Source organism: Trichomycterus rosablanca, chromosome 15 (genome assembly GCF_030014385.1).
Source record: "Trichomycterus rosablanca isolate fTriRos1 chromosome 15, fTriRos1.hap1, whole genome shotgun sequence".
NCBI lineage: Eukaryota > Metazoa > Chordata > Actinopteri > Siluriformes > Trichomycteridae > Trichomycterus > Trichomycterus rosablanca.
The window spans coordinates 3,735,887-3,863,146 of record NC_086002.1 but is presented as its reverse complement, the minus strand read 5'-3'; the positions used below and the strand labels follow the sequence as shown (position 1 = coordinate 3,863,146).

Here is a 127,260-nt window from a genome sequence, read left to right as displayed (position 1 = left end):
CATGTGGTTTGAAAAGGCTGCCAAAGGCTGCTCTCAAACTCCAAAGTTAGATTTTATGCATGTAATCTTGAAATCAGTTATATCTTACTTGTTTTACTTCAATACTGTCTAAAGTCTGCTTAGAAATCACCGTAGCTTTGCTCATAATAGCATTACATTTTGCATTGCATGCATTTAGCATGACTGGCTAAAGTAAGCTGAGGCAGAAAGCATAAAGGTGAAAGAGAAATATTATTTTATCTATAAAATATTTCTGTCAAATTTGCATCATTTTCTAAAAAATTGCTGCATTTATTTGAGAGACTAAAGTATGCTATGCTACCATATAGGTGCATATAAGTAGATAACATGTCAGTCTGGGCAATTTATAACTTCTTTTTTTACCATAATATATTATTTTCTGTGGTAATTCTTACTTGTATCAGTAAAATATAGTTTTATCTATAAAATATTTCTGTCAGATTTGCATAATTTTCTAATGTATTGCAAGATATATTTGAAAGGGACACAAAAATATGGTATCAAACTTTTTTTGAAAGCTTTTTTTGAAAGCATACAGGTGCATAACATTTCAGTCTGTGACTATTTACAACATTTTAAATATAACCATAGCATCAAGTTTTTTCTTGTAATTATTGCTTCTCTTAGATAATTATTGTTTTATGTGTAAACCATGTGCCAGATTTGAGAAACTTTTGTCATATGTATTGGTTCAGTGTACTTGAGTTTACTTCTAAACATGAGCCTGTGGACATTAGCTTCTCTGGCAAAAACATATAGAGTGTTTGTGATTGAATTCTACATATATGTAATTATTTTTTAAAATAACATCACTGTCACCACCTTTATTCACTGTAATCTCTTTTCTTTTATTATTATGACATGGATGGAGACAAGGCTCAATATTCATGCCTTATGGAGTCTCTGAAGAGGAGACAGCGGCTAGGCCCTGACGAGCTTAGACTTATTGCTGAACATGACAGCTATGAAGATCATGAAGGCATGACCATTGAAGAGGAGGACTTCATGGACATGGAGCTCTTGGATGAAGGGGAAGAAGAGGATGAAGAGGAGCAAGATGAGCAGAGGGATCAACCAACAACCTCCTATCGGTAAATGCATGTATTCCAATAGTGTGTATTTGTAAATGTGTGTGTGTACATATATGCTGACAATAAATGTCAGCATTTGCATCCACACACACAATCAGGGCTGCCAACAAAAAGTTAAAATTAACAAAAGAGTACAAACTGAGATTATGATTTTTACTAATGTTTGCTTTCTTTTATGGGTTTGGTTAGTCTTTCTTGTCCCATGTCAGGTAGGAAGCGGAAACGCTTTCCTGACTCTGTATCCTTTCCTTCCTATGCTGATGTAGACACAGAAGCACCAAAGCCCATACCATTTAATCCCTCTCGTCCAGTAGGCATAGATCTGGAAAGTGTGCATAGGGCTGTACGGTCAGCCACAAGTACCTTGCGTGAAATAGACTTCTTCAAGTTGTTTTTCACGTACACCATCGTTGCCGAGATTTGCCAGTTTACAAACTCTAAGGGGTGGGAGCTTGTACTGAATAGGCCGTCTTATGCGAACCATCATGGGGCATGGGAAGAAGTGACCCCGGATGAATTCTACCGCTTTCTTGGGCTCCTTATTTACATGGGTTTCACGTCCCTGCACAGCATTCACAGATATTGGGGAACCAAATCTCTTCAGGGTTCATGGGCCAAGTTATTCATGTCCCGTGACCGTTTCAAGGAATTGATGGCAGCCCTCCATGTTGTAGATCCTGCCACAGAAAATAATCTTGATCGTCTTAGGAAGTTGCGTTACCTGATGGACCACCTCAAAACCAAGTGTCAGCAGCTTTTCCAGGCTAATGAAAATCTGAGCATAGACGAGAGAATGGTAAAATCAAAAGGTCGATCAGGATTCAAGCAGTATATGAAGGGCAAACCTACTCGCTGGGGTTTCAAATTGTGGGTCATTGCAACTTCAAATTCGGGATATACCTTAGACTTTGATGTTTACACAGGAAGTCTTGATGGGCGCGTAACTGATTTGGCTATAAAAGTGATCGAAGACCTTGTGCAGCCATTTAAAAATCAAGGTCACACAGTATGGTTTGACAACTTCTATACATCACCAACTGTTATGGTCCGACTTAAGGAGTGGGGAATCAATGCTTGTGGGACATGTAGGATTAATCGTAAGAAATTCCCAGTGGATTTCAAAGATGTCAAGAAATGGGAGCGGCAAGCTAACCGTGGTGATATGAGGTGGTGTAGAATTGACGGAAATGTCTTAGTAGTTCAGTGGAAGGACACGCGAGCAGTTACATGCCTCTCTAATTTCCACAATGCTAATGATTCATCAGAGGTTTCTAGGATGGTAAAGAATGGTGCCACGTGGGACAGAAAAGTAGTCCGTCAACCAGCTGTAGTAAAGGACTACAATAAACACATGGGAGGTGTTGACAGATCTGATCAAATGTTAAACACATACAATCTGCTTCAGAAAACTCAAAAGTGGTGGAAAACACTTTTCTTCCATTTTGTGGACATAGCCGTCGTTAATAGTTTCATTTTGTTTCAGGACTGGCATCATTCCAATCCAGCATCACGTTATGGGTTTAGTTCAGCGGGCTACAGCCAGATAAACTTTAGGGGAAATCTGTCACGCCAACTTGCAGAAATTGCCGTCGATTCAATTTTGCCATCTCAGCTTTCAGTAGCTCCAACCACTTCCTCATCGTTTTACGTCACCCACATTCCTCAGATAGAGCAAGTATCAAGAAATTGCTGGCTTTGCTACAAAAAATTCAAAAAAGAAAATAAAACAAAGATTGCATGCATGGCTCCTGAGTGCCAAGGTAGAAGATTTTGTTTAGTTGGCAATCGAAACTGTTTTCAGTCTTGGCATTCTAGCGAAGGAGATGAGTTTCGCAGTTAGACCTACACAGGGCTTCTGTCTTCTACTGTCAGTCCCTCTCATCCTTCCTCAACCCCTGTGTTTGTGTATATGTTCTTTGTTTCTCTTTCTCTTCACAGGTCAAAGTTCAGTGTTCATTGGAAGGAGGTAATTTGAGGTAATTATCCATTGTGCATTGTCTGTTAAATATGTTGTAGTGAATTTTTGGCAAAATGGCTTAGATGAGATTTGATATCCTGTTGCCTCAAAACTGTTTACTGAATTGTTCAATGATTATCCTGAACAAATAATTGCTTTTTCTTGTATTGTTGAATTGGATTATTTGAGAGTTTGTTTTATGGAGTGATGCATTGTTCATTGTTCTTCAGTAGTGCTGAACTATATTGTATTGTTGTTTAGAAATTATTTATAGAATGAGAAGTGTATATAATTCTAATAAAAATCTTTAATTTTTTTGAACTATACACTGTTGTTAGAGTGCTTATTTTGTCAAATACATTTTATCTGCTGTCTTATTTCAAAAACATGAATGTTGACAATTTAGTAATAATTAAGAAAAAAGTACACTTTCATTGGTTTATAGTGTATGCTGACATTGGTAAAAAGTGAGGTGAAAAAGGAGCTACACGAACATTCTAAATTGCTAAATGACACCTTCTGCTAAATTGATCATAACTTTTGAATAGAAGATGATAGATTCAAAATTATTATCTTGACAAATGGCTCACAAAATTGCAAACATTTCATATGTTCTATATTGTTATCTATATTGCACAGAAATTTGTTAAAAATGTAAGTATTTATGAATTAAATAAAAAACGAGAGATTTTTTTAGGTTGATTTTGAAGGTTTTTTTGTAAACATTTATTATATTACACTTGAAAAACATTGTGTTTCATAGAATTTTAAAGAACTGATTCTCCTGGTTATAATGGTGTGTGTATATGCAGGTTTTTTTTTCATAAAAGTACACTTTCATTGGTTTATAGTGTATGCTGACATTGGTAAAAAGTGAGGTGAAAAAGGAGCTACACGAACATTCTAAATTGCTATATGACACCTTCTGCTAAATTGATCATAACTTTTGAATAGAAGATGATAGATTCAAAATTATTATCTTGACAAATGGCTCACAAAATTGCAAACATTTCATATACTCTATATTTTTCTCTAAATTGCACAGAAATGTGTTAAAAATGTAAGTATTTATGTATGAAATAAAAATTGAGAGGTTTTTTAGGTTGATTTTGAAGGATTTTTGTATAGATTTGGTTATATTACACTTAAATAACCATACTGAGTTTTATATCATTTTAAAGAACTGATTCTTCTGGTTATAATGGTATGTATATGTAGTCTATGCTACGTACGGTATTTACACAATAAGGTTTTTTCTATGACCATGTTACATAGTGTCCGAAAATGGAATGTTCCACTCAGGCATGAAAGGGTTAAAATAAACCTTCCATAAAAACTATAGACTGTTCAAGTCTTTGTAAGGGGGTAAACTTACAAAATCAGCAGCAGGAGAGAGAGAGAGAGAGAGAGAGAGAGAGAGAGAGACATGTGAAACACTTAGGACACCCCATTAAATAGGCAGCTCTTTATTAAGAAATGTTCACATATCAATGTCCAATCTTGTTTTTGTTTATTTTTGGAAAAGAAAGTTATTTAATTGCAATTAAACAACAAAAATAAACATTGTTTTACTCATGAAACAAATGATATGAACAAAAATGCATATTATAATGGAGGAAAAAGTTAGGACACCCTACCCTACCCTCTAATAACTAGTGTTGCCCCCTTTGGCTGAAATAACTTCAGTGAGACGCTTCATGTAGCCATCTACCAATCTCTGTGTGGCCTTTATGTTTTTCTTAGAGAGCAAAGGTTTCCTCCTTGCACACCTTCCATGAAAATTAAACTTGTGTAGTCTCTTTCTGATAGTCATGCACTTTCACATCGACAGTAGCAAAAGCCTGCTGTAGGTCCTGTGATAAAATTTGAGGATTTTTCATGACTTCTTTTAACATCTTACGGTCTGCTCTGGTCGCAGTTGTTTTGAATGTCCTTCACTTGTAAACAATTTTCCGGATAGTGGAATGGCTGATGTCAAATTCTTTTGAGATCTTTTTAAATCCCTTACCAGACTCATAAGCAGCCACAATCTTCTTTCTGAGGGCCTCAGACCGCTCTTTGGATCTCACCATGGTGCTCACTCTCACTTCAACAGTCAGGGACACACCATATAAATTTTCTGAGGTTTAAATAGGGCAAGCCTTATTCAAAATGCTGGGTAATAATGTTCTGATCATGTGCACCTGATGTGATACACCTGTGTGTGATCTTAAATATTTTAAGTGGGACAATATGTAGGGGTGTCCTAATTTATTAATTAGTAATTAATAAATTGCATTCTTTTTAAATAACATTTTACAGAAAGTTGTAAAAAGGCCTTTCTTAATTTTTAATTGTTTAGTCATATTACTTGGATCCCTCAGTATTGTTAAAATTGATATTAAATATCCACATGTCCAAATATGTTAAAAATTATACAGGCTTTCATAGGGTGTCCTAATTTTTTCACATGACTGTGTATGTGTGTATATATATATATATATATATATATATATATATATATATATATATATACATATACATATACTCTCTCTCTCTCTACTGTTAGAATATATTTATTTCTTTAGTTAACTTTATAGCCATGAGCTTTATTACAATCATATTTATGTGTTCGCACCCTGGAAGTTCCGACTGTCCCTTTGATCAATCTGTTACTCCAACATTCTGAAAGTATTCAAACCTTGTACAACAGCTGCCTGCTTTCATTGTTACAATAACCCAACTGTAAGCTTCTTTTTTTACCCAATGCTGGGTTAATTTCACCATGAATGTTGGGTTGTTTACTCCAATGCGTTGTTTACTCTAATGTTGATATGTACATAATAATACTAATACTGCTACTATTACTTAATAATAACAATAATAATAATAATAATAACAATAATAACAATAAACAATCAGCACAAATATGTTTTATATTTTTATATATAATAAATAAAAACATTTTTAATACAGCAGTGTATATGGATGCAGTAGCTACGTTAACCCAGCATTTGTGTAGAAAAAAACAACCCAGTGTTTTTAGATTTAACTACATATCAGAAAAAGGATTGCTCACCTTGTCCTGACCCCCTGTTTGGTGGGCCAAATAAATAAATGGCCGCAGACCCCAAGGCGGCTCCAGCCAGCAGCCATATTAGGTGGCTGGGCCTAAAAATAAAGAATTCTGAATTTTAGTATTAACATCTTTGAGAGTATTAAGATGAGATTATTAGTGAGTGTTTCTGCTCTCGTTGCCTCCTGGCTAGTGGGAAGGTACAAATGTCCAAATAAAATAAATTCATCTCATTTACAAATTTTGCAGCATAATGCCAAGAAAAGAAAGGTTACAAAAGCAGAAAGAAAAGGAACTACAGCAAGCAGCTCAGTGTAGCAGCTCTCTTTTTATCCTGGATTAGGCCATCTATCAGTAAAGCAAATGAGGGAGATGTATCAGTATCAGTTGTTTGGTTATTAAAAAGCGTGCACAATATGGCCTTGTTTTTGCCTGTTTTTCATTTATTTATGCAATTTGATAATTTGAGTTATTTGATTAGATGTGTATTGATTGTGTTAACAAAAATAAATATATAAGTTAAATATCCTAGTGTTTTTTTTTTTTTTTTGGGCTTGAGCACCTGCCCCCAAAAATGTCTGTGCACGTGCCTGATCCCCGCAGAGACAGGGAGCCAGTGGAGCGAACGAAGGACAGGTGCAATGCGCTCGTGTCTCCGCACTCTCAGCAAAAAGACAAAAGCGAAAGAAAAACATGACAAAAATACAATAAAACACGACAAAACATGACAAAATAAAAAAATAAATAAAAAACACGGCAAAATACGGCAGCGGCAGCGAAATGCGCCAGCGTCCACCATCACCATGACAACCAAGGACATACATGAATGCGCAGCGGACGTTTTTTGTTTGTTTGTTTAGAAAGAAAAAAAAACTCACTTCAGGCAAACTTGAAAACTTGAGAGCCCTGGCATTAAGATGAAGAGAGTGTTAGTAAGACAGTATTAAGATGAAGAGAGTGTTAGTGAGAGAGTATTAAGATGAAGAGAGTGTTAGTGAGAGAGTATTAAGATGAAGAGAGTGTTAGTAAGACAGTATTAAGATGAAGAGAGTGTTAGTAAGACAGTATTAAGATGAAGAGAGTGTTAGTAAGACAGTATTAAGATGAAGAGAGTGTTAGTAAGACAGTATTAAGATGAAGAGAGTGTTAGTGAGACAGTATTAAGATGAAGAGAGTGTTAGTAAGACAGTATTAAGATGAAGAGAGTGTTAGTAAGACAGTATTAAGATGAAGAGAGTGTTAGTAAGACAGTATTAAGATGAAGAGAGTGTTAGTGAGAGAGCATTAAGATGAAGAGAGTGTTAGTGAGAGAGTATTAAGATGAAGAGAGTGTTAGTGAGACAGTATTAATATGAGATTATTAGTGAGAGTTTCTGCTCTCGTTGCCTCCTGGCTAGCGGGAAGGTACAAATGTCCAAATAAAATAATTTAATTCTTTACACAGAGAGGATTCTTAATTACAGCTAAAATATCATTATTATAAAATATATTTATTATAGCCGGTTTGTTTCGGTGTCTGTGTGTGTGCGCACAAACCTCTCGTTAAAGAAAAACTGTAACCCCCACAATGTCAACAGGTTCTTCATCATCTTTATGCCATGGTGATGGTGGACGCTGGCGCATTTGGCTGCCGCTACCGTTACCGTATTTTACCGTATTTTATTGTATTTTTATCGTTTTTCGTTTTCATCTTTTTACACACCTTGTGGATCTATTTCTTTTATGTTACTTTTGATACTTTTATTTGTGCTTTTGATACTTTTTGTTCTTTCTACTGTACATCGCGTCTGCGGCCGGTGGTGAACGGTGGATGAGTTTTCCTGGGATCGGCACGATGTTGAACTATTCCGTTGACCAGCTGAGGAAGTTCAACAACTGCACTACTCCATCGTGTATTTCAGTCATCAAACAGCTTGGACTCCTTCGCCGGCCTCGTTATATTCACAGGGGCTCCCGGGGAAAGCTTGTTTATCTTCGAAACGGTAACGCTATTCCATCCTTCTGGTCAGCCGTGCGCACTGTCGCTCCGCAAACACGTCATCAGAGCGCTGCTGCCTTGCACACCAGTAGCGGTGTAGTCTCCATGACAACGCTGTCCACGGAGTGGGATGGGAAACGCGGAGTGGACTTAGCAAATCTCCGTTCTCTTCCTCGTTCCTCACAGCCAACTACACAACAATACCACTTGAAAATGGCATTGCTTAATGTTCGTTCACTCAACACAAAAAGTACTGTACTCAGTGAATTTATATCTGACAGTGAACTAGACTTTTTCTGTCTCACTGAAACTTGGCATAAACCCTTGGATTATTTTACGTTAAATCAGACCACGCCAATGGGATACTCGTATATTGATGAACCTCGTATGGAAGGGCGAGGTGGTGGTGTTGCTGCAGTCTATAGGGATGATATTAAAATAACCACTTTGTCTTTTCCTGCTGCTCTTTCTTTTGAACACCTGGCTTTCAAGTTGTCAGGGCCTACTCCTCTGGTCACTGCTGTAGTTTATCGTCCGCCAAAGCCAAACGCTTCCTTTCTCTCTGATTTTTCAGATTTTTTAACCCACCTTAGTGCCCTCTCATCCTCTGTACTGCTTATGGGTGATTTTAACATCCATATTGATGACAACAACTGTAAATTTGCCAGGGAATTTTTGGAATTGTTACAGTGTTTTAATTTCACACAACATATACATTTTCCAACTCATAAAAAAGGTCATACTCTTGACCTTGTCTGCTCTACTGGTGTCCTAGTTCATCAGCCGTCCAGCCATGACCTTACTGTCTCTGATCATTTGACAATCATCATGGACATTGAGGTCACTAGGCCCATCACTAGAGCTAAACGTAAAATATCCTTCAGGAATCTTCAATATATCTCTCCCTCTGCTTTCTCAGATTCTCTTGTTAAAAAGATGTCTGTCTGTCCTGTACTGTCTAGTAATTCATCTGACCTTGTCGATTACTATAATGACATACTCGCCTCATGTCTTGATGAGCTGGCTCCTTTGAGAACCAAATTTGTTTCATTTAGTCATTCCGCACCATGGTACACAATTGAGCTTCACCAAATGAAATCCCGTAAACGCCAGCTTGAAAGACTTTATAAGAAAACCGGTCTAACAGTACATTATCAGATTTATTCTGATTATCTTCAACATTACAAAGACGCTCTTACGGCAGCCCGATCCACTTACTATTCCGAACTCATACATGCTGGATCAACAAATCCTAAGACTCTCTTTTCCACAATAAATAAACTTCTCAAACCAGTTGACAATACTACCAATTCCTTTACAGTTGACAAGTGTAACTCTTACCTCTCATTTTTTCAAACAAAAGTTGAGAATATCCACAATTTTCTGACAGTTTCCCCTGTCATCTCTGTTTCTCCGCCTATCTCATCTCAATTTATTACCCAGCCTCTGTCTCAGTTCTCACCTGTGTCTCATTTGGACCTATCTGAGATCTTAACAGGGATGCGAAGCTCCACTTGTGTTTTGGATCCTGCTCCATCAAAACTTGTTAAGGGTTGTTTTCCAGTTATCTCATCACTTATCACAGAGATAATCAATTCCTCTCTTAGTTCTGGCTCAGTCCCTCAATCACTCAAATTGGCTGCTGTTACTCCCATACTTAAAAAACCTGGACTTGACTAACATTATGAGTAACTTTCGGCCCATTTCCAATCTTCCATTTCTGTCGAAAATACTGGAACGTGTTGTTGCCTCACAGCTCAAAGATCACCTAAATTCCAATAATCTATTTGAATCATTTCAGTCTGGTTTCCGCCCCCAGCACAGCACTGAGTCAGCCCTCCTCAAAGTCACAAATGACCTTCTTCTTTCCTCAGACTCTGGACAAATTAATATTCTCGTCCTCCTTGATCTTACTGCAGCTTTTGACACCATTAATCACTCCATTCTTCTGTCCCGCCTTGAATCCTCTGTCAACATCACTGGTACTGCCCTTTTGTGGTTAAGGTCATATCTCATAAACAGACAACAGTTTGTTAATATCAACAATTGTAGTTCTGCCATTGCTCCACTGTCCCAAGGCGTTCCCCAAGGCTCAGTGTTAGGTCCCCTTTTGTTTATTCTTTATATGCTCCCCCTTGGTGACATCATACGTCGGCATGGTTTACATTTCCACTGCTATGCTGATGATATTCAGCTTTACATCTCCTCCAAATCCATTAATACTGAACTTCACTCCACTCTGACAAATTGCATCACTGAAATGAAATTGTGGATGAAAGCTAATTTCCTCAAATTAAACTGTGAAAAATCAGATATGATCATCGTAGGTCCTACAACCCTGGCAAAAACCACAAATAATTTTCAAATTACCATTGATAATGACACTTTGTCTCCGTCTTCTAACATCCGAAATCTTGGTGTAATTTTTGATAGCAACCTCTCTTTTGACCGCCATGTAAATCACATCACCAAAACTGCTTTCTTTCATCTAAAAAACATAGCACGTCTACGTCCATCACTCTCCTTTTCTGCCGCCGAAACCTTGATTCATGCTTTTATTACATCCAGAATTGATTATTGCAATAGCATCCTTTATGGTACATCTAACAAAATCCTAAAAAAACTTCAGTATATCCAGAATTCAGCTGCTCGCCTCCTTACTCATACTCGCTCCCGTGATCATATTACACCTGTTCTACAAAAACTTCATTGGCTTCCCGTTGCTCAACGCATTCAATTCAAAATTCTTCTATTCACTCACAAAGCTCTCCATAATCAGGCCCCATCCTACCTCACCGACCTGCTCCATCAGCACATTCCCTCCCGTAGCCTTCGCTCTTCTGAGGCTAACCTACTGTCCATACCCTCTAGGACCAAGCACCGGACCTGGGGTGACAGGGCCTTTTCCATAGCTGCTCCATCTTTATGGAATGCTCTCCCCAAACACCTACGAGATTGTCCTGACCTGTCCAAATTCAAGTCACTTCTCAAAACTCATCTATTCAGAGTGGCATTTAACTTGTAACAACACAAAATAAATGCTTTTATTTTTGCTATTCTTTTTAATAGTTTTTATACTTAGATCACGACAGAAATGTGAAGTCCTAGATCCTAAAACTTGTAAAGTTTTCAGTTTCCTGATTGCATGTAAATCTGTCCTGTTTCTGTCTAATTTTAAGAAATTGTTCTATATTTGTTGTTCTCTCTCATAATTTAGCTAATTTTTAATGAACTGTCTTATGCTGCTCTCTTTGTTTTTATCTTAATTATTCTTGATGTTGATGTACTATTTTGATTTTGTACTATGATTTGTATGGTGTATGTACGTATTTGTTTTGATTATTTGTCTTATGTAAAGCGTCTTTGAGTATCTTGAAAAGCGCTATATAAATAAAATGTATTATTATTATTATTATTATCTTAATGAGTTAATAATGAATTTCGCATCGTTTAAATGCCCCTAAGCCCCGCCCCCACATATCGAATAAAAACACAACTGCATGTTACGTCTTCGCCCATGGTGAGGGTACTAATCCGAGCAGACTGTGTAGGGAAGGTATTGTGAATTGAGACACAGCCCTTTAGTTTCTCTGTAGTTCTTCTACATTATATTGATCGATAATTTTCTTACATCTTGTTTTCAAAATCTTTGTTTTCACTACACAAGCAATTAAGCAATTAATACAATTTTCTCAGTGTTTTTAGTTTTGTTGTCAAATATCCCACCCATTCTCATGTTTATATCCCACCCATTCTCATGTTTATATCCCATAATCGCATGTTTATATCTTATTCATGTAACAAGAGGAACCTTTGTTATGTGTTTGTTGTTTGTTATGTGTTTGTTGATGATGTACTTGAGATGTTGCACATGTTATACTACTGGATGTGTTTTGTTAATAAAGTAAGCAAGTGTTATTGCTTCAACCGTCCATTCTGTGGAGTCATTATTAATGGTCAGAACAGAATGAAACCTGGTGGCAGCGGATTAACTTGTTCGAAGTGCATCGAGTGAAGATATCTGCACAGTAGCTTTGGGTTTATGTTATTTAGCGTAGTGGCGCAATGGTGGGTCTGAAACCTCCGCAAACTCTAAGTTTGGACTCAAATAACTTGTCAAAGTCGTGGAAAACATGAATGTGTTCTCTACGTGGACCTCACTATGGCAGATGCAGAGAAGTCAAGGAAGGTGAAGCTGTTCAGCTACCTCATTGGAGAAAGCGGTAGGGAATTGTTGGACACTTTAGCCGCCAGTTTGGCTGCTCAGGAGAGAACAGTGAAAGCGCTAATAGAAAGGTTTGATGAACATTGCAATCCCAGTGTGAATGAAACGGTGGAACGTTATCGGTTTTTTTATGAGAAATCAGGGAGCTGGTGAAAATATTGATTGCTACGTGACTAGGGTGGCCACATTCATGGTCGCAAAAAGGAGGACATTACACCCCAAAAAGGAGGACATTACACCCCAAAAAGGAGGACATTACACCCCAAAAAGCCGGACATTACGAGAAGGGTATCTAGGCCATAAGGTGAACTAGGAAAAAGTGCTTAGAAATTGATTTTCGTTCCCACGTCTGGGCACTACTTTTTAAATGCATTTTTGCATAGACAATGCTGTTACAGACTTTGTGTTAAAAGTTCTCCACAAAATATCCTGCAGTTTTTTTTCCACAGCCCATAAATGTAAAATATATCACAAACTGACATGCATACATGTACCTAAAATCAAAGACAAGTATTCATGCATTAGTATGCTCAAGTGTGGAATCAGACCATACAGTATGGCAAATTTGAACAAAATATGGTTGATCTTCAGAAACTGGCACTAAATAAAAACATACGTACACATGCCAAATTTTGCAAAACACTGATGTTTTACACATCAAAATTGTCAGTAATGACAGGGTATTCAGAGGAAGGAAATACAAAAAAAATACACTTGGTTCAAGATGGTTGAAATTAGTCAATTCGTTACTCAACCGCTTTAGTTTTGAATAATGGCAAAAATGGAGAATTCTGCAATATATGCAATACAACTTAAAATCAGTCCATACATAACATTCAAACATGTAATATCACACCATGACTCCTTCTAGCATTTAGTACTGGAATGTTGCTGGAACAACCAGGTGTTCTAACTCTCAAATCCTGTCTCCTTGTAAGTCACCCTCTTAGCCACCTGTGCCCGACCACATAGCTCGTCATGAAGCAGTCCATCTCCTGGGTAACACAGTGCATCTCTTACTCATCACTATAATTCCTCCATGTCACTATCATCAGAGTCATTATCCCATGTAGCTCTTTCTTCCAATTCCTTTGAAACATTTGCACAATTTTGGCATTGACATAAATCGGTACAACATAGTCTTGCACAATTTTGGCATTGACATAAATCGGTACAACATAGTCTTGCAGACATATAAGAACATCTTCCTGTCTCACATTTGCCTTGCTTACAACTGCAGTGGACTTCCTGCAACACACTTTCAGGGGCAGGATTTTTAGTCATTCAGGTCACTGTTAGCTCTCCATCCTCAAGGTGCCATCCATTGCCAACGGGCGAAGGGGCACACATTTTACTTTTCAGACAGTGTCTCATTAATTCTGCCAGTGCCTCTTTCTTTTTTCCATCTGACAGAAACTTTCTCACAGAAAATCATGTAGCTGGCATCAAAGCTTGGCTCATTCCTGTAAATACACATTAAAATTTTAAAGAATATATCATTTTATGCACCATAACTTTCACAAAGGCTTCTTTTTTAAATATAGTATATTAGCAGTCAACTGAATTAAGAGTTCTTGACAAAGCGATTTCAGAATACGTATATACATATGTATATATTATATATACTATATACACTGCCTGGCCAAAAAAAAGGTCATACACACTAATATTTGGTTGGACCGCCTTTAGCTTTAATTACGGCACACATTCGCTGTGGCATCGTTTCCACGAGCTTCTGCAATGTCACAACATTTATTTCTGTCCAGAGTTGCAGTAATTTTTCCCCAAGATCTTGTATTGATGATGGGAGATTTGGACCACTGCGCAAAGTCTTCTCCAGCACATCCCAAAGATTCTCAATGGGGTTCAGGTCTGGACTCTGTGGTGGCCAATCCATGTGTGAAAATGATGTCTCATGCTCCCTGAAGCACTCTTTCACAATCTGAGCCCGATGAATCCTGGCATTGTCATCTTGGAATATGCCCGAGCCATCAGGGAAGAGAAAATCCAGTGATGGAATAACCTGGTGGTTCAGTATATTCAGGTAGTCAGCTGACCTCATTCTTTGGGCACATAACGTTGCTGAACCTAGACCCTGACCAATCCCCAGATCATAGCACCGCCCCCACAGGCCTGTAGAGTAGGCACTAGGCATGATGAGTGCATCACTTCAGCCGCCTCTCTTCTTACCCTGATGTGCCCATCACTCTGGAACAGGGTAGATCTGGACTCATCAGACCACGTGACCTTCTTCCATTGCTCCAGAGTCCAATCTTTATGCTCCCTAGCAAATTGAAGTCGTTTTTGCCGGTTAGCCTCACTGACAAGTTGTTTTCTTAAGGCTACACAGCTGTTTAGTCCCAATCCCTTGAGTTCCCTTCACATTGTGCATGTGGAAATGCTCTTACTCTCACTAATAAACATTTCCCTGAGTTCTACTGGAATTTTTCTACCATATGATTTCACAAAACGTCTAAGTGATCGCCGATCACGATCATTCAAAAAAATTTTCCGACCACATTCTTTCCTCGAAGATAATGTTTCCCCACTGTCCTTCCACTTTTTAATAATGCATTGGACAGTTCTTAACTTGATTTTAGTAGTTTCAGCTTCTCCTTAGATGTTTTCTCTGCTTGATGCATACCAATAATTTGACCTTTCTGAAACAGATTAACATCTTTTCCACGACCACAGGATGTGTCTTTCCACATGGTTGTTTAACAAATGAGAAGCTACTCACTGCATCAGTTAGGGTTAAATAACTTGTTGCCAGCTGAGTGTGTGTGTTACTTTTGTATTATCTATCTATCTATCTATCTATCTATCTATCTATCTATCTATCTATCTATACTGTATATACTGTATATACTGTATATATAAACACACACACACACACACACACACACACACACACACACACACACACACACACACATATATATATATATATATATATATATATATATATATATATATATATATAGGTTCAAACGTGTGTGTATTTTTTTTTTCTTACCTGCTAAAAACGTTTCTGCCTGCAACAGTCTTGTACTTCTCCTTTTTCTTCGTTGGGCAATCACTTGTTCATGTACTACTAGGACTCGTCTCCCACATTACTATCTCGAGCTCCAGGACACAGTAAGACGCGTTTCTCGGCAGTAGTAAGTGAGGTGAAAATCCAGCATCTTCTGGAATATGCTCATATTCAATTTCTATACAATGTTTATATGTTTGTGCCATCCTCTTGCTCTCACCCTGCAATCCAAGACAGCGTTTAACGCTGTTTCTGAATGTATCCCACCGCGTGCGAGTAAAATAATTTGCGTCTTCTTTCTTTATGAACGTCAGATGCATGTAACATTGTTTGTAACCCTGTTCGGGCGATTTGGAAGGTTTTCTGGTCCTATAATCCTCGTCTTCACTGCTTGATGTTGACAGCATGGGCGCAGACATTTTGGCTTGCGGTTCCAAAGAGCGGCGACCTGATTGGTCCAGCGAGAAGCAAGTGACGATTACTCCGCGAATCCTTATCGCTCACGAACAAAATATGACTACGCGAGGAAGGAACTATTGCCGACTTTAAACACTAATTAAAAAAATACTGCTGGAAAGTAAATGGAGAACTTTTTTTTTCTTGTTCTAAACCAATGGATGTTTTTAATAAAGTAAAAATCATTTAGTGCCCCATATATGGGAACGGGATGAAATGAAAAACGTGTTCACCTTACGGCAGGGGTGTCCAAACTTTTTTCTAGGAGGGCCAGATTTGATAATGTGAAAATGCCCGAGGGCCAACAGTCCCTGATGACATTATTTTAAACAACAAAATATGCAGGCCGCTCAGGTGGCACAGTGGTAAAGTACGCTAGCTCACCAGAGTTGGGGTTTCGAATACACCGTATCGAATCTCAGCTCCGCCTTTCCAACTGGGCTGGGTGGCAGTATGAACAACGACTGGCTGTTGTTTAGGGTTAGAGGGTAAGAAAGTCAGATCATAGATCCTCATAACTAGTGCGACTGCAGCCGCTGCTAGCTGACTGATGGCGCCTGCACAGGGCTGAGGAATAATGCTGATGGGGTGTGTCCCTCCATACACAGTGCCCATCAAGTATATTAACTCGACTCATGCAGGTGCACTATCTGTACTGACTGTACGTGCCGGAGGGGGCGCATGTCAGTTGAAAGGCGTCCTCAGTCAGCGGTGAAGGGTCGAATCAGTATATAGGACGCAATCAGGGTAATTGGACACAACTAGATTATGGAATCACCACTCTTGGAAGATGTTCTTTCAATTGTTTAATTTTGTAGAAAAAAAATAAATCACAGACATGCCACAAAACTATCATTTCTCAAACTGTCAACCCTCTGGCATTAAGAAACAATAAAAAAAGAAACAAATATAATAGTTGTGGTCAGTCACAATAGCTTTTTTTTAGATCAAGTAGAGGAAAAAAATATGGAATCACTCAAATCTGAGGAAAAAATTATGGAATCATTAGAAAACACTGCACCATTATTACTTTGTTGCACCACCTCTGGCTTTTATAATGGTTTAAACTCTCTGAGGCATGGAGTTAACTAATGACAAACAGTATTCTTCATCAATCTGCCTTCAACTGTCTCTTGCTGTTGCCAGATCAGCTTTGCAGGTTGGAACCTTGTCATTGACCATTTTCTTCAATTTCCACCAGAGATTTTCAAATGGATTGAGATCCGGACTATTTGCAGGCCATGCCATTGGCATTATATGTTTTCTTGAAGGAAAGTTTTCACGTCCTTTGCCCTATGGCAAGATGCATTATCATCTTGAAAAATGAAGTCATCATCACCAAACATCCTTTCAACTGATGGAATAAGAAAAGCGTCCAAAATTTCAATGTGGACTTTGGCATTTATTGAAGACCATCTCCCCTGTGCCTTTACCCGACATGCAGGCCCATATCATCAACAACTGTGGAAATTAACATGTTTTCTTTAGGCAGTTATCTTCATAAATTTCATTGGACAGACACCAAACAAAAGTTCCAGCATCATCACCTTGCCCAATGCAGATTCGCGATTCATCACTGAAGATCACTTTTATCCAGTCACCCACAGTCCACGATTGCTTTTCTTTAGCCTACTTTAACCTTGTTCTTTTCTTTTTAGGTGTTAATGATGGCTTTTGTTTGGCTTTTCTGTATGTAAATCCCATTTCTTTTAGGTGATTTCTTACAGTTCAGTCACAGACATTGACTCCACTTTCCGGCCACTTGTTTCTCATTTGTTTTGCATTTTCTGTTTTCAAGACATATTGCTTTAAGTTTTCTATCTTGATGCTTTGATGTCTTACTTGGTCTACCAGTATGCTTCCCTTTTACAACCTTCCCATTTTGTTTGTACTTGGTCCAGATTTTAAACACAGCTTACTGGGAACAACCAACATCTTTTGTGACATTCCACAATGATTTATCTTCTTGAAGGAGTTTTATAATCCTCTCATTTGTTTCCACTGACATATCTTGTGTTGGAACCATGATTCATGACAATCTGCTTTGTGCAACAGCTCTCCGAGGTGTAAGCACTCTTTTTAAACTGAAGAATAATTAGCAAATCTAATCTGCTGCAGATGTTTTGTTTTTAAACTGCAAATTACAGAGTGATTCCATATTTTTTTCCTCTACTTGATCTAAAAAAAGCAATTGTGACTGACCACAACTATTATATTTGTTTCTTTTTTTTATTGTTTCTTAATGCCAGAAGGTTGACATTTTGAAAAATGATAGTTTTGTGGCATGTCTGTGATTTATTTTTTTTCTACAAAATTAAACAATTGACAGAACATCTTCCAAGAGTGGTGATTCCATAATTTTTGCCAGGGGTTGTATAAGCGTCTCTCAGTGTCCCAGACACGACCGATCACCACTCCTCCTGTCCCACCCTCATTGTTTCCTCCATAGATCCCTCATATTAAGGAAAAAAAATTAAGGATGCTGTTTTAGCAAAATGATGATGCCGTTTGGCTGCTCCTGTTAGGCGTCACCATTGCAAATCATTGCCTGCGTATTTAATTTGGCAGTTTTTTGTATGCCAGGAAGCCCTTCCTAGCACATCCCTCCTATTTATCTGGGCTTGGGACTGGCACTGAGGGTGCACTTGATACCTACAATGGCTAGGTTCATGTAACACTGTGCCATTAATGTATTTGTGAGCCCAGCCCAGAAATCTGTTACCAGCAGTGTGGCTCTTTCACAGCACACCAGCGCACCATGTTTTAGCAAAATACTCAAATATAAATTCTGAGCCAGTCATTTGAATAAGCTTGTTTACTGACTGGGTGACACGGTGGGAAGTCACCTCACAGTAGGAAGGTCCTGGGTTCGATTCCTAGATGGATCGGTTGTGCTGAGTTAGCCACAAAATCATTCTATTAATAAGTTTAATTCAAACCACTCAGTGCTTTTAGCAGAACTAGCACTAAACACACAAATATTTACAAGTTTAGCTACATACAATCAAAACAATTTAGATGATAAAAAGGCTTTAAAACCAGTGGTCACCCTTAACTTGATCGTTTAGGGGCGGCTCGTTTAAGAACTGTCGCCTCACAGCAAGTAGGTCCTGGGTTCGATTCTCGGGTGGAGCGGTCCACGTCCTTTCTGTGTGGAGTTTGCATGTTCTCCCCGTGTCTGTGTGGGTTTCCTCCGGGTGCTCCGGTTTCCTCCCACGGTACAAAGACGTAAAAAATTGTCCATGACTGTGTTTCATATAAAAAACTTGACCTGATGAATCTTGTGTAACCAGTAACCTGTTCCTGTCATGGATGTAACCAGAGTGTAAAACATGACGTTAAAATCCTAATAAATGAATAACTTGGTCATTTTGTCCGCAGCATCTGAACAGTTACCCAACAGTCAACACGTCTCAGCCGAACCATGACATGGCCGCGTCCCCATCAGAGGAAAACCAGCCTGTCGTTCAACCCAGCAGCACCAACCAGTCCGTTTCATCCCAGTCCACGGACGCTTCGGGCTACATGCTCACTCCTAACGCGCCCTCGCTCTACGCCGACTCATCAGGGCCGTTTGAGAAGCCTCCACCTTACGCCTGCTGAGTCATGAACGGCACGAAGCAATTCAGTCATGACGTGTGGAATGTTTTAGTGAGATTAGTTTCAATGAACATGTTACATATATACGTACAGTGTATCACAAAAGTGAGTACACCCCTCACATTTCTGCAGATATTTCATTATATCTTTTCATGGGACAACACTATAGACATGAAACTTGGATATAACTTAGAGTAGTCAGTGTACAGCTTGTATAGCAGTGTAGATTTACTGTCTTCTGAAAATAACTCAACACACAGCCATTAATGTCTAAATGGCTGGCAACATAAGTGAGTACACCCCACAGTGAACATGTCCAAATTGTGCCCAAAGTGTCAATATTTTGTGTGACCACCATTATTATCCAGCACTGCCTTAACCCTCCTGGGCATGGAATTCACCAGAGCTGCACAGGTTGCTACTGGAATCCTCTTCCACTCCTCCATGATGACATCACGGAGCTGGTGGATGTTAGACACCTTGAACTCCTCCACCTTCCACTTGAGGATGCGCCACAGGTGCTCAATTGGGTTTAGTCCATCACCTTTACCTTCAGCTTCCTCAGCAAGGCAGTTGTCATCTTGGAGGTTGTGTTTGGGGTCGTTATCCTGTTGGAAAACTGCCATGATGCCATTTTTTGAAGGGAGGGGATCATGCTCTGTTTCAGAATGTCACAGTACATGTTGGAATTCATGTTTCCCTCAATGAACCGCAGCTCCCCAGTGCCAGCAACACTCATGCAGCCCAAGACCATGATGCTACCACCACCATGCTTGACTGTAGGCAAGATACAGTTGTCTTGGTACTTCTCACCAGGGCGCCGCCACACATGCTGGACACCATCTGAGCCAAACAAGTTTATCTTGGTCTCATCAGACCACAGGGCATTCCAGTAATCCATGTTCTTGGACTGCTTGTCTTCAGCAAACTGTTTGCTGGCTTTCTTGTGCGTCAGCTTCCTTCTGGGATGACGACCATGCAGACCGAGTTGATGCAGTGTGCGGCGTATGGTCTGAGCACTGACAGGCTGACCTCCCACGTCTTCAACCTCTGCAGCAATGCTGGCAGCACTCATGTGTCTATTTTTTAAAGCCAACCTCTGGATATGACGCCGAACACGTGGACTCAACTTCTTTGGTCGACCCTGGCGAAGCCTGTTCCGAGTGGAACCTGTCCTGGAAAACCGCTGTATGACCTTGGCCACCATGCTGTAGCTCAGTTTCAGGGTGTTAGCAATCTTCTTATAGCCCAGGTCATCTTTGTGGAGAGCAACAATTCTATTTCTCACATCCTCAGAGAGTTCTTTGCCATGAGGTGCCATGTTGAATATCCAGTGGCCAGTATGAGAGAATTGTACCCAAAACACCAAATTTAACAGCCCTGCTCCCCATTTACACCTGGGACCTTGACACATGACACCAGGGAGGGACAACGACACATTTGGGCACAATTTGGACATGTTCACTGTGGGGTGTACTCACTTATGTTGCCAGCTATTTAGACATTAATGGCTGTGTGTTGAGTTATTTTCAGAAGACAGTAAATCTACACTGCTATACAAGCTGTACACTGACTACTCTAAGTTATATCCAAGTTTCATGTCTATAGTGTTGTCCCATGAAAAGATATAATGAAATATTTGCAGAAATGTGAGGGGTGTACTCACTTTTGTGATACACTGTATATATATATATATATGACAATTAAAGGCGTTCCATTTGCCATAGATTAATATCAGTATGGATTTTGACTTTGATTTTAAGCCTTAGGATAAAGAACTGTTATATGTTTAGTTACATGTTATATACCATGTGAAAAGGTTTTAAGCTGCTGGCTGCCTCTCTACTCTTTGAGTAGCATGTTTCGACATTTTAATGGTCTGTTAGCTTCTGACTTCCGTTGTTTAAAAGCGTATGTCAATGTTTTAGTATACCGCCATGCTCACCACACCAACCTTTTCCTATCTCATAGCCAGCCCTGCTCGCCTGGACTGAAACGTGGTTGCAACCTTTAAGCCAGTACAGCTGGCCAGTGTGGGGAACTCCCTACATATTTATCCACAGGTCACTGCTGCTGGCCCATACTGATGACGTCCATAAATGTGTGTGTGTCCTCCCTGTAGCTGTTTATAGTCTGCCTTTTGATATTTTTTGGGATTTCTGTGGATAGGCGTAAATGTTTCCTCAATAAACTGATGTAAAAATGAAAAATGAAAAAAATATTACAATGCTATGTAAGGCCTTTCATAAAACTCTCTGTACAGTGTTGCGGAATCTAAACCTGTGAAGGATTTGTCATTTTTTTTCATTTAATTACCTGCCGGTAATTAAAAAACCACAGTAAAAGTAAATATTGCTACACTGAAGGACACGATTAGAGATATGTTGGCATATTAACTGCTGCTTATCATATTTGCAGCAGCAACTATAAGAATGTATTTAAGGTTAAAAAACAATTTGCAGTGTCATTAAGTCACTGCTGTTATTGTAATGAGTCTCAGTGCAGTCGCTACATGCATGAATGCTACATATGCAAAAATCACTTCCTTCCTAATTATCTAATGACAAGATCACATTTACACCACATTCGTTTCATAATAAGCAGTCATGAAAACACACACCGCATCCTGTTTCTGATTAGGCTACTTCAAGAGAATCATTAATCAGCTTTCAGCAAATCAGCAAAAATGCAAAGAAAGATCATCATCATCGGCAATGAGCAGAAAACATTTAGAAATGCGTTAGCATCATGAAACATTCTGCCAGATCCCAAGTCCCAAAAAATACACCCCTGTCAGTACACCACAGGGTTTCATACAGTGCTCCGTAGGTCACAGAAGTAAAAAATTACTTTAGTTACTATAGGGTCTAAATTATGTGGACAGTCTCAAAAACAAATGGAGTGACCGTGACATGATCCTTCCTCTTCATGAAGGTTTCTCACAAGACTTTGAAGCATGTCTGTGGGAATTTGTGACCCAGCATTTGTATGGCTGGGCACTGATGTCGGTCAAGAAAGCCTCAACTGACATCCCAGTTCATCCCAGAGCTGTTCAGTGGGGCTGAGATCAGGGAACTGTGCAGGACACTGTTGTTTCTTTAAACCATGTCTTTATAAACCGTGCTAGAATGGGTGATAGATGCTAGGTGCATGTAATTTCCTTTGTATAACTGATTTATTACACCTGATAGCAGCAACTGATGCAGCCAGGCTAATTGGAGACACTGAATTGTTCTATATGCACCTACCTGCTAAAATGCACAAACCAGTCCCCTCCCAGATAAAATAGGGAGGGTTGTGTCAGGAAGGGCATCCGGCGTAAAAATTGTGCCAAATCAATGCGGATCATGATCCGCCGAGAGCCGACACCGCAACCGAACGGGACAAAGACCGAGGAAGAAGAAGAAGTTTGTTGTGTGTTTTATATTTTGATGGGAGTTAATAACTGTTGATTTACAGTATGGTGGTCAGTTATTGGTCAAAATCAGTTCTGCATCCCAGATCTAATTATCACTAGCTTCAAGTGTATTTGACAGGACAGTTGTGGCCTAGTGGTTAAGGTACTGGACTAGTAATCCAAAGGTTGCTGGTTCAAGCCCCACCACTGCCAGGTTGCCACTGTTGGGCCCTTGAGCAAGGCCCTTAACACTCAATTGTGTAGACAATATACTGTCACAGTACTGTAAGTCGCGTTGGATAAAAGCGTCCGCTAAATGCTGAAAATGTAAATGTAAAAAAGTGTTGTGGATGAAACCAGTGAGTTAAAAATTAGAAGTGGTGTCCAAGTACTAGTACTTCTGTCCGTATAGTGTGTAAGGAGCTCAAAGCAAGCTCTGTATCCATGCGTTTGATTTCCAAAAAGGAAAAGAATTATAGAATGATACCTAAAACCTAAATGAAAAACTCTGTTGCATTGCAGCAATTCGGTCAGAACTAACAAGACAAGTCCAAACATGCAAACATGCAGAGCACCACTGATGGACATCCAGACTTTCCTGAAGTTACCATCAGATCAAATCAATCCGGCCTGTAATGAACTGGAGGACTGGTCAGTGTTAAACTAGGGCAGGAAAACTGGGTTACAGAACTGTTATTTGTACTAAAGGTCACCTGTCATTACAGATATCAGGACGAGCTACTGTGCTAGCAGGGTAGAAAAGCAGCCACATATCAGCTGTAATACCGACCCAAACAGTATTCCATAATAGTTAGGACACTAATAGTGGTGCATTTGATTGACTTGACATACTCTTTGTTGGAGTGGTGTACGATTTAGGACGCAGTTACTGTTCCTGGTTTGATATCCAGCTCTTAAGTGAGTGTTGCTGTTGGGACAGTATCACCAAGGACGAAAAAAAAAGGCAAACCGACACACAAGGAAGAAAAACAACATGTTTTTACCGTTTCTGGGTCGTTTTCAAACACTTCTCTCGCCTCCTCTTTGGAGCATCTTTCCTCCACACACTCCCTCTCCAAGTGCCCCTTTTTGGTTTCTTCGAAAACCTGGTTTGCCCGCCTGTGCCTTCTTAGAAACTGGTGAGCCTCCTCGGGCGACAAGGACACTGCGAAACACAGTTTAACCGTAAAGCTCAGCGTAAGGTAACGCACCCCGACCAGGCGCAGGTTCTTTCCTAAGGCTGGTTGTTGGTACACACCGCAGAACTAACGTTAGCCGATCGTGCTGTATTCACTTACACTCGGAAGAGCAGGCGACCAGCAGCAGGATTAACAGAGAGCCCGAGAGAAACTCTCCCGCAGTAAAAGGCATGGTGGTTCAGGCTCTGCGGCAGATTCGGGAACCTTCTCTTCCTCTGTGTGTGTATCAAACAAAACGAAGCGAACACAAAAAGCTCGCCTTTACACCGCTACACCCAGACAGACCTCATTGCATTTGTCTGAGGTAGGGGATGTCGAACTGGTCCCTCATTGCTGCTGCTGGCTGTTCAAGGTGTCTTGCACGACACGAGGGATGGTTGATCAATGGGTAGTGGTGTGTGACTCTCTGTACGCCATACCTCTCTCTGAGCCAAATTTAGCATGCTTAGAAAGAACGTAAACAAAAATGTGTTGTTGTTTTTTTGTGTTAAATCTTGTATCTTTTGTTCACAGCGCCTGTTTTAAGAAGCTGCCGCGGATCCTGAGCTTCAACACCATGCGCTACACCTTCAACATGGTGACCATGATGAAGGAGAAGGTGAACACGCACTTCTCCTTCCCGCTACGGCTCGACATGACGCCCTACACGGAGGACTTTCTAATGGCGAAGGGCGACAGGAAGGAGGGTGAGTTTGGTGGAGCTTGTGGGTGTATTTTGTTGGGAATTAAGCCTTACTTGGCACCTTCATATCGCCACGTAAGAACGATTAACGTTGATGCTAACACTGACACAAAGACAGTATACACTGATCAGCCATAACATTAAAACCACCTCCTTGTTTCTACACACACTGTCCATTTTATCAGCTCCACTTACCATATAGAAGCACTTTGTAGTTCTACAATTACTGACTGTAGTCCATCTGTTTCTACACATGCTTTGTTACCCCCTTCCACCCTGTTCTTCTATGGTCAGGACCCCCACAGGACCACCACAGAGCAGGTATTATTTAGGTGGTGGATCATTCTCAGCACTGCAGTGACACTGACATGGTGGTGGTGTGTTAGTGTGTGTTGTGCTGGTATGAATGGATCGTACACAGCAGCGCTGCTGGAGTTTTTAAACACCGTGTCCACTCACTGTCCACTCTATTAGACGCTCCTACCTAGTTGGTTCACCTTGTAGATGTAAAGTCAGAGACGATCGCTCATCTACTGCTGCTGTTTAAGTCGTTCATCTTTTAGACCTTCATCAGTGGTCACAGGACACTGCCCACGGGGCGCTGTTGGCTGGATATTTTAGGTTGGTGGACTATTCTCAGTCCAGCAGTGACAGTAAGGTGTTTAAATCCACTCATACCAGCACAACACACACTAACACACTAGCACCATGCCAGTGTCACTGCAGTGCTGAGAATGATCCACCACCTAAATAATACCTGCTCTGTGGGGGTTCTGTGGGGGTCCTGACCATTAAAGAACAGCATGAAAGGGGGGTAACAAAGCATGTGTAGAAACAGATGGACTACAGTCAGTAATTGTAGAACTACAAACTGATTCTGTATGGTAAGTGGAGCTGATAAAATGGACAGTGAGTGTAGAAACAAGGAGGTGGTTTTAATGTTATGGCTGATCGGTGTATATTGTCCAAGCAATTAAGGATTAAGGGCCCAATAGTCCGGTACCTTAACCGCTAAGCTACAGCTGCGTATTTGGACACCTGACCATCAGCTTTTATATATCCGATTTTTTCAGCTATAACAACGAACACTCTTCTGATGAGGCTTCTCACAAGACTTTGAAGTATGTCTGTGGGAATTTGTGCCCGTTCAGTCAAAAGACAATTTCTGGTTCATTCCAGAGCTGTTCAGTAGGGCTGAGGTCAGGGCTGTGTGCAGGAGACTGTAGTTTCTTTAATCTGAGCTTAAACAGGAAAGGCCCTTCCCTAAACTGTTGCTTCAAAGTTTGAAGCATATAATTTCCTTTATACAGTGATTTTGATTTTTTTACACCAATTAGAGGGTGTCCCAATACTTTTACGTTTACATTTTCAGCATATAGCAGACACTTTTATCCAAAGTGCCTTACAGTTATGACAACAAGGGCCTTGCTCAGGGGCCCAACAGTGGCAACTTGGTGGTGGTGGGGTTTGAACCGGCAACCTTCTGATTACTAGTCCAGTACCGTAACCAGCTATCACTGCCCAAAAAAGTTGCAAATGGTAATACTTGTGCCCATGTATGTACCTTGCAAATAGATTCTATCCTGGTCTGGGCTGCGGTGTGTCTGGTTCCCCTGGAGATGTTGGGCTAGTGTAATAGACCCCTGCGCCACCTGAGCGACTCCATCTTTCATTCATTCCAGGGTGAAAAGTAAACAGACTCTGATGTTCGCCAGTTTTCGGGATGGAATTTGTTGACGTGTTCGGTGCTGTTAGGTTTCGGTGATGACGGCGAGGGGAAGGCGGTGGAGAGTTACGAGTACGATCTCATCGGCGTGACGGTGCACACGGGTACGGCGGACGGCGGGCATTACTACAGCTTCATTCGGGACATCGTCAACCCGCACGCCTACCGCAACAACAAGTGGTGAGTACGAGGATTCGGGAGCGTGGGGGGTTCTGACATCACACAGGGAGGTGCTGAGAAACAGTGAGAATAATCGGATGTGTACAGTGGAACATTTTTGGGAAGCGCTCACGTCGTTCCTTGTTTCCCTTCTCAGGTACTTGTTTAATGATGCCGAGGTGAAACCCTTCGATTCGGCTCAGCTGGCGTCCGAGTGTTTTGGAGGGGAGATGACGGTAAGCGTGCTTCTTTTCTGGACACGCCCTGTTTGCATATTGATGTATTTCTGACAGGTGTTAAAGCACCAACAAACTCTGAGGAATACACCCAAACATCAATACCAAACCAAGAGCTCACCAGGGACGACGCATAGACCAAACCATATACACAAGATGCAGAATTGGCCACACCAGAGTAACCCACCAGTACCTGGTAAAAGGAGAAAACCCACCAACATGTCAAACCTGCCAAACGGTTACAACCATAAAACCAACCATATCGATCCCCAGGCGGGGCGGTCCGGGTCCTTTCTGTGTGGAGTTTGCATGTTCTCCCCGTGTCTGTGTGGGTTTACTCTGGGTGCTCCGGTTTCCTCCTACAGTCCAAAGACGTGCAAGTGAGGTGAATTGGAGATACTAAATTGTCCATGACTGTGTTTGATATTAAACTTGTGAACTGATGAATCTTGTGTAATGAGTAACTACCGTTCCTGTCATGAATGTAACCAAAGTGTAAAACATGACGTTAAAATCCTAATAAACAAACAAACAAATATAAAACACATTACACAAAGGAAAGACAGCAAGTGCACATGCCTGAAACCATAAAAGAAATCCTTACACAAGTCTACACAAGAACAGTACCAACCTACCTCAGCCAAAAAATATATAAAATGGACCAAATGATAAAGACAAGATCAATCAATAAATAAAAAGACAGATATATAGTACCTAGTTCCTGCCATTAAATGACACACACGTGTTTAACATGGCGTAAAAATCCCAAATAAATAAATAAATAAAGCCTGGGTGCTGTGAATACTGTTCTACTGGCACAGTTCTGGTACTGGGGCCAAGAAAGGTTCTCGGCCAGAAAAATGGGCGCCGTTCTGGCCCCATAATCTTGCTGGTGTGGAAACAACAAACCTGTGACGCAAGCGTCCGGAGGTTTGGGGGTGTCCTAGTGTCACCACAGCATCATTTTTTACCTACCGTTTACAGCTATTGTACCACACACGTACTGTACAGTAAAATCTATCTTCCGCATGTCCGTTCTAGTTTGGAATCTGGGGGGTCAGAGCCCCTGGAGCTGACAGGGTTAAGGGCCCTGCTTATAGTCCCAACATCTGGGATTTGAACCGACAGCCTTTAGTTCTATAGCCCAAAGCTCTCCCCACTGGGCTACCACTTTATTAAATCGTATCCTAATCATGACCTGTCAATAAAATCCTGACAGACAAATTCAACCACAACAAAGCAGAAACGGCTATTGAATTCATCACTCATAAAACTGAGGGTGCATATTCAAACCTAAAAAAATAACTCATAAATTATTAAACATGGCATAATAATTTGCACATCCCATCTCAGGTGCTTAAAAACCCTTCTGTGTTAGCAGTAGGTATGAAGAGTCAAATTAAGTCCAGTTGAGTGAATGATTATTATTTTTTATTGTAGACGAAGACGTACGACTCGGTTACAGACAAGTTCATGGATTTTTCCTTTGAAAAGGTAATTTTCTCTTGATTCTACTTTACTTTCAGCTGCAGTTGTTATTAAATTGAGAAGATACTTACTGACTTGCTCATTATCTCTCTCAGACTCACAGCGCCTACATGTTGTTCTATAAGCGAGTCGAGCCGGAGGAGGAGAACGGGAAGGACTTCAGCTTTAACGTCTCTCCTGACCTGCTGGAGGTAGACTGACGTCCGAACTTCCTGCAGCGCGTTCCTCAAATGACTCGCACTTTTACTCACTGGATTGTTTTCTGCTCTGTTTTAGTGGATCTGGCACGACAACATGCAGTTCCTCCAGGACAAGAACATCTTTGAGCACACCTACTTTGGGTGAGTTCCATATTCATGCTGATGAATACCTCACTGTTCATGTGAGGAAACGATGCACGGTGTGATGTGTTTTGTTTCTAATGCTGTGACAGTGGTAGCCTGCTAGGTAGAGCTTTGGGATATCAATCAGAAGGTTGTGGGTTGAATCCCGGCGCTGCCTTGCAGCCACTGTTGGGCTCATGAGAAAGATCTTTAACCGGCTGTTGTGCTCTGGCCTTAGCTATTAAAACAATCTGGGATATGTGGGGGAAAAGCATTTCATTGTGTACTTGTATATATGTCAAATAAAGGTGCCCCTTTTTGTTTTATTTGAACAATTAAATGTGTTTATACAAGTGATGGATAGATCGATCGACCACTTTATTGATCCTGAAGGAAATTAAAGCCTCAGTAACATGATACAGCAAAGAATTTACAGTACAAATACAGAAGCAAAATAATACAAAACAACTAAAACTCTTGTACTTTACATACACTGATCAGCCATAACATTAAAACCCACCTCCTTGTTTCTACACTCACTGTCCATGTTATCAGCTCCACTTACCATCTAGAAGCACTTTGTAGTTCTACAATTACTGACTGTAGTCCATCTGTTTTTCTACATACCTTTTTAACCTGATTTCACCCTGTTCTTCAGTGGTCAGGACCCCCACAGGACCCCCACAGAGCAGGTATTATTTAGGTGGTGAATCATTCTCAGCACTGCAGTGACACTGACATGGTGATGGTGTGTTAGTGTGTGTTGTGCTGGTATGAGTGGATCAGACAGATTTAAAAATTGTGTCCACTCACTGTCCACTCTATTAGACACTCCTACCTAGTTGGTCCACCTTGTAGATGTAAAGTCAGAGACGATCGCTCATCTATTGCTGCTGTTTGAGTCAGTCATCTTCTAGACCTTCATCAGTGGTCACAGGACGCTGCCCACGGGGCGCTGTTGGCTGGATAGTTTTGGTTGATGGAATATTCTCAGTCCAGCAGTGACAGTGAGGTTTTTAAAAACTCCAGCAGCGCTGCTGTGTCTGATCCACTCATACCAGCACAACACACAACCACCATGTCAGTGTCACTGCAGTGCTGAGAATGATCCACCACCCAAATAATACCTGCTCTGTGGTGGTCCTGGGGTGATGCAGTGGAGTGGTTTGAAACGGCGACTTTTCAATTACTAGTCCAGTACCTTAACCACTAGGCTACAACTGCCTTTGTTCAATCATTGGTTGTTTGATAACACAGTAACCCCTCCCTCCTCTCTCCATTTTCATCACACTCTTTATCCTGGTCAGGGGTGACCAGACTAGACAGGGCCCCACTCCATCACAGGGCTTTGACCGTCACACTCGTCTCCCAGACATGGCATCTGTGTCTGTGTAGACACCCAGCCAGCACCGCTGAGAGCTCCACGTTAACATTCCCACTCTAAAGCTAAAGTTACATTTAGGTTGTGGACCTTTAATGTATGTACACACCAGAGATGGGGAAGTTGGACTCGACTCAGACTCGTTTCAAATGACGCCGACTCGATTCGTGACTCGCATAAAATGACTTGTATACAACAAAAGTCAGCAACATTAGTCACATGTGACAATCATATATAAATATATATATATATATATGATTCAACATCATTCTGATCATATCATTTTCTGCTCTCTAATAACGCTCCGGTCGTCTTAACCCGCAATGCACGCAGTGGGTAAATGTTCCAGCCAGCTTCCGGTATAGTGATAAAGCGTCGCTCCCTACTTAAAATGATGGAATACCAATCAGACCTTCTGATTGTAATTGTTAGTAAGAGATGCTGTTATTTGCATTTATTTAGTTTGCAGCGTCACACAGATGACGTGGTAATGAAACGCTTGATTTACTTTCTAACGACTTCCTGTTTTACTTCACAACCGGGAAAAGTTTGGAGGTTTTTAATTATAAGCACATTTACAAAATAACGGACTCTATTCCTAATGGGACACACGCTTATAAATTTAATAGCATCTGGAAGAACAGAAGCTAAGGTTAGCAGTATTATGGATTTTTTGCTGTGTTTTGGATTTTGGCCGCTGTGCCGTGATTTGCAATGAAAACAAAACGTCAGTTTAAGCTTTTAACTGATACCTAGGAAAGTAAAGGCACGAAGTAAAACGACAAAATACAGTCGCTAATCTGTTGTTGTTTTTTATCTGAACTTACAGATTATTTGTTTATTTCTATGCTACATTTCTAATATATGTTTTGTGTAGATTATATTGACTCGTGACGTGACTCAAACTCTAGCCTAAAGACTCGTGACTTGACCTCAACTCTAGTCTAAAGACTCGTGACTTGACCTCAACTCTAGTCTAAAGACTCGTGACTTGACCTCAACTCTAGTCTTAAGGCTCGTGACTTGACCTCAACTCTAGTCTTAAGGCTCGTGACTTGACCTCAACTCTAGTCTAAAGGCTCGTGACTTGACCTCAACTCTAGTCTTAAGGCTCGTGACTTGACCTCAACTCTAGTCTTAAGGCTCGTGACTTGACTCGGACTCTAGTCTAAAGGCTCGTGACTTGACTCGGACTCTAGTCTAAAGGCTCGTGACTTGACCTCAACTCTAGTCTAAAGGCTCGTGACTTGACCTCAACTCTAGTCTTAAGGCTCGTGACTTGACTCGGACTCTAGTCTAAAGGCTCGTGACTTGACTCGGACTCTAGTCTAAAGGCTCGTGACTTGACCTCAACTCTAGTCTAAAGGCTCGTGACTTGACCTCAACTCTAGTCTTAAGGCTCGTGACTTGACCTCAACTCTAGTCTTAAGGCTCGTGACTTGACTCGGACTCTAGTCTAAAGGCTCGTGACTTGACTCGGACTCTAGTCTAAAGGCTCGTGGGGGGGGGGGTTACTGCAGTCAGTAATTGTAGAACTACAAAGTGCTTCTATATGGTAAGTGGAGCTGATAAAATGGACAGTGAGTGTAGAAACAAGGAGGTGGTTTTAATGTTATGGCTGATCGGTGTGTAACTGCTGCAGTTTCCCCTTTTTCAGCATTTATGCCGACAGCCTTTCCTCATTAGACTAGCTCACTTAGAACTGGATGAACTGTGCCAGACACCTGAACAAGTCGCCACTTCTTGATGCTTTTATTCTCGACCACAAACTGCTCCTAAATGATTTATTCTTTTACATCCATATTCATCATGTTTGTTCAGGTTTATGTGGCAGCTGTGCAGCAGCATCCCCAGCACTTTACCGGACCCCAAAGCTGTCTCGCTCATGACTGCCAAGGTAATGATATCCACTTTTATACTCGAGTACACACTCCAGGTACACACGGTTCATAATACAGGGGTCTTAATATGATTTAGCAAATGAATTCAGTTCAGTAATGCTCCTCTGTTTCTCTGTTTCTCTCCATCACAGCTCAGCACGTCCTTCGTCCTAGAGACGTTCATTCACTCAAAAGAGAAGGTGAGTAGTTTTAACCCCCCCCTTCATCCCAGTGCTGAGACTATAAATGATTCACGTATCCACTGTGAACTGGATCTCCACTGTGTTTTTATTCTCGGATGTTTCTTATTCTAATTGCTTGCATGTCTCATCTAGTTGTGTTAACTCTTCGAGGCTGCGTTCACAAAAGCATTGTGTTAAGTGTTAATGACGTGTTTGTTTGCTTGTGTTCAGCCCACGATGCTGCAGTGGATCGAGCTTCTGACCAAACAGTTCAACAACAACCAGGCAGCGTGTGAGGTAAACGCTCCCGTTTTTAAAACTCTGCCTCTCGCATCGCTGTGGTTTCTGTTTTCCACCATTACAGACCAGTAACCTGTGCTGCTTTGCTTTTGTCCTACAGTGGTTTTTGGATCAGATGGCGGACGACAATTGGTGGCCGATGCGGATTTTGATCAAGTGCCCCAATCAGATCGTCAGACAGGTCAGTTTATACCCATAATTACTTCAAAGCAGAGCAGCAGATCTAATTATTTTATCCAATAACGTCAACAAGTTGTTCATTCACATTTTTGGTATTTAGGAGACACTTTTATCTGCACCAATTAATATACTGCGATAGTATATTGCTTAAGCAAATGAGGGTTAAGGGCCTTACTCAAGGGCCCAACAGTGGCAACCTGGCAGTGGAGTGGTTTGAACCGGCGACTTTTCGATTACTAGTCCAGTACCTTAACCACTAGGCTACAACTGCCTTTGTTCAATCATTGGTTGTTTGATAACACAGTAACCCCTCCATCTTCTCTCCATTTTCATCACACTCTTTATCCTGGTCAGGGGTGACCAGACTAGACAGGGCGCCACTCCATCACAGGGCTTTGACCGTCACACTCGTCTCCCAGACATTGCATCTGTGTCTGTGTTAGACGCCCAGCCAGCACCGCTGAGAGCTCCACGTTAACATTCCCACTCTAAAGCTAAAGTTACATTTAGGTTGTGGACCTTTAATGTATGTACACACCAGAGATGGGGAAGTTGGACTCGACTCAGACTCGTTTCAAATGACGCCGACTCGACTCGTGACTCGTATAAAATGACTTGTATACAACAAAAGTCAGCAACATTAGTCACATGTGACAATCATATATAAATATATATATATACAGTGTATCACGAAAGTGAGTACACCCCTCACATTTCTGCAGATATTTAAGTATATCTTTTCATGGGACAACACTGACAAAATGATACTTTGACACAATGAAAAGTAGTCTGTGTGCAGCTTATATAACAGTGTAAATTTATTCTTCCCTCAAAATAACTCAATATACAGCCATTAATGTCTAAACCACCGGCAACAAAAGTGAGTACACCCCTTAGTGAAAGTTCCTGAAGTGTCAATATTTTGTGTGGCCACCATTATTTCCCAGAACTGCCTTAACTCTCCTGGGCATGGAGTTTACCAGAGCTTCACAGGTTGCCACTGGAATGCTTTTCCACTCCTCCATGACGACATCACGGAGCTGGCGGATATTCGAGACTTTGCGCTCCTCCACCTTCCGCTTGAGGATGCCCCAAAGATGTTCTATTTGGTTTAGGTCTGGAGACATGCTTGGCCAGTCCATCACCTTTACCCTCAGCCTCTTCAATAAAGCAGTGGTCGTCTTAGAGGTGTGTTTGGGGTCATTATCATGCTGGAACACTGCCCTGCGACCCAGTTTCCAGAGGGAGGGGATCATGCTCTGCTTCAGTATTTCACAGTACATATTGGAGTTAATGTGTCCCTCAATGAAATGTAACTCCCCAACACCTGCTGCACTCATGCAGCCCCAGACCATGGCATTCCCACCACCATGCTTGACTGTAGGCATGACACACTTATCTTTGTACTCCTCACCTGATTGCCGCCACACATGCTTGAGACCATCTGAACCAAACAAATTAATCTTGGTCTCATCAGACCATAGGACATGGTTCCAGTAATCCATGTCCTTTGTTGACATGTCTTCAGCAAACTGTTTGCAGGCTTTCTTGTGTAGAGACTTCAGAAGAGGCTTCCTTCTGGGGTGACAGCCATGCAGACCAATTTGATGTAGTGTGCGGCGTATGGTCTGAGCACTGACAGGCTGACCCCCCACCTTTTCAATCTCTGCAGCAATGCTGACAGCACTCCTGCGCCTATCTTTCAAAGACAGCAGTTGGATGTGACGCTGAGCACGTGCACTCAGTTTCTTTGGACGACCAACGCGAGGTCTGTTCTGAGTGGACCCTGCTCTTTTAAAACGCTGGATGATCTTGGCCACTGTGCTGCAGCTCAGTTTCAGGGTGTTGGCAATCTTCTTGTAGCCTTGGCCATCTTCATGTAGCGCAACAATTCGTCTTTTAAGATCCTCAGAGAGTTCTTTGCCATGAGGTGCCATGTTGGAACTTTCAGTGACCAGTATGAGAGAGTGTGAGAGCTGTACTACTAAATTGAACACACCTGCTCCCTATGCACACCTGAGACCTAGTAACACTAACGAGTCACATGACATTTTGGAGGGAAAATGACAAGCAGTGCTCAATTTTGACATTTAGGGGTGTAGTCTCTTAGGGGTGTACTCACTTTTGTTGCCGGTGGTTTAGACATTAATGGCTGTATATTGAGTTATTTTGAGGGAAGAATAAATTTACACTGTTTTATAAGCTGCACACAGACTACTTTTCATTGTGTTAAAGTGTCATTTAGTCAGTGTTGTCCCATGAAAAGATATACTTAAATATCTGCAGAAATGTGAGGGGTGTACTCACTTTTGTGATACACTGTATATATGATTCAACATCATTCTGATCATATCATTTTCTGCTCTCTAATAACGCTCCGGTCGTCTTAACCCGCAATGCACGCAGTGGGTAAATGTTCCAGCCAGCTTCCGGTATAGTGATAAAGCGTCGCTCCCTACTTAAAATGATGGAATACCAATCAGACCTTCTGATTGTAATTGTTAGTAAGAGATGCTGTTATTTGCATTTATTTAGTTTGCAGCGTCACACAGATGACGTGGTAATGAAACGCTTGATTTACTTTCTAACGACTTCCTGTTTTACTCTACAACCGGGAAAAGTTTGGAGGTTTTTAATTATAAGCACATTTACAAAATAACGGACTCTATTCCTAATGGGACACACGCTTATAAATTTAATAGCATCTGGAAGAACACAAGCTAAGGTAAGCAGTATTATGGATTTTTTGCTGTGTTTGGGATTTTGGCCGCTGTGCCGTGATTTGCAATGAAAACAAAACGTCAGTTTAAGCTTTTAACTGGTACCTAGGAAAGTAAAGGCACGAAGTAAAACGACAAAATACAGTCGCTAATCTGTTGTTGTTTTTTATCTGAACTTACAGATTATTTGTTTATTTCTACGCTACATTTCTAATATATGTTTTGTGTAGATTATATTGACTCGTGACGTGACTCAAACTCTAGCCTAAAGGCTCGTGACTTGACATCAACTCTAGTCTAAAGACTCGTGACTTGACCTCAACTCTAGTCTAAAGACTCGTGACTTGACCTCAACTCTAGTCTAAAGGCTCGTGACTTAACTCGGACTCTAGCCTAAAGACTCGTGACTTGACCTCAACTCTAGTCTAAAGACTCATGACTTGACCTCAACTCTAGTCTAAAGGCTCGTGACTTGACCTCAACTCTAGTCTAAAGGCTCGTGACTTGACTCGGACTCTAGTCTAAAGGCTCGTGACTTGACCTCAACTCTAGTCTAAAGGCTCGTGACTTGACTCGAACTCTAGTCTAAAGGCTCGTGACTTGACCTCAACTCTAGTCTAAAGGCTCGTGACTTGACTCGGACTCTAGTCTAAAGGCTCGTGACTTGACCTCAACTCTAGTCTAAAGGCTCGTGACTTGACTCGGACTCTAGTCTAAAGGCTCGTGACTTGACCTCAACTCTAGTCTAAAGGCTCGTGACTTGACTCGGACTCTAGTCTAAAGGCTCGTGACTTGACCTCAACTCTAGTCTAAAGGCTCGTGACTTGACCTCAACTCTAGTCTAAAGGCTCGTGACTTGACTCGGACTCTAGTCTAAAGGCTCGTGACTTGAACTCAACTCTAGTCTAAAGACTCGTGACTTGACTCGGACTCTAGTCTAAAGGCTCGTGACTTGACCTCAACTCTAGTCTAAAGACTCGTGACTTGACCTCAACTGTAGTCTTAAGGCTTGTGACTTGACCTCAACTCTAGTCTAAAGGCTCGTGACTTGACTCGGACTCTAGTCTAAAGGCTCGTGACCTGACCTCAACTCTAGTCTAAAGGCTCGTGACTTGACTCGGACTCTAGTCTAAAGGCTCGTGACTTGACCTCAACTCTAGTCTAAAGACTCGTGACTTGACTCGGACTCTAGTCTAAAGGCTCGTGACTTGACCTCAACTCTAGTCTAAAGGCTTGTGACTTGACCTCAACTCTAGTCTAAAGGCTCGTGACTTGACTCGGACTCTAGTCTAAAGGCTCGTGACCTGACCTCAACTCTAGTCTAAAGGCTCGTGACTTGACCTCAACTCTAGTCTAAAGGCTCGTGACTTGACTCGGACTCTAGTCTAAAGGCTCGTGACTTGACCTCAACTCTAGTCTAAAGACTCGTGACTTGACTCGGACTCTAGTCTAAAGGCTCGTGACTTGACCTCAACTGTAGTCTTAAGGCTCGTGAGTTGACCTCAACTCTAGTCTAAAGGCTCGTGACTTGACTCGGACTCTAGTCTAAAGGCTTGTGACTTGACCTCAACTCTAGTCTAAAGGCTCGTGACTTGACTCGGACTCTAGTCTTAAGGCTCGTGACTTGACCTCAACTCTAGTCTTAAGGCTCGTGACTTGACCTCAACTCTAGTCTTAAGGCTCGTGACTTGACCTCAACTCTAGTCTAAAGGCTCGTGACTTGACCTCAACTCTAGTCTAAAGGCTCGTGACTTGACCTCAACTCTAGTCTAAAGGCTCGTGACTTGACCTCAACTCTAGTCTAAAGGCTCGTGACTTGACTCAGACTCTAGTCTAAAGGCTCGTGACTTGACCTCAACTCTAGTCTAAAGACTCGTGACTTGACTCGGACTCTAGTTTAAAGGCTCGTGACTTGACCTCAACTCTAGTCTAAAGACTCGTGACTTGACCTCAACTCTAGTCTAAAGGCTCGTGACTTGACCTCAACTCTAGTCTAAAGGCTCGTGACTTGACTCAGACTCTAGTCTAAAGGCTCGTGACTTGACCTCAACTCTAGTCTAAAGACTCGTGACTTGACTCGGACTCTAGTTTAAAGGCTCGTGACTTGACCTCAACTCTAGTCTAAAGACTCGTGACTTGACCTCAACTCTAGTCTAAAGGCTCGTGACTTGACCTCAACTCTAGTCTAAAGGCTCGTGACTTGACTCAGACTCTAGTCTAAAGGCTCGTGACTTGACCTCAACTCTAGTCTAAAGGCTCGTGACTTGACCTCAACTCTAGTCTAAAGGCTCGTGACTTGACCTCAACTCTAGTCTAAAGGCTCGTGACTTGACTCAGACTCTAGTCTAAAGGCTCGTGACTTGACCTCAACTCTAGTCTAAAGACTCGTGACTTGACTCGGACTCTAGTTTAAAGGCTCGTGACTTGACCTCAACTCTAGTCTAAAGACTCGTGACTTGACCTCAACTCTAGTCTAAAGGCTCGTGACTTGACCTCAACTCTAGTCTAAAGGCTCGTGACTTGACTCGGACTCTAGTCTAAAGGCTCGTGACTTGACCTCAACTCTAGTCTAAAGGCTCGTGACTTGACCTCAACTCTAGCCTAAAGACTCATGACTTGACCTCAACTCTAGTCTAAAGGCTCGTGACTTGACCTCAACTCTAGTCTAAAGGCTCGTGACTTGACTCGGACTCTAGTCTAAAGGCTCGTGACTTGACCTCAACTCTAGTCTAAAGGCTCGTGACTTGACTCGGACTCTAGTCTAAAGGCTCGTGACTTGACCTCAACTCTAGTCTTAAGGCTCGTGACTTGACCTCAACTCTAGTCTAAAGGCTCGTGACTTGACCTCAACTCTAGTCTAAAGGCTCGTGACTTGACCTCAACTCTAGTCTAAAGGCTCGTGACTTGACCTTAACTCTAGTCTAAAGGCTCGTGACTTGACCTCAACTGTAGTCTAAAGACTCGTGACTTGACCTCAACTCTAGTCTAAAGGCTCGTGACTTGACTCGGCCTCTTATTTTGTGACTTGTGAACATCTCTGATACACCCACACACACACATTCTGATGTTTCGTATGTTTGGTTTGCAGATGTTCCAGAGGTTGTGTATCCATGTGATTCAGAGACTGAGGCCGGTGCATGCCCACCTTTACCTGCAGCCAGGAATGGAGGACGGGTAAGTGTGTGTGTGTGTGTGTGTGTGTGTGTGTGTGTGTGTGTGTGAGACACATAAATGAGAGTGCTTTAAATAAAACAATAGAAATATGGCAAGTGCACAGTGTGTCCATTTCATACTATTGGTTAAGGTGCTTCCTAAAAGATGTGTGCTTTGGTGTACGTCATGTTTAGTGGAAAAGTGGGGATGCTGGCACTTGCGTGCCGCAGTGGTAAGACACGCTAGTCCACCAGTGCTAACAACTCTTCTAACGGCCAGCCGGCGAGCGTAATACGGATCTCCATATGATCTTGTCTTGTGCAGGTGAAAACAAGCGGAGAGCTACTAGAGCTACTACTTTTGGCCATATAGTGAATGATCTGGCAATTAGTTTTTTTCATTATTGAGGGGTGCTCGTCTTATACTGTAAAGCATCCATGTACTTAAAGTTAGCGTGAACATTGTTTTAAGCATCTGTGTTGACTTTGGGGTGTCCGGTCCTACTCTCTCCAGGTCTGACGACATGGACGCTCCTGTGGAGGACATCGGCAGCCGCTCGTGTGTGACGCGCTTCGTCAAAACCCTGCTGTCCATCATGGAGCACGGAATAAAGCCCCACAGCAAACACCTGACCGAGTACTTCGCCTTCCTGTACGAGTTCGCCAAGATGGGCGAGCAAGAGGTGACGCATTCACTCTCTCTCTCCCAGGGTTCTGGATCACGGTCGGCCCTGTTTAGCTGCCGGGGTTTTGTCACATCGAGACGCTCCGTGTTTCGTTTACTGCTCCGTGTTTAGCGGCCGGATTATAACGACGCCTTGTGGACTAGGACACACGGTACAGTTGTGTTTATTGTATGTTATTGATTCACTGGTTTTCATCTGCATGTCTGTGTTGGTTTGCAGAGCCAGTTCCTGCTGTCCCTCCAGGCCATTTCCATCATGGTGCACTTCTAAGTGCAGCTGCTTCATTCCTGCTTCTTCTACTCAGGGTTCGTAAAGATCATTCTGAGGCTCCTTAGCGAGAACTGTGGCGAATGTGGCTTTGTTTGTTCGCTACGTCTGGGTGTTTTGTGTCTAATGGAACTCGCGTGTCCTCGTTAGCCGCAGGTGGAGGTGCTGTCTGAGGAGGAGGGAGAAGAGGAGGATGAAGAGGAGGACATCCTGTCTCTGGCGGAGGAAAAGTACCGGCCTGCTGCTCTGGAGAAGATGATCGCTCTCATCGCCCTGCTGGTGGAGCAGTCCCGCTCCGAGAGGTCTCAGCACACACACACACACACACACACACACACACACACACTCACACACTATGGTCTGATCTTTGCACAAGTTATTAGTCAGTAATTAGTTTGAGCTTTTTTATAGTTATAATTTTATATTTTATTTTGGAATGCTGCCGTTTTTAATTTAAAATTTTTTTTTTTTGTATTATGTTCGGAGGACAAGCAAAGTAAGAATTTCACTGTACAGTGTAAATGCTGTTTCTACTGTTCACGTGACAATAAAACTCTTGAATCTGGATCTTTCTTTCTTTCTTTCTCTCTCTCTCTCTCTCTCTCTCTCTCTCTCTAGACACTTGACTCTCTCTCAGAGCAACATGGCGGCTCTGACAGGAGGGAAAGGTTTCCCCTTCCTGTTTCAGCACATTCGGGACAGCATCAACATCCGACAAACCTGTAACCTCATCTTCAGCCTGTGCAGATACAATAACAGGCTCGCAGAACACGTACGTCCGTCCACACACACACTAGCACAAATGTCATGACCACCCACCTAAACAGCTCTGACCCACTGAGACCTGGGGTCTGTTTGAAAACCTAGTGAGCTGCCTTGCTGCCTACCTGATCAGCTGCCTCAGTAGAGAGGATTCTAATCAGACATTGAACTCATAAGGCAGATTATTCAGACGGACTACTTAGACAGATGTTACGTCACTGCAGTGTTTTCACACTTGTATATTTTGGTTATGAGCGGTGAGGGTGTAGTAGGAGGAGTAATCGGTGATATCTAAGAGACTGAGAGCTCCTATAGTCCGGATTTAGCTCTGATTCCTCTGATTTCCACCTTTTTGGATGCTCAAAGAAGCTTTAAGGGAAAGATTTTTATGTGATGATGTGAAAGCAGCGCTGCATCAGTGGCTACACGCCTAACCAAAATGTAGACAAGTGATGTCGTTTTTTAAAAAGGCAGGAACAAAGGGGTTCAATCATTATTGTTATTATTATGAAAGTGTTAGTGCAAATCCTCAGCCTCTTTTTTTCTGTCTGTCTGACTGCAGGATCTGTGCTTTGTGAATTTCGCGCCCATCCATTGTCCCTATGGCATCGAATCTGATCCGACACCAGCTGACATTGTTTCGTGCGTCATGGTTCATGATTTTCTCTTTTTTATTCCAGATTGTCTCCATGCTCTTCACATCTATAGCCAAGCTCACACCTGAGGTAAGATGCTTTTGTTTTACTCTTTTAGTATGTTTTTTTACAGTTGACATCGTCTCAAAGCAGCTTAACAAAAGGTTTATCAGGACTGACCGATAAAAAAACCCTGTTGATAAGATAAGATTTCTTTATCGTCATTGCACAGTGTACAACAAAATTGAGTAGCAATCCAACGGTGCTTACACATACAATAAGCAAAATTATATATAAATACACAATACACACACATGTATGTATAAGAATCTTAAATATAAAGAATAAAGACTAAACTATAGTTATAAAAAAGTACAGTAGATTGTTTAAAGCACAGCAGTGAGGTAGTAGTGGGGTATTGCACATGCCCTGAGTGGCAGAATAAATTTCACTCTCTATAAACAGTAGTGCAGTCATAATAAATATAAATGTAAATACGGTCAGAGTAAAATGAAACATTGGCCATGTTTAAAAGGAGTCCAGAGTTCAATGTTTTTTGTTCAGTTTTACTTGTGCACTGATTTAATAAGAGTCAGTTGTTGTGTGTGTTGAGGAAAAACTCCCTTAAAATTACAGAAAGAAACTTTAAAAAGGAACCAGACTCAGCAGGAGCCCCCATCTTCCTTTGGTGACCTGGAGGGATAATTAGAATTAATTTGACTTACTTGAATCAAACTTAATGTAGAAAATTAATGTAAACTAAAAGTTGTAATAAACGAAAGAATAAACAAGCAATTAGTTATAATTGTTCGAAGTCTGTAGTGAGTGTGCATATCTGATGGATATTTTGTTTTCTTTTGCTCTGTGTGTGTGTGTGTGTGTGTGTGTGTGTGTGTGTGTGTGTGTGTTAGGCGGCGAATCCCTTCTTTAAGCTGTTGACGATGCTGATGGAGTTTGCTGCAGGTCCTCCTGGCATGCCCTCATTCGCTTCCTACATTCTTCAGAGGATCTGGGAGGTAAAGCGTCTAATCTGTGTCTCTTGGTGTACTGGGTAAATGGGTTTTTATATAGCAATAACTGGTGGGGACTAATGTGCTAGCCCACCCCCTGCTGAGATCTGGATCTGTAGGGTTCGAATCCCAGTCGAACGTCCAGTCGAGGGGAGAAGGTCGACTGAGTTTCATTGCTGCAGTACAATTATGACCTCAGCGTGACCAGGCTGCTTTGTGGCCTGACCATGAGCTTGTTGGACATCCCATTTAAAAAAAACAAATGCTGTTAAACTAGAGTGACCTCTATGTGATCTTTTCTGCTATAACAGCCACCACTCTTCTGAGAAAGCTACTTACAAGACTTTGTACAGATGTTGGTCAAGAAAGCCTCAGTTGATGTTTCAGTTGTTCAGTGGGGCTGAGGTCAGGGCTTTGTGCAGGACACTGGAGCTTTTCTTCATGCTAGAACTGGAAAGGACCTTCCCTAAACTGTTGCTGCACAATTGGATGCATATTTCTTTTTTTATATAATGGATTTATTACCCCAGTTAGCAATCATTGTGACTAAAACACATGAATTCAATTATTAAAAGGGGTGTACCAATATTTTGGCTATACAGTGTATCAGGAGGCTGGTTAAGTGTTATTTTTTTATTATTAATATCTATTTTTTTCTATTTTCTCTCTCGTCCACCCGCAGGTGATTGAATATAATCCATCCCAGTGTTTAGACTGGCTGGCGGTTCAAACCCCTCGCAATAAACTCGCTCACAGTTGGGTGCTGCAGAACATGGAGAACTGGGTGGAGCGCTTCCTGCTGGCACACAACTACCCTCGTGTCCGGACATGTAAATACACACACACACACACACACACACACACACACACACACACACTCTTACCCCTACTTCTTTTGCTCGGACAGCTAAAACCCTTGTGTCTGTTTTTCAGCGGCTGCGTATCTGTTGGTGTCACTCATCCCCAGCAACTCGTTCCGTCAGATGTTTCGCTCCACGCGATCTCTCCACATCCCCACGCGAGACCTGCCCCTGAGTCCCGACACCACCGTCGTCCTCCACCAGGTACCCAGCGTGCTCTTCAAGTCAGACTCTGGATTCTCACACTGCGCACTATGTAGCTTAACAGTTGCAGTACTAGACTAGTAATCGAAAAGATGCTGGTTCAAGCCCTACATACGGATAGATTTCCAATGTTGGGCTCCTAAGCAAGAACCTTAACCCTCAGACTCTCTGACTAATTTATGGTTTTGTATGAGCTGCAGAGCTGAACCTGATGTGTTCTGATTTCTGGCAGGTCTATAACCTCCTGCTGGGACTGCTGGGCCGGGCTAAGCTCTACGTAGACGTGGCAGTACATGGCACAACCAAACTGGTGCAGTACTTCAGCTTCATGACCTACTGTCTGATCTCCAAGACAGAGAAGCTGATGTTCTCCAGCTACTTCATGGACCTCTGGAACCTCTTTCAAGTGAGTAGAACAATAGTGTAGCGTACGTCTTTGGAAATGGCATTTATTGGGGCAGATTCAAAACGACGTGGTGTTAAACTGTGTGGAAATGTTTAATATATTCAGTCCTGTATTTTGTGAATGCTAGTTATTCACCATTTTCAATTTTTTACCCATAATGCCCATAATATTTGTTCTTTCTCTTCACGTACAGCCCAAACTGTCAGAGCCGGCCATCGCCACCAACCACAACAAGCAGGCGCTGCTGTCGTTCTGGTACAACGTGTGCGTGGACTGCAGCGAGAACGTGCGCCTGATCGTACAGAACCCCGTGGTGACCAAGAACATCGCCTTCAACTACATTCTGGCCGACCACGACGACCAGGAGGTGGTGCTGTTCAACCGCGCCATGCTGCCCGCCTACTACAAAATCCTGCGTCTGTGCTGCGAGCAGTCGGCTTCCTTCACCCGCCTGCTCGCCTCGCACCAGAACATCCAGTGGGCCTTCAAGAACCTCACGCCTCACGCCAGCCAGTATCCGGGAGTAAGTAAGCTTATGATTATAGTGGACGCTTGGGTGGCGCAGGTATATAATACCCCAGCTCACTACTGCTGAGATACGGAGTTTGGATCTTAGTGGTGCTGTAATCAACCAGTCGGGTGTCTACACAGAGTGGCTGTCTGATAGAGGGGGGTGGGCTGTCCAGGTCTAGGACCAGCACTCGGAGCGCACCGACCGGAGCACCTCCCAATTGCTAGGCTGTTCAGCACCCGCCCTCCCTTCCAAATCCTTAGCTAGTCACGTCTGTGGAGATAAGATAAGATATAAGATAAGATAAGACTTTATTGATCCTGAAGGAAATTGCAGGAGATGCCCGACCGGTTGATAGCACTACTGAGATTCAAACCTCAGCAGAAGTGGGCTAACCTCACAAAAATTTGGACACCCTCTAACACTGAATAGCTACACTGCTTCGTCCAACAAGCTGATGGTCAAGTGTCCGTATACTTTTGGCCGTATGCCATAACCGGATCCGTTTCTGTAACGGTATGAATCTGAAACCCACGTCTGGTCTGTCTCTGCAGGCGGTGGAGGAGTTGTTCAACCTGATGCAGCTCTTCGTGGCTCAGAGGCCGGACATGAGGGAGGAGGACCTGGAGGACATCAAACAGTTCAAAAAGACCACCATCAGCTGCTACCTGCGCTGCCTGGACGGCCGCTCCTGCTGGACCACGCTCATTAGGTACGCGCGCAGATGATGGAACGCCTCTGTGTACAGTATCATCTTTTTATAAGTTGGGGTAGAGCGCAGGGTCAGTCATTGTACAGCAGCCCTTAAGAGACTGGATTCAAACCCACAACCTTTTGAATGATGGCCCAAAGCTCAACCCACTAGGCAACCAGTGTCCCCCAGTTGAAGAGCCCATATGAAGATGGTCATGGCCCCTGAATACAGAAAATAAAGAGGAGCTGCAGGGCTTGGGTTTCATCCTTGTCTCTCCGGACTTGCGCATGTTCTTTTGTCAGTCTGGATTTCTTGATTTGTACCACATTTTTCTCCTGCAGTAGGAGGATTGGCTTAGTTAGAGTCAAATTTATTTCTATAGCGCTTTTTACAATGGACATTGTCTCAAACCAACAGACGAAAAACCCTTATTGAGCAAGCCGAGGGCGACAGTGGCAAGAAAAAACTCCCTTAAAATTACAGGAAGAAACCTTGAGAGGAACCAGACTCAGCAGGGAACATCACGTTTAATATAAACAAGCTGAAATTCTCTCTGTGTGTCTCAGTGCCTTCCGCGTGTTGTTGGAGAACGATGAGGACCGGTTGCTGGTGGTCTTTAACCGGGGACTCATCCTCATGACCGAGGTACTGCTGACGTCACTTCGGTTTAACCTTAATGTCGGCTGCTTATCATTAAGCGTAACGTTTATATGTGTTCTCTGTCTGTCTCCGTCTCCAGTCGTTCAACACCCTGCACATGATGTACCACGAGGCCACTGCATGTCATGTGACCGGTGACCTGGTGGAGCTGCTCTCCATTTTCCTGTCAGTATTAAAAGCAACCAGACCTTATCTACAGAGGAAAGGTACTTGTTTACCCATAATGCACTCCATATACAGTCAGGAGGTGTGTGTGTTTGAGTGGGTGTGCATGCAAAGAGATAACATATAATTATTAATAATAGTCAACATGGATTCTTTACATGTTCCTCTCTACATGTTCCCAAACCCACCCCACCAGCAAAGTGCCTCCTTATCACCCATGTTACTTTGCGGCAGCACCTCTGCCAGCTCTTGCTCTTGTCCTAATAAGTAGTTACCACTGTACATTTACATTTTCAGCATTTAGCAGACGCTTTTATCTGAAGCGACTTACAGTATACAGTCTAATCAACTGAGGGTTAAGGGTTAAGCCTTGCTCAAGGGCCCAACAGTGGCAACCTGGCAGTGGTGAGGCTTGAACCGGCAACCTTCTGATTACTGAACCAATACCTTAACCACTAGGTTACAACTGTACATTACATTCTCTCTCATGTTTTTAGTCAATTGAAGTCAACCTTATTTATATAGCACTTTTTACAATAGACATTGTCTCAAAGCAACTTTACAAAATCCAGGACCAACAGATACAAAAACCCCTGTTGAGCAAGCCGAGTGTGGCAAGTCTTGGGTGGCCTGGAGGAGACTTTAATTAAACAGGATTTACACAAATCATACAAACACAGAATTAAATGAACTAAAAGATATAACTGGCAATAAATAAATAATAATAGAGTTAATAATCAGTTCAGTCTGTGATAAAGTCTGTAGTGAGTTCTTCTTGGTGCAAATACTCCGTCACATCCGGCAGGAGCAGCATCGTTGGCACGGTGCTTTTAAAGTGTTACAAACTCTCTCTCTCTCTCTCTCTCTCTCTCTCTCTCTCTTCCTTCTGTTCTCTCTCTCTGTAGATGTAAAGCAGGCTCTGATTCAGTGGCAGGAGAGGATCGATTTTGCACACAAACTGCTGACGCTGCTCAACTCCTACAGTCCTCCAGAACTCCGCAACGCCTGCCTGGGTAAAACTCCACCGTTTCTGTTACGCTCTTCATACTGCTGTAAATGCTTCTGTTTGTTTGTACAGGTTCTTATTGAACACTGTTAGATCTAGCCTGAAATAAAAAGATAAAAACTCTTTCTCAGGGTTTAAATGTGGCTCTCTTAGATCAAAATAACTCCTGAACTAATTTTGTTCAGGCTTTTTAAATTTTAGGTGCTATTCAGAGAACCGGCACAAATTTACAACCGTTTTTATTTTTATTGGAACCGGGATGCATCATCAACAGAGGGTTCTGCACAAACCCCAACAGAAGTGAACAGCAGTAAGAAGCTAACAGAGTGTGTATTATTACCTGCTAGCACTTACCGATGTTACAGATGATTGATTTTAATCGAAAAGCAATAACGGATCAACTATGGGTGATAAGAAGACGTTCATTTCATCTACAGCCTGACTCGCCTATGGATATTGTCATCATTCATGCTGAAACACCTACTCTTCCTTGGTTCCAGCTTGGAAAGTTTAAAAACGCTTCCAGTTCGAAACCAAGTTAGGGCCGGGAACTGGAACAGAACCCATTCCACGCTGGTCGAAAAGGGCTAGCTCAGTGCTTGAAGGGCCCAATCAAATGTCGCTTTGTTTTCCCTCTTTGCTCCTTATTATTTGTAAAGCGTCTTTTTTCCTCTTCTGGTTCTCAGATGTGCTAAAGGAGCTGGTGCTGCTGAGTCCACACGACTTCCTGCACACACTGGTGCCCTTCCTGCAGCACAATCACTGCACCTACCACCACAGCAACATCCCCAGTAAGTTCCACTCACCACATACTCTGATCATGAGACTAACAATATTCTGGCTTGTCCTCACCCTGGTTACCCACGCATTTCAAAAACAGTTGTGATAACATCTGTAACAGTATTAATGTTAACGTTCAGGTTCATACAGCATGTATGGTAAAAGTCATACCCACTACATGCTGTGAGGGTGGCTCAGTGGGTAGCACTGTCGCCTCACAGCAAGAAGGTCCTGGGTTCGATCCCCATGCAGTCAGGCCAGTTTAGAGCTGCTGATATTGTGTGTGTGTGTGTGTGTGTGTGCGAAAGCCTGGAATCTGACCCGCCGTGACCCTGACCAGAATAAAACAGAAACAGTTGTGAAACAGAAAATTAATGCAAGTTTGCTCTCTCTCTCTCTCTCTCTCTCTCTCTCTCTCTCTCTCTCTCTCTCTGCGTGTGCGCGTGCGCGTGTGTAGTGTCATTCGGACCGTATCTGCCGTGCAGAGAAAACATCAAGCTGATCGGGGCGAAGAACAACATTCGTCCTCCACGACCTGAACTCAACATGTGCCTCCTGCCCTCCATGGTGGAAACCAGCAAGGTGTGTGTGTGTGTGTTGGTTTTACTATATAGGTGTGGACCTAATGTCATTACAGAGACGAAAGTACTTGAATCCCCTGGTTTTTAGAAGGAATTAAATCACTTTTTATTCACTGCAGGGTGGCTCGGTGGGTAGCACTGTCGCCTTACAGCAAGAAGGTCCTGGGTTCTATCCCCAGGCAGGACGGTCTGGGTCCTTTCTGTGTGGAGTTTGCATGTTCTCCCCATGTCTGTGTGGGTTTCCTCCGGGAAAAACCCACAATACAAAGACGTGCAAGTGAGGTGAATTGGAGATAGAAAATTGTCCATGACTGTGTTTGATATTAAACTAGAACTGATGAATCTTGTGTAATGAGTAACTACCGTTCCTGTCATGAATGTAACCAAAGTGTAAAACGACTTTAAAATCCTAATTAATATTAAATAAATATATTTTACTCTCAGTTTTATTTTTGGTGAGAGGCATTTAGGTGGCGCAGCACTAAACCTTTAACCACCAGGATCCAGGATTTGAATCACCAGTGGCGCTATCGGCTAAAACATCAGCTTTACGTCACTTTTCTTTTACAAAACACTGTTGGGGTGGCACAGTGGCATAGTAGGTAGCACTGTCACCTCACAGCAAGAAGGTCCTGGGTTTGATCCCCAGGCGGGGCGGTCCGGGTCCTTTCTGTGTGGAGATTTCATGTTCTCCCCGTGTCTGTGAGGGTTTCCTCCGGGTGCTCCGGTTTCCTCCCACAGTCCAAAAAGACACAAGTGAGGTGAATTGGAGATACTAAATTGTCCACGACTGTTCACAGGCAGTTGTAGCCTAGTGGTGAAGGTACTGGATCAGAAACCGGGTTCAAGTGCTGGTTCAAGTCCCACCACTGTCAGGTTAACCCTCAATTGCTTAGTACTGAATACTGTCACAACTGTAAGTCGCTTTGGATAAAAGCGTCTGCAAAATGCCAAAAATGAAATAAAATATAAACTTGTGAACTGATGAATCTTGTGTAATGAGTAACTACCGTTCCTGTCAGGAATGTAAACAAAGTGTAAAACATGACGTTAAAACCCTAATAAACAAACAAACAAACAAAAGACTGTTGGATGAACCATGGTTTAAAATGCAGTGTTTTTATGTAGACGTATCAGACACTGACAAGCCGCCTCTTCCCGTCTGCTCTGCTTCTCTCGTACAGGGTAAAGACGAAGTGTACGACAGGATGTTGATGGACTACTTCCTGTCCTATCACCAGTTCATTCATCTGCTGTGTCGAGTCGCCATCAACTGTGAGAAGTTCACAGAGACGCTCGTCAAACTCAGTACGCTCCGTTACTTTCCTTCTCTTTCACTTGTGCACTTGTTCTTAAAACAATTTAGATCCAAAAGTATTTGGACACCTGACCATGAGCTTGTTGGACAAACAAACAAACAAATACTCAGTGATCTTTCAGCTATAACAACAGCCTCTCCTCTGAGAAGGCCTCTCACAAGGCTTTGCAGTATGTCTGTGGGAATTTGTGCCCATTCGGTCAAAAGATTCAGACCGCATTTGTATGGCTGGACACTGAAAGCCTCAGTTGATCATTCAGTTCATCCTAGAGCTGTCCATCCTAGTGCAGTTGAGGGGACTCTGTGCAGAACACTGGAGTGTCTTTTACATAGGCACAGTCATGCTGTAACAATAAAGGGCCTTCCCTAAACTGTTGCTGCAAAGTCAGAAGCATATAATTAGGGCAATTGTAGCCTAGTAGTTAAGGTACTGGACTTGTAATCGAAAGTTCACTGGTTCAAGCCCCACTACTTGCCAGATTGCAACTGTTGGGCCCTTGAGCAAGGCCCTTAACCCTCAAATGTTTAGACAGTATACTGTCACAGCACTGTCAGTCGCTTTGGATAAAAGCTTCCACTAAATATCGAAAATATTAACGTTAATATCATTTAATTGAACTGAATGTTATCATTAAAAGTGGTGTCCCAATACTTTTGACCATATCGTGTATGAATGTGTTTTAATCTGTGTATGTTTATGTACCTGTGTACAGGTGTATTAATGGCATATGAAGGATTACCGCTGCACCTTGCCTTGTTCCCTAAACTGTGGACTGAGCTCAGCCAGTCTCAGGTAACACACACACACACACACACACACACACACACACACACAATTAAGTTACATTGCTGCTTGTACAACCAGTATCTTGGCTTTTCAATGGGCGCATGGTACACTGTAATACCCTGGACAGGGCACCAGTCTATCGCAGGGCAGACACACACACACATTCACCTATAGACATATCACATATATACATATACATTTCACCTGATTGCATGTTTTTGGACTGTGAGGAAAGGCACGGGGAGAACATGCAAACTCCGCACAGAAAGGACCCGGGCTGCTCCACCTGGGGATCGAACCCAGGACCTTCTTGCTGTGAGGCGACAGTGCTACCCACTGAGCCACCGTGCCACCCAACAGTTTTGTCCATATAGTGTAGAGGAACACTACACATGATTGCCTTGACATGGTGATACATGATGACTCCATACAGGCTCTATAGCTGTTATTATGATATGATAGCTTTATTGTCATTGTACAAGTACAACATAATTCAGTGTGATCTATTTAGGAAATAAAACAGATATACAGTATAGTAGTACTAGTATGTTAAACCTGTTTTTCCCATAAGAAATAATGTAAACAGAATTAATCCGTGCCAGACCTCCCAAACCCCCCCCCCCCCCCTTACCTAACCTTTCTAATGTCTTAAATGCTCTTTTTTTTGTAAATACACGTATATTCTCCCTTAAATCTTAAATTATAGAATAGACATTCCTGTAAAGAACATATATATAATAAACAAAAATACACAATAGTACTGTACATAAACACCATAGAAATCAGAAAGAACAACTCTCATATTTTTCTATTATTTCCTCCTTTATTTTAATAATGTTGTATTTTGTAGGTGTAATTGCACGATAGAAAGAATACTTTATTCAGCCAGTTCCTTCTTCTCTCTCACTCACTGTCCTTTCTGTCTGATACACAGTGACAGCCACTGGCATGAGTAATTATACAACAACAAATGCTCTGCGCTCTCTCTGCATCTTATTTGCGGACATTTTAATATCGAAAACACCGAAAAACACTGTCCGCTGTCCGAATTTCGCGAATTTCGGTTCGTAATCCGAAATTTGTTTTTACGTTAAGTTGAAAAAGATCGTTCGTAACCCGAAATGTTTGTATGGTAAACCCCAAACACCCAAGGTTTGACTGTATACAAGTAGGCCAGATCAAGTTCAATGCTTCATTTGTACATATGGACAGGCATGAAATATGTATGAGTCTGCAAATGAGGATGTAGCAAAGTAGAAGTCTCTCAGTGTTCCTTGGAAGGAGCGGTAATGAAACAGTAACTCATCTATAACGGGACCGGGGCGGGGCGATTTATGACCCATCTTTCTTCTGTCCACAGTCCACGTTAGCCAAGACGTGTGTGAAGCTGCTGTGTGAGGATCCTGCGTTCGGAGAATATATCAAGTGTATTCTGATGGACGAGAGGACCTTCCTCAACAACAATACCGCTTACTCCTTCCTCACCTGCTTCCTACAAAAGGTAAACATTCGGATCCGGGTCAGAGCCGCGGGTTGCATTTAAAGACTATGTTGTATATGATGATTGAACTTTCTGTATGAAGCTGTAAGCAAGTCTTTTTTTTTTTTATAAAAGTGACTTTAAACACCATGTTAGAAATGGGCGTGGCTGGGCGCTCAGGTGGCGCAGCAGTGAGACACATTAGCCCACCGGGGCTGCCTTTTCAAACTCACCGGTTTGCCCGGCGTATACACGGACGAAATTAGCCTGTTCGGGGTTCATCATAACTGATGCGATTACGCCCTCTGCTGGCTGTTCTACCGCCTGCACAGTGAGACGGGGAATAATAGAGATCGGTGCGTGACTCTCTGTGCACGATACGGCTCTCCGTATGGGTTGGTACTGCACATGTGTCAGGGGGTTAGGTGTTAGGTACAGCCTTCCTCGACCAGCAGTGAAGGAGAGGAACAGGGGAATTGGATATGACTAGTTTGGAGAAAAATGCTTTTATAATGAATTGATGATGACCACTATTAAACCAGATCTGCTCTGTTTGTGCGTTGATACCTGAGGAAGCCTGTTCTGTCGTTATCCTAATTCTGCTCGTCTGTCTGTATGCAGGTGCAGCCGCAGGTGTTGTCCGGGCCGAGCTGTGCCAACCTGATCAGCGTGCTGGTCACCAACCTGCTGAACGAGTATCACTCCCTCCAGCCTGAACTGACCAATCAGAGTGCAGAGCTCAACAAGACCAGCAGCCTCCTCAACGCTGTCAGTACAACACAGTACTTTTACCACAGTGTTACCACAGTAGTCCTCGCTCATCCACAGATCAGCTCACACACTTTAAAGCCTTCCCAACTCCCCGCACGGTCAAGCAGTTACCACTGACACTATATGTCCAAAAGTATTTGGACACCTGACCATGAGCATCACGTCTACAACTCTCATACTGACACTGTCACCCTTTATTACATAATAAAAACAAAATTTTATTTAAAAAAATCAATAGCTTTTAAAGTATTCATCATATTGCTCTAAAACAAGTTGTATTACATACTACAGCTCTTAGTATCACCTCTGTGTGATCTTTTCAGCTTGAACAGCAGCCACTCTTCTGAGAGGGCTCTTCACAAGACTATGAAGTATGTCTGTAGGAAAATAGCTGATTTTTTTATAGCTTGGCACTCATGCTGCTCAAGAAAGCCTCAGCTGATGTTCCAGTTCGTTCCAGAGCTGTTCAGTGGTGCTCTGTGCGGGCCACTAGAGTTAATCGAGCTTTTTATCTTGCCTTTATAAAGCTTGTTTTGTGCGTACACCGGGTCACAGCCTGTTAGCAATTGTTGTGAATGAAACACATGAATACGCTAATTATAAGTATATATATATAGGGTTTATTATGCACGGTTCTGGGTGTCTGCTGGGGTCTAGGAACGAAATCCCCCGTGAATAAGCAGGGACGAGTGTATACTACTCTACCTCTAATTCCACACTTAAGATATAATATTGAATTAACTATCATTTACGTTGTGTGTGTGTGTGTGTGTGTGTGTGTGTGTGTGTGTGTGTGTGTGTGTGTGTGTGTGTGTGTGTGTTCAATGGTTCATGTACAGGATCTGCTAGCTTTGGTGCTGATGTTGTCGGTACACACCCCTCAACAGCTGGACTCGGCACTTGGTCCGGCCCTGCAAGAGCTGCTCAACAAATGCACGGCCTGCTTACAGCATCGCTCCACACACACGCTAGAGTCCAAAACCAAAGGTACACACACACACACACACATTCCTCCAGAGCCGCTGTTGCATTGAGCGGTACCTTACAGTGGGTGCGGTTCGGATAGTTTTGAGTTTGCACTGTAATGTAGGAGTTCTCCGACGAACGCACCATGCTGACTGTAAACAGTAGAAGCTGGATGAGGACAGTTTTTGCTTTGCCTCTTCGCTTGCTAGTAGCATCGTGAAAACTAAACATAGGATCGTGGATTTAAAATCAAAATGGAAGATCGTGCATTAGGCTGTACGAGGGATCTTCAAAAAGTTTCCACACGTTAATATCTCGTTTGGAAGCGGTGAGGGTGGGAGGAGGAGTGATCGGTCGTTTCTGAGAGACTGAAGCTGATACTTCCATACTCAATAGTACGCGAAAGCAGCACGCGAGAGCGGTTAGTATGTCCGAATACATCGTATACATAAAAAGGTACGCCAGAACTACCCGGATGACCTACTTCTTGACCAGCCATGTTTGAGTATGCAAACGATGCACACTTTCGGTCTGCTAATGTATCCCATAATTCAACTGGAGCTGCGTAGGCGTTCCAAGCAGAAGAAGAAACAAGAAAGATGCGAAAAACGGGAAAAAGAGTCCTCTGTTTACAAGTGTAAGTAAGATGAACAAAATAAAAATGTTATTATTGCGTACAACCCTAAATAACATCATGATTAGTGCAAAAAGACGATAAATATCCAACATTTATATATATGAGCACGCGATCTGTAACTATGGTGATATTACGTCATCACTTGACGTTGGTAAGATGGTGGATGTAGTACGTAGCGGTGTTGCGTGCATACTGAACACTTCTGGACTGAAATCGCGTACTTCTTTACCGGCCGAGCGGTGTGTACTTTCTCCAATCTAGTACAGACTCTGTAAGTATGAGATTTCGGAATCAGCTTGAGAGACGCTTAAAGTCCGGATGTAGCTCCATCTGATTTGCACCTTTTTGAACGCTTTAAGAAGCTTTAAGGGGAAGAAGATTTTCATGTGATGATGTAAAAGCAGCGCTGCATCAGTGGCTACACGCTCGACCAAAAATAATTTTTGCTGATGGCATTAAAATGGTACAGCGCTGGAAAAATGCATCTCTGAGGAAGGTGACGATGTAGGATAGTGGTGGAGTTTTTTGAAGAACCCTCGTATTTTTTTTATTTTTTTTTTTATTTTTTAATGAATTTAGAATAAACACATTTCTGTCAGTCATGCTCTTTTTCTCAAGGCTGATCAAGTCCTACATTGCTGCATGAGGTTCCCATTTGTTGCTGTTGTACAAAACAAAACCAAGAATCTAAATCATGATGGTATTTTTATTCTGTTTTTATTGTATTGTATTTTTCTCTGGGTCTCTTAGTGGAAGAGGAGGGGGCAACTCCGGTGAAGCGGCGGCGGGTCAGCGACGACGACCGGTCTTCAGCCAACAGTGCCACCCTAGTGGGCCCCACCTCCGCCTCACTGGTTCCTTGCTTGGAGCAGAAAGCGGAGCCGGCCGAGGCTCTAACACCTAACAGCACCTCAGACACCGAGACACGAGACTCATCCCTCATCGATCCGGGCACGGAGCAGGACCCGCCTTCTCCGGATAGCACCTCAGGCAAAGAGGAAAAAATGGAGGCGTCATCTTCATCGTCGTCGTCGTCGCTGCCCGAGGCGTTCGGGCGAGCCGAGCCGGGGACGTCTGCCGGCCCGGAGGAAGAGGAGGGCGACGGAGAGGAAGAGCGGAAAGACACGAAGCGACCGAAGGAGCGCGAACGAGAGAACGCTGCGAAGCCCGGCTCATCTTCTGCGGACGACTCCATACTGCAGTCTGCTTTACAGGACGCCGACGAGGGGCGGGGCTGTGGCCTTCAAGAGGCGGAGCCAGGGACAGGCCACTCCCCTGCAGTGAATCCCATGCCGGACATCCTGGACGTGCTTCATCGTACGGTGGAGGCGGCGATCGCTGTGGTTAATAAACTGACCGCTGGAGGTAAAGGCGGCGGCGCACACCCCTCCGCCTTGTGATGTCACTTTTTTGCCCCAGAAGTGGTTCATCTTGTTTAGTTTATTTACTGTTCAGTGTTAGAGTTGCTGAAAACGCCGGAAAGTCAATCACAAACAAAACCTGACTGATTTTAGCGGCTGTAGCACGTCTTAAAGAGCAGAGAAAGAAAAAAAACGTTTTCAGTTCCTTATTTTTATTTGAAGTGGTTAAAATAATTGTTTTGTTTGCGCTTGCTGTACCGAGACGGGGACAGGTTTACAGTTTTAGTCCTTTGATTTCTAATTTAATTTGCATTTTTTAATCCCGTATGTTTGTATGTATGTATGTATTATTATTATTATTATTAATGTCTCCTGTGCCAGTTTTGTACTTAATGAAGCGAAGTGGGAGTGAAGTCGCCTCGCCGGTTGTTTTTTTTTTTTTTTTTTTTGTGGTTGATATCAAAACTATGTTTACTTGTTCACTGAACGGAGAAAAACCCCAGAACCACGACAAACTTGATTCTGTTAGGAATCTTCTACTTGTTACCTGGCGTTGTAAATGAGAAGAATAAAGTATATATGTAAGAAATATGTATACAGTATATATGAAAGGTGATGCTGATATATACTGTATATATATATATGTGGATGAATCTACTGTGTATATACATATGCTGTATATGTATATAGACTTATTGGTGCTTTATATCACACACAGAGAATGTGTTGCTTGAATAAAGCACACCTGACGGAACTGTCGGAGCTATATTTTATTTACCGAAATACATTCCATAATCTATCGTATGTCATTCTTGCATTTTTTTTTTTTCTTTTTTTTTTTCCTTGTTGCTTTTCTCCTCTCTTGATTTATTTTAATATAGGATAACTTAATAAAATTTTAATATGATTTAATTATGAACAAGTAAAAGCAGACTGAAGTTTCTTCCTTTCTGATTCACTAGAAACCATCCCATACACAAATGTAATACACATGTACAGTGCTCAGCATAAATGAGTACACCGTTAGTTTCTTTACAGAATTGACATCGTCTATGAGCTACTATACTTCAAAATACTCCCACAAATGTGGGCCATTAAGTGCAAACAAGATTTGTTAAATTGCACACACAAAAAAATAATTTTCCTAACAAATGCATTCAAGACCATGTTGCAAAAATGAGCACACCCCAACGAAAGTCTTAGGAGCAAAGCTAAAGTTTAGATGGCAAAATTCTAATGAATAAGATTTCAATCACAGGAAAGTCTAAATATTCATTAAAAAGGGAGATAGATGTACCTGTAGTACTTTTTTGATGTGGGGTGTATTCATTAATTTGAGTAAAACTGAAGATTTTGTAATCTAAGTTACATTATTAACCTTACTTTCATGTTACGGCTTAAACAAATGTTCTATGAAACTCAGTCTTGTCAAAATTCTGAAAATTGTTCCTGTGTTCAGTGAAATATTGATTAAAATCTTACTTTTCAAAGGGGTGTACTCATTTATGCTGAGCACTGTATATATATATAAAACAGAAACAGATATTATATTAATTATAATCCGTCATCGAGATGGAAGGAAGCGTCTTTCTGGAATGAGATGAAGTTTGAAAATAAGATAAAACTTGTTGGCATAAAGCCTATTTTTATACATGTGATGTTAATAAAACTACATAAATACATTTAACATTTAAAGACGAAGTACATTATCATGCCTAAAGCACATATTCACAAGTCTTTATGAATTTCCTTGATTGCAGATGTGTGAACAATTAGTTAAATCATGCAGTGACTTTTTGTGCACTCCCGAGTCCAGCTCACTCAGCCACCTACTGTTACTTGGCCTACACTGATCCTGGTAAGATGTTTACAAAAACTGCTTTTATCAACATATACAGTTTGAAAAACATTTTGAGGCTTGATTGGAGGATACTGTACGCAAGTACTGCACACAACACTGTGAAATATTATCATCTCCTGTCTAAAGCACACATTTACAAGTCTTATATAAGTTTCTTCTGTTTCTTCTGCTCCAGCACTGTTCTGGATACTGCTGGTAGTGATGCCAGAGGGAACCAACGAACCATTATTAACCAAGTAAACATATTTAAAGTAAAATGACTTTTTTTAAATTATTATTATTATTTCTTCCCCATCATAACTGGTGCAGCAGTTATTATTGAATAAGTCGAATAAGATCAATATTGATCTGTGAAAAATAGCTTTAATAATAATAATAATAATACATTTTATTTATATAGCGCTTTTCAAGATACTCAAAGACGCTTTACATAAGACAAATAATCAAAACAAATACGTACATACACCATACAAATCATAGTACAAAATCAAAATAGTACATCAACATCAAGAATAATTAAGATAAAAACAAAGAGAGCAGCATAAGACAGTTCATTAAAAATTAGCTAAATTATGAGAGAGAACAACAAATATAGAACAATTTCTTAAAATTAGACAGAAACAGGACAGATTTACATGCAATCAGGAAACTGAAAACTTTACAAGTTTTAGGATCTAGGACTTCACATTTCTGTCGTGATCTAAGTATAAAAACTATTAAAAAGAATAGCAAAAATAAAAGCATTTATTTTGTGTTGTTACAAGTTAAATGCCACTCTGAATAGATGAGTTTTGAGAAGTGACTTGAATTTGGACAGGTCAGGACAATCTCGTAGGTGTTTGGGGAGAGCATTCCATAAAGATGGAGCAGCTATGGAAAAGGCCCTGTCACCCCAGGTCCGGTGCTTGGTCCTAGAGGGTATGGACAGTAGGTTAGCCTCAGAAGAGCGAAGGCTACGGGAGGGAATGTGCTGATGGAGCAGGTCGGTGAGGTAGGATGGGGCCTGATTATGGAGAGCTTTGTGAGTGAATAGAAGAATTTTGAATTGAATGCGTTGAGCAACGGGAAGCCAATGAAGTTTTTGTAGAACAGGTGTAATATGATCACGGGAGCGAGTATGAGTAAGGAGGCGAGCAGCTGAATTCTGGATATACTGAAGTTTTTTTAGGATTTTGTTAGATGTACCATAAAGGATGCTATTGCAATAATCAATTCTGGATGTAATAAAAGCATGAATCAAGGTTTCGGCGGCAGAAAAGGAGAGTGATGGACGTAGACGTGCTATGTTTTTTAGATGAAAGAAAGCAGTTTTGGTGATGTGATTTACATGGCGGTCAAAAGAGAGGTTGCTATCAAAAATTACACCAAGATTTCGGATGTTAGAAGACGGAGACAAAGTGTCATTATCAATGGTAATTTGAAAATTTTTTGTGGTTTTTGCCAGGGTTGTAGGACCTACGATGATCATATCTGATTTTTCACAGTTTAATTTGAGGAAATTAGCTTTCATCCACAATTTCATTTCAGTGATGCAATTTGTCAGAGTGGAGTGAAGTTCAGTATTAATGGATTTGGAGGAGATGTAAAGCTGAATATCATCAGCATAGCAGTGGAAATGTAAACCATGCCGACGTATGATGTCACCAAGGGGGAGCATATAAAGAATAAACAAAAGGGGACCTAACACTGAGCCTTGGGGAACGCCTTGGGACAGTGGAGCAATGGCAGAACTACAATTGTTGATATTAACAAACTGTTGTCTGTTTATGAGATATGACCTTAACCACAAAAGGGCAGTACCAGTGATGTTGACAGAGGATTCAAGGCGGGACAGAAGAATGGAGTGATTAATGGTGTCAAAAGCTGCAGTAAGATCAAGGAGGACGAGAATATTAATTTGTCCAGAGTCTGAGGAAAGAAGAAGGTCATTTGTGACTTTGAGGAGGGCTGACTCAGTGCTGTGCTGGGGGCGGAAACCAGACTGAAATGATTCAAATAGATTATTGGAATTTAGGTGATCTTTGAGCTGTGAGGCAACAACACGTTCCAGTATTTTCGACAGAAATGGAAGATTGGAAATGGGCCGAAAGTTACTCATAATGTTAGAGTCAAGTCCAGGTTTTTTAAGTATGGGAGTAACAGCAGCCAATTTGAGTGATTGAGGGACTGAGCCAGAACTAAGAGAGGAATTGATTATCTCTGTGATAAGTGATGAGATAACTGGAAAACAACCCTTAACAAGTTTTGATGGAGCAGGATCCAAAACACAAGTGGAGCTTCGCATCCCTGTTAAGATCTCAGATAGGTCCAAAAGAGACACAGGTGAGAACTGAGACAGCTTTAAATTCTGTTTTTGTTTTCCTTCCAGAATTAAAGACCAGTGTGAGGCAGGTGATCGATCGGCTGTCCGTTATGGCAATACAAAATATTTTTTTGTATTATTTTTTAAACTTATAAAAAATAATAAAATTGAAAAAAAAAAAAAAAAAAACACGTTTTGGTGTACATTTGTTGTTGTTTTTTGTTTGGGTTACTGTTTTAACTGTACTGTTGTTTATATTTTTACTTTTAATTATAACAAACTACATACACTACTCACAAAAGGTTCAGGATATTTGGATTTTGGATGAAATTTCAGGATGAACCTAAAATGCACTCTAACCTTTACAGGTGAACTTAATGTGACCTCTAAACTTTTGAATGCACATGTCCAACTGTTCAGTGTTTCAGTACACAGAGTCATCAGCAGGTTTCAACAGAGATACAGTGAGACTGGAAGGGTCACAGAAAGGCATGGGAGTGGACGGACGTCCTTTGGCCACATCCCACCCTGATGACCGCTTCATTGTGAACAGTGCCCTGTGGAACCGGATGATAAATGCCACACAATTCCAGGCACATTTAAGGGAGGTGAGAGGCACCCAAGTGTCACGTGGGATGCCATGCCTCAGCAGACAAGAAGTCGACTTGCGAACAGCATGAGACGTCATTGTTAAGTTGTAATTGATGCTCAAGGGCACATAAGTTATTAAAACATGGACATTTTTTGTTGGGGTATACCCACCACTGCTGTCGGCTTTAGTTTCAATAAATTGTTTGAGATGAGGAAATGACTATTGCATGCTTCTACTTAAATGCCCGACTTTCATGATATAACATCACTGTAGCGTGAACTTTTGACCTTTTCCATAAAATTCACTCGAAACTCAAATATCCCGAACTTTTTGTGAGTAGTGTATGTGTGTAACGTTTAAAATTACTATTATTATTCGATAGTCATATTATTAGTGTGGTTGCCTAAAGGCAATCATACTATTGTTATCCGAAAGTCATATTATTTTTATTATTCCACCCGTTTTTTGTCTCCGCTTCTTCTCCCGCAGTTTTCGAGATATCGACCCCGTTCCAGCGCCAAATCGTCCGGCCCATACGGGAATGGACTGCTTGTATACAACTTTTTGATCCGCCCGCCACGCCCGCTTTTGTAGCGTTTTTTGGTCCCATTGACTTCCATTCGTTTTCGGAAAATTTTGAGATATCGACGCCGTTCCAACTCTAAATCGTCCGGCCCGTTATTGACGTCACTTCTTGAAGAAAGCTTTAGACCCCGTTCGCCCGCCACGCCCGTTTTTTACCGGTTTTGGACAATCATTCTGGCTTTTTTTTCTACAATTTTCGAGATATCAACGCCGTTCCAACTCTAAATTGTAAAGCCCACTGATGTAACCCCGACTCAGGTACAGCATGGGGATTCGAACCCACACCCACCTGCCACGCCCGGTTTTTGGTCCCATTCACTTCCATTCATTTTTTGGAAATTTGAGATATCAACGCCGTTCCAACTCTAAATCATAAAGCCCACTGATGTAACCCCGACTTGGGTACAGCATGGGGATTCGAACCCATGCCCACCTGCCACGCCCGGTTTTTGGTCTCATTCACTTCCATTCATTTTTTAAAAATTTGAGATATCGACGCCGTTCCAACTCTAAATCGTAAAGCCCACTGATGTAACCCCGACTCAGATACAGCATGGAGACTCGAACCCATGCCCACCTGCCACGCCCATTTTTCGGCTCCATTCACTTCCATTCATTTTTTGAAAGTTCGAGATATCAACGCCGTTCCAACTCTATATCTTAAAGCCCACTGATGTAACCCCGACTCAGATACAGCATGGGGATTCGAACCCACGTCCACCTGCCACGCCCGGTTTTGGGTCCCATTCACTTCCATTCATTTTTTTGAAAGTTTGAGATATGAACGCGGTTCCAACTCTAAATTGTAAAGCCCACTGATGTAACCCCGACTTGGGTACAGCATGGGGATTCGAACCCATGCCCACCTGCCACGCCCATTTTTCAGCTCCATTCATTTCTATTCATTTTTTGAAAGTTTGAGATATCAACGCCGTTCCAACTCTAAATCGTAAAGCCCACTGATGACTCCCTAAGTTTCATAAAGCATCGGGATACGCGCCCCCTCCTGACCGGCACACGGCAATCACACTCGCATTTTCTCCGGAAATGCACTCTCTAGTTATTATTATTATTATTATGTATTTATTTATCTCCAATATGAAATTATAACACATTTATTGATCCTTAAAATCCTTTAAAATAATGTTAAATAAATACAAAAAAATAAGGTTTGTAGGAGGTGAGAAACATTTAAAGTCAATAAAAAAAATACAACACAAGCTGCACTTTATTTTTAGTTAAGTCAATTTTATTAATATTTTATTAATATAACACTTTTTACAATGGACATCAAAGCAAATTTACAGACTCAGTCTAGTCTATTAGTAATCTGAAGGTTGCTGGTTCAAACCCAATTGCTGCAAAGTTGCCACAGTTGACCCCTGAGCAAGGACTTAAACGCTCTGTTTTTTTATTAGTAATCAGAAGGTTACTGGTTCAAGCCCCATTGCTGCAAAGTTGCCACAGTTGGGCCCCTGCCCTGAGCAAGGACTTAAACGCTGTCTGTTTTTTTTTTTTCATATGATCCAATTTTTAGTTTTTTAATTTCTTTATCCAGAGCCAACATTATTGTCTCCCTCCCCTCCACAGCTAGGATGCATTAACCAGGGGTGTAGCATCAAATTCTGTGCCCTATGCACAAGCAGTGCCCATGTGCCCCCTCACCCCAGTCCAGACTCTTTCTAGACTCCAAATTCTGGGCCCTATGCACAAGCAGTGCCCATGTACCCCCTCACCCCAGTCCAGACTCTTTCTAGACTCCAAATTCTGGGCCATATGCACAAGCAGTGCCCATGGGCCCCCTCAACCCAGTCCAGACTCTTTCTAGACTCCAAATTCTGGGCCCTATGCACAAGCAGTGCCCATGGGCCCCCCTCACCCCAGTCCAGACTCTTTCTAGACTCCAAATTCTGGGCCCTATGCACAAGCAGTGCCCATGTGCCCCCTCACCCCAGTCCAGACTCTTTCTAGACTCCAAATTCTTGGCCCTATGCACAAGCAGTGCCCATGGGCCCCCTCACCCCAGTCCAGACTCTTTCTAGACTCCAAATTCTGGGCCCTATGCACAAGCAGTGCCCATGGGCCCCCCTCACCCCAGTCCAGACTCTTTCTAGACTCCAAATTCTGGGCCCTATGCACAAGCAGTGCCCATGGGCCCCCTCACCCCAGTCCAGACTCTTTCTAGACTCCAAATTCTGGGCCCTATGCACAAGCAGTGCCCATGGGCCCCCTCACCCCAGTCCAGACTCTTTCTAGACTCCAAATTCTGGGCCCTATGCACAAGCAGTGCCCATGGGCCCCCTCACCCCAGTCCAGACTCTTTCTAGACTCCAAATTCTGGGCCCTATGCACAAGCAGTGCCCATGGGCCCCCCTCACCCCAGTCCAGACTCTTTCTAGACTCCAAATTCTGGGCCCTATGCACAAGCAGTGCCCATGGCCCCCCCTCACCCCAGTCCAGACTCTTTCTAGACTCCAAATTCTGGGCCCTATGCACAAGCAGTGCCCATGGGCCCCCCTCACCCCAGTCCAGACTCTTTCTAGACTCCAAATTCTTGGCCCTATGCACAAGCAGTGCCCATGGGCCCCCTCACCCCAGTCCAGACTCTTTCTAGACTCCAAATTCTGGGCCCTATGCACAAGCAGTGCCCATGGGCCCCCCTCACCCCAGTCCAGACTCTTTCTAGACTCCAAATTCTGGGCCCTATGCACAAGCAGTGCCCATGGGCCCCCTCACCACAGTCCAGACTCTTTCTAGACTCCAAATTCTGGGCCCTATGCACAAGCAGTGCCCATGGGCCCCCTCACCCCAGTCCAGACTCTTTCTAGACTCCAAATTCTGGGCCCTATGCACAAGCAGTGCCCATGGGCCCCCTCACCCCAGTCCAGACTCTTTCTAGACTCCAAATTCTGGGCCCTATGCACAAGCAGTGCCCATGGGCCCCTCTCACCCCAGTCCAAACTAGACTCCTCAAGGGCCCTCCCCTTACTTGGGGCCCTGGAAACTCAGTCCCACTTTTCACCCCACTACGACGCCCCTGAACCAGTCAGTGCATTGTAGAGCCGGTTCCAAGCCCGGGTAAATAAAGAGGGTTGTGGCGGGAGTACATGGGTCGAGGAAATATGATAATTATAATGTTCCTCCATAGAGCTGCTCTCATCAGTAACACTGTTATCTGCTGTGTTATACTCCACTCTTCTGATCTCCACCGTACTGTACTCTATTTTATTGTACTCTACCCTCGTGTGTGGCTCATCTAAATAAGAACAGAACAATTATTATTATTAAAAGTAGTTCCTAGTACACTGTATATTTAGTACTTATATATATATGGGTCATTGACGTGATGCCTAAAGTTTTTGTCCAACTGCATTTTCTTCAGATAAGAAAATGTTTAAATGCATAAAAAGATGCCATATGTATGTAGTATCTCTCCCATATATGTGCTCAATTTAACTTTTAACAAAACATTAGTAAATTGTCATTTTTTGTCTTTTAAAGTGTACTTTTAAAATATCATATGGTGCGACCGTCCGGCCATGACTTCTGTTTTAAAAACTTTGTTTAAATTCTCTACACCTATTCGTCTTTATTTTCTGTCCTACTCGGCATAATTTTCAAAGTGTTTTGCAGTACTGTACAAAAATGCAAAGTATTTTTATTTTCATTTCCATCATAATATACAAACAAACTTTGTCCGATGTATATACGTAAAGTGATGATGCTTTAAGCAATATTGTGCTGGGAAATCTTGGGTCCTGCCATCCATGTGGATGTTACTCTGACATGTAACACCTACCTAAGCATTGTTGCAGACCATGTTCACCCTTTGATGGAAAGTTTGTGAAACATTTCTATTCATGTCAGTACGATGAAATGTTAATAAAATCTGGTTTAAATTTATTGTTGTAGGGATTAGGTTTATTCATTTCTTCAAATTTTTAACAATAGGAGGTCTTCATGTCATTTGGGGCAACCATTTATCATGTGGTGCAACCAATAACAGACGTAACTGAATTAAATTATAAATAATAAATCTCACTTATGTTGCTGAAATATTAATCACTGATGCAGTATGCTTAAGTTAATGGTAATTGTAAAACATTTTAATGTGTTTAATGTGATTTACAGGAAAAGTAAGTCTGTTAAGTACATTTAACTTAAGGAAGTGAATTTGATGTTAAACAACAAAAAATACAACTACATTATTTACAAAAACTCAAAGTAATAAAATAATTTGTTTTTAAACACATTATATTATTGAGTACTTGCAAAGAAACTGTTAAGCATGTTGAGAAAATTAATTAATTTTAAAATAAATCACGGTCGCACCACATTACATTTTGTTAGGCCACAGCCAATTCATCTGGATGAAAAAACACTAAAATGACTTAATTTAAAATTTTAATAGGAACTTACGTGTACACAACATTCTAAATGAGTGAACAATTGCAAGAAACACTCATATTTGTAGTATTTTAAAATTGGCCTGTTGAAAATCCTTATAGGCTACGTCATTGACCCATATATCTTACTTATATATAGTACTTATATGACACACACACACACTTACCCCATATACTGCCCGCAGGTATGCTTTCCATCACTGCCCTGTCTAACTGCCTAATGGCATCAGGCAGGGTTGCCCTGTTTCTCCTGTCCTGCTGTCTAAAGTGCTCAGACATGGTGAGCGGCGGTGTGTTGTCTATCACTGTCATGTCCTGACTCGTGTTATTTGGGGTTCTTTCCAACTGCCCCCTTTCCCCTGGTGTGTTTTCCACCGGCTCCGTCTGCACCGCGACATCTCGGGTGCTCCGGGTGCTTCGTTCCTGGTATTCTGGTGCCTCCGTCTGCACCGCGACATCTCGGTCCCCTGGTGCCCCTGCTGGCACCACGACATCTCGGTCCCCTGGTGCCTCCGTCTGCACCGCGACATCTCGGTTCCCTGGTGCCCCTGCTGGCACCACGACATCTCGGTCCCCTGGTGCCTCCGTCTGCACCGCGACATCTCGGTTCCCTGGTGCCCCTGCTGGCACCACGACATCTCGGTCCCCTGGTGCCTCCATCTGCACCGCGACATCTCGGTCCCCTGGTGCCTCCGTCTGCACCGCGACATCTGGTGCCCCTGCTGGCACCGCGACATCTCGGGTGCTCCGGGTGCTTCGTTCCTGGTATTCTGGTGCCTCCGTCTGCACCGCGACATCTCGGTTCTCTGGTGCCCCTGCTGGCATCGCGACATCTCGGTTCCCTGGTGCCTCCGTCTGCACCGCGACATCTCGGTTCTCTGGTGCCCCTGCTGGCATCGCGACATCTCGGTCCCCTGGTGCCTCCGTCTGCACCGCGACATCTCGGTTCGCTGGTGCCCCTGCTGGCACCACGACATCTCGGTCCCCTGGTGCCTCCGTCTGCACCGCGACATCTGGTGCCCCTGCTGGCACCGCGACATCTCGGGGGTTCTTACGTGCTCCGCTCCACTTCTGGTTCAACTTCTGGAGGAGCAGATAACAGCCGGCAGCGGAAGCGGCTGTAACGCCGACCACAAAAGCTGCTGAGCTCAGGTCGCCTCCCCAACTAAAGCCACTGAACGCCATCGAAAATACCGTGAATGTGAGTGAATAAATCGCTGCGTGTGTCTCGGTCAGGTGTCGGCGAACGAATGATGGAGGAGCGTCCTCTCTGCGCTATTTATACCCTCAGTAGAGCGGCATTATTACTACGTCATAATGGTTTCATCCGCCTGACGTCGCACCTCGAGGTACTACGTCATCCTAATCCCGGGATTCTGTAGTCCTCGTTATGCCCATATTTGGAGACCAGGTGTGACGGAGAATTCAGTTCCCCGTTTCCCCTTTAACGCGCATGTGCAAAAATCGTGACGTTTTTTTCTGTTGCTTCGTTGAGCATCGGTTTATTTGGAATATGTGTAAGTTTATAGCTGTATGTTCTTTTCACATTTCATGTTGTATGTTAGGTAGTTTGTGATTAAATACATACACCTGGCTTTCAAACAACTAGAATGAACGTGTCAGATTTATTTGTAAATAAATCCTAATACAGGACATATAAATATAAATCCCTTTTATAAATTATCTTATACCATCCCATCAACATATAATATGCCATTATGCCAGGAGGTTGCTGGTTCAAACCCCATTGTTGCCACATAATAAATCCTTATTCAGACACTAGTTTGTTTCTTCTCGTTTTGTCACACAAGATAAAGTTTTGGTGCAGCACAAATAAACTATATCGCACAGGACAATAAGCAGTCTGTGTTATTATTTAAGGTTACTCATCTCAGCTGCACTACTATGCCTGGGGAATAAGGTTCCCCACATGTATATCACTGTGTGTGTATTCATAAAACACTACGGTGATGCTGGTGATGTATTTAACTGTCATTATGTAGAACAAGTTTAAGCTATAGATCAGTCCATTACAACACAGGGGGGAACACATTTACCTGGAGACCTGGGGAAAATGGTTCCCCACATGTACAGTGTATCACAAAAGTGAGTACACCCCTCACATTTCTGCAAATATTTCATTATATCTTTTCATGGGACAACACTATAGACATGAAACTTGGATATAACTTAGAGTAGTCAGTGTACAGCTTGTATAGCAGTGTAGATTTACTGTCTTCTGAAAATAACTCAACACACAGCCATTAATGTCTAAATAGCTGCAACATAAGTGAGTACACCCCACAGTGAACATGTCCAAATTGTGCCCAAAGTGTCAATATTTTGTGTGACCACCATTATTATCCAGCACTGCCTTAACCCTCCTGGGCATGGAATTCACCAGAGCTGCACAGGTTGCTACTGGAATCCTCTTCCACTCCTTAATGATGACATCACGGAGCTGGTGGATGTTAGACACCTTGAACTCCTCCATCTTCACTTGAGGATGCGCCACAGGTGCTCAATTGGGTTTAGTCCATCACCTTTACCTTCAGCTTCCTCAGCAAGGCAGTTGTCATCTTGGAGGTTGTGTTTGGGGTCGTTATCCTGTTGGAAAACTGCCATGAGGCCCAGTTTTCGAAGGGAGGGGATCATGCTCTGTTTCAGAATGTCACAGTACATGTTGGAATTCATGTTTCCCTCAATGAACTGCAGCTCCCCAGTGCCAGCAACACTCATGCAGCCCAAGACCATGATGCTACCACCACCATGCTTGACTGTAGGCAAGATACAGTTGTCTTGGTACTTCTCACCAGGGCGCCGCCACACATGCTGGACACCATCTGAGCCAAACAAGTCTATCTTGGTCTCGTCAGACCACAGGGCATTCCAGTAATCCATGTTCTTGGACTGCTTGTTTTCAGCAAACTGTTTGCTGGCTTTCTTGTGCGTCAGCTTCCTTCTGGGATGACGACCATGCAGACCGAGTTGATGCAGTGTGCGGCGTATGGTCTGAGCACTGACAGGCTGACCTCCCACGTCTTCAACCTCTGCAGCAATGCTGGCAGCACTCATGTGTCTATTTTTTAAAGCCAACCTCTGGATATGACGCCGAACACGTGGACTCAACTTCTTTGGTCGACCCTGGCGAAGCCTGTTCCGAGTGGAACCTGTCCTGGAAAACCGCTGTATGACCTTGGCCACCATGCTGTAGCTCAGTTTCAGGGTGTTAGCAATCTTCTTATAGCCCAGGCCATCTTTGTGGAGAGCAACAATTCTATTTCTCACATCCTCAGAGAGTTCTTTGCCATGAGGTGCCATGTTGAATATCCAGTGGCCAGTATGAGAGAATTGTACCCAAAACACCAAATTTAACAGCCCTGCTCCCCATTTACACCTGGGACCTTGACACATGACACCAGGGAGGGACAACGACACATTTGGGCACAATTTGGACATGTTCACTGTGGGGTGTACTCACTTATGTTGCCAGCCATTTAGACATTAATGGCTGTGTGTTGAGTTATTTTCAGAAGACAGTAAATCTACACTGCTATACAAGCTGTACACTGACTACTCTAAGTTATATCCAAGTTTCATGTCTATAGTGTTGTCCCATGAAAAGATATAATGAAATATTTGCAGAAATGTGAGGGGTGTACTCACTTTTGTGATACACTGTATATCACTGCATGATGATTTTGTTTTAAATTGCAAACTACAGGCACACACACATTTTAAGAACAAAATATCTGTATTAGAAATTAGTGTTAATTATACATATATTACAATTATTCAAATATATAATAAAGAAATCCACATCAATGCAAAGTAAAACTTAAATATTTGAAATACTTTTTTCTTTCTTTAAAAAACTAAATAAAATAAAATCTGACATGTGCAAATTTATTTGGGGATGGTGCCCTGGGATTGACTAGCATCACATCCATAGTGCACTCCTGCCGTACATCAGAATCAGAATCAGAATCAGAATCAGATTTATTGGCCAGGTATGTGGATACACACAAGGAATTTGTTTCCGGCTGATGGTATCTCTCTAGTAATGGTACGATACAGTGTACAAGCAACGTATACATTAAACATTAAACACAAAATAATCCAAGCTATAAGATTATATACACACAATATACAGATATGTAATTTAGCAGCATCTGAAATATTTACAAAACAGTAAAGTGCACAACATGTAGGATGAGTACTACAGTGTAGTCAATTTGGCAGCAGATGAATATTTTTACGCTTACGTGTTATGTATTATCAGTCATTTATTTATTTAGTAGGGAGATCGCCTGTGGGAAGAAACTGCTTTTAAATCTGGTGGTTTTAATGTGGATGGATCTATAGCGCCTGCCGGAGGGGAGGGGTTGGATAAAGTAATGTCCAGGGTGTGAGGAGTCAGTGATAATTTTCTCTGCCCGTTTCTTGGTTCTTGAAGTATACAAGTCCTGGAGAGAGGGGAGAGGAGCACCAATGATTTTTTCAGCTGACTTCACCAGTCGCTGCAGTCTGTTCCTTTGTTGTGTTGTGGCTGCACCAAACCAGACTGTGATGGAAGTGCACAGAACTGATTCGATGGCCGCAGTGTAGAATTGTCTTAGCAGCTCCTGTGGCAGTCCCAGCTTTCGCATTTTCCGCAGAAAGAACATTCTCTGTTGGGTTTTCTTGATGGTGGAGTTGATGTTATACTCCCACTTCAGGTCCTGGGAAATGATACATCCAGTTTCCCCAGGAACAGTTCTGGATCCTCCACGGCCATGACCAGGATAAAGCAGTTACTAAACAGAAATGAAATTACAGATGATTAATATATCATTACAATCTTGTATAATTTGATGTATTAAAGTCAAACTATCAACGTTCCTTATCTACTACATATTTTATTTTTATATTAATTTAATATGAAGATCCGTAAATCTGAAAAAAGGAAAAATCTTATTAAAATCGCATACAATTATATTAATTAATGTAAAATTGTTTTTATAACAATTGTTGTTCCTCACCTACAACTGAAAATGACTTTTTATATTTATTTTATAATAATTTTATTGTGCGCAGGGGGTGCTGGAGCTTATCCCAGCTTTTCAATGGGTGCAAGGCACACAGTAACACCCTGGACGGGATCAGTCCATCGCAGGGCACACACACACACACGCACGCACACACATATAGGACAATTCAGAACCTCTTTTTGATGCTTTTATATTTAGTTTATATTACATTATAATAAAGATCAGTAGATGTAAAATTATTCTATATTGGAGATAAATAAATCTATTAAAGTTTAATGTGATTTAATTTATTATTGTTAAGCTAGTTTTCACATACAGACTGTAATGTCCCTCACTTCCTACAATTCTTTTTTTATAACTTTTGTAATATTTTATTTTAAAAATAATTATTTTAATTGAATTATGAAAGTCTCATTTAATTTTATTTATTAATGTAGCCCCCTTAGAGTGTTTGTTCAATACTGTTTTGTTTATGTTAATGAGAGTTTAATTCTTAATATAGTTCAATAATTTTACAGTGTTCTACTGAGTCGATTCTTTTATTTCAAAATGACTCGATGGCTTTGTTTATTTTCTCTTACTTAATTTGATCTTACTTAAAGAAATCCAAGAAAACCGGTTGCCTTGAAAAAGTTAAGTAAATATAACACTTATTTTCAAGTTATGGTTACTTAATGTCTACCATTAAAGTCTACTTAAGATAGTCTTATTTACTAAATTTAATTCAGTAGTTCCTACTTTAAACAGAATATACATGTAACATGTAAATGACATTAAAGAGTTATTATTAATTACACAAATAAAACATCCACATTTAAGACAATCAAAACATTACTTAATTTGGCACAGATGTTCAATCATTTTTTTATTGTATCTGTCCACAAGTCAAGCAAATAGCTTAAGTGTGACTTGCAATGCCATCCATAATGATATTACATTCCAGTATGATACCAGTGCTGGATGGCTCAACGTGCAGGGTATTTGGGTTGCTGGCTGTCTTCAGGTATAACAGTTATTATCCCAACAGGAGGCTGCAAGAAATCGGTAACAGCATCTGAATCCTGCAGACAAAAATACTGTAATCTGATCTGGATAATCTAGGGCAGATGGAATGATTTTGACATTTATACACATGCATGTTTATAAACATCAGAACTGTAGCGGTGCAGAGATTAGCGTATAGTAATAAATCACATTTCATTAACTAATTCATACTCGTCCTGTCGTCTGACTAGAGAAACAGTAACCACACTAACTACATTTTTAAATAAACACATCAAATTATTACTTCAAGTCAATAAAAATGAGCCAGGTCAACAATTTTGTCAAAAATGTGTTCTGCTGAGGCTGTGACATGTCAGCTAGCAAGCTAGCTGCGCTAATTGTTTAATGTTCGAATTCTAATTACTGGCAGTTATTGCTTTAGACAAAAAATTGGCATATGAAAAGCAGTTGTGACTAAGGAAACAACTAACAAATGTTACTAAGTGAAATTACTTACCTACTTAGAAAAAGTTACGCTTCTAGTGAGTCCTGCGTCTGAAGAGTTGTCCTGCTTTGCTTCTTGCACATGCGCACTGCAAATGCATGTGCATGCATTTCCCAGCTTTATTCAGTGTTGTGTGTGAAACATGAAGGACAAAAAAACTTTGGAATACTGATTCCATTTACCTTCTCAAAAACACCAACTACAACTGTTGTTTAAGACCTGATAACTACAGGTATATAATTTGACCTATATACATGTATATATAAGGATGATATACGTAAAAACAGTGTCTCTGCATATACAATTTAGTGTGCATTACTGAAAGAATGTTAATTAATACAGCAAGTAATTAATTAGTTAACAGCATTAGTTAATAGTATGTTAGTAGTTAACAACTGTCTTTATTAATGGCTATTCATATGTCACTCATTAATTTGTTAATGTATACATATCATTAATTCATCATTAATTCATGATGCACTATTTATTAGTTGATGTATTAACTCATTGTTAATAAACTGGTAGTTAAGTGTTAGTGAATGCTTAGTTATGTACACGTATTGTAAAGTGTTACCCATATTCCAAATAAACCGATGCTTAACGAAGCGACAGAAAAAAGTCACGATTTTTGCACATGCGCGTTAAAGGGGAAACAGGGGGAACTGAATTCTCCATCACACCTGGTCTCCAAATATGGGCATAACGAGGACTACAGAATCCCAGGATTAGGATGACGTAGTACCTCGAGGTGCGACGTCAGGCGGATGAAACCATTATGACGTAGTAATAATGCCGCTCTGCTGAGGGTATTGTAGCGCCAGCAAGTTATAGGGAGGGGCGTCAGGGCCGCCAGATGGTTATTTTAGACACTCATTCACACACACAGACATTCACACAACAGACAGACAACATAGAGAGCTGCCTATCCAGCCCTTACCGTAGCCACCCCATCCCCAACACTGGCCTACATGGCTACGGTAAGTCTGGATATCACGGCCGCAAGGCTTTTTGGGTAAAGCCTGTTCCGGCCCCCCAGTGGCGCCGCTACAGTATAAATAGCGCAGAGAGGACGCTCCTCCATCATTCGTTCACCGACACTTGACCGAGACACACGCAGCGATTTATTCACTCACAGTGTAACAGTGTAACTAGTTTAATATGTCGAATCTAGCTGTATAATTCACTGCTGCACAAGCGTTTACTTTGTCATACAAGTTGTAAAATACCGGTTTTGTTGATCTTTTAAAATATTGTCCATTACCAAGTGTTGATGAATGGAGTAGTGTTCAATAGACAATAGATTAAGATATGTTCCGAGGCTTATGCCTAGTTCACACTACACGATTTTAGCACTGAATTTCGCTCGGCGACTGATCGGCGCTTGATTCTCCGGGTCGGGAGCAACTCACTCGGCGATCAAAACTCGGCTCTCAGTCTCTAAGTGTGAACTATCCAACAACTCGATCTGACCGGCTCGCCGACCGCTCGGTGACTGGATTGAGTTTTCTAGCACATCAGATATCTGATCTCAGTTGTGCGACTGGGAATGAGTGACATGTCGAACAGCCAATGAGAACGCAGGATACGGTGTGAGGGGAAACACAGGAGGGAAGTGTAAACACTGGGACAAGGGCTTAATGGACTCCTTGCACTCAAGGCTATGACGCATTTCCGTTTTCAAATAGTGCGGCTTGATCGTTTCCGGTTGTATTGTTTACATTCATCGGCATACGCAAAACTTTCGTGAGATTGAAATGAGTGTCCGGTGTAAAGTTTTTAAATCGGAACATTTCCAGAAACAGCTCAAGAATTATTCAGAGCACTGTTGTGTGCCTCTTTGCTCGGCGTCGGCGAAGTTTAATGGAAGTTTTCATAGCTTCCCAGTTTAGAGTGAACTCAGGAGGCAGTGGCTAATAAACATCTGTCTGGACCACTTTAATATTTCGCCTTATACGAAGGTCTATAGCAGACATTTCTTACCAGACCACTTGGTTGAACCAAAAATTACAGAAAATCTGAGAAAATTTACAAAGGGTGCAGGCTAATTAATTTCCCATTCCCATACAGTAAACATTAGCCAGTTATTTACAGTGGCATGCCTGTTGTCAAACTATCAAAACAAAGCACTAGTTAAGGTATGGGTTAAATAAAGCAGTAGTTATCAACTCCAGTCCTAGGGACCCCATGCCCTCTGTAGTATTGTAAATACAGTAAATACTGTTGTATTTCTCAACACTTTAAATTCAGCTCCTGATTTAATTAAGCAAACATGTAAATAATTTGCATTACACACAAGTTCTTTACATAAAAACACAATGCACTGTTTCACAAAAACACAAACAATCTTTTATTAAGTAAACATATGATTTAATTTTGTTTGTTTGTCTTATTAGGATTTTAATATCATGTTTTACACTTTGGTTACATTCATGACAGGAACGGTAGTTACTCATTACACAAGATTCATCAGTTCACAAGTTATTTTGAAAAGTTACAGACAATTTTATGTCTCCAGTTCACCTCACTTGTACGTCTTTGGACTGTGGGAGGAAACCGGAGCACCCGGAGGAAACCCACACAGACACGGGGAGAACATGCAAACTCCACACAGAAAGGACCCGGACCGCCCCACCTGGGGATCGAACCCAGGACATTCTTGCTGTGAGGCGACAGTGCTACCCACTCAGCCACTGTGCCGCCCTATAATTTATTAAGTATACAGAATATTCAATATTTACATTTTCTCATTTCTGTCCACAAATTATGTATTTATTGAACTGTAAAAGACCATAGTTTAGACACACCAGGTTCTGTAAATATTTGGTATACTCTTTGTACATTAAAACATTAAGTCTAAACAAATTCTCTTTCCAATATTTATTATTATTTATTATTTATCCATTATTTGTTACTCTAGGCTTGCGGAGCAGATGCCAGTCAGAACTCTGCTCCCGAGTTGACACCTCAATTTTTTGAGCCATATCAATAAGCTCCTGTTCAGTGCACACAAAAGCACAGGTGGGTGCATCAAGGTGGTGGTCTTTCAGAGGCAGAAGTGGGGTTGATGGAACATCAGGATGCAGCGTGGTGTGTCGTATGGGTAAAACAGGCTGCCGATATGACAGAACACTGCCCTCCTGCACTATACCAAACGCACACTGCAGAGCTGGCTTGTTGAGTTCCATGCGGCTTGTCTTCAAGGCTGAATTTTTCATAAGCCTCTGCCACTCTTAACATGCATGGATCCGGTAAAGGGCCCACCATGCCCCTGTAGAGTCCACTCCTACAAATTTAAGTACAGACAATACCCCAAACTATAAGCATTCAGGTTAATAATAAATTAAAGTTAATTATAACTATTTATACATTTCAGGTGTGGAAGAGCAGGTCAATTGTACAACTGCAGGTCTAATGAGCAGATTTGTAAAGTAATGAATCACCTTACCTAACTACGCCTTGAGACTTTTGATTTGGCACAGGTTTCGTGATCATGTTGTTGACTGGTCCTGGCTTTACACCCTAATAAGAGAGACAAACGTTGCTGCAATGTAGTACAGACAGTGCATTAAATCAGAATGCTTATCAAGTGTGATTATTATAAACTTACAATTGTCCGAGGTTTGTGCCAGTCCTGTTCAGTTTCAGTACAGCTGTGCACAGGGGGAACTACTGGCACACTGAGCTGAGAGAAATGTGCAGTTTGAAAAAGCAAAGCCACTATGTTGCATAGGGCATAGGGCAGTGCCTGCAACACATGAACTGCATGTGTGTGTCAGCACAACAGGAGATGAATCTCGTAGCCCAATCTGTAAGGGGGTACGCAAAATTAGTAATGACTTTGTTTAATTCAGGGGTTCCTATACCAGTCCTGGGGATCCCATATCACTTTTTTTTGTTTTAACTTATTTAAAACCTGATTGAACTAATTAACAAATTAAGTTCCTCGTGGGTAAGGCTGAGTAAAGTGTTTTTAAATGGAGAGAAAAAAAGTGTGTATGGCATAAGCACCCCAAGAACGGAACCTGGAACCTCTTGCTTATTTTATAGCAATAGGTTTTGGATATAGAACATTATACAACAGTTAGTTCCGACCGTACAATCTGATTGGTTGAGAAGCGTTCTAACCGTGCTGATATTCGTGACAACAGCACGGGCTTTTCACACCACAACGGTATTACTCCGCTGACGCGTTGCCAGTAACGACAAGCTGCATGCACACTGTTGTAATATGCCTTTAAGACGTTAAAGGGTTAACACGGAGTTACGCTTGATGCCGTATACGCATGCGTGGGTTCGGTTTAAGGATGCAATAAAACAAAGCTCTACTGAACAGTTTATCTCCTGTATTTCTTTCCAATAATACTTCATGTTTTAAATCCGTGATCTGATATACAATCTATCGCACTGTATAGGGAACATAACCAATTGTCTAATTCGCTATCTAGTGCACTGTGTAGCGAACATAAATCCGTGATTTGATACACAATCTAGTGCACTATGTAGGGAACTTTAATGTGTTTGTAACGCGAACAGTTAGCATAATAGCCCAGTTAGCAGCTTCTAAGAGTTCTGTTATCACCTGTATCCTCTGGTGTGTGCAAGAGGTTTTTTTATTTCTTTTTTTCCCTTCGGAGGTTCTTACCTTTTTCTTGTTGTTGTTCTTACCTCCCTGAAATGAGTTTTTGCAACTTGGAATGTCTGCTTTGTAGTGTTAAACTTTATATTTGTTGTGGAACTACTTTTAGGCGGAAGGTATTGTCAATATTAAAGCATATTTATTATTAAATTTAGGGCTTTTTTGATTTATTTTCTTTCTTTATTTTGTGAAAACTGTTGTATAAAAGCAATAGAACACTTGAGGTCGTGTGCAGGGGCGGATCTAGAAAAATATTTATGGGGTGGCGAGAGGGGGGCAGGAATTTTTGAGGGGTGGCAACATATGGCAGACGTATTTATACTGAATTTAATCACAGTTATAACAGTTTGATGAGAAATAGTATGTACACACTACAAAAGGGCACGGGCTGCCATTTACAAACTCATACAGACAAACTTAATCTCACGCAATCAATGTCTTGCATTTAAGGTTTCATGTGAAACAGTTCATATTAGGAATAAGTGACCATACAATGTAATCTCATTAATAGGAGATAAAAGTATGGTAACACTACTGTAGGTGGGGCATTATCATTATCAAAGGAAAGGCATTAAGGTAAGACACAGGTGATGAGTGGCAGATGTATGAGAGGGAAAGCAAACAGTTTTTGACTGTCAGAGTGGCAGCGTTGCAAATTGGCCATAACTTTTCTTTTAATTTGTTGCTGCCAACTGGGGTGGCAGCAGGGGTGGCAAGGCTTTCTTTTAGGGTGGCATTTGCCACCCTATGCCACCCCGGTAGATCCGCCCATGGTCGTGTGTTATCACGAATAACATCACGGCTGTGATGATCTACGGCACTCACCTTCGGTTCGTGCCTGCGACCGAATTCGTGATAACACACGCCCTCTCGTGTTCTATTGCTTAATAGAACATCAAAGAACAGTGAACACTGATTTGAACATCTGAACTTTAGAGCAAAAAGAGATCCCAACCCAGTCATTTAACCCTATGTTTTGCATTTTTTTCCACCATATTTTTCCACCAGATTCAGCTCATTACCTAAGTAAAGGCTGGTCATGTGGGGGAAATACAAAAATTTGAAAAGTTTGGTGTTCATAGGACTGAATTTGGGAATCCTGGATTGCCAATATGTTTATTCCTAGAGCAGTGTCTCTTAATGCTACTTCTGGTAACTCTAGATTAGGTATATTGAATACTTGGTACGTTGAATCATGGAATATTTAAAACTGTATGGAGTGGTCAGGAACAGGACTGAGAAACACTGCCATAGAGTGTCAAACTCAGCTCCTGGATGCCAACAGCTTTTTCCAATTTTAGAACAAGACAGTTATATAAGAAGTGAACATTAAATGAAGTTAATGCTAAACTCTGCAGTGCTGTGGACACAGGAGGGAGGTCTGAAACCCCTGGTTTAGCCCTACTCTTCCTCCCTACTCGTAAACTGTGCGCTGACTCGTTCTTCTTCATGGATCTGTAGCACAAGGCTCTCACACTGACCTCCCCTGCCAGCCTGTCCCTATTTGACACTGAATAAAAATAACACACAAATTAACTGTGCAGTTTGTACATTAGATAGCTAGATACCTCATCGTTAATAAACAACTAACGATGAAAACTAAAAGCAACGTTTTCATGCTGTTAAGCTGTGTTAGCAATACTGACCATTATAGCATAACAGGATGAAAAAAGACATCAAACGTGTCACGTGGGTGGAGAAAGGACTCAAGCGCGGAGGTTAAATGAAATAATGATTTTATTTACTTAAACAAAACAATAAAATCAAAACACAAAATAGAAACAAAAACAAATAGAAACCCCAATGGACGGCGCTGGGCGCTGTTGGCAACCAAAATCCAAAAGGGAAAAAAAATAAGATGCTGGACGCGAATCCCGGTCGTTGAGCGGAACTGGGCGCGTTACCAGCGCGCCAATGCAGCGCGGATGAGGGGGGTGATTGTAGACGCTGAAGGCGCTTCGGTGAGCTGACGCAAGGGTAGCAAATCTCCGCTAATAGCCTAGCCCCAGCACAGCGGTTGGCTAGGGTTGTTCGCTATCGGCGGACACCTCGCTTAAGGAACCACACCGATCTGAAAGAAGAGAGAAAATCATATTTGGTTAGTCAAGTTCACAAATGCAGATAAGAACCGGGTGATGGCGTGATAGCCGAGCGCTTGACGGCATCACCATCAGGCAGTACGAAACCCACTCGAACTCAGTATAAACCAGTTGGATTCGAACCGGGTAGTGGCGTTTTAGCCGAGCGCTTGACGGCATCGCCACCAGGCAGTTACAGAATCCAATGGGCCACTAGAAAGTGAACGCCCCCGAAATCACCTATGGTGCGGTTCGGGGGTAACAGAAGGTTCCTTCTTTAGCCGCAGCCGGAGTCAGTCTGTCCGAGAAAATAGGTAAAGAAAACCGGTTAATGATAAAGGTAATCAAGCTCCTAATGCGGATTCGAACCGGATTTGCTGGCGGACCAACTGAGCGTTTTCCGGAGTCGCCACCCAAGGGTTGCAGAATCCAATAGCTAGATTCAATAAGCGAACTATAGCGGTGAGCTATCCAGCGCCGTCTCACGGGGCTGGCTTCACCCGCTAAAGCTAAATGCTAAGCCAATAATATCGATTAAGCGAACCGGTTATTGACTAAGGTAATCAAGCTCCTAATGTGGATTCGAACCGGGGTTGCTGGCGGACCAACCGAACGTTTTACGGAGTCGCCACCCAACGGTTGCAGAATCCAATAGCTAGATTCAACAAGCGAACTAAAGCGGTGAGAGATCCAGCACCGTAACACGGGGCTGGCTTCAACCGCTAATGCTAACGAGGAAATAAAAAGCAGTTCGAGGACTGCACGGCATCGCACCACGCTACTTCTAAGAAAGGTAAAGCAAAGCTAATTACCTCAACCTTGCGGTCTACACACCCTAATGGCCTTATGCCACCAGGGGTACCTCTAAGGCTAAAAAGAAGTGTGGGGGAGCCGTCAGCAGTCCCCACGGACACCGCAGTGCCCAAAACAAAAAAGGAAATGAAGGCAGAAGGTGCGACGCCTGCAGCCTAGCGGCGTGCCCTTAAATAAGGGAACCGCAGCTGCAGGTCGTTCGCCCTAACGAGCTGGCCTATTACATAAGGCCTAGCTCAGTACTGCTCTGTAAGGCTTGTGACGTCGGGGAAGAGTGGTAAGTCCCACAGACGCCACCAAGCCTTACAAAACGTAATAATTTGAACGTAATACATGCCTAGAAGTAAATGTCATGAACAACAGCCAAGTTGCAGTTTCAACATAAGACTTCCACTTGTCAACAGGACAAACTAACCCAGCTAACACTAATGTAGTTACCCTTGCTAACGCTAGCTAACTAGCTTCTTTCTGTACTTCGCGGGCTAACCTAAAATATAAGATAAGCATTTCCTTACCTGCGTAGTTGTGTATGTATGACAAGGCATACAATTTAAAGCCCTTCTCCAGCTTGCTAGAGGGGGCTTTACTGGTCTTCTTACATATCCGATGAACGTCGTTCACGTTCATTTTTGGAAGCTCTTGTAAACACCGACTGAAAAATACAGCCAAACACCAAACCGGAAACGCTGGAGCAGCACTAAAGAAAATGCGGAAGTAGTTGTGCAAAGAGCCCATTGTGCTCCATGTTGTGTCCAGGTATGTTTACTATAGTTTTACTGTTTAATGTTTTTAATTTAGAAATGTATGGATTTTATTTGTATTGTGTACCATGTATGTTTTATTTACATGTGCTTTTCTTCATTTTTTTTGTTTTTGTTTATAATATTTACATATTTCTACATATTACAATATTTACATAGCTCTTATTATACTATATGTTTAAAATTTCATACGTGTATATACAGTGTATCACAAAAGTGAGTACACCCCTCACATTTCTGCAGATATTTAAGTATATCTTTTCATGGGACAACACTGACAAAATGACACTTTGACACAATGAAAAGTAGTCTGTGTGCAGCTTATATAACAGTGTAAATTTATTCTTCCCTCAAAATAACTCAATATACAGCCATTAATGTCTAAACCACCGGCAACAAAAGTGAGTACACCCCTTAGTGAAAGTTCCTGAAGTGTCAATATTTTGTGTGGCCACCATTATTTCCCAGAACTGCCTTAACTCTCCTGGGCATGGAGTTTACCAGAGCTTCACAGGTTGCCACTGGAATGCTTTTCCACTCCTCCATGACGACATCACGGAGCTGGCGGATATTCGAGAGTTTGCGCTCCTCCACCTTCCGCTTGAGGATGCCCCAAAGATGTTCTATTGTGTTTAGGTCTGGAGACATGCTTGGCCAGTCCATCACCTTTACCCTCAGCCTCTTCAATAAAGCAGTGGTCGTCTTAGAGGTGTGTTTGGGGTCATTATCATGCTGGAACACTGCCCTGCGACCCAGTTTCCGGAGGGAGGGGATCATGCTCTGCTTCAGTATTTCACAGTACATATTGGAGTTCATGTGTCCCTCAATGAAATGTAACTCCCCAACACCTGCTGCACTCATGCAGCCCCAGACCATGGCATTCCCACCACCATGCTTGACTGTAGGCATGACACACTTATCTTTGTACTTCTCACCTGATTGCCGCCACACATACTTGAGACCATCTGAACCAAACAAATTAATCTTGGTCTCATCAGACCATAGGACATGGTTCCAGTAATCCATGTCCTTTGTTGACATGTCTTCAGCAAACTGTTTGCAGGCTTTCTTGTGTAGAGACTTCAGAAGAGGCTTCCTTCTGGTGTGACAGCCATGCAGACCAATTTGATGTAGTGTGCGGCGTATGGTCTGAGCACTGACAGGCTGACCCCCCACCTTTTCAATCTCTGCAGCAATGCTGACAGCACTCCTGCGCCTATCTTTCAAAGACAGCAGTTGGATGTGACGCTGAGCACGTGCACTCAGCTTCTTTGGACGACCAACGCGAGGTCTGTTCTGAGTGGACCCTGCTCTTTTAAAACGCTGGATGATCTTGGCCACTGTGCTGCAGCTCAGTTTCAGGGTGTTGGCAATCTTCTTGTAGCCTTGGCCATCTTCATGTAGCGCAACAATTCGTCTTTTAAGATCCTCAGAGAGTTCTTTGCCATGAGGTGCCATGTTGGAACTTTCAGTGACCAGTATGAGAGAGTGTGAGAGCTGTACTACTAAATTGAACACACCTGCTCCCTATGCACACCTGAGACCTAGTAACACTAACAAATCACATGACATTTTGGAGGGAAAATGACAAGCAGTGCTCAATTTGGACATTTAGTCATGTAGTCTCTTAGGGGTGTACTCACTTTTGTTGCCGGTGGTTTAGACATTAATGGCTGTATATTGAGTTATTTTGAGGGAAGAATAAATTTACACTGTTATATAAGCTGCACACAGACTACTTTTCATTGTGTCAGTGTCATTTTGTCAGTGTTGTCCCATGAAAAGATATACTTAAATATCTGCAGAAATGTGAGGGGTGTACTCACTTTTGTGATACACTGTAGGTATATAAGTATATAGTATATATAACCTATAAAACAATCCATGCTGTTCGGGTTGCCAAATCCACTCAGATTCATTTATTTTTCCTCTTTGATTTTACGCTGCATCGGCGCACAAACTTGATCGCTCGCTACATGTTGATGTGCTTTTTTGGACGTGGTATCATTAAACCCCTCGTCACTTCTCACGTGTGTTTTTGTAAAAAAAAAAAAAAAAACGTAGTTTGGGAGACTGCGATTCCAGTCAGTGATAGATGGTGTAGTGTGAAACCCCCTTATTCCATGTAGTGTGAACTGTACAGTGACCCGGGAAATCAGAAAGCCGTGTAGTGTGAACTTGGCATAAACCATCCAATCAGAGGACTTAAAACGCCAAGCGTAATGTCCAGGCGCCCAGCAACCCCTTAGTAACGCCAACTCAAAATCTGATTGGTTACTGTATCAATTTCATTGCCTATGCTCGAGGTGCCCGCGCTACTGATTTTGAAGCCTTAAGGCAGATTTCTTTGACCCTGGCAACACATGACGACTGAAATATGATTGGATAATAGCTCTAGTATATGTCGTGTTCTTTCATAAACAATTGCGAACTAAACACGCAAGCTTTAATAACATAACTTTCATCTCACTTCATTACAAGCAAATTTGATACTGTCAGGCAATGCCGGATCCAACTGTGATGGATGAATAGGCAATGTAGTGCGTAGACGACGCCCCATAAGGAGTTGATCTGGGCTGTAACCACTCTGGAGAGGTGTTGCTCTATAGGCAAGCAAAGCCAAATACGGGTCTTTTGACTTTTTCAGGAGATTTTTAATTGTCTGAACTGCTCGTTCAGCTTCCCCATTACTCTGAGGGAACTTAGGGCTACTTGTCATGTGTCTGAACCCATAAGAAGCCGCAAAAGAAGTAAAGTTTTGTCCAGAAAACTGTGGTCCATTATCTGACATTAGAATCTCAGGAATGCCATGTCGAGCAAAAATCGACTTTAAATGGACAATGACATCAGTACATCTCGTGTGAGATAACTGTGAAATTTCTACATACCTGGAAAAATAATCTACAACCAGCAGATAAGTTTTCCCATCTAACATAAATAGATCTGCCCCTAACTTTTGCCATATGGTCTTTCAGGGCATTCTGTTGGCATGAGCGGCTCTTTGTGTTTTTTCCGCTCTTGAATGCATGTTCTGCATTTTAGCACCATTTCGTTCACTTGCTGGCTAAGTCCAGGCCACCACACAGACTGGCGAGCTCTCTCCTTGCACTTCACCACCCCTTGGTGTCCTTCGTGAAGTTTTGCTAGCACGTCATTACGCATCACTGAAGGTATAACGAGTCGTGCACCTTTTAGCAGTAAGCCATCTTTTACTGTAAGTGTAGCTCGCTCTGGCCAGTAATTTTTTACTACAGGTTCCTGTTTTGCGTGCATAGGCCAACCTTCTGTGCACAATGACATAACACGTGAGCAGACACTGTCAGCCTTTAACTGCTCTCTTAAATTGTCCATATACAGTGTATCACGAAAGTGAGTACACCCCTCACATTTCTGCAAATATTTCATTATATCTTTTCATGGGACAACACTATAGACATGAAACTTGGATATAACTTAGAGTAGTCAGTGTACAACTTGTATAGCAGTGTAGATTTACTGTCTTCTGAAAATAACTCAACACACAGCCATTAATGTCTAAATGGCTGGCAACATAAGTGAGTACACCCCACAGTGAACATGTCCAAATTGTGCCCAAATGTGTCGTTGTCCCTCCCTGGTGTCATGTGTCAAGGTCCCAGGTGTAAATGGGGAGCAGGGCTGTTAAATTTGGTGTTTTGGGTACAATTCTCTCATACTGGCCACTGGATATACAACATGGCACCTCATGGCAAAGAACTCTCTGAGGATGTGAGAAATAGAATTGTTGCTCTCCACAAAGATGGCCTGGGCTATAAGAAGATTGCTAACACCCTGAAACTGAGCTACAGCATGGTGGCCAAGGTCATACAGCGGTTTTCCAGGACAGGTTCCACTCGGAACAGGCTTCGCCAGGGTCGACCAAAGAAGTTGAGTCCACGTGTTCGGCGTCATATCCAGAGGTTGGCTTTAAAAGATAGACACATGAGTGCTGCCAGCATTGCTGCAGAGGTTGAAGATGTGGGAGGTCAGCCTGTCAGTGCTCAGACCATACGCCGCACACTGCATCAACTCGGTCTGCATGGTCGTCATCCCAGAAGGAAGCTGACGCACAAGAAAGCCCGCAAACAGTTTGCTGAAGACAAGCAGTCCAAGAACATGGATTACTGGAATGCCCTGTGGTCTGACGAGACCAAGATAAACTTGTTTGGCTCAGATGGTGTCCAGCATGTGTGGCGGCGCCCTGGTGAGAAGTACCAAGACAACTGTATCTTGCCTACAGTCAAGCATGGTGGTGGTAGCATCATAGTCTTGGGCTGCATGAGTGTTGCTGGCACTGGGGAGCTGCAGTTCATTGAGGGAAACATGAATTCCAACATGTACTGTGACATTCTGAAACAGAGCATGATCCCCTCCCTTCGAAAACTGGGCCTCATGGCAGTTTTCCAACACGATAACGACCCCAAACACAACCTCTAAGATGACAACTGCCTTGCTGAGGAAGCTGAAGGTAAAGGTGATGGACTAAACCCAATTGAGCACCTGTGGCGCATCCTCAAGTGGAAGGTGGAGGAGTTCAAGGTGTCTAACATCCACCAGCTCCGTGATGTCATCATGGAGGAGTGGAAGAGGATTCCAGTAGCAACCTGTGCAGCTCTGGTGAATTCCATGCCCAGGAGGGTTAAGGCAGTGCTGGATAATAATGGTGGTCACACAAAATATTGACACTTTGGGCACAATTTGGACATGTTCACTGTGGGGTGTACTCACTTATGTTGCAGCTATTTAGACATTAATGGCTGTGTGTTGAGTTATTTTCAGAAGACAGTAAATCTACACTGCAATACAAGTTGTACACTGACTACTCTAAGTTATATCCAAGTTTTAGTTCTATAGTGTTGTCCCATGAAAAGATATAATAAAATATTTGCAGAAATGTGAGGGGTGTACTCACTTTTGTGATACACTGTACATAGAACTAACTGGTAAGCTTTCAATAACACAATCCACATATATGTTAGTGCTTTCCATCAGCTCCGTTTCTTCTGTGGACATACATGTTACTACAGGTGAACGTGACAGTGTGTCCGCTGTCCAGAGTAGCTTCCCTGGCACGTGCACAATACAGTATGAATAGCGCATCAGCCTCATCCTGAAACGCTGAATTCTTGGTGGCAAAAGGTCTAGCGCTTGAGCTCCCAGCAAGCTGACAAGTGGTTTGTGATCAGTCTCCAGACAGAATTGTTTCCCTATTAGAAAATCACGAAAACGTTCACAGGCCCATGTGAGACCCAAAGCTTCCTTCTCAATCTGTGCATACCGCTGTTCTGTAGGAGAAAGCGACCGCGAAGCATACGCTACAGGCTTCCATTCTCCTTCCCATTTCTGAAGAAGTACACCACCCAAGCCATATGATGATGCATCGGCTGACACTTTAGTGTCTCTGTTTGGGTCATACATCGCCAGCACAGGAGTTGAAGATAATGCCTTTTTGAGCATTTGAAATGCTGATGCTTGATCCACACCCCAGAACCAGCAGTTCTTTTTGGAGAGAAGGTCACGAAGAGGTTTGTCTATTTCCGCAAGCTGGGGAATGAACTTTCCCAGCTGATTGACCATTCCAAGAAAACTTCTTAGTTCACTCTCATTACTGGGCTCTTTCATCTCCCTAACAGCTTCTGTCTTCTTTGGGTCTGGTCGAATACCAGTGACACCTATGATGTGACCCAAAAAGACCACCTCGCTCTTGGAGAGTTCACATTTTTCCAAATTTAATGTGATGCCTGATTTTTCCAGTCTTTTAAGCACAGCATGGAGTCTGGCATCATGCTCTTTTTGGTCACGACCCCACACCAGTAAGTCATCAATGTGACAGACTACACCATCTAACCCCTCTGTGATCTCAGCCATCATACATTGGAAGTATTCAGGAGCTGAAGCAATGCCAAATGGAAGGCGATTAAAACAGAACCGCCCAAAAGGAGTAATAAAGGTTGTGTATTTAGCTGATTCCTCTGTGAGTGGAATCTGCCAAAACCCCATATTGGCGTCCAGTGTGCTGAACATTTTTGCTCCAGCCAGCGTTCCAAGGCTTTGTTCCACTGACGGCAGAATGTACTTTTCACGACAAACGTACTGGTTCAGGCTAGTCAAATCTACGCATAAACGCACTTTTCCCCCATCTTTCTTGGGCACTACCACCATACCAGCACACCAATCGGACGGCCCCTCAACACGGCTGATAACACCCAGACTCTCCATACGCTGAAGTTCTGTCTTAACCTTTTCCGTCAAAGGTAGTGGAATTCTCCTGGGTGTTTTTAGGGAATATGGCACAGCCTCTCCTTTGAGCTTAATAGCATATGACTGCTGTACCACACCTAAACCACTGCATAACTTGGGGAAACTCATTTTTAGTGCCTCCATGTTTATGCCATCAACACGAACTATTAAGTCAAGGGCTACAATGGCTGGTAACCCTAACAAAGGCTTTCCTAAATCTTTGACCACATAAACCTTTTCAATAGTCTGTTCGGCCCCTTTTCTCAGCTGCAAGCTAATGTATCCTGAAACATCCAGTGGAATCCGTCCTGGACCCAGCAAAGGTTTCTCGGCTTTTTGAAGAGCAGGCAGCTGTGTATCGGAAAATATATGTTCGAAAACAGTCTGTGGGACAACAGTGACATCTGCTCCAGTGTCAAGTTTGAAAACTAACTATGTTTCTGCCATTTACATCTATCTTTACAGTCCATGGATTAACATTTGATGTCACAGAGCCAAGAAAGAAACTTTCCTCCTCTTCCTCTATGCCATGCACCGCTTTACCAGTACGGCACACACGCTGGTAGTGACCTTTCTTTCCACAGGAACGGCATTTTGCGTCTTTGGCAGGACAATCGTGCTTAGGGTGAAACGTACCCCCACATTTGTAGCACTGGGAACTTTTTTGATTTTTATTCTTAAAACCTTGTGGCTTTTCTCCATTATTTTCAGATTTCCACATCTGTAGTTTCCCTTTGCCTTTAAACACTCTGTCCACAGAGCTTACATCAATCTGCCTTGCACCACTGCCATCACTTCTCAGTGTAGTTTGCTGCTTTTTGATCTCTTCGCATTGTCTTGCCATGTTAATAGCTTTCTCCAAATCCAGGTCCTTTTCCATCTGCATGCGTTCTGAGAGCCGTGTGTCCGCCAGTCCTACTACAATCCTGTCTCCGATTAGCTCCATAATTGCAGTGCTCTGCTAAAGCGTACAGTGCAGTGACAAAAGCATCCACAGTCTCGTTAGCTTCTTGTTTGCGCTCATATACAATGTTCTTTTTCACTACAAAGAATGACTGGAAGCTATCCCTTACTTTAGTGTACTGGCACTGTTCCACATCACTAAGTTTCAGTCCTCTTAAAACGTCATCAGCTTCGTCACTCATGCAATAGATTAAAGTGTTCACCTGGTTCTCTTCGGAGCTTGACGCTAAATTGCTTGCTTGACGAAATCTCTCGAATCTCCGTATCCATTTTGTCCACTCGTGTGGTTTTGAAAAATCAAAGGGCTCCGGTGGCTGGATCATACCTGTCAAGTCTCCCGTTTTGGCCGGGAAACTACCGTATTTTACCCCTCTTTCCCGCCGTCTTCACGTATTAGTATTTTCCCGTAAATTTCCCGTATTATTTTATTGTGGTATCTTCAATCATCACATCCAAATATAATATATTTAAGTGTCTTTAATATTAACCAACAAATCTCAGATAAGCAATAAAGTCATGTGCAAACTCTCAGAACGGTAACTTTCTTCTGACCCTCCTTTAACTGCACCGCAACAATAACAAAAGGTAACAGTGCCTCCCACAGGTTCAGCTCCCCATTACAGGTAAGTATTTTTATGTTTCCTTTACACAATACTACAATTATAATTTAAAAAACATTCCTGTGCCTCTCCAAACTGAAATGTCACTAACCTCGCGAGAACTGCCACCCAGGCTGCTGCAAGTGGCAGTTCTCACGAGGTCAGTGCGGACAGCGGGAACAAACCTGGAACAGGGAGAGATGGATGGATGCAAGGAGAGGGCATTCCTGCCAAAAAAGTAAAGACTGCATGTAAATATCTAAATGGGACATCGAATTTACCTTTCTAAAGAGGAGCAGGATGGGGCAGAGTTCTGCATTCTGTAAGGTTTGTAACTGTGTTTTCATTTAGGCTGTATTATAAGAATTACATATGTAGGAATGTCCACAGCATTTCAGTGTCAACAAAGGTAGGCCTATCAGATTCTGATCATCTAATTGTAGTTTGTAAGTGGTTCACAGGTGGTTATTTTAGATTTCTTGTAAACCTGTCTTCAAATGTAAGGGATACTGAACCTAAATCCAAAACTTGACAGGTATGTGCTGGATGCTAAACGTAGCGCCGGGTGTGTTAGCCATACCGCTAGCTCCTTTCCCGCCTTGCGCGTTTTCACCGTCATTTATTTCACCGCTCACCGTTTACTTTCCTTATGTTTATGTTTGTTTAGACCAGCAGATAAGGCCAATATATGTCGTTTCTAATAAAAGTACCTAGGTGCTAAACATAACAATAATAAAATGTACTTACCAAATCAGTGTTCCCCCGCGGCTTGTCCAGAAATGTTCCAACTGCCGTTTAGTGACGGATAGATGTCCGAAGTGCGCATGTCCAAATCAGGTTGAATACAGAAACTTGCTTTTTTTTTTTTTACTGAATTTAAATTCAGAATATTGAGTAAAACGAGTGTTAATAACAAGTTGATGAAAACTGAGTTAGGCACACTCATTATATCTCATTAAATTAAGTGTTAAGACTTACAGTGTGCTCTCGTTGCCTCCTGGCTAGCGGGAAGGTACAAATGTCCAAATAAAATAATTTAATTCTTCACACAGAGAGGATTCTTAATTACAGCTAAAATATCATTATTATAAAATATATTTATTATAGCCGGTTTGTTGTGTGTGCGCACAAACCTCGCGGTGAAAACATCCAGCTTCAACACAAAGCTGAACAGCTTCTTCATCTCGATCGTAATGAGTTAATAATGAATTTATGCCCCTAAGATAATGAGTTTATGCCCCTAAGCCCCGCCCCCACATATCAAGGAAGACACAACGCCCATGGTGAGGGTACTAATCCGAGCAGACTGTGTAGGGAAGGTATTGTGAATTGAGACACAGCCCTTTAGTTTCTCGCTAGTTCTTCTACATTACAGGTCCTTCTCAAAAAATTAGCATATTGTGATAAAGTTCATTATTTTCCATAATGTAATGATAAAAATTAAACTTTCATATATTTTAGATTCATTGCACACCAACTGAAATATTTCAGGTCTTTTATTGTTTTAATACTGATGCTTTTGGCATACAGCTCATGAAAACCCAAAATTCCTATCTCAAAAAATTAGCATATTTCATCCGACCAATAAAAGAAAAGTGTTTTTAATACAAAAAAAGTCAACCTTCAAATAATTATGTTCAGTTATGCACTTAATACTTGGTCGGGAATCCTTTTGCAGAAATGACTGCTTCAATGCGGCGTGGCATGGAGGCAATCAGCCTGTGGCACTGCTGAGGTGTTATGGAGGCCCAGGATGCTTCGATAGCGGCCTTAAGCTCATCCAGAGTGTTGGGTCTTGTGTCTCTCAACTTTCTCTTCACAATATCCCACAGATTCTCTATGGGGTTCAGGTCAGGAGAGTTGGCAGGCCAATTGAGCACAGTAATACCATGGTCAGTAAACCATTCACCAGTGGTTTTGGCACTGTGAGCAGGTGCCAGGTCGTGCTGAAAAATGAAATCTTCATCTCCATAAAGCTTTTCAGCAGATGGAAGCATGAAGTGCTCCAAAATCTCCTGATAGCTAGCTGCATTGACCCTGCCCTTGATAAAACACAGTGGACCAACACCAGCAGCTGACATGGCACCCCAGACCATCACTGACTGTGGGTACTTGACACTGGACTTCAGGCATTTTGGCATTTCCTTCTCCCCAGTCTTCCTCCAGACTCTGGCACCTTGATTTCCGAAAACAGTACTTTGGACCACTGAGCAACAGTCCAGTGCTGCTTCTCTGTAGCCCAGGTCAGGCGCTTCTGCCGCTGTTTCTGGTTCAAAAGTGGCTTGACCTGGGGAATGCGGCACCTGTAGCCCATTTCCTGCACACGCCTGTGCACGGTGGCTCTGGATGTTTCTACTCCAGACTCAGTCCACTGCTTCCGCAGGTCCCCCAAGGTCTGGAATCGGCCCTTCTCCACAATCTTCCTCAGGGTCCGGTCACCTCTTCTCGTTGTGCAGCGTTTTCTGCCACACTTTTTCCTTCCCACAGACTTCCCACTGAGGTGCCTTGATACAGCACTCTGGGAACAGCCTATTCGTTCAGAAATTTCTTTCTGTGTCTTACCCTCTTGCTTGAGGGTGTCAATGATGGCCTTCTGGACAGCAGTCAGGTCGGCAGTCTTACCCATGATTGCAGTTTTGAGTAATGAACCAGGCTGGGAGTTTTTAAAAGCCTCAGGAATCTTTTGCAGGTGTTTAGAGTTAATTCGTTGATTCAGATGATTAGGTTAATAGCTCGTTTAGAGAACCTTTTCATGATATGCTAATTTTTTGAGATAGGAATTTTGGGTTTTCATGAGCTGTATGCCAAAATCATCAGTATTAAAACAATAAAAGACCTGAAATATTTCAGTTGGTGTGCAATGAATCTAAAATATATGAAAGTTTAATTTTTATCATTACATTATGGAAAATAATGAACTTTATCACAATATGCAAATTTTTGGAGAAGGACCTGTATACTGATCGATGATTTTCTTACATCTTGTTTTCATAATCTTTGTTTTCACTACACAAGCAATTAAACAATTAATACAATTCTCTAACTGTAAAAAAAAATAGCATCTTAATGCTTTCAGTACCTGTAAAAAATAAATTTGTACTTTTATTTTCGATGTGAGAATAAAAACATTGCAGCACAGTTTTAAATCTGCCCGCCACGGGGAGATAGACGTAATTACCGACCAATCAAAAGAGCTTGTTTTTAGAGCAGCAAGAAGCGTTTCAATCACAAAGTTTTAGTGTCGTTGCGGTACCTCATCAATCTCGAACTTTCTATTAGTGATGGGTCGGTCGCGAACGATCCGGCTCTAAGAGTCGGCTCTTTAAAGTGAACGACGGGATCCGGCTCCTGATTGGGAGCCGATTCGGTTTTTTTCGGGGGGGTTTTTCTGTCAAAACCGCAAGTGATTGGTCAAGATACGTGGTGGCGTTTGTGTTTTTACACTGAGCAGGGGGGAGAATCAGAGAGAATCTTTTCCAAAACAGGGCAGATCATAACAGAAAGGAGAAACAGGATCAACCCCTCAAAGATGAGCTCCTTGGTTTTTCTGAATGCTAATCTTCACTAAACACTTACAAATACTGTCACCTGGATGCTGATTTTTCTTTTTGTTTCTCATTTATATTTTGTTGAGTGATGCTTCGTTAATGTTGTTTCACTCTAGATGCTTGTTTACTTTGTTTTGTTTATTAGGATTTTAATGTCACGTTTTACACTCTGGTTACATTCATGACAGGAACATTCACCTCACTTGCATGTCTTTGGACTGTGGGAGGAAATCGGAGCGCCCGGAGGAAACCCACGTGGACACGGGAAAGACATGCAAACTCCACACAGAAAGGACCCGGGCTCTTCACCTGGGGATCGAACCCAGGACCTTCTTGTTGTGAGGTGACAGTGCTACCCCACTCTAGATGCAAATTTGCAAATAATATAAACAATCAGATCTTTTTGTCCAATTGAGATGGGTCTTTGTTTTTGTATTTTATAATTTATTGATGGAGCACTCTGTTCCATGTTGAGTATATAAATAAAGCAATGTAAATAATAAACATTTGATACAATGTTTTTTTACATTAGTAATTCATTTTACATGTAATTTGGTAATTAATTAATTTAAGGAGCCACTTGGGAGCCGAAAGAGCCGGCTCTTTTTAGTGAGCCGAGCCAAAAGAACCGGCTCTCTAAAAGGAGCCGAAATTCCCATCACTATTCTATATCTCTCTTGTTTTCCCGCTCTCTCCTCTGTTCTCCCGCTCTTTCTGTTTACCTCAGCTGAAGCCACGCCCCCTTCAACACCGTTCAGAGAAAATAAACAAAGCCAACGAGTCATTTTGAAATAAAAGAATCGACTCAGTAGAACACTAAAATGATTGATCTATATTAAGAATTAAATAAACTCTCATTAACATGAACAAAATAGTATTGAACAAACACTCTAAGGGGGCTACATTAATTAATAAAATTAAATGAGACTTTCATAATTCAAAATAATTATTTTTAAAATAAAATATTACAAAAGTTATAAAAAAAAGAATTGTAGGAAGTGAGGGACATTGCAGTCTGTATGTGAAAACTAGCTTAACAATAATAAATTAAATCACATTAAACTTTAATAGATTTCTTTATCTCCAATATAGAATAATTTTACATCTACTGATCTTTATTATAATGTAATATAAACTAAATATAAAAGCATTAAAAAGAGGTTCTGAATTGTCCTGTGTGTGTGTGTGTGTGAGAGAGGCCGTGTAGGCCATAATTCTGAGATGAATTCTCTCACACACACCATCATACTCTCTCACACACTATCATACTCTCTCACACACTATCATACTCTCTCACACACCATCATACTCTCTCACACACCATCATACTCTCTCACACACACCATCATACTCTCTCACACACACCATCACACTCTCTCACACACACCATCACACTCTCTCACACACACCATCATACTCTCTCACACACACCATCATACTCTCTCACACACACCATCACACTCTCTCACACACACCATCACACTCTCTCACACACACCATCATACTCTCTCACACACACCATCACACTCTCTCACACACACCATCACACTCTCTCACACACACCATCACACTCTCTCACACACACCATCATACTCTCTCACACACACCATCATACTCTCTCACACACACCATCACACTCTCTCACACACACCATCACACTCTCTCACACACACCATCACACTCTCTCACACACACCATCATACTCTCTCACACACACTATCATACTCTCTCACACACACCATCATACTCTCTCACACACTATCATACTCTCTCACACACACTATCATACTCTCTCACACACACTATCATACTCTCTCACACACACCATCACACTCTCACACACACCATCATACTCGCTCACACACCATCATACTCTCTCACACACTATCATACTCTCTCACACATCATCATCTGTCCATTACTCAGGACACTGTGCTCGGTAAGGAAGGCCTGTATCCGGGCGTTAATGATACAGCAGAACACCTTCCCCAGGTTACTGCTCACACAGATGCCTCGGTAGTTGTTGGGGTCGAATTTGTCTCCACTCTTGTAGATTGGGAAAATAAGCCCCCTGTTCCAGATCTCAGGAAAGCAGCCGGATTGGAGAACGATATTGAACAACCTGAGCAGAGCCTGCTGTAGCTGAGGACCGCTGCACTTCAGCATCTCGGTCCTGATGCTGTCAGGTCCACAGGCTTTTCTGGATTTGAGTTTTTTTATTTGGGTATTCAATTCTTCCTGTGAAATTTGGTAATCAATTGGGTTCTGATAGTTTTTTATGGTAGATTCTAATATATTTAGATTTTCTATGATTTTTTGCTGTTCTGAATTAAAATCATCTGGTGGTAATTGCTCATATAATTGTTCAAAGTGATTTTTCCAGGTATTTGGATTTTCTATGGCCAGATGATGTGGGTTTTTGTTGCTCAGGTTGTTCCACAGTTCCCAGAATTGATTTTGGTCAATAGAGTTTTCAATTTTTTGTAGATACTGAGTATAATAGATATGTTTTTTATGTCGTAAAATCTTTTTATATTCTCTTAGAGTTGTAGCATAATTTGATCGAATTTGATGATTGTTTGGTTCTCTGTGTTTTTGGTTTGATAGCTGTCTTAATTTTTTCCTGATTATTTTACAGTCTTCATCAAACCATTCTTCATTTTGTGCTTTTTGGTTTGGTTTGGTGTTTATAAAATTGAGACCTGCAATTTTAGCGGATTTATAATATTAATTTGTGAAACAGCTCTATCAACACCTGATTGGTTTAATTCAAATGATTCTGATAAAAAAATGTTAATATGATTAATGATTTTTGAGGAACCAACAGCAGATTTAAATTTAGCTTCGCTGTCATGATTCCATCTGAATGTTCGGTTTAACTGGGATGTTTTGCAGGGCTCATATTTCATGGTTTGATGCTGACTGAGTCGTTTAAGGTAAACATTGATTTGACAGTGATCAGAAAGTGGGAGTTGTGGTCTGACAGTGAACGCACTAATAGTGGAGGGGTCCATGTCAGTGATCGCATAGTCGACTACACTAGCTCCAAGAGCTGAACAGTATGTAAACCTACTCTCTCACACACACTATCATACTCTCTCACACACACTATCATACTCTCTCACACACACCATCATACTCTCTCACACACACCATCATACTCTCTCACACACACCATCACACTCTCTCACACACACCATCACACTCTCTCACACACACCATCACACTCTCTCACACACACCATCATACTCTCTCACACACACCATCATACTCTCACACACACCATCACACTCTCACACACACCATCATAGTCTCTCACACACACCATCATACTCTCTCACACACACCATCATACTCTCTCACACACACCATCACACTCTCTCACACACACCATCACACTCTCTCACACACACCATCATACTCTCTCACACACACCATCATATTCTCTCACACACACCATCACACTCTCACACACACCATCATACTCTCACACACACCATCACACTCTCTCACACACACACCATCATACTCTCTCACACACACCATCACACTCTCTCACACACACCATCATACTCTCTCACACACACCATCATACTCTCTCACACACCATCATACTCTCTCACACACCATCACACTCTCTCACACACACCATCATACTCTCTCACACACACCATCACACTCTCTCACACACACCATCATACTCTCTCACACACACCATCATACTCTCTCACACCATTATACTCTCTCACACACACCATCATACTCTCACACACACCATCATACTCTCTCACACACACCATCATACTCTCTCACACACACCATCATACTCTCTCACACACACCATCATACTCTCTCACACACTATCATACTCTCTCATACACACCATCATACTCTCTCACACACACCATCATACTCTCACACACACCATCATACTCTCTCACACACACCATCATACTCTCCTCTCACACACACCATCATACTCTCACACACACCATCATACTCTCTCACACACACCATCACACTCTCTCACACACACCATCATACTCTCTCACACACTATCATACTCTCTCACACACACCATCATACTCTCTCACACACACCATCATACTCTCTCACACACACTATCATACTCTCTCACACTAGGACAAAACCTCAAAAAGACGAAACCCCCTATACCACAGGCTACACATACAACATGAAATGTGAAAAGAACATACAGCTATAAACTTACACATATTCCAAATAAACCGATGCTTAACGAAGCGACAGAAAAACGTCACGATTTTTGCACATGCGCGTTAAAGGGGAAACAGGGAACTGAATTCTCCGTCACACCTGGTCTCCAAATATGGGCATAACGAGGACTACAGAATCCCGGGATTAGGATGACGTAGTACCTTGAGGTGCGACGTCAGGCGGATGAAACCATTATGACGTAGTAATAATGCCGCTCCACTGAGGGTATAAATAGCGCAGAGAGGACGCTCCTCCATCATTCGTTCGCCGACACCTGACCGAGACACACGCAGCGATTTATTCACTCACATTCACGGTATTTTCGATGGCGTTCATTGGCTTTAGTTGGGGAGGCGACCTGAGCTCAGCAGCTTTTGTGGTCGGCGTTACAGCCGCTTCCGCTGCCGGCTGTTATCTGCTCCTCCAGAAGTTGAACCAGAAGTGGAGCGGTGAGACGGAGGCACCAGGGGACCGAGATGTCGCGGTGCAGATGGAGGCACCAGGGGACCGAGATGTCACGGTGCAGATGGAGGCACCAGGGGACCGAGATGTCGCGGTGCAGATGGAGGCACCAGGGGACCGAGATGTCGCGGTGACCCCAGAGGCACCAGGGGACCGAGATGTCGCGGTGCAGATGGAGGCACCAGGGGACCGAGATGTCGCGGTGCAGATGGAGGCACCAGGGGACCGAGATGTCGCGGTGACCCCAGAGGCACCAGGGGACCGAGATGTCGCGGTGACCCCAGAGGCACCAGGGGACCGAGATGTCGCGGTACAGACTGAGGCACCAGAATACCAGGAACGGAGCACCCGAGATGTCGCGGTGCAGACGGAGCCGGTGGAAAACACACCAGGGGAAAGGGGGCAGTTGGAAAGAACCCCAAATAACACACACCATTCAACACAGAGTCAGGACATGACAGTGATAGACAACACACCGCCGCTCACCATGTCTGAGCACTTTAGACAGCGGGACAGGAGAAACAGGGCAACCCTGCCTGATGCCATTAGGCGGTTAGACAGGGCAATGATAGAAAGCATGCCTGCGGGCAGTGCACATGGTAAGTGTGTGTGGGTGATATAAGTACTATATAAGTAAGATATATATAAGTACTAAATAAACAGTGTAGTAGTGACTATATAGGAACTCATTTTAATAATAATAATTGTTCTGTTCTTGTTCAGATGAGCCACACACGAGGGTAGAGTACAACAGAATAGAATACAGTAAGGTGGAGATCAGAAGAGTGGAGTATAACACAGCAGATAACAGTGTTACTCATAAGAGCAGCTCTACGAAGGAACATTATAATTATCATTTTTCCTCGACCCATGTGCTACCCTCTTTATTTACCCGGGCTTGGGACTGGCTCTACAATGCACTGACTGGTTCAGGGGCGTCGTAGTGGGGTGAAAAGTGGGACTGAGTTTCCAGGGCCCCAAGTAAGGGGAGGGCCCTTGAGGAGTCTAGTCTGGACTGGGGTGAGAGGGGCCCATGGGCACTGCTTGTGCATAGGGCCCAGAATTTGGAGTCTAGAAAGAGTCTGGACTGGGGTGAGGGGGCCCATGGGCACTGCTTGTGCATAGGGCCCAGAATTTGGAGTCTAGAAGGAGTCTGGACTGGGGTGAGGGGGCCCATGGGCACTGCTTGTGCATAGGGCCCAGAATTTGGAGTCTAGAAGGAGTCTGGACTGGGGTGAGGGGGCCCATGGGCACTGCTTGTGCATAGGGCCCAGAATTTGATGCTACACCCCTGGTTAATGCATCCTATCTGTGGAGGGGAGGGAGACAATATTGTTGGCTCTGGATAAAGAAATTAAAAAACTAAAAATTGGATCATATGAAAAAAAAAAACCAGACAGCGTTTAAGTCCTTGCTCAGGGGCCCAACTGTGGCAACTTTGCAGCAATGGGGCTTGAACCAGCAACCTTCTGATTACTAATAAAAAAAACAGAGGGTTTAAGTCCTTGCTCAGGGGCCCAACTGTGGCAACTTTGCAGCAATGGGGCTTGAACCAGCAACCTTCTGATTACTAATAAAAAAAAACAGAGCGTTTAAGTCCTTGCTCAGGGGCCCAACTGTGGCAACTTTGCAGCAATGGGGTTTGAACCAGCAACCTTCAGATTAATAGACTAGACTGAGTCTGTAAAGTTGCTTTGATGTCCATTGTAAAAAGTGCTATATTAATAAAATATTAATAAAATTGACTTAACCAAAAATAAAGTGCAGCTTGTGTTGTATTTTTTTATTGACTTTAAATGTTTCTCACCTCCTACAAACCTTTTTAAAATTTTTTTTTTATTATTTAACATTATTTTAAATAAGGATCAATAAATGTGTTTTCATAATTTCATACTGGAGATAAATAAATCTATTAAAACCTCGAAAAATGTATTTTTATATACAATCAATGATCCTCACTTACTACAAACCTTATTTATAAATGACTTTTTATAATTATTTTATAATTGTATTGTCTTGTCTTGTATAATTTGATGTATTAAAGTCAAACTCACCTGCTACAAACCTTATTTAAAAAATAATTTGTAATTCTTTTATAATTCTTTTATTGTGCAAAAAAACCCCTATTAAAATCTTTAATCTATAATTTGATAAATTAAATTCAAACCATTTTTATACAAACAAATGATGTTCTCCACCCCTGAAAAAGAACAAACGTTGTCAACAGTACAAAAGACCGGTGGAATAATAATAATAATAATAATATGACTATCGAATAACAATAGTAATTTTAAACATGTTACAACCACTAATATACACTACTCACAAAAAGTTCGGGATATTTGACGAATCTTTTGGAAAAGGTAAAAAGTTCACGCTACAGTGATGTTATATCATGAAAGTCGGGCATTTAAGTAGAAGCATGCAATAGTCATTTCCTCATCTCAAACAATTTATTGAAACTAAAGCCAACAGCAGTGGTGGGTATACCCCAACAAAAAATGTCCATGTTTTAATAACTTATGTGCCCTTGAGCATCAATTACAACTTAACAATGACGTCTCATGCTGTTCGCAAGTCGACTTGTTGTCTGCTGAGGCATGGCATCCCACGTGACACTTGGGTGCCTCTCACCTCCCTTAAATGTGCCTGGAATTGTGTGGCATTTATCATCCGGTTCCACAGGGCACTGTTCACAATGAAGCGGTCATCAGGGTGGGATGTGACCAAAGGACGTCCGTCCACTCCTATGCCTTTCTGTGACCCTTCCAGTCTCACTGTATCTCTGTTGAAACCTGCTGATGACTCTGTGTACTGAAACACTGAACAGTTGGACATGTGCATTCAAAAGTTTAGAGGTCACATTAAGTTCACCTGTAAAGGTTAGAGTGCATTTTAGGTTCATCCTGAAATTTCATCCAAAATCCAAATATCCTGAACCTTTTGTGAGTAGTGTATGTAGTTTGTTATAATTAAAAGTAAAAATATAAACAACAGTACAGTTAAAACAGTAACCCAAACAAAAAACAACAACAAATGTACACCAAAACGTGTTTTTTTTTTTTTTCAATTTTATTATTTTTTATAAGTTTAAAAAATAATAAAAAATAATATTTTGTATTGCCATAACGGACAGCCGATCGATCACCTGCCTCACACTGGTCTTTAATTCTGGAAGGAAAACAAAAACAGAATTTAAAGCTATTTTTCACAGATCAATATTGATCTTATTCGACTTATTCAATAATAACTGCTGCACCAGTTATGATGGGGAAGAAATAATAATAATAATTAAAAAAAAGTCATTTTACTTTAAATATGTTTACTTGGTTAATAATGGTTCGTTGGTTCCCTCTGGCATCACTACCAGCAGTATCCAGAACAGTGCTGGATCAGAAGAAACTTGTAAATGTGTGCTTTAGACATGATGATGTGCTTTTTTGATGATAATATTTCACAGTGTTGTGTGCAGTACTTGCGTACAGTATCCCCCAAGCAATCCTGAAATTTTTTTTCAAACTGTATATGTTGATAAAAGCAGTTTTAGTAAACATCTTACCAGGATCAGTGTAGGCCAAGTAACAGTAGGTGGCTGAGTGAGCTGGACTCGGGAGTGCACAGAAAGTCACTGCATGATTTAACTAATTGTTCACACATCTGCAATCAAGGAAATCCATAAAGACTTGTGAATATGTGCTTTAGGCATGATAATGTACTTCGTCTTTAAATGTTAAATATATTTATGTAGTTTTATTAACATCACATGTATAAAAATAGGCTTTATGCCAACAAGTTTTATCTTATTTTCAAACTTCATCTCATTCCAGAAAGACGCTTCCTTCCATCTCGATGACGGATTATAATTAATATAATATCTGTTTCTGTTTTATATATATATACAGTGCTCAGCATTAATGAGTACACCCCTTTGAAAAGTAAGATTTTAATCAATATTTCACTGAACACAGGAACAATTTTCAGAATTTTGACAAGACTGAGTTTCATAGAACATTTGTTTAAGCCGTAACATGAAAGTAAGGTTAATAATGTAACTTAGATTACAAAATCTTCAGTTTTACTCAAATTAATGAATACACCCCACATCAAAAAAGTACTACAGGTACATCTATCTCCCTTTTTAATGAATATTTAGACTCACCTGTGATTGAAATCTTATTCATTAGAATTTTGCCATCTAAACTTTAGCTTTGCTCCTAAGACTTTCGTTGGGGTGTACTCATTTTTGCAACATGGTCTTGAATGCATTTGTTAGGAAAATTATTTTTTGTGTGAGCAATTTAACAAATCTTGTTTGCACTTAATGGCCCACATTTGTGGGAGTATTTTGAAGTATAGTAGCTCATAGACGATGTCAATTCTGTAAAGAAACTAACGGTGTACTCATTTATGCTGAGCACTGTACATGTGTATTACATTTGTGTATGGGATGGTTTCTAGTGAATCAGAAAGGAAGAAACTTCAGTCTGCTTTTACTTGTTCATAATTAAATCATATTAAAATTTTATTAAGTTATCCTATATTAAAATAAATCAAGAGAGGAGAAAAGCAACAAGAAAAAAACAAAAAAAACAAAAGAAAAATGCAAGAATGACATACGATAGATTATGGAATGTATTTCGGTAAATAAAATATAGCTCCGACAGTTCCGTCAGGTGTGCTTTATTCAAGCAACACATTCTCTGTGTGTGATATAAAGCACCAATAAGTCTATATACATATACAGCATATGTATATACACAGTAGATTCATCCACATATATATATATATACAGTATATATCAGCATCACCTTTCATATATACTGTATACATATTTCTTACATATATACTTTATTCTTCTCATTTACAACGCCAGGTAACAAGTAGAAGATTCCTAACAGAATCAAGTTTGTCGTGGTTCTGGGGTTTTTCTCCGTTCAGTGAACAAGTAAACATAGTTTTGATATCAACCACAAAAAAAAAAATAAAAAAAAACAACCGGCGAGGCGACTTCACTCCCACTTCGCTTCATTAAGTACAAAACTGGCACAGGAGACATTAATAATAATAATAATACATACATACATACATACAAACATACGGGATTAAAAAATGCAAATTAAATTAGAAATCAAAGGACTAAAACTGTAAACCTGTCCCCGTCTCGGTACAGCAAGCGCAAACAAAACAATTATTTTAACCACTTCAAATAAAAATAAAAAACTGAAAACGTTTTTTTTCTTTCTCTGCTCTTTAAGACGTGCTACAGCCGCTAAAATCAGTCAGGTTTTGTTTGTGATTGACTTTCCGGCGTTTTCAGCAACTCTAACACTGAACAGTAAATAAACTAAACAAGATGAACCACTTCTGGGGCAAAAAAGTGACATCACAAGGCGGAGGGGTGTGCGCCGCCGCCTTTACCTCCAGCGGTCAGTTTATTAACCACAGCGATCGCCGCCTCCACCGTACGATGAAGCACGTCCAGGATGTCCGGCATGGGATTCACTGCAGGGGAGTGGCCTGTCCCTGGCTCCGCCTCTTGAAGGCCACAGCCCCGCCCCTCGTCGGCGTCCTGTAAAGCAGACTGCAGTATGGAGTCGTCCGCAGAAGATGAGCCGGGCTTCGCAGCGTTCTCTCGTTCGCGCTCCTTCGGTCGCTTCGTGTCTTTCCGCTCTTCCTCTCCGTCGCCCTCCTCTTCCTCCGGGCCGGCAGACGTCCCCGGCTCGGCTCGCCCGAACGCCTCGGGCAGCGACGACGACGACGATGAAGATGACGCCTCCATTTTTTCCTCTTTGCCTGAGGTGCTATCCGGAGAAGGCGGGTCCTGCTCCGTGCCCGGATCGATGAGGGATGAGTCTCGTGTCTCGGTGTCTGAGGTGCTGTTAGGTGTTAGAGCCTCAGCCGGCTCCGCTTTCTGCTCCAAGCAAGGAACCAGTGAGGCGGAGGTGGGGCCCACTAGGGCGGCACTGTTGGCTGAAGGCCGGTCGTCGTCACCGCTGACCCGCCGCCGCTTCACCGGAGTTGCCCCCTCCTCTTCCACTAAGAGACCCGGAGAAAAATACAATACAATAAAAACAGAATAAAAATACCATCATGATTTAGATTCTTGGTTTTGTTTTGTAAAACAGCAACAAATGGGAACCTCATGCAGCAATGTAGGACTTGATTAGACTTGAGAAAAAGAGCATGACTGACAGAAATGTGTTTATCCTAAATTCATTAAAAAATAACAAAAAATACGAGGGTTCTTCAAAAAACTCCACCACGTTTTTACATCGTCACCTTCCTCAGAGATGCATTTTTCCAGCGCTGTACCATTCTAATGCCATCAGCAAAAATTATTTTTGGTCGAGCGTGTAGCCACTGATGCAACGCTGCTTTTACATCATCACATGAAAATCTTCTTCCCCTTAAAGCTTCTTTAAGCGTCCAAAAAGGTGGAAATCAGATGGAGCTACATCCGGACTTTAAGCGTCTCTCAAGCTGCGTCCGAAATCTCATACTTACAGAGTCTGTACTAGATTGGAGAAAGTACACACCGCTCGGCCGGTAAAGAAGTACGCGATTTCAGTCCAGAAGTGTTCAGTATGCACGCAACACCACTACGTACTACATCCACCATCTTACCAACGTCAAGTGATGACGTAATATCACCATAGTTACAGACCGCGTGCTCATATATATAAATGTTGGATATTTATCGTCTTTTTGCACTAATCATGACGCTATTTAGGGTTGTACGCAATAATAACATTTTTATTTTGTTCATCTTACTTACACTTGTAAACAGAGGACTCTTTTTCCCGTTTTTCGCATCTTTCTTGTTTCTTCTTCTGCTTTGAACGCCTACGCAGCTCCAGTTGAATTATGGGATACATTAGCAGACCGAAAGTGTGCATCGTTTGCATACTCAAACATGGCTGGTCAAGAAGTAGGTCATCCGGGTAGTTCTGGCGTACCTTTTTATGTATACGATGTATTCGGACATACTAACCGCTCTCGCGTGCTGCTTTCGCGTACTATTGAGTATGGAAGTATCAGCTTCAGTCTCTCAGAAACGACCGATCACTCCTCCTCCCACCCTCACCGCTTCCAAACGAAATATAAACGTGTGGAAACTTTTTGAAGATCCCTCGTATAGCCTAATGCACGATCTTCCATTTTGATTTTAAATCCACGATCCTATGTTTAGTTTTCACGATGCTACTAGCAAGCGAAGAGGCAAAGCAAAAACTGTCCTCATCCAGCTTCTACTGTTTACAGTCAGCATGGTGCGTTTGCTCCGAGCGGCCGTCGGAGAACTCCTACATTACAGTACAAACCCAAAACTATCCGAACCGCACCCACTGTAAGGTACCGCGCAATGGAACAGCGGCTCTGGAGGAATGTGTGTGTGTGTGTGTGTGTGTACCTTTGGTTTTGGACTCTAGCGTGTGTGTGGAGCGATGCTGTAAGCAGGCCGTGCATTTGTTGAGCAGCTCTTGCAGGGCCGGACCAAGTGCCGAGTCCAGCTGTTGAGGGGTGTGTACCGACAACATCAGCACCAAAGCTCGCAGATCCTGTACATGAACCATTGAACACACACACACACACACACACACACACACACACACACACACACACACACACACACACACACACACACACACACAGAGCATAAATAATTGTTTATTTAATATTATATCTTAAGTGTGGAATTAGAGGTAGAGTAGTATACACTCGTCCCTGCTTAGTCACGGGGGATTCGTTCCTAGACCCCAGCAGACACCCAGAACCGTGCATAATAAACCCTATATATATATATACTTATAATTAGCGTATTCATGTGTTTCATTCACAACAATTGCTAACAGGCTGTGACCCTGTGTACGCACAAAACAAGCTTTATAAAGGCAAGATAAAAAGCTCGATTAACTCTAGTGGCCCGCACAGAGCACCACTGAACAGCTCTGGAACGAACTGGAACATCAGCTGAGGCTTTCTTGAGCAGCATGAGTGCCCAGCTATAAAAAAATCAGCTATTTTCCTACAGACATACTTCATAGTCTTGTGAAGAGCCCTCTCAGAAGAGTGGCTGCTGTTCAAGCTGAAAAGATCACACAGAGGTGATACTAAGAGCTGTAGTATGTAATACAACTTGTTTTAGAGCAATATGATGAATACTTTAAAAGCTATTGATTTTTTTAAATAAAATTTAGTTTTTATTATGTAATAAAGGGTGACCGTGTCAGTATGAGAGTTGTAGACGTGATGCTCATGGTCAGGTGTCCAAATACTTTTGGACATATAGTGTCAGTGGTAACTGCTTGACCGTGCGGGGAGTTGGGAAGGCTTTAAAGTGTGTGAGCTGATCTGTGGATGAGCGAGGACTACTGTGGTAACACTGTGGTAAAAGTACTGTGTTGTACTGACAGCGTTGAGGAGGCTGCTGGTCTTGTTGAGCTCTGCACTCTGATTGGTCAGTTCAGGCTGGAGGGAGTGATACTCGTTCAGCAGGTTGGTGACCAGCACGCTGATCAGGTTGGCACAGCTCGGCCCGGACAACACCTGCGGCTGCACCTGCATACAGACAGACGAGCAGAATTAGGATAACGACAGAACAGGCTTCCTCAGGTATCAACGCACAAACAGAGCAGATCTGGTTTAATAGTGGTCATCATCAATTCATTATAAAAGCATTTTTCTCCAAACTAGTCATATCCAATTCCCCTGTTCCTCTCCTTCACTGCTGGTCGAGGAAGGCTGTACCTAACACCTAACCCTCTGACACATGTGCAGTACCAACCCATACGGAGAGCCGTATCGTGCACAGAGAGTCACGCACCGATCTCTATTATTCCCCGTCTCACTGTGCAGGCGGTAGAACAGCCAGCAGAGGGCGTAATCGCATCAGTTATGATGAACCCCGAACAGGCTAATTTCGTCCGTGTATACGCCGGGCAAACCGGTGAGTTTGAAAAGGCAGCCCCGGTGGGCTAATGTGTCTCACTGCTGCGCCACCTGAGCGCCCAGCCACGCCCATTTCTAACATGGTGTTTAAAGTCACTTTTATAAAAAAAAAAAGACTTGCTTACAGCTTCATACAGAAAGTTAAATCATCATATACAACATAGTCTTTAAATGCAACACGCGGCTCTGACCCGGATCCGAATGTTTACCTTTTGTAGGAAGCAGGTGAGGAAGGAGTAAGCGGTATTGTTGTTGAGGAAGGTCCTCTCGTCCATCAGAATACACTTGATATATTCTCCGAACGCAGGATCCTCACACAGCAGCTTCACACACGTCTTGGCTAACGTGGACTGTGGACAGAAGAAAGATGGGTCATAAATCGCCCCGCCCCGGTCCTGTTATAGATGAGTTACTGTTTCATTACCGCTCCTTCCAAGGAACACTGAGAGACTTCTACTTTGCTACATCCTCATTTGCAGACTCATACATATTTCATGCCTGTCCATATGTACAAATGAAGCATTGAACTTGATCTGGACTACTTGTATACAGTCAAACCTTGGGTGTTTGGGGTTTACCATACAAACATTTCGGGTTACAAACGATCTTTTTCTACTTAACGTAAAAACAAATTTCGGATTACGAACCGAAATTCGCGAAATTCGGACAGCGGACAGTGTTTTTCGATATTAAAATGTCCGCAAATAAGATGCAGAGAGAGCGCAGAGCATTTGTTGTTGTATAATTACTCCTGCCAGTGGCTGTCACTGTGTATCAGACAGAAAGGACAGTGAGTGAGAGAGAAGAAGGAACTCGCTGAATAAAGTATTCTTTCTATCGTGCAATTACACCTACAAAATACAACATTATTAAAATAAAGGAGGAAATAATAGAAAAATATGAGAGTTGTTCTTTCTGGTTTCTGGTGTGTGTTTATGTACAGTACTACTGTGTATTTTTGTTTATTATATATATGTTCTTTACAGGAATGTCTATTCTATAATTTAAGATTTAAGGGAGAATATGCTTGTATTTACAAAAAAAAGAGCATTTAAGACATTAGAAAGGTTAGGTAAGGGGGGTTTGGGAGGTCTGGCACGGATTAATTCTGTTTACATTATTTCTTATGGGAAAAACAGGTTTAACATACTAGTACTACTATACTGTATATCTGTTTTATTTCCTAAATAGATCACACTGAATTATGTTGTACTTGTACAATGACAATAAAGCTATCATATCTAATAGCTATCATATCATAATAACAGCTATAGAGCCTGTATGGAGTCATCATGTATCACCATGTCAAGGCAATCATGTGTAGTGTTCCTCTACACTATATGGACAAAACTGTTGGGTGGCACGGTGGCTCAGTGGCCTCACAGCAAGAAGGTCCTGGGTTCGATCCCCAGGTGGAGCGGCCCGGGTCCTTTCTGTGCGGAGTTTGCATGTTCTCCCCGTGCCTTTCCTCACAGTCCAAAAACATGCAGTCAGGTGAAATGTATATGTATATATGTATATATGTGATATGTCTATAGGTGAATGTGTGTGTGTGTCTGCCCTGCGATAGACTGGTGCCCTGTCCAGGGTATTACAGTGTACCATGCGCCCATTGAAAAGCCAAGATACTGGTTGTACAAGCAGCAATGTAACTTAATTGTGTGTGTGTGTGTGTGTGTGTGTGTGTGTGTGTGTGTGTGTGTGTTACCTGAGACTGGCTGAGCTCAGTCCACAGTTTAGGGAACAAGGCAAGGTGCAGCGGTAATCCTTCATATGCCATTAATACACCTGTACACAGGTACATAAACATACACAGATTAAAACACATTCATACACGATATGGCACTTTTAATGATAACATTCAGTTCAATTAAATGATATTAACGTTAATATTTTCGATATTTAGTGGAAGCTTTTATCCAAAGCGACTGACAGTGCTGTGACAGTATACTGTCTAAACATTTGAGGGTTAAGGGCCTTGCTCAAGGGCCCAACAGTTGCAATCTGGCAAGTAGTGGAGCTTGAACCAGTGAACTTTCGATTACAAGTCCAGTACCTAAACTACTAGGCTACAATTGCCCTAATTATATGCTTCTGACTTTGCAGCAACAGTTTAGGGAAGGCCCTTTATTGTTACAGCATGACTGTGCCTATGTAAAAGACACTCCAGTGTTCTGCACAGAGTCCCCTCAACTGCACTAGGATGGACAGCTCTAGGATGAACTGAATGATCAACTGAGGCTTTCAGTGTCCAGCCATACAAATGCGGTCTGAATCTTTTGACCAAATGGGCACAAATTCCCACAGACATACTGCAAAGCCTTGTGAGAGGCCTTCTCAGAGGAGAGGCTGTTGTTATAGCTGAAAGATCACTGAGTATTTGTTTGTTTGTTTGTCCAACAAGCTCATGGTCAGGTGTCCAAATACTTTTGGATCTAAATTGTTTTAAGAACAAGTGCACAAGTGAAAGAGAAGGAAAGTAACGGAGCGTACTGAGTTTGACGAGCGTCTCTGTGAACTTCTCACAGTTGATGGCGACTCGACACAGCAGATGAATGAACTGGTGATAGGACAGGAAGTAGTCCATCAACATCCTGTCGTACACTTCGTCTTTACCCTGTACGAGAGAAGCAGAGCAGACGGGAAGAGGCGGCTTGTCAGTGTCTGATACGTCTACATAAAAACACTGCATTTTAAACCATGGTTCATCCAACAGTCTTTTGTTTGTTTGTTTGTTTATTAGGATTTTAACGTCATGTTTTACACTTTGTTTACATTCCTGACAGGAACGGTAGTTACTCATTACACAAGATTCATCAGTTCACAAGGTTATATTTTATTTCATTTTTGGCATTTTGCAGACGCTTTTATCCAAAGCGACTTACAGTTGTGACAGTATTCAGTACTAAGCAATTGAGGGTTAACCTGACAGTGGTGGGACTTGAACCAGCACTTGAACCCGGTTTCTGATCCAGTACCTTCACCACTAGGCTACAACTGCCCGTGAACAGTCGTGGACAATTTAGTATCTCCAATTCACCTCACTTGTGTCTTTTTGGACTGTGGGAGGAAACCGGAGCACCCGGAGGAAACCCTCACAGACACGGGGAGAACATGAAATCTCCACACAGAAAGGACCCGGACCGCCCCGCCTGGGGATCAAACCCAGGACCTTCTTGCTGTGAGGTGACAGTGCTACCTACTATGCCACTGTGCCACCCCAACAGTGTTTTGTAAAACAAAAGTGACGTAAAGCTGATGTTTTAGCCGATAGCGCCACTGGTGATTCAAATCCTGGATCCTGGTGGTTAAAGGTTTAGTGCTGCGCCACCTAAATGCCTCTCACCAAAAATAAAACTGAGAGTAAAATATATTTATTTAATATTAATTAGGATTTTAAAGTCATGTTTTACACTTTGGTTACTCATTACACAAGATTCATCAGTTCTAGTTTAATATCAAACACAGTCATGGACAATTTTCTATCTCCAATTCACCTCACTTGCACGTCTTTGTATTGTGGGTTTTTCCCGGAGGAAACCCACACAGACATGGGGAGAACATGCAAACTCCACACAGAAAGGACCCAGACCGTCCTGCCTGGGGATAGAACCCAGGACCTTCTTGCTGTAAGGCGACAGTGCTACCCACCGAGCCACCCTGCAGTGAGTAAAAAGTGATTTAATTCCTTCTAAAAACCAGGGGATTCAAGTACTTTCGTCTCTGTAATGACATTAGGTCCACACCTATATAGTAAAACCAACAAACCAACACACACACACACACACACACACACACACACACACACACACACACACACACACACACACACACACACACACAAACACACACACACCTTGCTGGTTTCCACCATGGAGGGCAGGAGGCACATGTTGAGTTCAGGTCGTGGAGGACGAATGTTGTTCTTCGCCCCGATCAGCTTGATGTTTTCTCTGCACGGCAGATACGGTCCGAATGACACTACACACGCGCACGCGCACACGCAGAGAGAGAGAGAGAGAGAGAGAGAGAGAGAGAGAGAGAGAAAGCAAACTTGCATTAATTTTCTGTTTCACAACTGTTTCTGTTTTATTCTGGTCAGGGTCACGGCGGGTCAGATTCCAGGCTTTCGCACACACACACACACACACACAATATCAGCAGCTCTAAACTGGCCTGACTGCATGGGGATCGAACCCAGGACCTTCTTGCTGTGAGGCGACAGTGCTACCCACTGAGCCACCCTCACAGCATGTAGTGGGTATGACTTTTACCATACATGCTGTATGAACCTGAACGTTAACATTAATACTGTTACAGATGTTATCACAACTGTTTTTGAAATGCGTGGGTAACCAGGGTGAGGACAAGCCAGAATATTGTTAGTCTCATGATCAGAGTATGTGGTGAGTGGAGCTTACTGGGGATGTTGCTGTGGTGGTAGGTGCAGTGATTGTGCTGCAGGAAGGGCACCAGTGTGTGCAGGAAGTCGTGTGGACTCAGCAGCACCAGCTCCTTTAGCACATCTGAGAACCAGAAGAGGAAAAAAGACGCTTTACAAATAATAAGGAGCAAAGAGGGAAAACAAAGCGACATTTGATTGGGCCCTTCAAGCACTGAGCTAGCCCTTTTCGACCAGCGTGGAATGGGTTCTGTTCCAGTTCCCGGCCCTAACTTGGTTTCGAACTGGAAGCGTTTTTAAACTTTCCAAGCTGGAACCAAGGAAGAGTAGGTTTTTCAGCATGAATGATGACAATATCCATAGGCGAGTCAGGCTGTAGATGAAATGAACGTCTTCTTATCACCCATAGTTGATCCGTTATTGCTTTTCGGTTAAAATCAATCATCTGTAACATCGGTAAGTGCTAGCAGGTAATAATACACACTCTGTTAGCTTCTTACTGCTGTTCACTTCTGTTGGGGTTTGTGCAGAACCCTCTGTTGATGATGCATCCTCGGTTCCAATAAAAATAAAAACGGTTGTAAATTTGTGCCGGTTCTCTGAATAGCACCTAAATTTTAAAAAGCCTGAACAAAATTAGTTCAGGAGTTATTTTGATCTAAGAGAGCCACATTTAAACCCTGAGAAAGAGTTTTTATCTTTTTATTTCAGGCTAGATCTAACAGTGATCAATAAGAACCTGTACAAACAAACAGAAGCATTTACAGCAGTATGAAGAGTGTAACAGAAACGGTGGAGTTTTACCCAGGCAGGCGTTGCGGAGTTCTGGAGGACTGTAGGAGTTGAGCAGCGTCAGCAGTTTGTGTGCAAAATCGATCCTCTCCTGCCACTGAATCAGAGCCTGCTTTACATCTACAGAGAGAGAGAGAGACAGAGAGAGAGAGTTTGTAACACTTTAAAAGCACCTTGCCAACGATGCTGCTCCTGCCGGATGTGACGGAGTATTTGCACCAAGAATGACAAGAACTCACTACAGACTTTATCACAGACTGAACTGATTATTAACTCTATTATTATTTATTTATTGCCAGTTATATCTTTTAGTTAATTTAATTCTGTGTTTGTATGATGTGTAAATCCTGTTTAATTAAAGTTTCCTCCAGGCCACCCAAGACTTGCCACACTCGGCTTGCTCAACAGGGGTTTTTACATCTGTTGGTCCTGGATTTTGTAAAGTTTGACTTCAATTGACAAAAAACATGAGAGAGAATGTAATGTACAGTTGTAACCTAGTGGTTAAGGTATTGGTTCAGTAATCAGAAGGTTGCCGGTTCAAGCCTCACCACTGCCAGGTTGCCACTGTTGGGCCCTTGAGCAAGGCTTAACCCTTAACCCTCAGTTGATTAGACTGTATACTGTAAGTCGCTTCGGATAAAAGCGTCTGCTAAATGCTGAAAATGTAAATGTACAGTGGTAACTACTTATTAGGACAAGAGCAAGAGTTGGCAGAGGTGCTGCCGCAAAGTAACATGGGTGATAAGGAGGCACTTTGCTGGTGGGGTGGGTTTGGGAACATGTAGAGAGGAACATGTAAAGAATCCATGTTGACTATTATTAATAATTATAAATTATCTCTTTGCATGCACACCCACTCAAACACACACACCTCCTGACTGTATATGGAGTGCATTATGGGTAAACAAGTACCTTTCCTCTGTAGATAAGGTCTGGTTGCTTTTAATACTGACAGGAAAATGGAGAGCAGCTCCACCAGGTCACCGGTCACATGACATGCAGTGGCCTCGTGGTACATCATGTGCAGGGTGTTGAACGACTGGAGACGGAGACAGACAGCGAACACATATAAACGTTACGCTTAATGATAAGCAGCTGACATTAAGGTTAAACTGAAGTGACGTCAGCAGTACCTCGGTCATGAGGATGAGTCCCCGGTTAAAGACCACCAGCAACCGGTCCTCATCGTTCTCCAACAACACGCGGAAGGCACTGAGACACACAGAGAGAATTTCAGCTTGTTTATATTAAACGTGATGTTCCCTGCTGAGTCTGGTTCCTCTCAAGGTTTCTTCCTGTAATTTTAAGGGAGTTTTTTCTTGCCACTGTCGCCCTCGGTTTGCTCAATAAGGGTTTTTCGTCTGTTGGTCTGAGACAATGTCCATTGTAAAAAGCGCTATAGAAATAAATTTGACTCTTAACTAAGCCAATCCTCCTACTGCAGGAGAAAAATGTGGTACAAATCAAGAAATCCAGACTGACAAAAGAACATGCGCAAGTCCGGAGAGACAAGGATGAAACCCAAGCCCTGTGGTTGCTCTTTATTTTCTGTATTCAGGAGCCATGACCATCTTCATATGGGCTCTTCAACTGGGGGACACTGGTTGCCTAGTGGGTTGAGCTTTGGGCCATCATTCAAAAGGTTGTGGGTTTGAATCCAGTCTCTTAAGGGCTGCTGTACAATGACTGACCCTGCGCTCTACCCCAACTTATAAAAAGATGATACTGTACACAGAGGCGTTCCATCATCTGCGCGCGTACCTAATGAGCGTGGTCCAGCAGGAGCGGCCGTCCAGGCAGCGCAGGTAGCAGCTGATGGTGGTCTTTTTGAACTGTTTGATGTCCTCCAGGTCCTCCTCCCTCATGTCCGGCCTCTGAGCCACGAAGAGCTGCATCAGGTTGAACAACTCCTCCACCGCCTGCAGAGACAGACCAGACGTGGGTTTCAGATTCATACCGTTACAGAAACGGATTAGGTTATGGCATATGGCCAAAAGTATACGGACACTTGACCATCAGCTTGTTGGACGAAGCAGTGTAGCTATTCAGTGTTAGAGGGTGTCCACATTTTTGTGAGGTTAGCCCACTTCTGCTGAGGTTTGAATCTCAGTAGTGCTATCAACCGGTCGGGCATCTCCTGCAATTTCCTTCAGGATCAATAAAGTCTTATCTTATCTTATATCTTATCTTATCTCCACAGACATGACTAGCTAAGGATTTGGAAGGGAGGGCGGGTGCTGAACAGCCTAGCCATTGGGAGGTGCTCCGGTCGGTGCGCTCTGAGTGAGTGCTGGTCCTAGGCCTGGACAGCCCCCCCCTCTATCAGACAGCCATTCATGTCTGTGTAGACACCCGACTGGTTGATTACAGCACCACTAAGATCCAAACTCTGTATCTCAGCAGTAGCGAGCTGGGGTATTATATACCTGCGCCACCCAAGCGTCCACTATAATCATAAGCTTACTTACTCCTGGATACTGGCTGGCGTGAGGCGTGAGGTTCTTGAAGGCCCACTGGATGTTCTGGTGCGAGGCGAGCAGGCGGGTGAAGGAAGCCGACTGCTCGCAGCACAGACGCAGGATTCCGTAGTAGGCGGGCAGCATGGCGCGGTTGAACAGCACCACCTCCTGGTCGTCGTGGTCGGCCAGAATGTAGTTGAAGGCGATGTTCTTGGTCACCACGGGGTTCTGTACGATCAGGCGCACGTTCTCGCTGCAGTCCACGCACACGTTGTACCAGAACGACAGCAGCGCCTGCTTGTTGTGGTTGGTGGCGATGGCCGGCTCTGACAGTTTGGGCTGTACGTGAAGAGAAAGAACAAATATTATGGGCATTATGGGTAAAAAATAGAAAATGGTGAATAACTAGCATTCACAAAATACAGGACTGAATATATTAAACATTTCCACACAGTTTAACACCACGTCGTTTTGAATCTGCCCCAATAAATGCCATTTCCAAAGACGTACGCTACACTATTGTTCTACTCACCTGAAAGAGGTTCCAGAGGTCCATGAAGTAGCTGGAGAACATCAGCTTCTCCGTCTTGGAGATCAGACAGTAGGTCATGAAGCTGAAGTACTGCACCAGTTTGGTTGTGCCATGTACTGCCACGTCTACGTAGAGCTTAGCCCGGCCCAGCAGTCCCAGCAGGAGGTTATAGACCTGCCAGAAACCAGAACACATCGGGTTCAGCTCTGCAGCTCTTACAAAACCATAAACTAATCAGAGAGTCTGAGGGTGAAGGGTCTTGCTTAGGAGCCCAACAGTGGAAACCTATCCGTATGAACCAGCGTCTTTTCGATTACTAGTCTAGTACTGCAACTGTTTAGCTACATAGTGCGCAGTGTGAGAATCCAGAGTCTGATTTGCAGAGCACGCTGGGTACCTGGTGGAGGACGACGGTGGTGTCGGAACTCAGGGGCAGGTCTCGCGTGGGGATGTGGAGAGATCGCGTGGAGCGAAACATCTGACGGAACGAGTTGCTGGGGATGAGTGACACCAACAGATACGCAGCCGCTGAAACACAGACACAAGGGTTTTAGCTGTCCGAGCAAAAGAAGTAGGGGTAACAGTGTGTGTGTGTGTGTGTGTGTGTGTGTGTGTATTTACATGTCCGGACACGAGGGTAGTTGTGTGCCAGCAGGAAGCGCTCCACCCAGTTCTCCATGTTCTGCAGCACCCAACTGTGAGCGAGTTTATTGCGAGGGGTTTGAACCGCCAGCCAGTCTAAACACTGGGATGGATTATATTCAATCACCTGCGGGTGGACGAGAGAGAAAATAGAAAAAAATAGATATTAATAATAAAAAAATAACACAACCAGCCTCCTGATACACTTTATAGCCAAAATATTGGTACACCCCTTTTAATGATTAAATTCATGTGTTTTAGTCACAATGATTGCTAACTGGGGTAATAAATCCATTATATAAAAAAAGAAATATGCTTCCAACTGTGCAGCAACAGTTTAGGGAAGGTCCTTTCCAGTTCTAGCATAAAGAAAAGCTCCAGTGTCCTGCACAAAGCCCTGACCTCAGCCCCATTAAACAACTGGAACATCAACTGAGGCTTTCTTGAACAACATCTGTGCAAAGTCTTGTAAGAAGCTTAGTAGAGTGGTGGCTGTTATAGCAGGATCACATAGAGGTCACTATAGTTTAACAGCATTTGTTTTTTTTAAATGGGATGTCCAACAAGCTCATGGTCAGGCCACAAAGCAGCCTGGTCACGCTGAGGTCATAATTGTACTGCAGCAATGAAACTCAGTCGACCTTCTTCCCTCGACTGGGATTCGAACCCTACAGATCCAGATCTCAGCAGGGGGTGGGCTAGCACATTAGTCCCCACCAGTTATTGCTATATAAAAACCCATTTACCCAGTACACCAAGAGACACAGATTAGACGCTTTACCTCCCAGATCCTCTGAAGAATGTAGGAAGCGAATGAGGGCATGCCAGGAGGACCTGCAGCAAACTCCATCAGCATCGTCAACAGCTTAAAGAAGGGATTCGCTGCCTAACACACACACACACACACACACACACACACACACACACACACACACACACACACACACACACACACACAGAGCAAAAGAAAACAAAATATTCATCAGATATGCACACTCACTACAGACTTCGAACAATAATAACTAATTGCTTGTTTATTCTTTCGTTTATTACAACTTTTAGTTTACATTAATTTTCTACATTAAGTTTGATTCAAGTAAGTCAAATTAATTCTAATTATCCCTCCAGGTCACCAAAGGAGGACGGGGGTTCCTGCTGAGTCTGGTTCTTTTTTAAAGTTTCTTTCTGTAATTTTAAGGGAGTTTTTCCTCAACACACACACAACAACTGACTCTTATTAAATCAGTGCACAAGTAAAACTGAACAAAAAACATTAAACTCTGGACTCCTTTTAAACATGGCCAATGTTTCATTTTACTCTGACCGTATTTACATTTATATTTATTATGACTGCACTACTGTTTATAGAGAGTGAAATTTATTCTGCCACTCAGGGCATGTACAATACCCCACTACTACCTCACTGCTGTGCTTTAAACAATCTACTGTACTTTTTTATAACTATAGTTTAGTCTTTATTCTTTATATTTAAGATTCTTATACATACACGTGTGTATTGTGTATTTATATATAATTTTTTTACTTCTGTTCTTGCTTATTGTATGTGTAAGCACTGTTGGATTGCTACTCAATGTTGTTGTACACTGTGCAATGACGATAAAGAAATCTTATCTTATCAACAGGGGTTTTTATCGGTCAGTCCTGATAAACCTTCTGATAAGCTGCTTTGAGACGATGTCAACTGTAAAAAAACATACTGAAAGAGTAAAACAAAAGCATCTTACCTCAGGTGTGAGCTTGGCTATAGATGTGAAGAGCATGGAGACAATCTGGAATAAAAAAGAGAAAATCATGAACCATGACGCACGAAACAATGTCAGCTGGTGTCGGATCAGATTCTATGCCATAGGGACAATGGATGGGCGCGAAATTCACAAAGCACAGATCCTGCAGTCAGACAGACAGAAAAAAAGAGGCTGAGGATTTGTGCTAACACTTTCATAATAATAACAATAATGATTGAACCCCTTTGTTCCTGCCTTTTTTAAAAACGACATCACTTTTCTACATTTTGGTTAAGTGCGTAGCCACTGATGCAGTGCTGCTTTCACATCATCACATAAAAATCTTCCCCTTAAAGCTTCTTTGAGCATCCAAAAAGGTGGAAATCAGAGGAATCAGAGCTAAATCCGGACTATAGGAGCTCTCAGTCTCTTAGATATCACCGATTACTCCTCCTACTACACCCTCACCGCTCATAACCAAAATATACAAGTGTGGAAACACTGCAGTGACCTAACCTCTGTCTAAGTAGTGCGTCTGAATAATCTGCCTTATGAGTTCAATGTCTGATTAGAATCCTCTCTACTGAGGCAGCTGATCAGGTAGGCAGCAAGGCAGCTCACTAGGTTTTCAAACAGACCCCAGGTCTCAGTGGGTCAGAGCTGTTTAGGTGGGTGGTCATGACATTTGTGCTAGTGTGTGTGTGGACGTACGTGTTCTGCGAGCCTGTTATTGTATCTGCACAGGCTGAAGATGAGGTTACAGGTTTGTCGGATGTTGATGCTGTCCCGAATGTGCTGAAACAGGAAGGGGAAACCTTTCCCTCCTGTCAGAGCCGCCATGTCGCTCTGAGAGAGAGTCAAGTGTCTAGAGAGAGAGAGAGAGAGAGAGAGAGGGAAATAGAGATCAAGAGTTTTATTGTCACGTGCACAGTAGAAACAGCAGTTTTACTGTACAGTGAAATTCTTACTTTGCTTGTCCTCCAAACATAATACAGAAAAAGTATAAAAATAACTAAGGCAGCATTAAAAATTAAAATAAGAAACTAAGACAAATTATAACTACAAAAAAAGCTCAAACTAATTACTGACTAATAACTAGTGCAAAGATCAGACCATATAATAGTGTATTAGGATTTTATATTTCTGTGTGTGTGTGTGTGTGTGTGCGCGTGTGTGCCGAGACCTCTCGGAGCGGGACTGCTCCACCAGCAGGGCGATGAGAGCGATCATCTTCTCCAGAGCAGCAGGCCGGTACTTTTCCTCCGCCAGAGACAGGATGTCCTCCTCTTCATCCTCCTCTTCTCCCTCCTCCTCAGACAGCACCTCCACCTGCGGCTAACGAGGACACGCGAGTTGCATTAGATGCAAAGCATCCAGACGTAGCGAACAAACAAAGCGACATTCGCCAGATTGATCCTTCCGAACCCTGAGTAGAAGAAGCAGGAATGAAGCAGCTGCACTTACGTTCTCGGGGCCCTTGGTGCCCATGTAGAAGTGCACCATGATGGAAATGGCCTGGAGGGACAGCAGGAACTGGCTCTGCAAACCAACACAGACATGCAGATGAAAACCAGTGAATCAATAACATACAATAAACACAACTGTACCATGTGACCTAGTCCACAAGGCGTCATTATAATCCGGCCGCTAAACACGGAGCATTCAACGAAACACGAGCGTCTCGATGTGACAAAACCCCGGCAGCTAAACAGGACCGACCGTGATCCAGAACCCTGGGAGAGAGAGAGTGAATGCGTCACCTCTTCCTCGCCCATCTTGGCGAACTCGTACAGGAAGGCGAAGTACTCGGTCAGGTGCTTGCTGTGGGGCTTTACTCCGTGCTCCATGATGGACAGCAGGGTTTTGACGAAGCGCGTCACACACGAGCGGCTGCCGATGTCCTCCACAGGAGCGTCCATGTCGTCAGACCTGGAGAGAGCAGGACCGGACACCCCAAAGTCAACACAGATGCCTAAAACAATGTTTACGCTAACTTTAAGTACATGGATGCTTTATAGTATAAGACGAGCACCCCTAAATAATGAATTTACTAAATAAGATCATTCACTATATGGCCAAAAGTATTCGGACAACTGAGCACAAGCTTCTCAAGTTCATATGGAGATCCGTATCACGCTCGGAGAGTCGCACACTTATCTCCATTATCCTCCGCCTTTGTGCAGGCGGTCATAACTGCAGCAGTTTTGAAAAATCCCTCCTGTCCTTCCTCCCCCAGACGAGCCAATCTTTGTCTGTATAGGTGCCCGGCTGGCCGGTAGAAGAGTTTTTTTTAGGAAGCACCTTAACCAATAGTATGAAATGGACACACTGTGCACTTGCCATATTTCTATTGTTTTATTTAAAGCACTCTCATTTATGTGTCTCACACACACACACACACACACACACACACACACTTACCCGTCCTCCATTCCTGGCTGCAGGTAGAGGTGGGCATGCACCGGCCTCAGTCTCTGAATCACGTGGATACACAACCTCTGGAACATCTGCAAACCAAACATACGAAACATCAGAATGTATGTTTATGTGTGTGTATCAGAGATGTTCACAAGTCACGAAACATGAGTCTGAGTCAAGTCACGAGTCTTTAGACTAGAGTTCGAGTCAAATCACGAGTCGATATAATCTACACAAAACATATATTGGAAATGTAGCGTAGAAATAAACAAATAATCTGTAAGTACAGATAAAAAACAACAACAGATTAGCGACTGTATTTTGCCGTTTTACTTCGTGCCTTTACTTTCCTGAGTACCAGTTAAAAGCTTAAACTGACGTTTTGTTTTCATTGCAAATCACGGCACAGCAGCCAAAATCCCAAACAGCAAAAAATCCATAATACTGCTTACCTTAGCTTATGTTCTTCCAGATGCTATTAAATTTATAAGCGTGTGTCCCATTAGAAACAGAATTCGTTATTTTGTAAATGTGCTTATAATTAAAAACCTCCAAACTTTTCCCAGTTGTGAAGTAAAACACGAACTCGTTAGAAAGCCTAGAAAGCCGATCGAGCGTTTCATTGACAATCATCTGTGTGACGCTGCAAACTAAATACATGCAAATAACAGCATTTCTTACTAACAATTACAATCAGAAGGTCTGATTGGTATTCCATCATTTTAAGTAGGGAGCGACGCTTCATCACTACGCCGGAAGCTGGCGGGAACATATTAACGTGGAGCTCTCAGTGGTGCTGGCTGGGAGTCTACACAGACACAAATGCCATGTCTGGGAGACGGGGGTGACGGTCAGAGCCCTGTGATGGATTGGCGCCCCATCTATGCTGATCGAGGCCATGACCAGGATCAAGAGTTTGATGAAAATGGAGAGAAGATGGAGGGGTTACTGTGTTATCAAACAACCAATGATTGAACAAGGGAAGTTGTAGCCTAGTGGTTAAGGTACTGGATTAGTAATCAAAAGGTCGCCGGTTCAAACCACTCCACTGCCAGTTTGCCACTGTTGGGCCCTTGAGTAAGGCCCTTAACCTTCATTTGCCTAAGCAATATACTATCACAGTATGTTAATTGGTGCAGATAAAAGTGTCTCCTATATACCAAAAATGTGAATGAAGAAATACTCGTTTGAACAACTTGTTGACGTTATTGGATAAAATAATTAGACTTGCTGCTCTGCTTTAAAGTAATTATGGGTATAAACTGACCTGTCTGACGATCTGATTGGGGCACTTGATCAAAATCTGCATCGGCCACCAATTGTCGTCCGCCATCTGATCCAAAAACCACTGTAAGACAAAAGCAAAGCAGCACAGGTTACTGATCTGTAATGGTAGAAAACAGAAACCACAGCGATGCGAGAGGCAGAGTTTTAAAAACGGGAGCGTTTACCTCACACGCTGCCTGGTTGTTGTTGAACTGTTTGGTCAGAAGCTCGATCCACTGCAGCATCGTGGGCTGAACACAAGCAAACAAACACGTCATTAACACTGAGCTCTACCGGATCATCTGCTCTGCATTAAAGCAGCTGGAATATGGAGCTGAGACTGCGTTAAGAAGAAACCCTCCTGCCACTCATCACTACATGTACCGACGTGCGCTGGTGGGTGTGTGTGTGAGAACAGACTGTTTTCCTTGCATCTCATTAATGCGCTTAATGTAGTAACAACAGGTATAGTAATTTATCAGATGGTCATATGTACACTGTGGCTAAAAGTGTGTGGACAGTTGCACAAAAATCAATCACGAGATCAGCGACAGTGATTGGTTAGGTGTGTACATACACTATATGAACAAAACATGTGTTTAATCTGCTTCTTCTTGCCTGGCAGAGAAGTCGGCTCACAGAGAGGCGTATAGTGTACGGCTCAATCAGCCAGCAGAGCCAGATGTTGCAGCAGCAACAAAAAAAAACCCAAACCACCTTTCTCCCAATGCCTGTCAGACTGGGATCTCAGCGGCGGTGGGCTAGCGCATCAGACTGCGGCGCCACCCGGGTGCTCTTGCAAACAGAACAATTTTAGATACTCTATATATTACATACTTCACTGATAAAGAAAAAACTAAATGAAGCATAGTTCGTGCCCGGGTACGGCATGTTCTTAATGTATTGTGGAGCTTCCTTAATATGCGCAGATGCAAGCGGAATGTTAAAGTTCTAAATGTTCTAATTCATAGAGATTTTTCATTCATGTCACAAATGCTTTTACGGCGCCTAGGTAGCACAGCAGGATATTCCAGTTGCACACCAGTTCCTGAACTCTCCGTTTCGAAACTCGGTGTTGCCACCGGTCTGCTGGGCACCATCTAGTGGGCATAAGTGGCCACCGTATATGCAGGGTGGGGGACGGACTATGTGTGGGTGGGTGGGTCTTCATACGCTGTTTAAGGACCCTGATTGGCGAAATAGCCGCCTGTGCAGAATGCAGGGGCGAGAAGAGGAGGAGGGCTGTACACGTGTCGGAAGAGGCGTGTACAGCGACGTGCTCTCCTCGGATGCAATCTGGTATCTCTCTTTAAAAACTACTCACCTTCTCTTTTGAGTGAATGAACGTCTCTAGGACGAAGGACGTGCTGAGCTGTGATGGAGAGAAACAGAGAAACAGAGGAGCATTACTGAACTGAATTCATTTGCTAAATTATATCAAGACCCCTGTATTATGAACCGTGTGTACCTGGAGTGTGTACTCGAGTATAAAAGTGGATATCATTACCTTGGCAGTCATGAGCGAGACAGCTTTGGGGTCCGGTAAAGTGCTGGGGATGCTGCTGCACAGCTGCCACATAAACCTGAACAAACATGATGAATACGGATGTAGCAGAATAAATAATTTAGGAGCAGTTTGTGGTCGAGAATAAAAGCATTAAGAAGTGGCGACTTGTTCAGGTGTCTGGGAGAATTTTTAAATGCTGAAAAAGGGAAACTGCAGCAGTTACACACTGATCAGCAATAACATTAAAACCACCTCCTTGTTTCTACACTTTCTACACAATTACTGACTGTAGCCCACCCCCACTCCCCCACCGGGACCACCACAGAGCAGGGATATTTTTGATTGGTGGACGATTCTCAGTTCAGCAGGTACATCGAAGTGTTTAAAAACTCCAGCAGCGCTGCTGTGTCTGATCCGCTCATACCAGCACAACACACTAACACACCACCATCATGTCAGTGTCACTGCAGTGCTGAGAAACACATCACACCGTGCATCGTTTCCTCACATGAACAGTGAGGTATTCATCAGCATGAATATGGAACTCACCCGAAGTAGGTGTGCTCAAAGATGTTCTTGTCCTGTAGGAACTGCATGTTGTCGTGCCAGATCCACTAAAACAGAGCAGAACACAGTCAATGCAGTGAGTAAAAGTGCGAGTCATTTGAGGAACGCGCTGCAGGAAGTTCGGACGTCAGTCTACCTCCAGCAGGTCAGGAGAGACGTTAAAGCTGAAGTCCTTCCCGTTCTCCTCCTCCGGCTCGACTCGCTTATAGAACAACATGTAGGCGCTGTGAGTCTGAGAGAGATATAATGAGCACGTCAGTCATTATCTTCTCTATTTAATAACAATTGCAGAAGAAAGTAAAGTAGAATCAAGAGAAAATTACCTTCTCAAAGGAAAAATCCATGAACTTGTCTGTAACTGAGTCGTACGTCTTCGTCTACAATAAAAAATAATAATAATTTACTCAATTGGACTTAATTTGACTCTTCATACCTACTGCTAACACAGAAGGGTTGTTAAGCAGCTGGGATGGGATGAGCAAATTATTATTATGCCATTATTTAATGCCATGTTTATCCCTTATAGGTAATATATAAGTTCTTTTTTTAGGTTTAAATACGCACCACAGTTTTATGAGTGATGAATTCAATAGCCGTTGCTGCTTTGTTGTTGTTAAACGTGTCTGTGAGGATTTTATTGACAGGTCATGATTAGGATATGATTTCATTCATACTGGGCCAGTGGTAGCCCAGTGGGTAGAGCTTTGGGCTATAGAACAAAAGGCTGCCGGTTCAAATCCCAGATGTTGGGACTATAAGCAGGGCCCTTAACCCTGTCAGCTCCAGGGGCTCTGACCCCCAGATTCCAGACTAGAACGGACATGCGGAAGATAGATTTTATTGTACAGTACGTGTGTGGTACAATAGCTGTAAACGGTAGGTAAACAATGATACTGTGGTGACACTAGGACACCCCCAAACCTCCGGACGCTTGCGTCACAGGTTTGTTGGTTCCACAACAGCAAGATTATGGGGCCAGAACGGCGCCAATTTTTCTGGCCGAGAATCTTTTGTGGCCCCAGTACCAGAACCGTACCCACAGCACCCAGGCTTTATTTATTTATTTATTTATTTGGGATTTTTACGCCATGTTAAACATGTGTGTGTCATTTAATGGCAGGAACTAGGTACTATATATCTGTCTTTTTATTTATTGATTGATCTTGTCAATAACTTTGGCAGGTTTGACATGTTGGTGGGTTTTCTCCTTTTACCAGGTACTGGTGGGTTACTCTGGTGTGGCCAATTCTGCATCTTGTGTATATGGTTTGGTCTATGCGTCGTCCCTGGTGAGTTCTTGGTTTGGTATTGATGTTTGGGTGTATTTCTGGGAGTTTGTGGGTGGTCTGAGCATTCCATTCGCACCCAGGCTTTAACTACTGTCAGAAATACATCAACAGCGAGGAATAATAAGCAAACAGGGCGTGTCCAGGAAAGAAGCACGCTTACCGTCATCTCCCCTCCAAAACACTCGGACGCCAGCTGAGCCGAATCGAAGGGTTTCACCTCGGCATCATTAAACAAGTACCTGAGACGGGAAACAAGGAAACGACATGAGCGCTAGGGGTGGGCGATATGGCCTTTAAATAATATCACGATATTTTGGGATATTTTTGCGATAACGATATTCACTCGCGATATATAAGAACACTTTTTTAAAAAGTTTATTTTAAAAACACCTTTGTTTTGGAGACACTCAGGAAAGCTAAGGTACAAATGTTACTAAATGTACATTAAATGAAGCACCACTTCCAGTAGGGCTGGGCGATATGGCTAAAAAACTCATATCTCCATAAGCTTTTGAGAAGTGGCGATATACGATACGATATAATGTAAACTTAAAGTACAATGGCAGGCCACCGCCTGTATTTTACCTTATATTGTTTATAAGTTCTCTTAAAAACACAAAACATTGTAGTTCTGATCAATTCTGACTAATTACAGTGTTTATATCTTGTATTATTATAAGGCTCATATTGACAACATTTATATTAAACAAACCAGCAGAATCTCACGATCACATTTCTGCTCCGTTTTACTTCAATTAAATGAGCATCAAATTAATATTTGATTATGATTTGCTATCACTGCATAATGAAAGCGTGTCTGTCAATTATACAGCAACCAATGAAGAGAGAGCTTGAAATTCCGGCCAAAGTCCAAATTCGAAGCTCTGATTGGTTCATACATCTGAATGTCTTGAATGTGAGTTGTTTTGCCCACAGAGTGACAGTTTCCATGCTCAAAAGCGGAGGAAAGTGTTCCGCTTAGTGCTTCTGTGTTTTAAACGTTCTCAGATGGTAACCTGTGTGGTAACCTGTGTATTCTGTTCGTTCACTGACAGTTTTTGGCCTCACATCATTCTCGGACTCACGCAGTGACCGACTCTCCTCGTACCCACGCGGGTGCTTTTGCTTTAGGTGCTGAAATAAAGTTCATGTGTTGCCACCTTTTGTCATTACAGTATTTGTGCACGTTTTGTCCGACCTTCTTTATCAGAAAACCTTCCACACTAGTGATGTAGCTCGGCTTTTAGGGACTAGCTGGTCCTCGGTGCTAACTCCGGTACTGCTCTCTGTCCATTATTTCACTGTTACGCGCTTGAGAGCGAGTGACGCGCGTTTGCTAACAATATTGCAATACTGCAAAAACCATATCGAGTTTACAACTATTATCGTGAACAATAATATATCGCCCACCCCTAGTGAACGCTTCCCAAAATTGTTCCACCGTACACATCCGATTATTCTCACCGTTTCTCAGCACCTCCCTGTGTGATGTCAGAACCCCCCACGCCCCCGAATCCTCGTACTCACCACTTGTTGTTGCGGTAGGCGTGCGGGTTGACGATGTCCCGAATGAAGCTGTAGTAATGCCCGCCGTCCGCCGTACCCGTGTGCACCGTCACGCCGATGAGATCGTACTCGTAACTCTCCACCACCTTCCCCTCGCCGTCATCACCGAAACCTAACAGCACCGAACACGTCAACAAATTCCATCCCGAAAACTGGCGAACATCAGAGTCTGTTTACTTTTCCCACTAGAATGAATGAAAGATGCAGCCGCTCAGGTGGCGCAGGGGTCTATTACGCTAGCCCAACATCTCCAGGGGAACCAGACACACCACAGCCCAGACCAGGATAGAATCTATATGCCATGTACACTACATGGGCACAAGTATTGACATTTTTAACTTTTTTGGGCAGTGATAGCTGGTTAAGGTACTGGACTAGTAATCAGTAGGTTCAAACCCCACCACCACCAAGTTGCCACTGTTGGGCCCCTGAGCAAGGCCCTTAACCCTTAATTGCTCAAAATCGTGTTTAGTCATAACTGTTAGTCACTATGGAAAAAGTAAAAGTATTGGGACACCCCCTACACACTGTGTCGTGCACACAGCCCTGACCTCAGCCCTACTGAACAGCTCTGGAATGAACCACAAATTGTCTTTTGAATGAATGGGCACAAATTCCCACAGACATACTTCAAAGTCTTGTGAGAAGCCTCATCAGAAGAGTGTTCGTTGTTTTAGCTGAAAAAAATCGGATATATAAAAGCTCATGGTCAGGTGTCCAAATACGCAGCTGTAGCTTAGTGGATAAGGTACTCGACTAGTGATCGAAAGGTCACTGGTTCAAGCCCCACCACTGCCTGGTTGCCACTGCTGGGCCCTTAACCCTTAATTGCTTGGACAATATATACTGTCTCAGTACTGTAAGTCAGCATCAACGTTAATCTTTCTTACGTGGCGATATGAAGGTGCCAAGTAAGGCTAAATTCCCAACAAAATACAGCCACAAGCTCCACCAAACTCACCCTCCTTCCTGTCGCCCTTCGCCATTAGGAAGTCCTCCGTGTAGGGCGTCATGTCGAGCCGTAGCGGGAAGGAGAAGTGCGTGTTCACCTTCTCCTTCATCATGGTCACCATGTTGAAGGTGTAGCGCATGGTGTTGAAGCTCAGGATCCGCGGCAGCTTCTTAAAACAGGCGCTGTGAACATAAGATACAAGATTTTACATAGAAAAATAAACACATTTTTGTTTGCTAATTTTACCAATTTATTTTAATTAATCCCTGCAGACACTCAGTTTTAGTTCAGTTTATTTATGTTTAACGCCATATCAGCACATTAAGGCTATTTATACGGCGGAACGTAGGTTGTATCTTAGGTGTTTGTCATTTTAGTCAAGTTATAAAAGATGTTTTAGATTTAAGTGTGACAAATAACTTAGTTTTGCAAAAAAAAGTAAGTTTTGCACATTGTTTTCATTAAAGAATTTCTGTCTTTCTGTGTTTATTGTTGGGCAGTCCGTTAATATGTGTTTGATTGTTAGTGTGGATTTGCATGATTGGCAGGTTGGTGCAGTTTTCCCTGTTAGAAGGTGCTCATGTGTTAGTCTGGAGTGTCCGATCCGGCATCTTGTAATAATAGTTTGGTTTTGACGATTGTCCGTTCCAGTTCCAGATTTTCCTACTTTTGGTTCTATTTCATATAATTTGTTGTGTGGTTTACTGTCCCCATTCATTCCTGCAGACACTCAGGCGGACCGAGAAGAGCTACAGACCATCACGCTCCCCCTCTGTCATGTGCGCCTTTTTCTTTCCACCTGCCAGAGACGGGGTCTCACAGAGAGAGGTATGGCGTACGGAGAGTCACACACCACTAACCATTAATCAACCATCCCTCGTGTCATGCAGGCACCTTGAATAGCCAGCAGCAGCAATGAGGGACCAGTTCGACATCCCCTACCTCAGACAAATGCATTGAGGTCTGTGTGGGCGCCCGGCTCGTTTAAGGCCCAGGGAATGACAAATCTATGACGCCGATAGGTGTGAGGGGGTCAGCAGACGTACCGTTTCTCAGCACGCACTTTCTTCCCACACTGAGAGCAGGTGTACATGTTGTCTCCTTCAAGAGTGTCTTTGATCGTCACCTCGTCCAGAGATTCCTACACACACACACACACACAAATGTTCTGTAATGTTAATATTGTTGCATCTCCTCCTGATTCCTCGACAGTGAGCTCATACAAACATGCCTAACACAAGGTATGTGGAAGAGTGGTCTCTGTGCCAAGTCTCGGAAGAACTTTCTTGTGCTGCGGCCTTCGCACCCTTGATGGTGTAAAGCTCACTCTACAGTGAACAGTCACCCATGTTACAGCAGCTTTTAATTCAGGGCTAATGTTAATAGGGATGTAACGATACACTCTACCCACGATGCGATGCAATTTACGATACTGGGATCACGATACGATTTTCTAAACAAAATTAAATTGAAGACAATTTATGATAAAGTTTTCTTTTATTACTTCTCTTTAAAACTTATAAAAATAATGTATTTGTGATTATCTTTTATTTATATAAGTAATAAATAGAATTATTTTTAAGGTAGGTACAAACTATGCAAAATAATGCTGCAAATTTCCCTTTTTGTGTAAAAAACTAAAATAAATTAAATAAATTCTACATTATATAAATAAATTAATAAATAATACAAATAAAGAAAGTATCCTCGGCTGGAAAATTCCAAACCAGGCAACCCTGTAGTGACGTTGCAATCTCTGCTGTTTAAAGTGAATATCGATTAATTTTACATGTAAACCGATTTGAATCGTTACACATGCGAATCGATTTTTAACCGTCTTGTGGTGCATCGTTACATCCCTAAACGTTAGACCACATGAAGCAGTAGCTGGGTGTTGACGAGTATCTGGACATGGAGGAATCACTCACATAGATGTTCTTCATGTCGGCGACCTGACACCTGACGGTGTAGAACTCCTCCGCCGTCTGACTCACGTGATCACAGTCCTGCAGACACAGAAAGAAACTGTTTATAACTTACACACACACACACACACACACATATATAAGATCACACACACACACACACACTGATACAGTACTGACTGCTTTACTGACCAGTGACACCACGTTGTTGGTGATGACGCCTCCAAACAGCGTCTTGACGGTGTTTTTCTAAAGCGTATAAAAGAAAGCAAAGTCAATAAAATATACAAGTATACAAACATACAAGCAAAGCAAATTTCAAATATACAAGCTTCACACCGTCATGCATCATTTAGGGGCCATAAAAAAAGCTTCTGCTTCTGCACTGGCTTGGTCAGAGCCTGCTCGACAGTGGACACTGTACTCTAACCAGTATTCTAGCAGGTTCGACTTCATGGCAGAGCTGTTTTTCTAGTCCTTGAATTACATCAGAATTTTTATCTCTCCAGTAAAGAGACATCAGGTTGTGTTTTTTTTTTTTCTTACCTTAGCAAAACGACAACTGTTCCATGCACTGACAGCAATCATATTCACAAACGAAGAATTAAAAGGTCAAGTAGTCGCATCCAGTTCCACAGTATCTCTGCTACTGGTACAGACA

General features: G+C 42.4%; 4 protein-coding genes and 2 long non-coding RNA genes across 8 annotated transcripts in view; 2 read left to right on the top strand and 4 right to left on the bottom strand.

Annotated features, from left to right (window-relative positions):
* Positions 1 to 6,027: 6,027 nt before the first annotated feature.
* LOC134329392 (growth arrest-specific protein 6-like) lies at positions 6,028 to 24,429 on the bottom strand. The gene is made up of 3 exons (XM_063010644.1): positions 24,113 to 24,429; positions 23,819 to 23,979; positions 6,028 to 6,219 (listed from the first exon to the last, which is right to left on the bottom strand). The coding sequence occupies exons 1-3, from the start codon at positions 24,183 to 24,185 to the stop codon at positions 6,124 to 6,126; spliced, it is 330 nt and encodes a 109-aa protein (XP_062866714.1). The 5' UTR covers positions 24,186 to 24,429; the 3' UTR covers positions 6,028 to 6,123.
* Positions 24,325 to 39,619, top strand: LOC134329540 (ubiquitin carboxyl-terminal hydrolase 34-like). Its single transcript, XM_063010825.1, has 15 exons — positions 24,325 to 24,335; positions 24,527 to 24,699; positions 26,451 to 26,601; positions 26,738 to 26,816; positions 28,257 to 28,310; positions 28,400 to 28,495; positions 28,581 to 28,645; positions 31,830 to 31,905; positions 32,041 to 32,088; positions 32,302 to 32,367; positions 32,471 to 32,551; positions 38,359 to 38,444; positions 38,937 to 39,105; positions 39,328 to 39,413; positions 39,526 to 39,619. Exons 1-14 carry the CDS (start codon positions 24,325 to 24,327, stop codon positions 39,376 to 39,378), a joined length of 1,206 nt encoding a protein of 401 aa, XP_062866895.1. The 3' UTR covers positions 39,379 to 39,413; positions 39,526 to 39,619.
* Positions 39,459 to 55,883, top strand: LOC134329539 (ubiquitin carboxyl-terminal hydrolase 34-like). The gene is made up of 21 exons (XM_063010824.1): positions 39,459 to 39,476; positions 39,526 to 39,677; positions 39,994 to 40,147; positions 40,818 to 40,862; positions 41,684 to 41,788; positions 42,465 to 42,612; positions 42,716 to 42,846; positions 43,079 to 43,252; positions 43,446 to 43,775; positions 44,318 to 44,475; positions 45,024 to 45,102; positions 45,197 to 45,323; positions 46,188 to 46,295; positions 46,975 to 47,079; positions 47,526 to 47,650; positions 48,834 to 48,957; positions 49,681 to 49,760; positions 51,115 to 51,255; positions 51,856 to 52,002; positions 52,845 to 52,992; positions 54,359 to 55,883. Exons 1-21 carry the CDS (start codon positions 39,459 to 39,461, stop codon positions 55,006 to 55,008), a joined length of 3,249 nt encoding a protein of 1,082 aa, XP_062866894.1. The 3' UTR covers positions 55,009 to 55,883.
* Positions 55,884 to 68,450: 12,567 nt separating this feature from the next.
* On the bottom strand, positions 68,451 to 71,318 carry LOC134329225 (uncharacterized). Its single transcript, XR_010014842.1, has 3 exons — positions 71,247 to 71,318; positions 70,581 to 70,806; positions 68,451 to 69,511 (listed from the first exon to the last, which is right to left on the bottom strand). It is a non-coding gene; the product is annotated as an uncharacterized LOC134329225 (long non-coding RNA).
* Positions 71,319 to 73,557: 2,239 nt separating this feature from the next.
* LOC134329403 (uncharacterized) lies at positions 73,558 to 76,769 on the bottom strand. The gene is made up of 3 exons (XR_010014868.1): positions 74,842 to 76,769; positions 74,680 to 74,753; positions 73,558 to 74,517 (listed from the first exon to the last, which is right to left on the bottom strand). It is a non-coding gene; the product is annotated as an uncharacterized LOC134329403 (long non-coding RNA).
* A 21,934-nt stretch (positions 76,770 to 98,703) lies between these two features.
* The window catches only part of usp34 (ubiquitin specific peptidase 34), an 84,799-nt gene continuing 56,242 nt past the window's right edge, over positions 98,704 to 127,260 (bottom strand). Inside the window, exons 43-80 of one of the 3 annotated variants that reach the window (XR_010014876.1) lie at positions 126,792 to 126,848; positions 126,603 to 126,680; positions 125,721 to 125,815; positions 124,684 to 124,856; positions 123,684 to 123,834; positions 122,317 to 122,395; positions 121,191 to 121,244; positions 121,004 to 121,099; positions 120,850 to 120,914; positions 120,301 to 120,376; positions 120,118 to 120,165; positions 118,979 to 119,044; positions 118,795 to 118,875; positions 117,531 to 117,616; positions 116,870 to 117,038; positions 116,574 to 116,648; positions 116,293 to 116,444; positions 115,821 to 115,974; positions 115,110 to 115,154; positions 114,146 to 114,250; positions 113,344 to 113,491; positions 113,120 to 113,250; positions 112,723 to 112,896; positions 112,200 to 112,529; positions 111,493 to 111,650; positions 110,865 to 110,943; positions 110,644 to 110,770; positions 109,741 to 109,848; positions 108,956 to 109,060; positions 108,391 to 108,515; positions 107,028 to 107,151; positions 106,243 to 106,322; positions 104,744 to 104,884; positions 103,998 to 104,144; positions 102,997 to 103,144; positions 101,007 to 101,624; positions 99,148 to 99,245; positions 98,704 to 98,759 (exon numbers count right to left, since the gene is read on the bottom strand). Coding sequence is in view for 2 of the 3 variants with exons in the window: in XM_063010709.1 (XP_062866779.1) it covers positions 100,972 to 101,624; positions 102,997 to 103,144; positions 103,998 to 104,144; positions 104,744 to 104,884; positions 106,243 to 106,322; positions 107,028 to 107,151; positions 108,391 to 108,515; positions 108,956 to 109,060; positions 109,741 to 109,848; positions 110,644 to 110,770; positions 110,865 to 110,943; positions 111,493 to 111,650; positions 112,200 to 112,529; positions 112,723 to 112,896; positions 113,120 to 113,250; positions 113,344 to 113,491; positions 114,146 to 114,250; positions 115,110 to 115,154; positions 115,821 to 115,974; positions 116,293 to 116,444; positions 116,574 to 116,648; positions 116,870 to 117,038; positions 117,531 to 117,616; positions 118,795 to 118,875; positions 118,979 to 119,044; positions 120,118 to 120,165; positions 120,301 to 120,376; positions 120,850 to 120,914; positions 121,004 to 121,099; positions 121,191 to 121,244; positions 122,317 to 122,395; positions 123,684 to 123,834; positions 124,684 to 124,856; positions 125,721 to 125,815; positions 126,603 to 126,680; positions 126,792 to 126,848 (4,683 nt within the window). In the remaining variant the exon portion in view is untranslated. Of the gene's footprint in view, positions 98,760 to 98,908; positions 99,246 to 100,076; positions 101,625 to 102,996; positions 103,145 to 103,997; positions 104,145 to 104,743; positions 104,885 to 106,242; positions 106,323 to 107,027; positions 107,152 to 108,390; positions 108,516 to 108,955; positions 109,061 to 109,740; positions 109,849 to 110,643; positions 110,771 to 110,864; positions 110,944 to 111,492; positions 111,651 to 112,199; positions 112,530 to 112,722; positions 112,897 to 113,119; positions 113,251 to 113,343; positions 113,492 to 114,145; positions 114,251 to 115,109; positions 115,155 to 115,820; positions 115,975 to 116,292; positions 116,445 to 116,573; positions 116,649 to 116,869; positions 117,039 to 117,530; positions 117,617 to 118,794; positions 118,876 to 118,978; positions 119,045 to 120,117; positions 120,166 to 120,300; positions 120,377 to 120,849; positions 120,915 to 121,003; positions 121,100 to 121,190; positions 121,245 to 122,316; positions 122,396 to 123,683; positions 123,835 to 124,683; positions 124,857 to 125,720; positions 125,816 to 126,602; positions 126,681 to 126,791; positions 126,849 to 127,260 lie in introns of those variants that run through there. The other 2 variants (XM_063010710.1, XM_063010709.1) reach the window with 2 other exon arrangements.

Excerpts from the sequence above, each read along its gene's own strand:
- LOC134329539 (XM_063010824.1), top strand. Across the intron at positions 40,863-41,683 it reads TAGCCAAGCTCACACCTGAG|GCGGCGAATCCCTTCTTTAA; the intron begins GTAAGATGCTTT and ends TGTGTGTGTTAG. Across the intron at positions 45,324-46,187 it reads ACCTTATCTACAGAGGAAAG|ATGTAAAGCAGGCTCTGATT; the intron begins GTACTTGTTTAC and ends CTCTCTCTGTAG.
- LOC134329392 (XM_063010644.1), bottom strand. The coding sequence starts at position 24,185 with ATGCCTTTTACTGCGGGAGAGTTTCTCTCGGGCTCTCTGTTAATCCTG. Across the intron at positions 23,980-24,112 it reads GGTCGCCTGCTCTTCCGAGT|TGTCCTTGTCGCCCGAGGAG; the intron begins GTAAGTGAATAC and ends TGTGTTTCGCAG. Across the intron at positions 6,220-23,818 it reads TTGAAAACGACCCAGAAACG|GCCCAGCCACCTAATATGGC; the intron begins GTAAAAACATGT and ends CTTTATTTTTAG.
- LOC134329540 (XM_063010825.1), top strand. Across the intron at positions 32,552-38,358 it reads CCAATCAGATCGTCAGACAG|ATGTTCCAGAGGTTGTGTAT; the intron begins GTCAGTTTATAC and ends TTTGGTTTGCAG. Across the intron at positions 38,445-38,936 it reads CAGCCAGGAATGGAGGACGG|GTCTGACGACATGGACGCTC; the intron begins GTAAGTGTGTGT and ends TACTCTCTCCAG.